Source organism: Leptopilina heterotoma, unplaced genomic scaffold (genome assembly GCF_015476425.1).
Source record: "Leptopilina heterotoma isolate Lh14 unplaced genomic scaffold, ASM1547642v1 Lhet_372, whole genome shotgun sequence".
Lineage (NCBI taxonomy): Eukaryota > Metazoa > Arthropoda > Insecta > Hymenoptera > Figitidae > Leptopilina > Leptopilina heterotoma.
In genome coordinates this window covers 287516-431694 of record NW_025111050.1, presented here as the reverse complement: position 1 = coordinate 431694, position 144179 = coordinate 287516, and the positions used below count along the sequence as shown (strand labels likewise).

Here is a 144179-nt window from a genome sequence, read left to right as displayed (position 1 = left end):
GCAAAATGGGCTGTCCCGCCCCCCTTAACTTTTACAAATCTCAACCTAGTGAGTTGAAATACGGTAGGGATCTTCAGTTTTAAGTGCAGATTACAGGAAAAATATAGCGAACCCAATTGACGGACATATTTGCGAACTAGGAGGGAAAGAAATTGAATTTTTTCGAAAAAATTGAAAAAAATGACCCTGTCCCCCCCCCTTAACTTTTACAAATCTCAACCTAGTGAGCTGAAATTCGGTAGGGATCTTCAGTTTTAAGTGTAGATTACAGGAAAAATATAGCGAACCCAATAGACGGACATATTTGCGAACTAGGAGGGAAAGAAATTCAATTTTTTCGAAAAAATTGAAAAAATTACCCTGTCCCCCCCCTTTAACTTTTACAAATCTTAACTTGATGAGCTGAAATTCGGTAGGGATCATCAGTTTTAAGTGCAGATTACAGGAAAAATATAGCGAACCTGATTGGTGGAGATATTTGGGAACTAGAAGGGAAAGAAATGGAATTTTTTTGAAAAAATTGCAAAAAATGACCCTGTCTCCCCCCTTAACTTTTACAAATCTCAACCTTATGAGCTAAAATTCGGTAGGGATCTTCAGTTTTAAGTGTAGATTACAGGAAAAATATAGCGAACCTGATTGGTGGAGATATTTGGGAACTAGAAGGGAAAGAAATTGAATTTTTTTGAAAAAATTGCAAAAAATGACCCTGTCCCCCCCCCTTAACTTTTACAAATCTCAACCTTATGAGCTAAAATTCGGTAGGGATCTTCAGTTTTAAGTGTAGATTACAGGAAAAATATAGCGAACCTGATTGGTGGAGATATTTGGGAACTAAAAGGGAAAGAAATTGAATTTTTACGAAAAAATTGCAAAAAATGACACTGTCCCCCCCTTAACTTTTACAAATCTCAACCTTATGAGCTAAAATTCGGTAGGGATCTTGAGTTTTAAGTGTAGATTACAGGAAAAATATAGCGAACCTGATTGGTGGAGATATTTGGGAACTAGAAGGGAAAGAAATTGAATTTTTTTGAAAAAATTGCAAAAAATGACCCTGTCCCCCCCCTTAACTTTTACAAATCTCAACCTTATGAGCTAAAATGCGGTAGGGATCTTCAGTTTTAAGTGTAGATTACAGGAAAAATATAGCGAACTCGATTGACGGACATATTTGCGAACTAGGAGGGAAAGAAATTTAATTTGTTCGAAAAAATTGCAAAAAATGACCCTGTCCCCCCCCTTAACTTTTTCAAATCTCAACATTATGAGCTAAAATTCGTTAGGGATCTTAAATTTCAAGTGTAGATTACAGGAAAAATATAGCTAACCCGATTGACGGACATATTTGCGAACTAGGAGGGAAAGAAATTTAATTTGTTCGAAAAAATTGCAAAAAATGACCCTGTCCCCCCCCCTTAACTTTTACAAATCTCAACCTAGTGAGCTGAAATTCGGTAGGGATCTTCAGTTCTAAGTGTAGATTACAGGAAAAATATAGCGAACCCAATAGACGGACATATTTGCGAACTAGGAGGGAAAGAAATTCAATTTTTTCGAAAAAATTAAAAAAATTACCCTGTCCCCCCCTTTAACTTTTACAAATCTTAACTTGATGAGCTGAAATTTGGTAGGGATCATCAGTTTTAAGTGCAGATTACAGGAAAAATATAGCGAACCTGATTGGTGGAGATATTTGGGAACTAGAAGGGAAAGAAATGGAATTTTTTTGAAAAAATTGCAAAAAATGACCCTGTCTCCCCCCTTAACTTTTACAAATCTCAACCTTATGAGCTAAAATTCGGTAGGGATCTTCAGTTTTAAGTGTAGATTACAGGAAAAATATAGCGAACCTGATTGGTGGAGATATTTGGGAACTAGAAGGGAAAGAAATTGAATTTTTTTGAAAAAATTGCAAAAAATGACCCTGTCCCCCCCCCTTAACTTTTACAAATCTCAACCTTATGAGCTAAAATTCGGTAGGGATCTTCAGTTTTAAGTGTAGATTACAGGAAAAATATAGCGAACCTGATTGGTGGAGATATTTGGGAACTAGAAGGGAAAGAAATTGAATTTTTACGAAAAAATTGCAAAAAATGACACTGTCCCCCCCTTAACTTTTACAAATCTCAACCTTATGAGCTAAAATTCGGTAGGGATCTTGAGTTTTAAGTGTAGATTACAGGAAAAATATAGCGAACCTGATTGGTGGAGATATTTGGGAACTAGAAGGGAAAGAAATTGAATTTTTTTGAAAAAATTGCAAAAAATGACCCTGTCCCCCCCTTAACTTTTACAAATCTCAACCTTATAAGCTAAAATGCGGTAGGGATCTTCAGTTTTAAGTGTAGATTACAGGAAAAATATAGCGAACTCGATTGACGGACATATTTGCGAACTAGGAGGGAAAGAAATTTAATTTGTTCGAAAAAATTGCAAAAAATGACCCTGTCCCCCCCCCTTAACTTTTTCAAATCTCAACATTATGAGCTAAAATTCGTTAGGGATCTTAAATTTCAAGTGTAGATTACAGGAAAAATATAGCTAACCCGATTGACGGACATATTTGCGAACTAGGAGGGAAAGAAATTTAATTTGTTCGAAAAAATTGCAAAAAATGACCCTGTCCCCCCCCCCTTAACTTTTACAAATCTCAACATTATGAGCTAAAATTCGGTAGGGATCTTAAGTTTCAAGTGTAGATTCCCAATAAGAAATGCCAGTGTAGTGCCGATGTTCACCACTGGCTTAGTACTCAGACGATTGTTCGGCGTAGTCTAGCCGAGCCTCGACAATTAGTGCTGGCGCAGTACAGAATTTTTGTTTCGCCAAAGCTTGGACAAGCCACGGCGGCAAGTACTGGCTGAGTATAGAAAAATTGTTCACAACGCTCTTTGCCAACATTGCTTTTTTGACATAAACTTGAACAAAATTATAAAAAAAGTTTATGAATGTTTATAAATATAAATTTATTCAAAAAATTAATATTTTACTTTTTGGTTGTTCATTTTTTATTCTTATTAAATTTAATAATAACAATTTAACACAATTGTCTAATTTTGTAAATAATAAATTATTTAAACAAATTAAAATTATAAACAAAATTTAAACTTTAATCTCAATAATAATTTGGTTCCTATTAAAATACTATTATACTTCTTACTATGAATAAAAAATTATTAAAAAATTACCACGTAATTTAAGAATTACGTAAAATGTTAAATGCAATAAGTAAAGTAATTTAATTTAATTATTAAAAATTTAGTTTAATTTATTTTATTTCAATTTATTATTTCTAACGTATCCCTATTTTTTTCTCATCTTTGACTCAATAATTGTATGTCTGAATGATACTGAGATGTTAATACTTTACTGTACACATGTGTCGTTAGCATAGTGGTTAGAGCGTTAGTCTGTTAGTCCGTAGGTCGTAGGTTCGATTCCCCTCGTCAGCAATTTTGTTTATTTTCATAGGTTTGCGATATTTCTAGATTCCAATCGTTAGGTACTAAAATATGAAAATCTAATGCACACTTACTGTAATTGTTTATTATTTAATTTTTAAATGTTATAAACAATTTCTTTCTACTTCATTTACTATATCCATTGTTAGTCTCCATCTTTAATACAATTTCTTTAAGAAGAGATATATTTTATGAATAATAACTATTTATTAATATTATTTACCATTTTGTTGTTAAATTATTTATAATTATTAATTTACTACTAATTAATAACAATACGGCATTTATTGCGGCAATATTCTCAGCCAGCACTGGTCCAGTGCTGCGCCAGCGCTGTCTGGCAGCACTGACAGACAGTACTTCGGCAGCGCCAGACGGCGTTATCATCCCAGTGCCATGCCAGTGCTGGCTCTCAGCCTTGCCGCCAGTGCTGCCAGTGCTGGCGCAGTACTACGCCAGTTGTAAATTTCCCATTGGGTTACAGGAAAAATATAGCTAACCCGATTGACGGACATATTTGCGAACTAGGAGGGAAAGAAATTCAATTTTTTTGAAAAAATTACAAAAAATGACCCTGTTCCTGCGGTTAACTTTTACAAATCTCAACCTAGTGAGCTGAAATTCGGTAGAGATCTTCAGTTTCAAATGCAGATTACATGAAGAATATAGCGAACCCGAAAAAATGAGTTTTATTTTGGTGTACGGAACCCTCGATTTTAATGCGAGTGCAACTCGCACTTGCCCGATTTTTTATATAATTTCTCTGCAATTTGTAGAGAGTTAATTAAAGTGTTTCTTGAGTGGTATAGTTATATTTTTCTAAATATTATATTACCATTTGATATAGTTTTATTCATTTTGAATTTAAAGGATAAAGAAATTGACATTTACTTTTTTCCTGTTTTGAATAACATTTGATTTTTTTATTTAAAAGATAAGAAGAGAAATATTGGATAAAATTGAAATTTCGATTGATTGGATGTTGGATGGAATTTGAAGTATTTAAAATGGATTAAGGAGAAATGGATTAAGGAGAAATATATTGGATGAAATTGGAATTTGACGTATTTAACCCCTTGAAAAAATTTTTAATGCATTTTTATGAAACTTGGTACCCTAAGGTTTCTGGGATCGCTAATTACAAATCTGACATCAGTTTTTCGAAATTTAAAATGGCGGATCCAAGATGGCGAAAATTTTTTTCAAAATTCGTCGAATTTGCTTGAAACTTGTTACTCAGGGGTTTTAAGGGTCGCTGATTACGAATCTAACAATAGTTTTCCAAAATTCAAAATAGCGGATCCAATATGGCGGACAACGAAATAAAAAATTGATCAGATTGGCTTGAAACTGAATACTTGAGGATTTTCAGGGTCGCTGATTACGAATCTGAAATCAGGTTAAGTCGCGCAACATGAATCGAAAATGTGCCCTCTTTTTTGTCAGTGCACTTACGAAAAAATCCTTAAATCGCACACTGGGTGTGCGACACCCGGGGACTTTTAAGTGTATTCTTTAAGCTGGAATAGGATATTATCTTTTTGAAAAATTATCTTATATTGCTCAGTACATCTATTTTGAAGGAAAATAGGTTTCATAATGATTTATTTAATATTAATAATTAAAAAAGAGTTTTTTTAAACTACTGGAATCACCTTAAACCAAAAACTGGGTGTCAGACAAGCAGAAATTTTTCGCCGTCAACTTCATAAAGTTATCAAATACACAAAGACACTTAACAGACTAATATCAATCACGAAACATGAAGTTAAGTACAAAATGTACTGTCCAATATCAACACATGTTCAATTTTTACGAATTTAAATGAGATATTAGAGTAAAAAGCTAGAATATGGGTGTCGCACACCCAGGGTGCGGTTTAAGGGTTAATGTTAATATTTCCAAGCATGTGAGTCCTTAGAAGCATTTGGGATAAATAATAATTAATTATTTTACCCAATTAATGGTATATTAGTCTCAAATAAAATAATGATTTATTATGAATATTTGATACAAACAAATCTGTAGTTTTTTGGAAAAATTATTTTCTTGATTCAAATAAATATTTGAATTAAAAGAACATGAATTACTGAATCAAGCAATTTTCATAATAATTGATTTGAAGCAATACTTATTAATTTGAATTATTCCATTTATTTGACCTAAGTAATGCAAATTTGGTAAAAATAACTAAGTAATAGATAATAGACAAATAAAATATTTAATTGAATCAAACAATTTTTTCCATTTTTATTATTAATATTGATAATAATAGTTTAATATACCGACAGATTAGCTCAGTCGGATAGATGCCTCGCTTGGCGGTCGTCTTAAGGACCAAGGGTAAGTACCCTTGGTTCGCGCCCTTTTGGCTTGGTATTTTTCCGGCACGTGAGACAATCTGAGCGGGAGGTTTGACGTCGAGGTATAATGATGTGCACCGTCGATTATTGTCCGGTACACACCATTAGAACTCGACTGTCGATAAACCGGTTGTACTCAGGAGAGGTTTTCTACAGTTTCCCTCTCCACTGGCGAGAAAACCCATTAGACGGGTGATCCAGGCAAATGCGAGTACTCCTAATTTTTAAGTCGCTCTGTAGGCGCAAAAATTTAGTATTAAGTAAAATTTAAGAAATGTTTGTAACAAATGTTCTACGGTTGTAAAAACACTTGTATAGCCAAGATTGTAGGCTTAAGACGGGTGTATAAACAAATAAATTTAAAAAAAATAATAATAATAATTTAATATTAATAATACTATAAAGAAAAGGGCCCCACGATGGTCAGGGTTTTCATTTAATTTTCTACAATTTGAACTGTATAAAATATTTTTTGAATTGTATGTTGAATAAAAGTAGGGGAGGATGGGGCAAGAATAGTTAGGTAAGACCTTTTCGGATCATGTTATAAAAAATCAGTAAATTTTTGTTTTCTTTATTTTATTGGATATAGACTATTTAATATTGATATCTGAAAGTAATAACAATACACGGAGAGAAAATATATATTAAATTTTGTAAAAATATTTTCAAATTGGGGAAAAAGTGCAACAAAGCGAAATTTTGATATAGAAAATACTAAACTTTAAAAAAAGTTTTGTGAAATTTATTAAAGTTATATTAGAATTTAATTAATATTCTTGATATTTGATATAATTATACTAATTTTCACATAAGTTTTTTTAAAGTTTAGTATTTTTTATATCAAAATTTCGCTTTGTCGCACTTTTTCCCCAATTTGAAAATATTTTTACAAAATTTAATATATATTCTCTCTCCGTGTATGTTCTGAACATTTTCTAAATTTCAATATTGAATAAAAATTCGTCTGAACTAGAACCTGAAAGTTAACCAATTTTCTTCAGACGACCACCAATTTTTTGGTCAATAAGCTTCATTTTTCCGTATATGAGGCATTCCATGTCAAGTGATCCGGGTGGAGAAAAATTTATCTCCAATCGTAGCAAAACTTGGGGCTTTTGTAGTACTAATAGATAGTAATTTTTCGTGAAAATATTTTTTTACCTAGTCCAATATTTTCCGAGGGGGAGGGGGTTAAATTTTTGGGTTTTTCAGTACAATGCTTATTTCGATAATTTTTTACTCTTAAACTATTAAACATAAAAATTTGGCAAGGTACATTTTGGAAAGGTTTTTTCATGCTCTTTCGATTGAAAATAAGCATTTAAAAAAAAAAAATTTTTTTGACCCAAAAAAATCAAAATTAAAAATAAATTTTAATTTTTTGGAAAAAAGGTCCCATTTTTTTTTTTTTTTTTTTTTTTTAAACGAAAGCTGAGGTTTTTTCCTAAAAGGACATATAAATGAAAAAGTGGGACAAGAATGTTTAAACATTGAAAAAATGAATTTTCTCGTAAACAGAGCTAAAAACCGGGTTTAGAGAGTAGAAACCTCTGTTTTTCAATGTTTAAACATTCTTGTCCCACTTTTTCATTTATATGTCCTTTTAGAAAAAAACCTCAGCTTTCGTTTAAAAAAAAAAAAAAAAAAAAAAATGGGACCTTTTTTCCAAAAAATTAAAATTTATTTTTAATTTTGATTTTTTTGGGTCAAAAAAAATTTTTTTTTTTAAATGCTTATTTTCAATCGAAAGAGCATGAAAAAACCTTTCCAAAATGTACCTTGCCAAATTTTTATGTTTAATAGTTTAAGAGTAAAAAATTATCGAAATAAGCATTACACCGTAAGACACCTGGATCACTTGACATGGAATGCCTCATATGTGACCTGGTCTATGAAAAGGGACCTTACGTGTCAAAAAATCATTTTTTACTTTTTTGTTGATTCGGATAGGGTTTGAAATGCTCTTTAAGATGGTGAAAACCAAAAAATCATAAGTTGATTAGAAGTTTTTAAAAAAAATTTTAAAGTTAAAAAAAACAAGAGTAAAAATACGAAAAAACTGATTTTTTTTATTATACAAATTAAAATAACGAAGACGATAATTTTTTTATTATTTAGAAAAGTTGACAGTTTCTTTGACAACTGTCAACAGTTAAAATTCAAATTTGTTATCATATTCGTAATCAGCGAAAAAAAACCCTTACAAATATGTGTCACTTATTTATACTTATTGTTGCAAGTTAGAAAACTTAGATTATTTTTTCTATGTTTGGGGAGTTTGTTATTAATTTATATAAACAATTAGTGAAAAAAAAATTTCATTACTTGTATGTTATTTATTTAGATACTGTGATTCACGGTGAAGAAAATAAGTCTAAATTGATTAAAAAATATTAATATTTAAAAAAGTTACAAGGGTTTTTCTAAGTTAAACTTTAACTGCTGTTTTCTCGAAAACTTGTTTTCGCACGTAAGGTCCCTTTTCACTGTCCAGGTCACATATAATTACGCACCATTGTGTATATCAACCTAAAAAGAACAATTAAACATTTTTTTATAATTTCCAGTCGCATTAGCAGGATTTTTCCGTGCCAAACTAGCTCTAACTTTTCTTGACCCATGGGGGAGTACGGAACCCATATTTTAATTTTTTTTAAATATTTGTGAAACAACGTGAATTTAATTGAAAATAAATACGATATTCATGTTCAGCAAGAATATAATAAAGCGTGATTAAGATTACGTTGACATTTTAGAAAAATAGGTGTTTTATAAAAATAAACTCCTAACTTCGCAAATGGTGGCAGATTGACTTCTAATTTTTTACTATCATCTGTTAGGGGTCGTCCATAAGCCACGTAGCCCCATTTTTTGGGAATGTTGACCCTCCCCCCGTAGTACGCTATTACATGTAGGGGAGAGTGGGGCAAGACGGGATACTTAAGGTTTAAAGCGCAAAAAAAACGAAAATTATCGAATATATACTTTATTATTATTTTTAATTATCATTTTTGGAAATCAGTCTTTCGTAAAAAAGGCGTACAAAGGCTATCTGTTTCTTAAAAAAGCTTATAATTAATAATATTGAAAAAATTGCAAATCTCCCCATCTTGCCCCACCGGCTGGTAAGATGGGGTACTAACAAAAAACAACCTATTTCTGTCGACAAATTTTACAAGTAAAAGTTGCATCTTCATCTTCATGCATAACTGCAGTGAGCCCATTGGCTGCAGACAAAAAACCAGGCCAGCCTTCATTTGAGTCTAAATAATAACCATTACAATAGAGACAAGGTGTATTTTCCACTTTACCATCGCTAATTGATGATTTAACCTGACAAGCTTTTTTCTTTTTGGTCACTCTTATTTTATTCAGTCTTGATTTTAGTAGTTTTCTTAACATCTCTTATTTCTCTTTTTTTTGCTTATTTTGTGAACCCCGTCTTGCCCCACTCTCCCCTACCCCATCTTGCCCGCACGTACGAAATTTAATAAAACAATTAATTACTGCAATTTACGATTCAACAAAGAAAAAAAACATATGCTTCTCTTCTTATGTAACCCTTGACAGTTAGAAAAAAATTTATACAGTTCATTAACTGTTATTATTACATAATAAACGCCTCCTAAAATAGTGAAAAAATGACAAGAAAATCGTCGAAAACAGTTTTTTTAGTAAAACAGATAAAAGATTTGTTCTCATGGCTTTTAGGTTTTATAAACAAGAAACTATCGTCTCGGTGCAGTATTGTGTAAAATATAATCGCGATTGGTTAATTCGTTTGTTAAATAGGGCCGGTACCCCGTCTTGCCCCACTCTCCCCTATTAGCGCCATTTTTTCCCTTTGTCGTAGTCAATTGCTTGACCCCCCTCCCCTTCAAGAGGTTACATGGTTTATGAATGGCCCCTTAGTGTTAAGACACGAAAATATCATGAATGTTTTAACGTTTAACATATTTATTAGAATTGTTAAAATTTCGACATCCATTCTTACATTTGTGGAACGCTATCAGATTTAATTTTCTAAATATTATTAAAAAAAAGAATGAAATTAGTGTGAAAAATACTTAATTGAAGTATTATTGTTTCTGTTTGACGATAACTGTTACTATTTAGAAATATGATACAAACCTTTTTAAAAAAACGGTTTATGAGAAATAGTATTCAATATTATGATTTGTTTATTTTATGGAGACGCATGATTTTCCCCTAAACGCCAAGTGGTCGAATGTTCAAATGGTCGAATACCAAGTAGTCGAATCGTTAACTGGTCGAATGCTAGAAACATCGAATAGTCAAAACGTCGAATGTTCAAAACATCGACTCATCAATTGATCGAATGTTCAAAACGTCGAATCGTCATTTGGTCGAATGCTAAAAACGTCAAATGGTCGAATGCTCAATACGTCGAATGCTCAAATGGTCGAATGCTCAAAAGGTCGAATGCTCAAATGGTCGAATGCTAAAAACATCGAATTCTCAAATAGTCGAATGTTCAAAACGTCGAATCGTCAAATGGTCGAATGCTGAAAACATCGAATTCTGAAATGGTCGAATGTTCAAAACGTCGAATCGTCATTTGGTCGAATGCTAAAAACGTCGAATCTTCAAATGGTCGAATGCTAAAAACATCGAATCGTCAAATGGTCGAATGCTCAAAAGGTCGAATGCTCAAATGGTCGAATGCTAAAAACGTCGAATCGTCAAATGGTCGAATGCTCAAAACGTCGAATCGTCAAAAATTCGAAAAATTTGCTTGGTTTAAGTTAATGTTGACTTAAACCAAGCAAATTTTTCGAATTTTTGATGATTCGACGTTTTGAGCATTCGACCATTTGAGAATTCGACGTTTTGAGCATTCGACCATTTGAGGATTCGACGTTTTGAGCATTCGACCATTTGAGAATTCGACGTTTTGAACATTCGACCATTTGAGAATTCGACGTTTTTAGCATTCGACTATTTGACGATTCGACCTTTTGAGTATTCGACCATTTGACGATTCGACCTTTTGAACATTCGACTATTTGACGATTCGACGTTTTTAGCATTCGACTAAATGACGATTCGACGTTTTGAACATTCGACCATTTGAGAATTCGATGTTTTTAGCATTCGACCATTTGACGATTCGACCTTTTGAGCATTCGACCATTTGACGATTCGATGTTTTTAGCATTCGACCATTTGAGAATTCGACGTTTTGATCATTCGACAAATTGACGATTCGATATTTTGAACATTCGACGTTTTTAGCATTCGATGTTTTTAGCATTCGACCAGTTAACGATTCGACTACTTGGTATTCGACCATTTGAACATTCGACCATTTGTCGTTTAGGGGAAAATCATGCGTCTCATTTTATGAAGTAGACAGAAAATTTTCCAATAATTGTTAAGTAATTACTAGATAAGACTATGTAAAAATTATGCATAATTTGTTAATTGTTTTTTAAATGATATTGAATGCATTGGGTACTATTAATTAAAATTATTGCAAAATTTATTTATTTTCTTACATTATTTTTAAGATAATCAGGGTTCTTATGTTATGGCAGTTGCGCCCAGCAAGTACCCAGTAAGAAACGAAAAATTGAAAAGTATTAAAAAGATTCTATTCTTTTGAATGCCATTTCTGTCCAATACTTTTCTATCCAGTGAGAGCAATATAAATAGTAACGATATCAATCCTCTTGAATACCCAGTAAGAAAGCAAAGATTAAGAAGCATTAAAAAAATTCTATCCTTTTGAATACCATTTCTGCCCTATGCTTCTGAATTCCGCAACAGTAGTATAATAATATAATACTAATATTGTTGACATATAGAATGTTCAATTACTTTCAAATAACTGCACTCATGAATTTATTTGCTATTTTAAAAAGGAATAATTATTAAATTATCAGTTAAGAAGGTTAAAAGTGTTTAAAGGTCTCTGAAATTTTTAGGTTATGATTTATTGTCTAACAGAATAACGGCCCTGACTCGTTTAAATGACGTTAAATTGGTAAACAATCAATTTTTCAGCAAGTTTTTCTTTGAACACAAACACTTTTTACAAAATCTGCCACTGTATGTATCTTATAAATTACAAAAATCCAGAAGATTGCTTGAATGCATGCAGAAACGCGGTTCCAATGAAAAATTGAAAAGTGATATAATGACAGGCTGTAATAATTTCGGATGGGATTGGAAAGCATTCAGAAAAAAATTTTGTCTTTGTTAAAAATTACAAAAAGAATTGAATAGCATTCATTTTTAGACGAAACGTTGTCCTATCATTGTATAGAAAAGTTTTGGACAGAAATGGAATTCAAAAGTATTGGATAATTTCTACTACACCATACAGAGTTTGAATTATTTCAATCCTTTTCAATTTTTCGTTTCTTACTGGGTATATATTCACGCGCGTTTACGCGCGTCTGTTTTAGCTAGTATTTATTATATTTGTAATACGTATGTGAGCGTCGAATACAAGAGTAAATATACTTATTATAAATGTAAATATTAATATTAGTTTATTAATTGTATAGAAACTAAATAATTAAAATAACTATAATATGATAAGGATAGGAATAATAAAGCTATGAAGAATGTGTGTGTATCAACACCGACAGGTGTGACGTATGAAACAGTATTAGTATTAGTGAAGTGCATAAAGTGTATAGAGGGGGATACGCGTCACTTTGAACATGCGTGGCGGAGACCAACTCCACTAGACTATAACATGACTATAACTACAAGTCAGATTTAAGTTGACTATTTACTAGAAAAGTTGCTTCTAAGTTTCCTTAGTCATTTTTGTACTCTTGAACTTTTTATTAAATAAATTATTTGGGTTTACTCTCAAGAAGACTGATTTCCATCAATAATTAATATTATTAATTATTGATTGATCCATTCTGCTTGTAAGGTTTTTCCCTCCATTTTAACGGAATATTATTGTTTTATTATTTGTAATTCCCAGTTCCTCTTAAGGACGCTGCACGGTGGGAAATATTTAAAAGTACGCATAGGCGTAGCGAGCGATTTCTCCTCAACTTCCACTCTTTTCCCCTCTTTTCGTCCCTCTTGGTGAAATTTTTTGACTTTGATAATTAATTAAAAAAAATCTAGATTGAAAATGAAAAAAAGGGCGATTTAGGGAAAAATAATATTTAATAGAGAATATTCAACAAGTTTTCTTATGACGATTAGATGTTTCTATGGGCGTGAATATCAATCCGCGTTTTCGAAAACATAGCAAACTGACAGCTCAGTATGGGAGTTAGCCATGGCCGACTATATCAGGTTGCACCGTTTGCGTAGTACAGTAGAAATGAACGTGAGGAACAAAAATATTAAATGTCAATTATACTCTCATTGTTTACAATTACATTTATTATTTGTTTATTTATTTATTATTGTTATTATATCTATTATTATTTATTATTTTACTTACTTTTTTAAAATATTATTATGGAAAAGTATTAAAACAATAAAGGAAAATTTTTATGAAAAAATTATTAAACAAATAAAATTTCTAAACAAAAAAAAAGTAAATAATAAAAAATTATGAAATGTATAATTTTAAAAATTTTTTATTGTTATTTTTATTATTGATATTTTTAAGTATATGAAAAATCTAATTTAAATATTCCACAAAATTAGTTTTAAAGTAAATTTTTTATAAGGAATTCAACGGTCATAAAATAAAAGCGGACAGAAAATATTTTGACCCTTTTTCAATTTTCATTTTTCTTAAAAATTGGTGGATTTCGAAACACACGCGTAATTTGGTAGAAAATATGTTTTTAAATCCATGAAAAGAATTCCAAATGAAATCGATGATTTTCATAATTACCTATAGAAGTATTGTTTTGAAAAAAATCTTTGTTTTTAAACTGAAAATTCTAAAAATAACATTGTTATTCAATTTTTCTATATGGAAAATTATTTGTTTACTTATTTAATTTCTGATCAAAATTTAATCTTAATTTTTCTGTATTTCTATTTTTCATCAATAAAAATTATGATATGAAATTATTTAGAAAAATAAATGTCAAAAAATGCCCTTTTTTAATAAAAAAAAGCTGCAATGTATTGAAAGAAGACGAAAATTTAATAATCTACTTCAAAAATTGTTAGAAAAAAATTGCAAACATCAACGTCGTTTTCTCAAGACAAAAATGGTTTTCATAATTGAAAATAAATTCTGAGTACCTCCGTGTTTCAGAAAAAGGACTTTTTTCATAAAAAAGATCCAATTTTATGACAAAAATTATGTTTAATAATATTTTCATAAAAAATGTACATTACTTTGTTTTATACTTTTCCATTATAATATTTCTAAAAAGTAAGAATAATAATAAATAATAATAGATAAATAAGCACATAAATATAATTATTTATATAATATTAAATAATAAAAGTAATGACTTATTATTTTTGTTGATCATCTACGTCCCTACATTACCATAGCGTAAATACTTTCAACACGAAAATGGTGCAACCTGTTATGGTCGGCAAAGGCCTACATCGAGCTGTTGCTTTGTTTTGTAAAACGCGGATTCATATTTACGCTCCTAGAAACATCTAATCGTCATAAGTAAGTTTGAATTATATTCTCTATTAAATATTATTTTTTCTTAAATCGCCCTTTTTTTCATTTTCTGTCTGAATTTTTCAAAATTAATTATCAAAGTCGAAAACTTCCCCTCTTTTGGTGTAATTTTTTACTTTGATAATTAATTTTTAAAAATTCAGACAGAAAATGAAAAAAAGGGCGATTTAGGGAAAAATAATATTTAATAGAGAATATAAAACAAATTTTCTTATGACGATTAGATGTTTCTATGGGCGTAAATATCAATCTGCGTTTTACGAAACATATCAAACTGATAGCTCTATATGAGAAGTTGGACATGGCCGACCATAACAGGTTGCTCCGTTTGCATGGTACAGTAGGAATGAACGTGAGGAACAAAAATATTAAATGTCAATTACTCTTATTGTTTACTATTATATTTATTATTTGTTTATTTATTTATTATTGTTATTATATCTATTATTATTTATTATTATACTTACTTTTTAAAAATATTATTATGGAAAATTATTAAAACAATAAAGGGAAATTTTTTATGAAAAAATTATTAAACAAATAAAATTACTAAACAAAAAAAAGTAAATAATAAAAAATTATGAAATGTATAATTTTTTAAATTATATTAGTTATACAAATTTTTTTAAACAAAATTATTTCAAATACCAAGATTAATTTTTTTTATAGACAATTTGAAAATTAATACACTGGGAATAATATTGACACATTTAGAAAAAATAAATTTTAATGGATAATTTTTTTTTATTATTTATCAACTATAGTTTATTTCTAAAAAAATTATACATTTCATAATTTTTTATTATTTACTCTTTTTTGTTTAGAAATTTTATTTGTTTAATAATTTTTTCATAAAAAATTTTCCTTTTATTGTTTTAATAATTTTCCATAATAATATTTTTAAAAAGTAAGTATAATAATAAATAATAATAGTTATAATAACAATAATAAATAAATAATAAATATAATAGTAAACAATAACAGGGTTCCTACAGAATCTGGAAATCATGGAAATGGTATGGAATTTTTAAAAGGCTTCTGGAAATGAGGGAAATAATGGAAAAGGCCTGGAACTTTTAAAAGTTTCTAAATTTTTTCTGTTTTCCATTTTTTCTCTTGAATAGAAATTCAAATAATAACAAAGCTAAATGGCATAAAAGAGAAGAAAAAATATTGAATTTTAAGAAATTCGATTTTTCGGATTTTTGATAATTTTCTATAAAAAAAAATATAAATATAAATATAAATATAAATATAAATAAAAATGTCAAAAGTCACTACATTTTATTTACACTTTTCTAAAAAGTTTATAAATATTAAAAAATGTATTACTACATAATGTAAAGTACTTTTAATATACTTTCATATTATGTGCTAACTTTTTAATTTTATAATAAAGAAATATGAAAAATTTCACCTTTAATATTGAATGTTTCATGATTTTCAGTGATTTTAATCACTTATTTCTTCTCAGGTGCAAGACCAAAAAATCCCATTTTTGTCTTAATATTAAAGTTTGATCTTCTTTTCCATTCTATTAAATTTTGGTGATGGAGAACAAATTACTTTTCAGTTTAAAAAATCTGCTGAAAAAACGAATTTGTTGGTTAAAATGCAAGTAGATTTTTGCAAAACTATTGAGATAGCCAACTTCAGTGTTATAAAATTACCTGCATTTTAACCAACAAACTCGCTTTTGGAAGCAGATTTTTTAAACATGAATAAAACTACAAAGTAGCTCGTTCTCCATCACCAAAATTTAATAGAATGGAAAAGAAGGTCAAACTTAAATATTAAGACAAAAATGGGATTTTTTGGTCTTGCACCTGAGAAGAAATAAGTGATTAAAATCACTGAAAATCATGAAACATTCAATATTAAAGGTGAAATTTTTCATATTTCTTTATTATAAAATTAAAAAGTTAGCACATAATATGAAAGTATATTGAAAGTACTTTACATTATGTAGTAATACATTTTTCAATATTTATAAACTTTTTAGAAAAGTGTAAATAAAATGTACCCAGTGAGAAATTGCCAATAGACTTTAATCGGTCCAATATCGGTCCAATATTGGTTGCCGTGCTGGGCGCCGATTGACTCCCAATATTGGACCAATATGGGCTGATGCTTGGGATGTAAGGGCATCGCCAATCATCGGTTGTCAATATTGGTCCAATATTGGCCGAATATTGGCAACCAAGAGAAAAAAATTTTTTTAAATAAATTTTTTTTAATTAAATAATAATAATAAAAAATTAATGTTTATAATTTTTGTTTAATATATTTATTTGTTTAATTATTTATTTTTAATAATTCATGTAAATAATAAATAATTTATTATTCATAAATTATAATTATTTAAAAATGCAGCAGCTATTAGAAAATAGCATTCTGCAAAAAAATTCTATCATTGAAAAATCAATGATAGGCGAGAGAAATCCGCGTCTTTAAATAGATTCGCAGATGATAGACAAGAGATATCCGCGTCATTAAACGGATTCGCAGATATACTCTGGTCTTGCGACGAATCTCTCGATACTTATATACACTGGAGTCGCCGTGTCAGTTGCGAGAACGGTTACAGCGTCCCTCTTGCGGCAGAGATAAGAATTGTCACGTAAACTGCTAAATCGCTTTACCGACCGCCTTATTATACCCGCAGTTTACGTGACAATTCTTATCTCCGCCGAAAGAGGGACGCTGTAACCGTTCTCGCAACTGACACGGCGACTCCAGTGTATATAAGTATCGAGAGATTCGTCGCAGAGACCAGAGTATATCTGCGAATCCGTTTAATGACGCGGATATCTCTTGTCTATCATCTGCGAATCTATTTAAAGACGCGGATTTCTCTCGCCTATCATTGATTTTTCAATGATAGAATTTTTTTGCAGAATGCTATTTTCTAATAGCTGCTGCATTTTTAAATTATTATAATTTATAAATAATAAATTATTTATTATTTACATGAATTATTAAAAATAAATAATTAAACAAATAAATATATTAATCAAAAAAATTATAAACATTAATTTTTTATTATTATTATTTAATTAAAAAAATTTATTTAAAAAAATTTTTTCTCTTGGTTGCCAATATTCGGCCAATATTGGACCAATATTAACAACCGATGCTTGGCGAACCCGTTACATCCCAAGCATCAGCCCATATTGGTCCAATATTGGGAGCCTTTATTGGACCGATGATCGGTCTCTTGGCTCCCAATATTGGACCGATATTGGACCGGTGAGAAATTTCTCACTGGGTAGTGACTTTTGACATTTTATAGTTAAGTTTTAAAATCAATTTTTATCTATTATTTTGGGTATGTTTACATAATAATCTATTTATACAAGTAAATTAGCTCATTTTTAACAAATATCAATCAAGAAATTTGTATTATCTAAATTATTTCGATGATTTTTTATAAAATTTTCAGAACTGTCAATCTAACCTTTTTCTGTGCAACTCAACTTAAAAATTAAAATTCTAAGTTTAATTCAAAAAATTTTATAAAAGAATTCTCAAAAATGAATTCTATGGATATTAAACATCATTTTTACAAATTATGAGATTTTTTTAAAAATAGGCCGCAACGGCTTCAGGTAAAATATAATGGACTGACCCTATTGCAAAAAATAGTTCTTTAAAAATGAAACATAAAATCCTAATAAACTTATGGTTAAAAATTTCATTTAAGCGAGATATTTAAAAAATTAGACTCTATCCCATACACTTTCTATACAATGTTGGTGCACCAGTTAGCATCTATATTGAATTTCCCCCCACCGAATTTGAATAGCCTTATTCAGCCAAAGTATGAACTCAACGAATCATAATAGACCACGCTGAGTTTGCGCATAAAACTCATATGTACTCGTAACAAGAAGACTATATACAGGAGGAACAACTCGAGTATTTCCGATGGTCCCGATTTTAACGTACGACTGGGCGTACTACCCCGAGGCGCACTAGTGTTCTGCACATCCTAACACATGCATAACTGTGTATATTTTACATATATTCCATCTGACAGCTGTAACAGCTGCAAGTTTTTATTATCTCCTCCATATTGAATAATAAGTGTAAATATTAAGTGAACCTAATATTTTTAATACAAAAATTTCTAAAAAAAGTGAGAAGTGTATTTAACACTAGTGTTTGTAATTATGATTCGTCTTGATGAAAAGTGTTAATTTGAATAATAAAAGTTGTAATGGGATTTTCATAACCATTTTTTATCTTACAATAAAAAAAAGGGCATGTTATATTATAAATTATTATCGCTCCTATTATAATATATAATTTATTATATATTTATTATTGCTGCAATTATATTTATTTCTGTTATAGCATTGTATTTGAGGTTAACCATAACCTCCAAAAGAGGAATTTTTCCAACTATAAACTAACTTAACTTAAATTTTAAAAGGGATTTATAAATTATAAAAACTAATGAAGATGAAATCAAGCACAAATATTTCTGAAGATACAAACTCTACATATTTTCAAAATCAACTGTCACAGAACTTGCACATAACCAAGAAAATTGTAAACAAAACAAACACACATTATCTAAAGATACACAGATAGAGTTTATACAGTTATGCATGTGTTGGGATGTGCAGAAGACTAGTGCGCCTCGGGGTAGTACACCCAGTCGTACGTTAAAATCGGGACCACTGCTCTCTATGAATAAGAAGGCGAGTTGGTTTTTCTGTATATAGTCTTCTTTACGGAAGCGCCGACGCGCCACGAGGCATAAAGAGAGGAAACCTGTTTCTGCTAATGCGAATGTCGTTTTAGCTTGTGAAACATAGGAACACGTTCGATGGTTCGCTGGTTCGGTGGTTCGATGATGTGATTGTTGCTAAATAAAAAATTTAAAATAAGAAATAAAAATGAACCAAATTAATTTAAATTGACAATTTTAATGTAATAAAATATTTTTTAGGTATTATTTATAACAGATATTAATTACGAGGTAAATTAGGTGCTTTAAAAAAAATCATATTTTGAGGTTATAAAATGTGTTATGAAAAAGTAATGGAAAAAGGTCAACATTAGGCCTTAAATGTGATAACATTTTATAACCTCAAAATATATGATTTTTTTAAAGCACCTAATTTACCTCGTAATTAATATCTGTTATAAATAATACCTAAAAAATATTTTATTACATTAAAATTGTCAATTTAAATTAATTTGGTTCATTTTTATTTCTTATTTTAAATTTTTTATTTAGCAACAATCACATCATCGAACCACCGAACCAGCGAACCATCGAACGTGTTCCTATGTTTCACAAGCTAAAACGACATTCGCATTAGCAGAAACTCTTTATGCCTCGTGGCGCGTCGGCGCTTCCGTACTTCTTGGCTCGTAACAAGACGCAGTTGCCAGCCACTGTAAAAAAATCTGGTGTAAATTTACTATGTCCGACGTTGGAAAGTTTGGTCCAAGAAGACTATATACAGGAGAACCAACTCGCCTGCTTGTTCATAGAGAGCAGTGGTCCCGATTTTAACGTACGACTGGGTGTACTACCCCGAGGCGCACTAGTCTTCTGCACATCCCAACACATGCATAACTGTATAAACTCTATCTGTGTATCTTTAGATAATGTGTGTTTGTTTTGTTTACAATTTTCTTGGTTATGTGCAAGTTCTGTGACAGTTGATTTTGAAAATATGTAGAGTTTGTATCTTCAGAAATATTTGTGCTTGATTTCATCTTGATTAGTTTTTATAATTTATAAATCCCTTTTAAAATTTAAGTTAAGTTACCCAGTAAAAAAAAACTAATTCAAATGAATTAAAACGAATTAACATTTTTGGTAGGCTCCAATTCGTATTTGTCACAAAGCGGGATTCACTCAAGCTCTTTGTATATTCAATTGAATTTAATTCAATATGTACCAATCTGTCCAAACGAATTCGCATTCGAAAGAAATGGCCAAGGAATGCATTGAATTCGTGCTAACGAATTGAAAAAAAATTAAAGGCTCAAAACTTGTCCAGTGAATTGGTACGGATAGAAGGTTCGGAAGTTCAATACAGTTTCACGAATTCAGGAAAATTGCATCATGGCTCCAATTCGTATTTGTCACAAAGCGGGATTCACGAAAGCTCTTTGTGAATTCTTTTTAATTCATTTCAATTAGTTTTCGTTTACTGGGTAGTTTAGTTGGAAAAATTCCTCTTTTGGAGGTTATGGTTAACCTCAAATACAATGCTATAACAGAAATAAATATAATTGCAGCAATAATAAATATATAATAAATTATATATTATAATAGGAGCGATAATAATTTATAATATAACATGCCCTTTTTTTTATTGTAAGATAAAAAATGATTATGAAAATCCCATTACAACTTTTATTATTTAAATTAACACTCTTCATCAAGACGAATCATAATTAAAAACACTAGTGTTAAATACACTTCTCACTTTTTTTAGAAATTTTTGTATTAAAAATATTAAGTTCACTTAATATTTACACTTATTATTCAATATGAAGGAGATAATAAAAACTTGCAGCTGTTACAGCTGTCACATGGAATATATATAAAATATACACAGTTATGCATGTGTTGGGATGTGCAGAACACTAGTGCGCCTCGGGGTAGTACGCCCAGCCGTACGTTAAAATCGGGACCATCGGAAATACTCGAGTTGTTCCTCCTGTATATAGTCTTCTTGGTTTGGTCACTATCTCCGACGTGGTATTTTTACACGCCGACTGTAATCTACATAACCTGCAAATATTTTTTGAAATAATATTTTCAGTCGTAACTTTTTGTATTTATGAAATATAGCCCAAAACTTTTTGTAATATTATTATTTACTTATAAATTAGCATATAATTTCTATAAATGTACATTATATACACTTTTTTAGAGTTATTTATAAAAACTTGAAAATTTTTTGAAAATTTTAAAGGAATAAGAAAATTACATTCGCCATGTAATTGTACAGATTGTGCGACGTAATATTGAAGCGATGTTGTTCCATTATACCGTCGTGTCCTCCGGGTTGCCTGGACGTTGGGGTTCGAGAAGATGGGTCTGGTGTCGTTTTGGGATGCTCTGATAATGTGGAGACCTATCGGGGTCCTTGGCTCGGCACATCTTACAATAAGTGAGGGAAATTCGTGAAAGAGCGGGAGGCCAGCGTCGGTTCACAGAAGCGTGGATCAAGTTAATTGACCATCGCCCTGGGAACTGAACGGCTGAATCCGCTCCACGAATTCAAGTGCACGCCAAGGACGCTGATGGTAAGTTCATATCGTGTTAATTTATAAAGTTATACTTTTTCAATTATGTAAAATCACAAATATTAATTTGAATATTCATAGTTTTTTTTGTACGTGAAATTTCGTAGTGTGGCGATTTATGGTGGGCGGATTTAAATTGATAAAAGGCTGAGCATCTCGAGAGCGATCTAGACTTCGTCCCTTGATACCAGGTTGCTGAGGGTGGAGTGAGACTCCGTAAGAGTGGATAGGAGTGACTTTCACCTCATCAGCTGGAACCAGCGTGCGACTCGAGGGCGCGGCGGGGTTTTGGATGAAGCAACGGACGCTAACTGCTCGAGTTTTGCCTGATAAGTAAATTTTTATGTTATCATGTGCGAATGAATGGTTAAATATACGTCTTTCCCAGGGCGATTTTTTTGTTATACACAAATAGACCGATAGAATTATATATAAGGATAATACCCCTTGTATTATAATTGACAATCTGTGATCAACTCATTTCCAGATTTATTTACTGTGACTCGATATCTTATATATAAAATTGATTGTGTTTTTATCTAATTTTTAGTTGTATGTTTATTTTATATGTTTTCCTTATTTTAATTATAACGTTATTTATTTCTCATTTATGAAGATTTGATTTTGATAACTAGTCAATGCAAAAAAAATTAGTTTATGATTCAGTTTAACTTTTATTATAAAGTCTTATTTCCGTAAAGTATTAAAATTATTACAATATTACGTCAAAGTGTAGAAATACACGCAATGTAAAAATACCACGTCGGACATAGTGATCAAATTTTCCTACGTCGGACGTAGTAAATTTACACAAAACTATTAAATTACATAGTCGTATAATGTAAAATTATTAAAAATAGTAAAACTACTTTTGGAACGAAATAAATTTACTACGTACAACCTATAATTTTGATGTGTGAAATTACAAGTTTCGTGTTATTTTACACCAGATTTTTTTACAGTGAGCTTTTTAAAGAAAGATTATGTGACCAGGGCCGTAAAATAATTATAGTTCAGATCTGAACTATAATTTTATAAATATTATATATTACTATATAATATATATAATATATTACTATATTTTTTAATTTTTTACTTTTAATTCAAATATTATATTTTTAGAATGAGACTGTCTTAAGTTTAGTTCTTATTTTTGCTTTTATAATAACAATTTAATATTTTTGTTAATAATTTAATAATAATACTATTAAAAAAAATAATAAAAAAATAATATAATTTAAAAAAACCGCTGCCAAGTTGTACATTTTTATAATTTTAGTGTTCATTTCATGAACACTTTGCTTCCTCATAAAAATAATAATAATTGAAATATAAGAATTACTTTTTATAAAAGGGTTAAAACTCATTAAATCTTGGTCCAAAAAATGTGTTTTTATATATTCTATAAGATGGTAATAATAGTTTAATAATTACACATAAGTTAATAAACAAGAATGTTGAAAAAATGATATTTTCCACAATTTTTGATTTTTCAAATACCAATAATTTCATAATTTCTGCCCGAATCAGGTTCAAAAATAAGTCAATCGAAGCGTTTTTTAATGCTCTTCAAGTTGGTAATAATTTTTTGAAGTTACTTTTACATAATTTAAACAAAATTTTATAAAAGTCTTATTTTTCAAAATTTTAGATTTTTAAAAGTTTAATATCTCCGGTCAATATGGACGAAAATTGTTCAATTAGGGCTCAAAAGATGCGCCTGAAAAAACTCTACAAAACTAAATACGAAACAAAACTAAACTTCTACCTACAATTTAAAAAAAAATTGAGGCCTTTAGCTCTTTCTTGTTCTGAGATATTGAGGCAAATGTAATTTTAGTACACACACACACACACACACACACATCGGGACAAATTTTTAAAATCCGTTTTTTGGTCTTCGGAGGTCAAAATACGTCGAAATTTTTTTTTATTTATTTAGAACATTTATACGGGGAGTTCCTGTGCATATATAACACTGAGAAAACTGGAGTATTGGACTAAACATCTGGAGGGACAAATCGTTCATATTTGAGAGTTAGCTATTGAATAACAATCTAAATGTTCAAATACACCATTAACAGATATTCGTGCCATTTCTCTTGGAGGGAAAATGAGTTTATAACAGAGGGACAAATTAACCATCTTGAGAAATCCCTTCCTTATCCGGCGCAAAATAAATAAATATGGCAACCTAACCCCTAAATTAAATACATAAAATGTCAGAAAAATAATTTCGCGCGCATCAAATCGTACACATTTTCTGCGCAACTTTTAACCCTCAGATATAATGGGAGAGAATATACAAGTAGATTTCCATTATCAATTCAAAATTTATTTTAGAAGGACTATTTAACTCTCTTCATAAGCAAAGGAAACATTCACTTTTTGAACCTCCGAATTTGACACTCCAGTTCAAATACAACAATAAAAGTATGTAAAACAAAAAAAAAAAATAACAAAAATTTTTTTTTTTTTTTTTTAATGTAACTTTCATTTAATTTACTGTAAATAAAAATTATAGGACATTTGCGTCACATAATCAAATCGCTATAGGACATAGTACAAGCAGGGTTGCACAGTTGCGCGCAACTCAGAGTTTTTGACGTAAATTACATTAGTTTTTTACATTTGTAAGATACGTATTTTACCTCCCACCACAATAAAATGCATTGTGTTGAAAATTTTTGAGGTAATTTACGTACGTAATATACGTAAAAAACCTATGTAATTTACGTGACGTATATTACGTGTGCAACCCTGAGTACAAGTAGTCAAATTATGTGACGTGTACTATAATTATGTGACGGCTGGCACACTGTGGAGACGCCATTATTTTGGACTAAATCCTGAAAGCTACACGGAAAAAATTTTGGTGCACCGTTTGTACGTTAAGGTACATCCGTTGTGTTAGTAGCCGATTCAAATTTTATCCCTTAGGCCGCAGTCCCATGGCAGCGTTTTGCGTTGCGTTGTAATGAGAGAGAATGCAGCAAACGTATATTTGCATCTTTTTCTCTCCCATTACGACGCAACGCAAAACGCTGTCATGGGACTCCACCCTTAAGGCGGTTCCAGAATAGGTGCAAAAGGCAAGGTGGAAGTACAAGTGCAAGTGCGAACCAATGCTAATGTATAGGAATCGCACTTGCACTTGTACTTCCACCTTGCCTTTTGCACCTATTCTGGAACCGCCTTTAAACCGAGACATATTTCGTCCCTGTTTCGGTGCGTCAGTCGTGTTAATGCTGCGCAAGCGTTGAACTTTGAATGGAGTCTAACATTTGTCTCCAAATCTGGGACCAGTGCTATATTGTACATGCGCTGTCGCGTATATGATTTTGTTGAAAAAATGGCATTATTATTATCTTATTAACTATAATAATCTTCGTATTCTTTCATTCAGTCTGTCCAGAGCGTGTACATTCTGTCCGCAGTGAGAGAGAAAGGTTGATAGAGAGAAAGAGAGGTAAGTATCGCCTGTCCTTTTAGTTTAGAGTAGGAGCGAAAGAGAGGCGAATATTATTATTATATCTATATATATTAAGTTAGTCTTTCCTTATATACTCTGTTCACAGTTAGAGAGAAAGAGAGGGAGGGAGGTATTGTCTCTCCTCTTAGTTTAGAGTAGGAGCGAAAGAGAGACGAATAGTTAAGAAAGTAATTCCCACTTTTTGGGTTTAGAAGTGGGTACCATGTTTTCTCCATTTTCCGTGTCAGGTAGAAAGAGAGGAACAGAATTTGATAGGGGAAGGAAAAGTGGGGAATTTTACTTTTAAGCCAAAATACGAAATAGGCGTCTTATTTCCTTATTGGCTAATTATTTTTCTTTTTTCACTCACAGATAGATTAAGGAGTAAAAGAAAGGCAGATCGAGAACGAGGTATGAGTGAGAGGTATAAATTTTATCGTTGTTCCATAAACCAAATGGACAATTTTTCATCAATTTTTGACTCCCACCCCGCCTCCAGTTGTGAACAATCGCAAATATTTTAAAAAACTAATTCGTATAATTATTTAAGATTCAATTATCTTCGAACAATGGGTAAGGCTTTCTGAAGTGTACCGATGGTTTTTTAAGCCTGTTACTCGCTGTAAAAAAAAGGAGCGTGCAGTTTCACGGGCGGTTCCACTGCCGCGTTACATGCGTTGAATTGGTTTCAATTTGTTAGTTAATGCTTTATTTATTAAGCATTTGACACATAATTTCGAAAATTTTAATTAAAATTAAATTCAAAATGGCGGATTTTTTATAGTGTTAAGAATACTATCCTAAAATAATATTGCAAAATTCGAAGTAAAACAAAAATTATACATCCTTATTCTTCGCCATGTCAAAGATGTTTTTGTATGCGGATAAGCAATCGTATGATTTAAATGTTTTCTCATTTGCATTTTTTAAAAAAGACAAACAAAAATGTATTTGGTGTTGCTGATCAAAAATTAGATATCAAATTTTCAAAATTGAAAATGGGGGATCCAACATGGCGGAAAAGAAAATTTTTTTATTTTAATTTTTTTTTTCGTTTAATTTTTTTTTCGTCCACCATATTGTATCCGCCATTTTTAATTTTTAAAAAATTATTTCATTTTTGTAATCAGCGACCCCAAAACCCCCCGTAACGATTTTCAAGCAAATCAGATGATTTTTTTTTTAAATTTCAAAACTTATGAACAAAAATTAAAAATGCGTTTTTCTCAAAATGTCTTTTTTTGATCTGGAAAGAGTGATATCTCGAGTTCTTCTAAAGCAATTTTAAAAAATCAAACGGCTTTTGATTCAGCGTCATCATGCCTATAAGTGGAACCTCAAAAACTGGAAAATTTCCAACTCTCTTTATTTTATAAGGGAAATTCTGAATAAAAACACCTTTTTTTGCATATTTTAGAGAAAAAGTACTCTAAAAAAAGGGGGGGAAGAAAATTCCACTCTTTTGAGATTCCACACCTAAAGAAATATCTAACGAAGAGAATGCCACTTCGTTTTTGGTTTTATCTGTTATAGAAAGTTTGGAATCGATCTTACCACCAAAAATGGGCATTTTCGAAAATGGCGTATATCGCCGCCATTTTGAAATAAAAATGAAAAATTTTTTCTTACAAATTCTTAAATAAATTATTTTTTACATGTAAAAGAAATTTTTTAAATAAATGTCATAGTTATTTTAATAATATATACTAAAAAAGCCTTCTTTTTGCCTGTTTTGAACAGTCATTTATTTGTTCGACCGTATGAAAATAGCGATTTTTTTCCAAGGGCAAAAAAACAGTTGGTCCCATGCTATTTTGACCAAGGTAAAAAAGGCCGCCATTTTCATACAAGTCGAACAAGTGAATGACTTTTACTCCCTGTCGTCTGCTATCTGAAATCGACACTTTTGTGCATTAGAAATAAAAAATATCGTATGTAATACGGGAATAAAGGCAGCCAATTTGTTCACGATGATTTTTGTGACACGAGTGGAGGTCTCGGGGCGCCCTCGACCTCGACTCGTGTCACAAAAATCACCGTAAACAAATGGCTGCCTTTATACCCTTGTTGCTTAATATAATATTTTTACAAGATTAATGATTAGGTACAATTTTATTGTGCCATTTAAAGAAAAAGAATAGATATTAATCTTATTTAAAATTTTTTGACAGTCTTTATTGTGAAAAAATTGATGCAATATCCAAATTTTCATTTCGACAATTACACAATTACACCTCCATTTTTAAAATAAGGATTTGTTTTGCAAATGACCGACAAAATGGGCCCTTTTCATTTTTTTAAAGAACCAATGAAATCTATCAGTTTAACCCTAGAAGGAGTAACTGGGGTGTCTGGACACCCCAAGCAAAATTTAAAGTATTCCCATGGGTTAACCAATAATTTTTTTACGCTCAAAACTTGTTGATAATTTAGTTTGAACCTCTATCTTTTGACACCTGTATGTGCCGCCAAAAGTTTTGCTCTAGGAAGAGCTCAAACTCCTGTTAAAATACGTCTGGGGTGTCTGGACACCCCAGTTACTCCCTAACGTTAGAAAAATTGTCAAGATAAGTAAATTCAAATTTTTTTAAAAAATTGTTTTTAATCAGTTAAAATCATCTGATAAAGTATAAATTGATAGGTTATGCATGAAAAAGTTGTATTTTATAAAAAAGAAACATTTTTATACAAAAATTCTATTTTTATGAAAAATAGACATTCTGTATTTGTAACAACTTATGATATTTGAGTTAAGATTTATTAAAAATTTCTGTGCTCTCTCTACAGTCAGAAATTAAGTTCTAATACAGAAAAATGTAGTATATGACAGTCAAATTTAAATTATAAATTCTATATTGTTAATAATATTTTAACATATATTAGAGTTATTAAGAATTGTTAATTAAAACTTTGATTAAATATTAATTTACAGAATCATTTCATAAGTTATTAATTTTAATGTTAATATATTCAGATATATTAAGTTTGTAAAATTTTAAATTTATAACACCATTTCTAGTAAATATTAATTGTTTAAGTCCATTTTATAGTTCATTTTTATGATTTTCACTATTCGTCAATTGTCTTTAATTTCTTTCACTTCAGATGTTCAAATAATTATGTTTTTTGAAAGTAATACAAAAACTAATTTTTTCCCCTAAAAGTGTATCTATTTAACTTTAAAAACCTAAAATAGTTTTAAAATTAGTCAAATTTTTAAGAAACTACAACGTTTTTTGTGAAAAAAGTCAATTTTGCAATTTTTTGGTGTTTTTTTGGGTTTTTATGGTTTTTCTTCAAAATTTTTTTAATTTATCAAAATATGAATAATATTATTGTATTTCCTACTAAAAAACCAATCAATTCATTATAATGAATTTTCTTTACGTCAAATATAAACCTTATAAAACAAGTTTAAAGCGTGGGGTGTCGGGACACCCCAGTTACTCCTTAGAGGGTGGGTAAACTAACGTACTCCTTCTAAGGTTAATTATCGATAAATTAATGAAAACCGCAAATTCCTGGTAATGAGAAAATTATGAAAAACATGTTTCCCGACATGAATTTTTAGGGAAATAAGAATTTAATATAAGTGAAAAAAATTTTAATTTACTTAAAATAAAAAAACCTTTTCATTTTTACAACTCTTTTTAGTTCATTTATTTTATATTTTGACTGACTCGATTATAAGATTGCAAACTTTTTTTTATATAAAGATACTAGTGCACCAATAGAACCTTTTGCGACAACGTCATCGAATTACGAAAAAAGTAGCCATGGTTCCTCGAAACGTCCAGAAAAGAAGAAAGAAAGTGCAAGAAAACTTGATATCTGCATTGCAAGTCTTAACTACCAAGACAGAAAATCTGGTATTTCAATAATTATAGAAAAAATTACTATTTACATAAAGAGAATAATTATTTAAGAAGGGAACCAGTCAAATTTTAACTTATTGAAATTATTACTGTTTGCCCCATACGCTCATTTTGAGTATAAATGTTAGTTTAAAAATAAGGTATACTACACATGGTTGTTTTGAAATTCTAAACAACAGTTTTGACAATCTTGCCATTTCGGAGATATTGACATCTGGACGGTTTGTCCCACTCTCCCCAAATATTATAATATTATTTTAATGATTAACCCATTAACGCCTAAAATAAGAAAATTCTTTGCGCAAATTCAACCTATACTTTTATGAATAAAACAGATTATATTTTATACCGCAAGTATGTTTCTTATAGGTATTGAGTGTGCTCTTTTCGATTCCGGGGTGAAAAAAAAGAATTCCGTTTAAAACAAAAATTAAATATAGCGGTTTTATCTTTAAAAACAGAAAAGAAATTTCATTTTTTCAAGTTTGGTTATTTTTTTTACCCATTTACCCATCCAAATATTTGGATTCAGTAACCTCAAAAACATAAAATATAATTATATCTGGCATTAAAAGAAATAAAAAAATTTAGCAAAGTTGTAACACGAAAACTTTATTTTGACTACTCTGCTAAGGAGTTAAACGTGCGTGAATAATATTCAATTCTCATCCATAGAGGCACAAAAATTGTATACTTTTAAAAAAAGTAAATTAGAATGTAAAATTTAAAGATGGCGGACCAAATATGGCCTATAATATGAAGGGAACTTTGAAAGGGGTGGTGACTATTTTCCAAAATACTAAAATGTAATTAAATTCGCCTAAGTTTTCCTACTCGAAGGCTTTTGGGGTCGCTGATTACTAATTTAATGTTATTTTTAAGAAATTCAAGATAGCGGATTTAATATATAGAACAAAATTTTTTAAAATTTATGCAATAAACCTTAATTTTGTCACTCGGGAATTTTTGTGGTTGCTGATTACGAATTCAATTTTAGTTTCCAATAAGTCAAAATGGCGGATCCAATATGGAACAAAATTTTTACTTTATGCAATTAATCTTAATTTTGTCACTCGTTGGTTTTTAGGGTCGCTGATTACGAATGCGATGTTTGTTTTCAAAATTTCAAATGACTAATATAATATGGGAAAGAGAAATTAAAAAAAATTTTCTATACACGCTCGCTGGTCGTGAATCGACGCAAGTGCTAAAATAATTGTCAGTGAGCGCTCCTATGACATTTACAGCTAACTGACTGGTATTAGAACTCTCGAGTAACAAAATTAAGGTCAATTGCATAAATCTAAAAAAAAATTCTGCCATATTGAATACACCATTTTAAATTTATGAAAACTTACATCAAATTCGTAATCAGCGTCCCTAAAAACCACCGAGTGACAAAATTAAGGTCCATTGCATAAAGTAAAAATTTGTGTTCCATATTGGATGGGGGGAGGGTCAAAAATTAATAAAAATTGTCCTCGTGGTTTATGGACGGCTTATACCTCGACTTATATCATGACTATTAATAAATCTCGGTGTCAATGTTTTGACAAAGAAGGAAGAATACTTCAATAAAATAATTCTTCTGATGTATAATTAATATATATAAAGTTTTTTTATCGCTTGACTGAACTAATTAAAACAAAAACCATTATTTTGTAATTTGACTTGCTTGGTACTTTGAAACGTCTGGCAACACAGCATTTCTTTAGTCGTGTTGCAAATGCTTGGTATGACTTGTTTACATTTAGTTTTGAGTAGAAAATTGTGTGCAATGTTTCCAGATGTTCAAACAGCTGTCCAATATACTGTATAAAACATGAAATTTATTTACAACTTAATTTATTGCAACTCTCACAGGTACCTAATGACACTTTTTAAACAGATATTTAACCATTATATATCTGTCTCGTATTAAAAAATGTTTTATTAATTTCTTAATTTTAAGTACTTTGTGGTGAGTAAGTATGTTTGAAAATGTACTCAATTCCCACAAAACTCATTGTTTTTCACAAGTCCCCACAGGTCTAAAAAATTTAACTACATTTTTTAACCCTCTTACCACACACTCCTATCCAGCACCCATATACCGCACACAAGTGCGAATTGGGATTTCGCATTTTTAATAATCGATGTAGGATAGAGAAATCTTTGTAAATATATTAAATAATATATCAATTTGGGGTGAAATTTCCCGTACAATACAATAGAGGAATTCAATTTTACAAAAAAAATTTGTTGTTGTGAAAAAATTATTATTAAAAAACTGCTGTTGTTAAAAAAATTAAAAAACATAAAAAACGAATATTTTTTTTAATTTTTCATTTAATTGAATGAAACTAACGTTGTCTGTTAATTAAATATATCCTCTTTTAAGAAAAAAATATAAGACTTTATTTCAATTATTTTGAGTATTTTTCCCGTCCCTCGAAGTTACTGTATTTTTCAAAAGGGGAATTCGGGCACATAGCGGTTTTTGGAGTGGATATATAATAATATAGCAACAAATAACAACAAAATACACTTAAATCATTCATTTATTATAAAAAAACATATAAAAAAATACAAAACAATTTTGTAAATAATTGACAAAAATACATAAACTATAAAAATTTAGAATATGGTAATAAAAAAAATGATTTTTAAATTTCACTAACAAAAAGTTAAATAATTGTATAATAATAGTCAAATATTACTGTTAACATGATTGATTATACTTAAGTTTTTTTCACTCGATTTTCCACGCAAAATTCAATTTTTTTTGTTTTTAATCTTTAACAATCTACACTCACTAACCGCACACAGGTGCGAATTTGCACTAACTTGAGATTTAAAATCTTCTACTTCAGCTGCTAGATAGTAAATAAGCGCGCATGCAACGACAATAGACACGAGAGGGGTCCTACATATTTATCGTGTTGGGGATAGACCTTGGGAAAGTGTCAACGTGAAATTCCATCAACTTGAAAATTTTGGCAGTGCGAATTTGCACCTGTGTGTGGTAAGAGGGTTAAAAACTTTTATCTAACAGTGGTACAAATTTCAACAAATTGGTCATGTTAATTCTATTTGCGAAAAAACCTTTCTATTATCTTGAAAAAATCTGTAATTACCTTAACGTTTTATAAACATTTTACAATATAGCTCAGTGTGTTAAATTTAATTTTTGGTTTTCGTGTTTTATGTTTTTTAATTCTTCAAAAAAAATTGTAATCTTTTTCCAATATTTTAGAAAAAGAAAAAAACGGATCATAAGGTCTTACATTTTTATATACACACAATAAAATAAGGTCTTGATTATCAAAAGACAGAAACAGAAATATCGCGCGCGCGTAGCTCTGCTAGTAAAGATAATAATTACAGTGTAGGCATTTAAAACATATGTAGACAAAAAAAATATTTTTACTATTTTTTTAAACAACTACTTTGTTTTATTTTAACCTTATTTTTTAAACATTTCAAAAATTTTATTTTTATACTAATTCTTATTTAACAAAATAATTTTTTTTTTGAAATTTAAAAAATTTTTCAGAAATAATTTACAATTTTAATAACAATAATTTAAATAAAATTATATACACTGCAAAAAGAAGTATCTTAATTAAGATGTTTTGGTAGTCATTTCTAAGATGTTATGGTAGTCACTTTTTAGTCATTTAGAATATCTTAATTAAAGATGTTAAAAGCATCTTCATACAAATTTTCAGCATATTTTTTGGGAAAAAAGTTTTGAGGTTAACTATGGGCTTATATGTAAAACATTTTATGCATCTTAGGTTTTAGTAACTTAAATTTTTTTCGCATCTTACAATTCACAAGTAACTTATAGCTAAACATCTTATTGAGACAGAAACATCTTAATTTAAGATACTTTTAAAAACTTACAGGAAGTATCTTACTTTTTTAAGATAGAAGAAATAAGACGTATAAAGCATCTTAAAAATCAGTAAGATACTTTAGAAAACATCTTATTTTAAAATGCGAAGATACCATTTTTCCATCTTACATCTTATTTTAAGATATCAAATAAGATACTTATTTTTGCAGTGTAATTTAATAATAATATAATACTAAAAATTTTAATAATAATAATTTTATAAAGTTATTTATATATATTTTCGTCTTTTGGATTAATTTAAATAATAATTTGAATTTATAATATTAATTAATCAATTATAAAATTAATATACACGGTTATTTTAAATCCTTAAAAGAATTTCTTCACAAAATTAAATAACTGAGATTCAAAATTGTAGTTATTTTCTTGATTCACTGCATTTGTCTCTGTTAACATTCAAGTGTTGTCTTCAACATTGGGGACAATATACGTCCCTGTTTTCGGCGCATATGACGCATGGAATCCGGGATATCATTTACATCTGAACGTTAGTACAACAGGTGTACTATAGGCAGCGCAACCGGTGGACCGAAATTTTTTCCGTGTAGAATAACCATTTGTTAGGATTTTAAAAGTTCGAATGTTTATTTGTTAGAATTATTATTAACAGTTCGAATTTTCATTTGTTAGAATGATTACAGTATTCACTTTCCCTAATCCGTTTTTCCCAAAAATCATTATTTCCGCAATACTATTTTCCCCAACAAAAGAACTCCCAAAATAATTTTCCCAATTCTATTAAAATCCTATTTTTCCCAAAATTATTTTGGGGAAAAAATAATATTCTATTTAAAAGAGAGTGCAATGTATTAACCCCTTAACAGTCCATGGCCCATATATGGCCACGAAAAGTCTTGCCACCTTCGTGTCTGTGGCCATATATGGCCATCTCAAAAAAAATACTAAACATGATTTGATTTTAGTAGCGAAGTACATACTACTGTTTTTGGGGTCGCTGAATTCGAATTTGATGTTCGTTTTTCTAAATGCTAAATTGTGGATTCAATATGTCGATCAAATTTTTTGAATGTTGACAAATTTGTCTAAAATGTTTACTCAGGGGTTTTTGAGGTAACTTCATATTTTTTTCGCATCAATCTTGAAATCATCCGCCATTTTGAATTTTTTAAATCTGACTTCAGATTTGGATTCAGCGACCTCGAAAACCCCCGAGAAATGAATTTCCCTTAAAACGCTTTAATTTTAAAATTATCCACCATATTTGGTCGCCATATTGGATCCGCCATTTTGAATTTTCAAAAACTAACCTTAAATTCGAATTCAGCGACCCCAAAAACCTTATATATGATGAAATCATATTTTTTTGTAAACTTTTTTTTCAGACCGTTTTTGGACCACAAGCGATTTTATTCAACTAGACTGCGAAGGGGTTAAGATGAAGGCGTTGCTAGGCAACGTAAATAAATAAAATGACAGTAGTTTCAGAAACATCCTCCAAATCAAAAGGAAATTGTACTGGCCCACAGTGGGGCAATAACACGGCATTGGACAAAACAACTTAGAGGCCGCAATTTTTAACCAAATTTAACAAAATTTTGTTTTAATTAAAGCTAATTAAATTGCGCATCGAGGCCGATTTTTAATAAATAATATCTGAAATTTTTTATTTGTTAACCCTTGGGCGGGCAGGCGGGGTCCATTGGACCCCGCGAGTATCTATTTTTCAAATTTCTCCGAATCCGTATGAAAAAATAAGTTTATCCTAGAAATTCTGTTAAATAGACTAAAAATATATCTAAATACTTTCACAGTTTTCATATTCCAATTGTACATGATGCTACTAGGCCAGTCGGTGAGTGCAAAAAGTGCACATAAGTGCAACCTGAAAAGTCGAAGCAGTTTCTTGTAGTTTAGGGGCCCCAAATAAGAGCCCCATAGTTTGCACCACATTTCCGGTTGCGAAAAATGGTGTAAACAATCGCTAAAGTTCGTAAAACATGGTTTTTCGATGACTGTTGCTTCCGGTTAAATTTTAGTGGAAAAAGTTATGTTTGAAAGTTATAGAGCTTGGAAATATCTTTCAAATGATTGGTCGCAAGTTAAAAAAGCTTAATTAGTTTAGTTGCAAATGAATTTAAACCATTAAAAGTAGCACTTTTTTAATTGTTTAATAACTTTGTTAATAATTATCAAATTTGTTTCTAACTTCCCAGAAATATTCCCCGTGCGAGGCTGAATAAATCCCAAAAAAATTCAACTTGATCGGGTAAATAGTTTATGCATAATTCCATTTGTTAACTAAAAACATGTAATTTTTTAACGGAATTTCCCCACTTTGGATCTGCGAATTTCATTTTTTTTCTTGGAGAGTACAGTAAGGAGTCTAGCTTTAATTCCATTTAAATGGGAAATTGATTTTTTTTATTTAAGTGCATAATAATAGACGTTAAAAAAGGGTATGGTTTTTTGACATAAACAAATGGAATAACTCGGACGTTTTTTACTTTATCGATTTCGTGTAAAGGGCATTTGATTTCATTTGTTTTCACAAAACTTTTCCAAAAAAAATACGACCTAACTTCAAGGGGTGGGGAGTTAACTTTTTTAAAAAAAAATTCCTGACAAGTTAATTATTACTGTTTTTTATTAAAATTCGCACCACTTACAGTTTAATACATGTATTTTATGTAAAAAAATTAAACATAAGGTTTTGTACATTTATTTTTAATTTATAACAAGTAAAAGTAAATGTATCCATTTTTCAACCTCTGAACGGCGGAGTGGGGGTACTCGGAGGAGCCTGATTCTCGCCGCCACAACTGAGTTCAGCCGTTCAAATTTGCAAAAATGGTCATAACTTCGTTAATTATTTACCGATTTTAATCTTTCTTTTTTTAATTTGATGTATTTTTTTACGCTGAATCCAAAAATGATTTTATATGTTTTCAAATTACAATATTTTTAATAATAAAAAAGAAATTTTTTTTAACAACAAATTTTTAATTATTATTTATCATATTTGACAAAAAATTCTTTTCGTACATATAATTTCATTGAATTTAAAATAATATTATGACACAAAAAAATTAAAATTATTTACTTATAAGTGTGTAGCATTTTTGTATTCATAGTTGAACAGGCGTGCATATGTGAACCTGATGCTACAAGCTTATAAGTAAATAATTTTAATTTTTTTATGTCATAATATTATTTTAAATTCAATGGAATTATATGTACGAAAAGAATTTTTTGTAAAATATGATAAATAATAATTAAAAATTTGTTGTTAAAAAAAATTTCTTTTTTATTATTAAAAATATTGTAATTTGAAAACATATAAAATCATTTTTGGATTCAGAGTAAAAAAATACATCAAATTAAAGAAGAAAGTTTAAAATCGGTAAATAATTAACGAAGTTATGACTATTTTTACAAATTTGAACGGCTGAATTCAGTTGTGGTGGCGAGAATCAGGCTCCTCCGAGTACCCCCACTCCGCCGTTTAGAGGTTGAAAAATGGATACATTTACTTTTACTTGTTATAAATTAAAAATAAATGTACAAAACCTTATGTTTAATTTTTTTACATAAAATACATGTATTAAACTGTAAGTGGTGCGAATTTTAATAAAAAACAGTAATAATTAACTTGTCAGGAATTTTTTTTTTAAAAAAAGTTAACTCCTCACCCCTTGAAGTTAGGTCGGATTTTTTTTGGAAAAGTTTTGTGAAAACAAATTAAATCAAATGCCCTTTACACGAAATCGATAAAGTGAAAAATGTCCGAGTTATTCCATTTGTTTATGTCAAAAAACCATACCCTTTTTTAACGTCTATTATTATGCACTTAAATAAAAAAAATCAATTTCCCATTTAAATGGAATTAAAGTTAGACTCCTTAACTGTACTCTCCAGGAAAAAAAATGAAATTCGCAGGTCCAAAGTGGGGAAATTCCGTTGAAAAATTACATGTTTTTAGTTAACAAATAGAATTATGCATAAACTATTTACCCGATCAAGTTGAATTTTTTTGGGATTTATTCAGCCTCGCACGGGGAATATTTCTGGAAAGTCAGAAAAAAGTTTGATAATTATTAACAAAGTTATTAAACAATTAAAAAAGTGCTACTTTTAATGGTTTAAATTCATTTGCAACTAAACTAATTAAGCTTTTTTAACTTGCGACCAATCATTTGAAAGCTATTTCCAAGCTTTATAACTTTCAATCACAACTTTTTCCCCTAAAATTTAACCGGAAGCAACAGTCATCGAAAAACCATGTTTTACGAACTTTGGCGATTGTTTACACCATTTTTCGCAACCGGAAATGTGGTGCAAACTATGAGGCTCTTATTTGGGGCCCTCAAACTACAAGAAACTGCTTCGACTTTTCAGGTTGCACTTATGTGCACTTTTTGCACTCACCGACTGGCCTACATGGGTGTTTAAACTTTTTACCGGCACGAACGGGCAAGCGGGGTCCAGTGGACCCCGCATTGTAATAAGCATAAAAACATTGGGGATAACGTACACGGTAAAAAATTTACTATGGGGACTACAGTACCACTTAGTGGAATAAACCAAATTTACAAATTGTGCTATAAACAAATAACAAAATGGTGTTTTTCTTTTAAGAAATTTGAGCCTACATTAAATAATCCTGCCGTGCACTATATATATATGTATAAACGGTGTGTGCATTTCCCATGGTATTTTGCAAATCTAGCTGTTTGTTAAATTTAAAATCTTAATCATCATTTTTATATTTTAATGCACTAAAATTCGTAATATAATAAAAATAAAACTAAATATACAAAGATCTACGTTTTTTAAGAGGTTATACCTGTTTGGAGGGTTAAAAAGGGGTGTTTTAAAAAAAATTTAAGAGTAGGGGAGATTGGGGAATTGTGGGACACCTCTATTATTTAATAATATTTACAAGTTTGATCATCCAATTTTTTTTATTTTCTTTTGTTCGTCCAAAGTAAATTTTTTATTAGAGCATGTCAAGACTTTACAACGTTTTGCAATTACCTACAAACAGTTAACAAAAATCACCTGAAAAATTGGATTCAAATATTTATTTGGGGCCTTCATTTTTTTATTTTTTTACAAGGATTTTCAAAAGTTAATTATGGAAAATATTTTTTTAATTATTGTGTGTCATTGAGACTTTGACCCAAAAAAGAAATTTTGCATTAAATTAAAATGAATAAATAATACAAAGCTTTTTGTAAAATGAAGCATTTGGGGAATTGTGGGCCACTTTTTTTGAGGAACTATTTGTTGCTTGTTTTTGGCGATATAATTGCAAATATTATTAAAAACACTAACAGTTATAGTAATTTAACAAAAACAATTCGTTTCATTGCGATTTATGCGATAAAGATGTTTACTTAAAATTTGTAATTAATTAATTGTGACTCCGATTAATTTCATTTTCTTACTTTTTGTTTCCTAATTTTAAATTAATTATTAAACATTTATAACATTTTTAATATTTCTAACCATTTAGTAAATATATTTCATCGTTATTTTTGATTTTGAACTTAATTTAGGCAGTGGCTCACAATTCCCCAATATTTTTATAAATCATAAAAGTTTACTCTTTGGTAAAACTAAAATTTCTTTTAGATAAGTGATAATTTTGGTAAACTGACTATGGGGTCAAAATTCGTGAAGTGGGCAACTAATTTTCAATTAGTCTAGATTTTTTCATGAAATTTATGATTTTCTGTTTGAAATAATAAATAAAAAATATAAGTTGAACAGTTTTGCCAAATTCGATTTTTTGTTCTAGTTATTATTTGTTAAATAAACTTTTTTGCATGACTTTAGAAAAGTTTTTTTTTCTAATAAAGTAATAGGTAAAATTTAATAATTTTTTGTATGATTATATAAAAATAACACGGTTTTTGATTGACCTTTTTCATTTTAAAATTTAACGTAATTTGATAAAATTATAAACAATTTATTTAAACAAATGAAAATAAATTCAACTTCTCGATCGGTTTGTTTATTTTTCAAAATTGAATATTGTTGCTTATTTAATGCCCAAGTATTTCCAAAAATAAAAAATTGGTATTTTACATTTGTTCAAAAGATATAATTATAATTATGTTAATAACAATCAGCATTAAAAAATCATAAAATCTTAAAAATGTTTTTTTAGCTTTATTAATTAAGAAAATTAATCAAAAAACTTATTAAAAGAGTGTTTGAGTGTTTTTGATGTACGAAAAAAGTATGACAATTTATTAAATTATTTAAACAATTAATTGTTGTTATTTTTTTTAATCTGTACTTAAGGCTAGAAATTTCTAGTTTTTTCTCAATAATTGTGCAATTTGTCAAGAGTAAAACTTAAAACATCTGGTAATGATAGAAAATAAAAAATAAATTAATTAAACATTGTTTAAACAATTAATTGTTATTTTTCTCATAAAGCGTACTTAGGGCTAAAAATATCTAGTTTTTTCTAAATTCAATCAACTGGAAAATTAAATAAAAAAAAATAATAAAATAAATGTTAATAAATTGTTTAAACAATGGTTAAATAATAAATTTTTAGTTTTTCTATTATACTTAAGTGTTTAAGTATCTTTGAAGGCAAATTATAATTGCCAGTATTAGGGCGTAGCTTGGCTCAATAATGGCATAAATCTTTAATGGCAAAATTCAATTGCCAATGATGTGACAAAGATCGGCCCATTAAAGGCACATTAGTGGCACTTTAATGGCAAAAATTTTGTATCTTTGAAGGCAAATTATGATTACCAGTATTGGGGCGTAGCTTGGCTCAATAATGGCACAATATTGGCAAAGTTGATAAATCTTTAATGGCGAGTAATGAATTTTCGAAAATTTGGACTTTTAATTGTAGACCTATATTCAGTATCTTATAAGTCCGAAAATATTAAGTTTAGGATAAAGTTGTCAAAGAATGAAAGTTTTAGTTTTCTTTCTACGTTTAAGAAATGTAAACAACAATTTTTTTTTCAAATTTTTTATTGAAAAAAAATTTTTTTTTTATCAAAAAATTAATTTTTTTTAACTTTGGGCCGGATTTTTTTTATTTTTTCTTTATTTTTTTGTACCTTTTAATATAGAGAAGATTTTCCAGAAAGTCCCGAAATGGGCCTGATGTGTTAAATGAGTTATCAATTGACCACGGATTTTATTTTTAGTAACGGCTCCTAGTGAGTCTCCTAACATTTATTTATTTATTAATAATAAACGGGATCAAGCCCTTTTGTACATTTGTACTCTTACAATCTAAGGCGAATAAACAACCTATACCTATTTGTTTTAACAATAAAGCTGGGTGGCTGGTAAGTAATAACTAAAATTAATCAAAAGCAAAAATCGCACATAGTACTACAACAATTTAATTATACAATAATGCCCGCAAAGATGCAGTGAAACTGGCAATATTAATTTCAAAAAAATTTATATTATCGGAAATCGAATTTGCCTCTCTAGTGAGTCTACTTATTAAAGACATATAACCATAATTCGTTCTATGATACGGTACAACAAAAACAGAATAGTATCTACTTGATTTCACAGGAACATTTAAATTAATTAATGACAATAAATGCGGACATTGAATAAATCCATTTAGAGCCTTATAAAAAAACAACATGTCAGAGAAAAGGAACCTAGACGTGACCAAGGGAATGTTAAATGTAATACGTAAATTACTGTAGTCATGAGTGTGTCTGTCAAAAGGTACATTGAGTTGACGTGCAGCAAATCGTAAGAATCTATTCTGAATAAGCTCAAGCCGAATAATATTGTAAGTATAAAATGGAAACCATATAATTGAAGCGTATTCAAATATAGATCTAACCAATGAAAAGTAAAGAGTTCTGAGTGTATTCAAGTTATGAAATACTGATGCACGCTGCATAACAAAACCAAGAGACCTCAGAGCTCTTGAAACCACCTCATAGATATGTTGATTAAAAGAGAGATCACTACTCAGAAGTATTCCCAAATCACGGATACTAGTTACCCTGTCTAAATCATTTCGACCAATGGAGTAGAGATAATTCAAGGTAATACACATGTATGTAATAACATTCCTACACAATTTCAAAAAAATCGCTGCCCGGTAACTCTCAATTTTTTGTCCTAAAAAATCAAAAATGGTTTCTTTTTTGCTATGAAATCACCACGAATTCTAATACAAAACTTTCAAATTTTTCTATTTCCGACAGTAATATTTCTTTTTAAATAACTTCATTCTTAAAAAACAACCATACAATTATTGTTATTTATAAATTATTTATTGAATAATTTTATTTAAATATTTCAATATTAATTGCCATTTAAAAGAATTGAGTTTACAATTTTCAAAAATAGATGAACTTCAAAAGGCTTTAATTTGAAATTTCATAAACTTTCAATTTCACAGGTTTACAAATTAATAACTTTTTTTTGTCAATCGAGCAAAACATTTTTTTTCGAATAGTAGGTGTATATTGAGTAAGAAAATCATAGTTTAAATTTCTTTCCCTCGTACAGTTTTTCTATAGCTTCAAATTTGGCATTTTCGAGGTAAAACGTCACATAAACTTACCTGTAGGAAAATTAGCTTATCAAAATATAATAAATGTGGTATCATTGGAAAGGTTATTAAATTACCTTTCGATCCATAGGTCACAGAATAAAATTCAATAGAAATTGAGAAAGTTACAGTCGATCAAAGATCAAATTTCATGCCAATTTTGATGATTTTTTGACACCTAAGTAACTTCTACTATTTTTTTCTACATCAAACAGGAAAAAATGTTTAGGTTTTAATTCTTTTATTCATAGACAATATGATTACAAAAATTTTGAGCCCTTGTGGACCTCGATTGGATTAAAAATGACAATTCTACACTAAATTTAGTGAACGAAACTACTTTCTTCATTTCCAGTATCCCATAAACATTTGCAGCAAAAATTCAAGTAATAAAATTTAGTTAAGCCCTAAAGTGACTAAAATCACTAATCAAGGGTTTCAGATGTCGTAGATTTTGAATCCAATGTTAGTTTTTCAAATTTCAAAATGGCGGATCCAATATTTATTAATTTATTTCATTTTTACGGGCTTGAAGCCCTTTCGTACATTGTACTTAACAAAATTTTTAACAAATTATAATAACAATAAAAATTTATAATATGATAACAATTATAATTGCGCGCGAATAAATGATTTAGTTTTCGAAAGTGTTAACTATTCGTAGTGAGGCTTTAAATTTGTCCAGAGGCATATCAAAAAAATCAAGCTGTTTACTAAATGCGTTCGCTTCTCGACAAATCCTATTTATAGGAGAGTTTTCACCATACACCGTTCTATGGTGCCTCAACTTAAACAGAGATATATTTCTTAATGGTTTAGTTGGTGCAGAGAAATTAATATATGACAAAAGTTCGGAACAATTTACAATTCCATAAATTACTTTATATAAAAACAGTAAATCGTTAAATATAAACCTCGAAGATAGAGTGGGAATATTAAGAAATTTTCTAAGTTCACTGTAATCATGGCTATTACGGTCATATGGAATGTGTAACTTCCATGCAGCGAATCGCAAAAATCTATTTTGGATTTTCTCATATCTATCAAGATGATCCTGATAGTAAGGAGCACAGACAACAGATGCAAATAACAACGCCTGCCTTACAAGTGAAAAAAACAAAGATTTAATGGCGTGAATGTTATTAAACGTAGTAATATTTCTTGTGACAAAACCAAGACTTCTCAATGCCTTTTCGGATGAATCAGTGTAGTGGCTCTGGAAACTGATATTCGATTGAAGAGTAACTCCTAGGTCTCGAACACTTGATAGTCTTGTTAGTGGAGTGTTATTAATTTTGTAATGAAATATCTGTGGTGAAGTTGACTTTGAGAAAGTTATGACTGAACATTTGTTAATATTTAACGGAAGTTTATTTAAGATAGACTATTTTACTAATCTCTTTATATCATCTTGAAGGCCAGCCGAGTCTTCCTGTGATTTTATTACTTTGAATAATTTTAGGTCATCAGCAAATAAGGATTTAAAAGAATAGTAAAATATTTCAGAAATCCTCTATCCTCTATATTATATTAAGTTAATGTACGACCGACCGACCGACACCTCTTTCTATTCTGTCTAACTATCTTTGAAAATACTTCACTCACACATGTCCAAAAAACACATTCCCATGAATGTTACACATATACACAAAACACATACATGTCATGTCACGCATGCGCAGTAGTATTCCATGAATGTCACGCATGCGCAATAGTGTTCTATCAATGTTACGCATGCGCAGTAGTGTTTTATCAATGTCACACATGCACAGTAGTGTTTTATCAATGTCACACATGCACAGTAGTGTTCTATGAATATCAGGCATGCGCAGTAGTATTCTATCAATGTCACGCATGCACAGTAGTGTTCTATGAATATCAGGCATGCGCAGTAGTTTTCTATCAATGTCACGCATGCGCAGTAGTTTTCTATGAATATCAGGCATGCGAAGTAGTGCTCTATCAATGTTACGCATGCGCAGTAGTGTTCTATGAATATCAGGCATGCGCAGTAGTTTTCTATCAATGTCACGCATGCGCAGTAGTGTTCTATCAATGTCAGGCATGCGCAGTAGTGTTCTATTAATATCAGACATGCGCAGTAGTGTTCTATGAATATCAGGCATGCGCAGTAGTGTTCTATCAATGTCAGGAATGCGCAGCAGTGTTCTATGAATATCAGGCATGCGCAGTAGTGTTCTATGAATATCAAGCATGCGCGCAAAACACCCACACATGTATACTCAACATATACACTAATCACATGTACATGTATACTCACACATGTACATAAATTATATACACATGTATACTGACTCATGTGCAGATATAAACTGCTACATATACACAAATCACATATATAGATTTAATAAACGATTGATAATATAAATTGTTGAATTTTTTAAGGTTTGTTGATGCACGTAGTGTTTGTTGAAATTTTTTTAAATATACGTAAGTACCTCACTCGCTAATGCTGCGCTGTCTGTGTTGTAAGGGAAATTATTTATTTACTTGTGTATTTACTTATTCCCAAGTGCGAAATTAAAAACAGCCCAAAACTGGCCCAGTGACGGCATAGTCAGTGCCTACTCTTGGCAGACAATAGTGGCCCGACTGTCGGGAGGTTAACCGCGGTAGGCCGTCGGCAGCCAATCATCGGCCGATTCTCGGTAAACATTAATGGCCCATTATTGGCTGCCATTACTCCCCAGTGTTGAAAAAATTAAAAAAAATATATTTTTTATTTAATTAACTAATTAATTCATAATATTTATACAGTTTATTTCCCTGAATTAATCGCAAATTTACAAATATTTGAAAAATTCTTACCGCTCGCGGGGATCGATACCTGAACCTGACGCACCACAGCCTAACACTCTGACCACTCTGCTACTCTGACGTGAAGTCGAGGAAGCAAAAGGGTTCTTATAAGCTACACTACACTGGCCGATACTGTGCCATTATTGGGCCGAGCTACGTCCCAATATTGGCAATTATAATTTACCATCATAGATACAAAATGATAGACATTAATATGGCATTCCTGAGCCAAGGTACGTCCCAATTCTGGCAATTATAATTTGCCACAAAATGTGTAGCCATAATGGCCATGAATGTGACATTATTGAGCCAAGCTACGCCCCAATACTGGTAATCATAATTTGCCTTCAAAGATACAAAATTTTTGCCATTAAAGTGCCACTAATGTGCCTTTAATGGGGCGATCTTTGTCACATCATTGGCAATTGTCTTTTGCCATTAAAGATTGATCAACTTTGCCAATATTGTGCCATTATTGAGCCAAGCTACGCCCCAATACTGGTAATCATAATTTGCCTTCAAAGATACAAAATTTTTGCCATTAAAGTGCCACTAATGTGCTTTTAATGGGCCGATCTTTGTCACATCATTGGCAATTGTCTTTTGCCATTAAAGATTGATCAACTTTGCCAATATTGTGCCATTATTGAGCCAAGCTACGCCCGAATTCTGGCAATTACAATTTGTCATCAAAGATACAAAATGTTTGCCATTAAAGTGCCACTAATGTATCATTAATGGGCTGATCTTCGTCACATCACTGGCAATTGAATTTTTCCTTTAAAGATTTATCTACTTTGCCAATAATGTGTCGTTATTGGGCCAAGCTACGCCCCAATTCTGCCAATTATAATTTGCCATCAAAGATACAAAATTTTTGCCATTAAAGTGCCATTAATGGGCCGATGGTCGGCCCATCACTGGCAATTGCCTTTTGCCATTAAAGATTGATCAACTTTGCCATGAATGTGCCACTATTGGGCCGAGAGCTGGCCCAGTCTTAAAAAATTTGAAAATCTGACCATCGGCGCCATCATTGGCCCATCAATGGGACGTTTTGAACACCAGTAATGGCCCAGTAACTATTGCCAATTCTCGGCAGACATTACTAGACCAATTATGGGCCGTTTTTGCAGTCTTGGCATTTCGCACTTGGGTTTATTTGTTTGACAGAAATCAACAATAATTTTTTAGATGGATAATCAGTGAAAAATGACTTATATTTCTGTAAGTGTAATTTTCAACTGACTTTTAGTAAAATTATTTGTTTGACAGAAATTTACAATAATAAATAAATCACAATAAAATAACAATCAGTGAAGAATGACTGATATTTTAGTACTTTTCAACTGATTTTCAGTAAAATTCCACTGATTATGAATCCAAAGTCACTTTTTAAAAATACAAAATGGCGAATCCAGGATAGCGGACGAAAATGAAAGATTTATAAGAGAATACGTAAAAATAACATTTTGTATAATGTACAATGACAATTTTTTAAAATGTCACTTCATAATTCATTATTATTATAAATTATAATGTTAAATTAAATTAATATTAAATACTAAATTCATTTTAAATGCAGATATAATAATAATTATTATTAATCTGTATTCGTATTATAGTTTATGAAACATTCCAAATTGTAAAGTTAAGACTTAATTTATTACTGATTCAATTAATAATGTTAATTTTTATTTATTCACATAACCTATTATGACTAAATTGAAATATAATTAATTAATAAAAATTATTTAACAGTTTATTCTGATTTATTGATAATATTGGTAATTGAATGTTACTATTTTACAGTTGCTCTTTATATAGACAGTTGAATCCAGAAATATGTAAGTCGGTTCGGTAGTCGCAGTCGTTAGGGCAGTTAGTTTAGGCACTAGGTTAGGTCATGCGTCGGGGTTCGATCCCCGTAGGGTCCAAATTTTAATTTAATTCCGGGAATTAGTTTCAAGTTGTTCCGTATGTAAACAAACTGATATTAATTAATAAAATATATTTTTTAAAATTAATTTGTTGCAACTTTTTGCATATTGTTTAAATAAATAAAACAGAAGTGGCTTAAAAATATGGTCAAAAATGAGATACAAATGGTCTCAAATAGTCACCAATTATGGGCGGGGTCAACAAAGAGGAGGGGATAGTAGCAAACTTGTGACCACTTTAAACTTCCTCCTGATCAGTTGTGATAGATTTCTGACGAGATCCATCCAGAATCGTAAGAAAACTGGGTTAAAGTGGTCAGGCGGCCTGACCATTTGTCTGACTATTCCTGATTTTATTTTTAGTAGGGCGCTGTAATATTACGTGCTACTGGGGAAGTAATATTAAAATTTCCGCTGCACAGGAATATTCCAAGATAACATTTAGGGAATGTTCCACGATTATATCGAAGTAATATTCCAGGATGATGTTGAAGGAATGTTCCACCGTAATATTAATGGAATATTCCAGGGTGATGTTGAGGGAATGTTCCTAGATAATATTAAATATGTTGAAAATACCATTGAAAATCGTTTTTACTAAAGAAAGAAGATAAAGAGAAAAAAAGTCAAATTTTTTCAAAGTATGAAATTTTTGAATATTTTCAGGGAATATTCTGGGAATATTTCCTTAATATTCATTCAACATTACCTTGGAATATTCCATTAATATGACGGTGGAACATTGCCTCAACATCATCCTGGAATATTACTTCGAAATTACCGTGGAACATTCCCTCAATGTTATTTTTGGAATATTTCTGTGGGGCGGACATTTTAATATTACTTTAAGATCCCTAGAATATTCCGAATATGAAATGTAATATTCCCTTCATTTTAAGGTTATATTCCGTGCTGCTTGGGTATAAGCAAAACCAAAATTTCGTCGGTTCATAGAGCCATGGAACGCCCCATATAGCATTTTAAGATGATTCACATTGTGAACAAGTTAAAACCTACAATATTGGCTGGTTTTAATAAAAAATTTAGGGGAAAATGGGTCAAAAGTACTAAAAGATGGGAAAATATTATTTTTTAAATATCTTTTTTATTTTTTGTGCAGGGGAGCGTGGGGTAATGTGAGCTTTTAAATTTCACGTACTTAAAAGCCTTAAAATTCGCTGCAATGTCTAGAAAATCTTCTACAACCTTTGTTTATATCATTCCAAAACAAACGATTACATTCTTGACAAATTTTTAGTAAAGACAAGGGAAAATGTATTTTTTTAGTTTTCGTTGTAAAATGCAAAATATTTCTAAACATCACCATAAGTAGTTAAAATCGTATTATTTAGTTATGCTTTTTCATTATATTATAGGTGAATATGTGTAGATATGTATACTTGTATAAAAATCGAGATAATAATAAAATTTGTTAATATTTTTATTTTTTTATTCAAATTTTGGCCTGTAACAATTCTGTGGGGTAATGGGAGAATTAGTGTCAGCCCAAAGAATCTTCGTTACTATGTTAGGGCTTTCGTTATTTCTTTCAAAATTGTAAAAGATATGAATATTCCCTTAATATTCATTCAACATTACCTTGGAATATTCCATTAATATTACGGTGGAATATTGCCTCAACATCATCCTGGAATATTACTTTGAAATTACCGTGGAACATTCCCTCAATGTTATTTTGGAATATTCCTGTGGGGCGGACATTTTAATATTACTTTAAGATCCCTGGAACATTCCACTAGAATATTCCGAATATGAAATGTAATATACCCTTCATTTCGATGGGTTAGTCGAAAAAAAGGACACCTCGAATTTTGGTTGAAAAAGAGGACACCTCGCATTTTAGTTGAAAAAAAGGACACGTCGAAAATATTCATTTTACATCAACTTTCGTTTGGCGATACTAGTAGTGATGCATTACGAGCGAATATCGAGAATCTCGCGAAAAATACAATGAAAACAATTGAATGTTACAGTTTCATCTCTTTCCTTTTATGAAAGGACAAAGTCTCGTTATGCATCACTAGGCGATACTTTGTGTAATGTAATTGTTTTTTGTAATAGAAGATTTAAGAACATATTATCTTCATAGTTTTTTGAGCACAAAATATCATAAGTCAATTACTTTACACATATCGTTCACTCCATGTGGAATGTACGTATGTTTAAAGAACATTTTAGAAGTTACGTATCTTCCACGTTCAGTGAAGAAACCACGTATCTTTCTGTTCCGTGCAAAAACTACGTATCTCTGTCAGTCACTTTAGAAGATCTACATTTTATTATTATTATTATTATTTTTATCATTATTATTATTTTGAAGTTAATATTTTGTTATGAAGTAATAATTTTTTCAAAAGTTGATGCAATAAAATATATATTTTTTAAAATAATTTAATTTTTTTTCTTAAAAATATTAGAATATTATTAGAAGTTTTTAAAGCGACTGACAGAGATAGGTAGTTTTTGCACGGAACAGAAAGATACGTGGTTTCTTCACTAAACCTGGAAGATACGTAACTTCTAAAATGTCCTTTAAACATACGTACATTCCACTTAGAGGAAACGATATTATCGTCAAACAAAAATGCATTTAAAATTAATATTTTCGAGGTGTCCTTTTCTTCAACTAAAAAGCGAGGTGTCCTCTTTTTGAACCAAAATTCGAGGTGTCCTTTTTGTCCACTAACCCAGCGATAAAATTATTCCATTTAATTGACTTAAGTAATTTGTATTTGGTTCAAATAATTATTTATTTGATACCATAAATTAAAATATTTGCGTCCAGTAAATATTTACTTAGTTCAAATAAATAAAAATAAGTAAGTAAAAACAAATAAGTTTAAATACAACCGAACGAGCGTTAGCGAGTGAGGTATATGTCACTAGTATCATTAATAAAAACTAAGAAAAGCAGAGGACCAAGGTTCGATCCCTGGGGCACTCCCGAAGTGGGAATAAAAGTTGTCGAAAGGTTTTGATCGACACGCACCACTAACTCTCTGTTAGCCAAGTACGATATAAACCAGCTTTGAAGGTCATGGGAAAACCCCATAGCTCCGAGCTTTGTCACAAGAATACCATGGTCAACCTTATCAAAAGCTTTAGAAAAATCTGTGTAAACAGTATCCATCTGGTAGCCCCGCTCAAGATTGTGATGTAAAAATTCGCTAAATAAACACAAGTTAGTCTCAACCGATCTGCCCCTCATGAAGCCGTGCTGCTCATCAATTATTAAATTTGATATTTTAAAATATATTACGTCATGAATTAAACTTTCAAAAATCTTTGGTATAGCACTAAGCAATGTTATTGGCCTATAATTAGACGCTTCTATCTTTTGACCTTCCTTATATACCGGTACTACAATCCCTTTCTTCCATTCAGTTGGAAAAGTGAAAGTAGTTAAAGATTTATTGAACAAAATGTACAATGGCTCAATAAATGCAGAACAGCAAGACCTCAAAAGAGAAGGCGGAATGTCATCTGGACCAGCACCCTTGCCCACATCTAGTTGTCTGAGCTTTCTCATGATTGAAGTCTTGTCTAAATGAGAGACATCTACACTCAAAGAATCACCGCATATATCATTAATATTATCAACTGGAGTTGTCGAAATAGCGTACACACTTTTAAAATAAAGGGCAAAAACATTAGCAACACCTTGATTACTTTCAGCTCTAAGACCATTAGAAATCATTACATTAGGCAAACGATGATTTGTACGCAGATTATTTATATAATTCCAAAACTGTTTAGGATTTTTAATAATGGATTGTTCAATGTTTGAAATATAACTTTTATAACAATGTTTTGTAATTAATTTGCATTCAGCTCTCAAATAAGAAAAATGAGAATAATCGTTTGCATTCTGTGAGCGTTTGTATTTTAAGTGAGCAATCTTTTTGAGAAAAGTGAGTCTTTTTAATTCTAAATTAAACCATGGTGGAAATTTAGACTTGCGAAATGTTTTAATTGGTACAAAATTTTGAAAAGCAGTGTATATATATGTATAAAAAATATCACCCCAGTAGCACGTAATATTACAGCGATATTGGGAACATTGCCTTAACATTACCAATATTGCCTCAAAGTTGTGGCATATTGCTGGAATGTTCCCAATATTACGTGCTACTTGGGCAACAGCTTCGTTTACATCAGGAGTGTTCAGGACTACTTTCCAATCGACGTTAATTAAAAAAGTGCAAATATCTGCCATCCTTGCATTTTTAAAGTCATATTTAAAGTCAATGGTATCAGGTATACTTTTTATATTACAATTTACATCAGAGTAAATATCTAATAATAATGGGGAGTGATAATTATCAATAGGAAGTATCGAATCACTAGGTACAGATAAATCGTAGTTAACAGAATTATAAAATATCAAATCTAGTATTGTACTATCATAGTTAGAGAAAGAATTTACCTGATTTAAGTTTAAAAAATTTAAAGTATCGGAAAATGCATTTGCTATTTGAGATTGAGAACGTGTACACATTAAGTTAGGTATGCATAATTGTGAATCATAAGTATCGTAAGACCATATCTGTGTGTATCACAGCTGATGTGTGGCTCGTTGTCGGTGTTGATGTAGTGGGAGAACTCTGTGTTTTCATGACAATGCGCGGTGTCCTTCGCGTGTACACAATTTTCAATCCCTTCTCTCCCCTTGATGTTCGATCCTCCAGCATCTTCCAAGTATCCTTGTATTCCTGCACTTGAACTGGAGTTTTGTCCCACGAGATTGAGAGATTTTTGGGAATAACTTCCGGGAAAGCCATGTGTTTGGACTTGAGTGTAACGAAGTTCTTGATCAGAATTTTGACAGTTGCCTCTTACGTCAGTGACACTCGCAATGGTCGCATCTGTGGTGACATCTGTGATTGAAGACCAAGACGATTAATGGAACGAATAGTAGGAACATTGTCCGGAGACAAAAATTTCAAAATTTGCGATACAACTACAGAGTCATAATTCGAGTTTTTATCTTTAGATTGTTTTTTATCACATTCAGGTACATATTTTTTCTGTTTAAGCGCTCCTCAAACTCCTTCAAACATTTCGAAAAAACTTGTTGTGAGCAATTGTTAATTTTATCATTTAAAGATACAATATCGTTTTTTATACCTTCTACATCACTCTCAATTGTGTCCATACGAGTAAATCCTTCAGCAAGTGAACTTTCAATATTATTAACTCTTAAGGAAACATCTTTTAATGTTTCATGCAGAGGATCAATTTGTTGAGATATTTGAAGCGATATTTGTTTCAATTGCTCAGCCGTAAATTTAGTCATGTCTTCCCTAGTGAAAGCCTTTGCTGAATTGCTGGGAGAAGATGACCTCGAACTGTTGCAGCACTTCTTCCTAACTTTGATGCAACTAGGATGATAAGGTGCATTGCATTTTTCACAACGCGAAACTTCCCTTTGTACATCAAAATTAAAAACACGGCATAACTTGTCAGAATCCGGCACTTTCAATGTAGACATTGTGTTTTGAGGTTAGAAACAAAAATAACTCCAGAAATGTTAGGGTTCGATGAAATACATGGAACTAAAAGGATAAATCACTCAAGGAGCTCTTTCCACTTTGTAACGAGATAAAACAATAATTGTTTAAACCACCAAACAACAAATAACTAACTTTTTTCTCAGAGACAAAATAACCACGAGGTAGTAAACACGCAGCGCATGCGCATTTATGGCGGACAAGTTTTTAAAAATCGATGAAATTCGTTTTAAATTCGTTACTCGGGTTTTTTATGAATTTTTGTAATCTGACATCGGATTCGTCATCAGCGACCCCGAAAACCCCCGAGTAAAGAATTTTAAACGAATTTCATCGATTTTAAAAAACTTGTCCGCCATATTGGATCCGCCATTTTGAAATTTGAAAAACTAACATTGGATTCAAAATCTACGACATCTGAAACCCTTGATTAGTGATTTCAGTCACTTTAGGGCTTAACTAAATTTTATTACTTGAATTTTTGCTGCAAATGTTTATGGGATACTAGAAATGAAGAAAGTAGTTTCGTTCACTAAATTTATTGTAGAATTGTCATTTTTAATCCAATCGAGGTCCACAAGGGCTCAAAATTTTTGTAATCATATTGTCTATCAATAAAAAAATTAAAACCTAAACATTTTTTCCTGTTTGATGTAGAAAAAAATAGTAGAAGTTACTTAGGTGTCAAAAAATCATCAAAATTGGCATGAAATTTGATCTTTAATCGACTGTAACTGTCTCAATTTTCATTGAATTTTATTCTGTGACCTATGGATCGAAAGGTAATTTAATAACCTTTCCAATGATACCGCAGTTATTATATTTTGATAAGCTAATTTTCCTACAGGTAAGCTTAAGTGACGTTTAACCTCGAAAATGCAAAATTTGAAGCTACAGAAAAACTGCACGAGGGAAAAAAATTAAAACTATGATTTTCTTACTCAATAAACACCTACTATTCGAAAAAAAATGTTTTGTTCAATTGACAATTTCACTGTAAACCAGTGTTTTTAATGAATGTAATTAGAAACTTTAAAAAACTTGGATTTTTTCAAAATGTTAATAGTTCAAATTCTTCTTGAAATTAGTTAAATTTATTAACTAGCGTCATACTCCTCGCTCGCTGACGCTCGCTCGGAAGACATTTTCTTATTTATTTCTACCATTATATATTTCTATCATTAGATCCCATGCCAGGATTTTAATAGTTACTTTTATAATATCTGCATTCCTTTGCCTGTAGGCATCAATGGGTTAATGTAAAAAATCTTTTCCTTAAAGCATTTTTTCAGTTAGTAGAAAATAAATTTGATACAATAACGTTTGACTTTTGTTCCACTGAAGACCATAAAAATAAAAAATTAGAAATATAAGCCTGGATAAACTGTGGAGGAAAAGATTTTTTACAATAAAAAAGGAAAATAATGTTTATAAAAAAGTTAAAAATATATAGTTAAACTGTTTATAATAATAATATATACGTATATAATTAATAAATGTATTAGAGGCGAGCAGTAAAGGTTATATCATCTTTTAAAATGAGACGCATGCATATCCCCTAATCGTCAAGTCGTCGAATGATCAAATAGTCGAATGCTAAAAACATCGAATCGGCATTTAGTCGAATGCTAAAAACATCGAATTGTCAATACGTCGAATTATCAATTCGTCGATTTATCAATTAGTCGAATGTTAAAAATATCGAATCGTCAATACGACGAATGTTCAAAACGTCGAATTATCAATTCGTCGAATGTTAAAAACATCGAATGATCAAAACGTCGAGTGCTAAAAACATCGAATTCTCAATTCGTCGAATGTTCAAAACGTCGAATGATAAAAACGTCGAATGCTAAAAACATCGAATCGTCAACATGTCGAATGTTCAAAACGTTGAATTATCAATTTGTCGAATGCTCAAAACATCGAATTGTTAATTCATCGAATGCTTAAATCATCGAAATTTCCATTCGTCGAATGTTCAAAACGTCGAATGATCAAAACGTCGAGTGCTAAAAACATCGAATTCTCAAATCGTCGAATGCTCAAATAGTCGAAACGCCATCTGTTCGAAATGTCAAGTAGTAGAATGGTAAAGTAGTCGAAACGCCATCTGTTCGAATTGCCAAGTAGTAGAATGGTAAAGTAGTCGAATGTTCAAAACGTCGATTGTTAAAAACGTCGAATGCTCAGAACATCGAACTGTTAATTCGTCGAATGCTCAAAACGTCGAATGCTAAAAACATCGAATCGTCAAAAGTTCGAAAAAGTTCTTTGTCTTCAGTAGACATTAACTTAAAACAAAGAACTTTTTCGAACTTTTGACGATTCGATGTTTTTAGCATTCGACGAATTGAGAATTCGATGTTTTTAGCATTCGACGAATGGAAAATTCGATGATTTAAGCATTCGATGAATTAACAATTCGATGTTTTGAGCATTCGACAAATTGATAATTCGACGTTTTGAACATACGACATGTTGACGATTCGATGTTTTTAGCATTCGACGTTTTTATCATTCGACGTTTTAAACATTCGACGAGTTGAGAATTCGATGTTTTTAGCATTCGATTAAATGAAGATTCGATGTTTTTAGCATTCGACTAAATGACGATTCGATGTTTTGAACATTTGACAACTTTACCATTCTACTACTTGATAATTCGAACAGATGGCGTTTCGACTTTTTGTCTATTCGACTACTTTACCATTCTACTACTTGGCAATTCGAACAGATGACGATTCGACGTTTTGAACATTCGACAACTTTACCATTCTACTACTTGATAATTCGAACAAATGGCGTTTCGACTATTTAAGCATTCGACGAATGGACTATTCGATGGTTTTACCATTCGACTAAATGACGATTCGACTTTTTGAGCATTCGACGTTTTGAACATTCGACGTTTTTAGCATTCGACGTTTTAAACATTCGACGTTTTGAACATTCGACGAATTGAGAATTCGATGTTTTTAGCATTCGATTAACTGAAGATTCGATATTTTTAGCATTCGAATACATGACGATTCAATGTTTTTAGCATTCGACGTTTTTATCACTCGACGTTTTGAACAATCGACGTATTGACAATTCGATGTTTTTAACATTCGATGAATTGATAATTCGACGTTTTGAACATTCGTCGTATTGACGATTCGATATTTTTAACATTCGACTAATTGATAAATCGACGAATTGATAATTCGACGTTTTGTCCATTCGATTACTTGGCATTCGACTATTTGATCATTCGACGACTTGGCGATTAGGGGATATGCATGCGTCTCTTTTAAAATACACTGATATAGGCGCTGCTTAGTTAGCGCAACGCACAAAAACTCGTAGCGCAAACTTAAAAAAATTTTTTCTCAAAAACATCAAAAAGCACTTCTTTAAAAATTAAACCACTTATTAAGGAAGGTTTAAATTTTAAGAAAATAATTTTTTTAGTAAACTCCAAGATGTCCTTAGCATATTTTTTAACAATAAAAAATTATTGTTTAAATACTTTTTTTTAATATTATAAAAAATTGACATTTATTTATTTATTTTCAGTTTCTGATTTTTCAAATCTAAATATCTTGCAAAAATTTTTTTTTTTGCAAAACTGTTTGGCACAGTTATTTAGTACCCCAAATACTACAAAATTACAAACTTTAAGAAAAATCGGTGATCCACCATTTACTTTTCGTATGGAACTGCCCTTGATATAAAAATTACTTCCTTATAGAGGAAGTATTGTAATACCGAAATTTTTTGAGTTCGATTTTTTGACATATCTTTATGTTATTTGACCTCAGGAGATCAAAAATGACATTTTTAAAAATTGTCATTTCGTATGTATGTGTGTGTGTGTGTGTGTGTGTAAACATCACATTTTCATAAATATCTCGAAATCATGAAGAGCTTTTGGGTTGAATTTTTTTTGAATTGTAGATCTCACCTGCGGACATAAAGTGAGAGTACTTTCTGATATATTAATAAAGTTTAACTAAATTTTTTTTTGATTTTTAATTTTGCAAAAAAACGTTTTTCATCCATAACATTAAAAAAATGTTAGGACACCTATAAATGTTTTTCCATAATTTTGTAGAGTTTTTTTAGACGCATCTTTTGAGCCCTAATTAAACATTTTTCGTCCATATTAACCGGAGTTATTAAGCTTTTAAAAATAAAAAATTTTGGAAAAAAAGACTTTTTTGAAAATATTGTTGAAAAACGTAGAAGTAACTTTAAAATTATCGTTATTAACTTGTAGAGCATTAACAAACGCTTCGATTGACCTATTTTTGAACCTAATTCGATAATAAATTTCGAAATTATTGGTATTTTAAAAACCAAAAATTGTGAAAAATGACATTTTCTCAACTTTTTTGTTTGAAAATTTTTGTTTAACTATTAAATTATTGTAACTATCTTGTAGGGTATTTAAAAATAAATTGATTCACCCAAAATTCAATCACTTTTACCATATTTATAAAAAGTTATTTATATATTTCTATTATTTTTATCTCTATGAGGAAGTAAAGTGTTCATGAAATGAGCACCAAAATTATTTAAAAAATATACAACTTGGCAGCGGATTTTTAATTTGTAGTATCAAATAAATAGTTATTTGTAGCAAATTCGAATTATTTAAGTCAAATGAATGGAATAATTGGATCTAATAAATATTGCTTTAAATCAATTAGGAAAATTACTTGATTCAGTAATGCATGGATTTTAATTCAAATAAATATTTATTTGCATCAATAAAATAATTTTTTTTAAATAACTAAATATTTATGGGACACTCCGCACGTCAACACGGACAGAGCTCTAAACAAAAATTGCTTTGATAGATTTAAACGTTCTAGGGCTTAAAAGATTTCTACATTCATGTACTTTAAGATGGCGATGGGCGTTTTTTGCAAATTTTCATTTCCGATGCCAATAGAGCTGTCAAAAGTCAAATGGTTCAAAAATTTCAAAATACTTTTATGAATTAAAAGCAAAAAACGAGGTAAATTATTCTGTAACTCATTCTTTAACAGTTTTTTAAGGTCCCCGAATATAAATCTAATAATAATAATAATAATAAATCTAATAATCTAATCTAAAGTTTTTTTTTTTAAATCTAAAATGTCAAATCTAATATGGCGGACAAAATTCAAATATTTTTAAAAAATCGTCATTTTCAATGTCTTACAAAAATTTGAATAACTTTTAAAATAATGAACGCTTTTTAATGATCTTAAGCTTATTTTAAAGGTCATTTGCTACACTATAAGAATTACTTGTAGGCATTAACGTGTAATTTTTTTCTTAGAAAATGCAGGCTGTCAAACTTGGACCAAAAAAATTAAAAAAATTTAGAACAATCTTTCTGTACTAAAAACTATTTTAGAAAATATATAAAACTTTATATGGTGTAGATTTTATAAGAAAATTTAATAAAAAAAATACGTTTGAATTTTAAAAATTATTTTTCTGTAAATAAGAATGTTTCAAATTTTTTATATATTTTTGGTTCAAGTTTTTATTTTAGAAGTTATTCAAATTTTTGTAAAACACTGAAAATGGCGATTTTTTAAAAATATCTTCTTCTGTTCAAAATTTTATCATCTTTAACCCCTTCAGTGTGTAGCTAAAATATAACAAAATGGTCCCGAAATGTGTAAGACCTTCTTGTGAATAAATTTTCATGACACTAGGTACTAAGGGGTTTTTTGGGGTCGCTGATTACGATACCGGTGTTAGTTTTTAAAAATTCAAAATGGCGGATCCAATACGGCGGTCAAGGTTTTGAAAAATTCATTGGATTCGCTTTAAATTCGTTACTCGGGGGTTTTCGTGGTCACTGATTACGATTACGGTGTTAGTGTTTAAAAATTCAAAATAGCGGATCCGATATGGCGGTCACGATTATGAAAAATTCATTACATACGCTTAAAATTTGTTACTCGGGAGTTTTTGGAGTCGCTGATTAAGATTCCGGTGTTAGTTTTTTTAAATTTTAAATGGCGGATCCAATATGTCGGTCATGGTTTTGAAAAATTCATTGGATTCGTTTAAAATTTGTTACTCGAGGGTTTCTGTGGTCGCTGATTACGAAACAGTTATTAATTTTTAAAAATTTTAAATGGCAGATCCAATATAGCAACTCATTTTTAAAAATTCATTAGATTGGTCTGAAAATTGTTAATCTGGAATTTTCGGGGTCGCTGATTGCTATAATCCGATGTTAGGTTTTCAAAATTCAACAAAGAGGATCCAATATGGCAGACGATTATTAAAAATGATGTACTTCGAAAATCTGACTTCAGAATCGTGATCAGCGAGCTGAAGAATCCCTGAGTAAGAATTTTTAGAAAAATTTATCCACTATTAATATTTTTAAAAAAATTTGGCGGACATTTTGGATAAAAAATCATGTATTTTGAAAATCTGACTTCAGAATCGTGATCATCGACCTCAAAAACTCCCGAGTAAGAATTTTTAGAAAAATTTATCCACTTTTAAAATTCTGAAAAAATTTTGGCGGACATTTTGGATAAAAAATCATATATTTTAAAAATCTGACTTCAGAATCGTGATCAGCGACCCCAAAAACCCCCGAGTAAGAATTTTTAAGAGAATTTATCCACTTTTGAAATTTTTCAAAATTTTTGGCGGCCATTTTGGATAAATATATATTTATTTGATTCAAATAACTTGAATTATGCGAATATACGAAACTTTTTTCTTAGAAAATGCAGGTTGGCAAACTTAGACCAAAAGAATTTAAAAAATTTGAAATAATCTTATAAACCCCTTCGCTGTTTGGAAAAATAATAATCATATGATTGGCCCAAAATGTTCAGCAAAATCTGTTAGATGCATTTTTATGAAACTTAGTATACAAGGGTTTTTGGGGTCGCTGAATATAAATATGACGTCAAAAAAATTCAAAATGGTGGATCCAATATGTCGGACAAAATTTTTAAATTTTAAACAGATATTATAAACAAAAAAACAAAGAACAGAAAGTGTAATGTAAAACCTTTGCAGCCTCCACGCGGCACATTCTGGGGTCATGATTCGTTTTATCAGCTAATGCAAAGGATATAGAATAGAGTACAAAATTTGATCAAAATCGGGATGAATTAAAAAAATTACGTCCCACATTTTGAATTCATAATTTTTTATTTTGAAAGACAAATTTAAATTCAGCGACCCAAAATATCCCTAGATACTGAAATTGATAAAAATCCAAATGAATTTTAAAAATTATGTCCAGGGGCCGTCCATAAACCACGTGGACACATTTGGGGGGGGGGCGGGGGGGTGAATCAAAAGTCCTCGTTTGTCCACGAAGGGGAGGGGGGGGTGTTAAAGCAAATGTCAACGTGGACATATAATCAAAGATATTTCCAAAAAAGATATCTTAAGCTTAATCAGAATGATCATAAGTTTCAGTTAATCAATTTCCCTGACAATTTACTGATATTAAAATTAATTTCCCTGACAAAATTCTTTTTACAGGAAAATATGAATGTTTACGGAAAATGAGTAAAATTTATGATTTTAATTATTTTTTAAAATGACAATTATAACCCTTCCTGAATTCAATTATTTTCTACAATTTCCACCCAGTAAAAAAAAACTATTGAAAGAGAGCGAATAGTATTGTCGGTGAGTTTCTGCCAATACGGTTTTCACGCGAAAACATATTGGCAGAAACTCACCGCCAATACTATTCGCTCTCTTCCAATACTTTTTTTTACTGGGCAACTAAACCTTCGTCTTTGAATCAATTAATTTAAATAATTTTCCGAAAGTTCTTCTAAAATTCTGTTATATTTTAAAATTATTTTTGAATTTGATTGATAGATTTTAATTAAAAATTTTTAACATGATTGTTTCCTCTAAAATGTTAAAAATAATTTTAAAATGTTATTTTTTGTATATATTTGAATTTTTGAAAATATGTAATTGAGAATATTGAATTTTAAAAAATTAGAAGCTAATTTTCATTAATTTTCATTTTTAAATTTACCTTTAAAGATTTTTTATTCTACAAAAATTGTAACGAAAGACTTAAAATAAATTAATTATTTTCAATTAAATTTTACAAAATTTCAACTATTCAAAAAGATTTGTTTATACAGGGTGGCCATTTTTTTGTAAAAAAAAATTCACGGTCATTTCCCGGTTATAAATTATTTTTCCCGGTCATAAATAATAACTCTGAAAATAAATTATTCCATGAAAGATTGAAAGAATTTCCTGATTTTTAGACAAAACTTTGACTTTTTCCTAAAACCTAAAAATATTTTAGTTTACTCTAAAAATAATTTTGAACTTAAATAGATTTTTTGAAATAAATATTTAATTATTATTCATTATTTTTCCATATAGTAGGTATTCAAATTTAAAAAAAATTCAAATTTTAAATCCTTTAAATTTGAATAATTTTTAAGAATTGCTACTGTAACTTATTAACAATTATTTTCAAAATTTCAATTCAATTATATTCTAGAAATAACTAAAATATTTCTAAAATCCACTTGTTTACAAGACAATTTCATGAAATTTTGAATAATTTAAAAATTTTCAATTAAATATTAGGTACATATTTAAAAACATAACTAATTTGAAAAAATGTGAATAAAAATATTTTTAAAAACTGACTCATTCAGAATTTTTAATTAAAATCTTTTAAAATTCAACTTTTCTAAAACTTAAATTTGAAATTTTTTAAAATTCAATCTATAATAATTATTAATTTAACATTCTAAAATATAGAAAAATTTGCTTATCAATAATTGCAAAAAAAACTAATTAATATTAATGCAAAATACGATTTTTTAAAAATTTATTTTCTAAAAAAAGAAATTTTATTTATTTTTATATACATTATTTATTATTCTAAAATTAATTTTTATAAATTTCGTATCACTTTTGTTCTAATTAGTTCAAATTTTTAATAATTCTTATTTGTTTTGTTATAATATTATCGCAAAAAAATTTTTAAATTGATTTATTTTTAACTATTCTATAGGATGTGAAATTTTTTCTCATTGAAATTTTTTTGACAAGTTTAATTAAAATTATATTTTGTTTAATTATTGTTAGAAATAGAAAGAATTTAAAATTAAATTTAATATTTTCTTTTTCTAAATCTGTTACGTTGGACAGCAAAATTCATAATTTTCTTATAAATTCTAGAAATTGAATATTTTATAGTACTTTTTATAAAATTCTCTGACAAAATATAAATAGATTTTATAGAAGATCGTTCAATCTTTTCTAATGAAATATAGTTAATACCTAAGTCTTGAAATAAATATTTTTATTTTTTCTCACAAAATAATGTTTGTTTTTAAAAAAAAATCCAAAATCCCGGTCAAGTTCAAAATTCACTGTCATTTCCCGGTTTTCCCGGTTTCCCGGTCCAGCGGCCACCCTGATTATAGTTATTTTTCACATTATAAAAATCAAAATAACTTGTACTTTTCTTTTACTAAAAATTGTGGTATTTTGTCGCAATTATTTTAAATGAGTCGAAAAAAGTCACAATTTTCTTAATTTCCCCGACAAAATTTTTTCCTGACATTTCCCTTACTTTACTGACATTCTTGCTTTGAAATATGTTCAAAAATTATCTTTTTTATTTTTTAACATACAGGAGTAAAAAAAACTTATTTTTTTAATTTGCAATATCCACGTGGACAATTGTATAGGGGGGAGGGGGTTTGACAAATGTCCACGACTGTCCACAACGGGGGGGGGGGTCAAAAATTGGTGAAAAATTGTCCACGTGGTTTATGGACGGCCCCCCACTATTTTGAATTTTTAAAAATATAGGTCAAATTTGACTTTAGCTACCCGAAAAACCCCTAGATACTGAAATTAATAAAAATCCAAATGAATTTTAAAAAGTATGTCCGCCAATTTGGATCCTGCATTTTGAAGTTTTAAAAATGATGGTCAAACTCGAATTCAGCGACCTAAAAAACCCTTAGGTACTGAAATTGATAAAAATCCAAATGAATTTCAAAAATGATGTCCAACATTTTGAATTTTTTAAAATTAAGGTCAAATTCGAATTCACCGACTCCAAAAACCCTTATACACTAAATGTGACTTTAATTAAAAATAAATTTTCATAAATTTTACTTGTTTTTAAATTGTTATATTATTTAAAAATAATAAATAATTTATTTATTACTTAATTTAGGATCATTGCAATCAATAGTGTGTTAATAATGATATAAAACAATTTATTTTATAATTTACATAAAAAATTGCATTTATTTTGCGCTAAGAAGTTTACTACCCAACGGTCGTTAACAGGCAACGGGTTAACAGAAAAATAATTTTTAAAATTCAAACATATTTTTTTACTAAATTTTCTTGAAAAATCTACATCATATCATGTTTTATATTTTTTGAAGAATAGTTTTTTGTACAAAAAAATTATTTCAAATTGAAATTTTTGTGTATAACTTTGCCGACCTGCAATTTCTAAGAAAAAATTACACGTTAATGTCTACAAGTAATTCCCATTCTGTAGAAAATAACCTTTAAAGTAAGCTTAAGATCATTAAAAGTGTTCATGTTTTTAGAAGTTATTTAAATTTTTGTAAAACATTGACAATAATGATTTTTTAAAAATATCTTACACATACATAGAATTGTTAAATCTCAATACTCAATAATGTAATTCTTTTCACTTACAGTACAATACAACACTTCTTATTTTAGAAATTTCATATTTTTGACATTTTGGGCTTTGGGAATTTTGTATTGTAGAAAAATAATTTTTAGATTGTGTATGGATTAAAAAATTCAATTTTAAAGTTCTGAATGTTCTTCGCATTCATGGTTTATAGTGATAGAACACTACTGCGCATGCGTTATAGTAATAGAACACTACTGCTCATGCGTAATAATGATAGAACACTACTGCGTATGCGTTATAGTGATAGAACACTACTGCGTATGCGTTATAGTGATAGAACACTACTGCGTATGCGTTATAGCGATAGAGCACTACTGCGCATGCCTGACATTGACAGAACACTTCTGCGCATGCGTTATAGTAATATAACACTACTGCGCATGCGTAATATTGACAGAACACTACTGCGCATGCTTGATACTAATAGAACACTACTGCGCATGCTTGATACTGATAGAACACTACTGTGCATGCGTGATACTGATAGAACACTACTGCGCATGCTTGATACTCATAGAACACTACTGTGTATGCGTGATACTGATAGAACACTACTGCGCATGCGTATTATTGATTAAACACTACTGCGCATGCTTGACATTGATAGAACACTACTGCGCATGCCTGACATTCACAGAACACTACTGCGCATGTCTGACATTGATAGAATACTACTGCGCATGCCTGACATTCACAGAACACTACTGCGCATGTATGAGATTGATAGAACACTACTGCGCATGCCTGACATTCACAACACACTACTGCGCAGATATAATACTACTGCGCATGCCTGATATTGATAGAACACTACTGCACATGCGTACCATTGATAGAACACTACTGCGCATGTCTGACATTGATAGAATACTACTGCGCATGTCTGGTACACGTATGTACAATGAGTATGTATATGTATATACGATACGATGAATAAATGATAAAAATCGAACGACCGAACGATGAAGTACGGAGTTACACGACCGACGGACGACAAAACGACGACGAATATGTTAATATTATAGGAGACTAGGAGATAGGAGATATATCGTCGGTTGGGTGCAGAAAGATGCCAATTCAGACTAATTAACAAATAGAAATTTTTTTTATAAAAATTTTTTTTACACTTTATGTTTATTTAAGTAATATATGTCGATTTTGGTAAAAATTATTTTGAATTTAACAATTACCATTGTTATTAACAACTAGAACAAACTCTGCGCGCTACGCGCGCCCATTCAAATTTTTTTAACTATAAACTTCTATGCTACAAATTAAATTTTATACCAATACCACAACATAATTTTAAATTTTAAACATTTTTTCAGGTATTTGATTATTTTTATAAAATATAATAAACTCATTCAGAGTAATTCAACTATTTTCAAGAATATCAATATTCGTCACAAGAATTCTTTTTTTTCAAAAGTAATAAAATTTTTTAAAGAAATTCAATTATTCTTAAAAAATGTTATTCTTAAAAAATTATTATTATTTATTATATAATTATTATTATTAAGAGTCTAGTCTCTTTCAGTATAATCAAGTTATATCTTTTGGTGTTGTTAGCAGAGAGAAATATTTGTATTTTTTAAAATTTACACTGATCTTTCCCTTCAATGTAATGTTTCACATTTGAAATCCCAAAGGAATTCAACATAACAAAATAAACTAAATTAAGAAAAGTCCAAAATTTCTCTATAAACATAATTTTTTATATATATATTACTTCTATTTTCTCCTAAAAATATTTTTACGGAATCAAATGATTTTACTCTTGATAATGCAACATACATCTGACCATGATTAAAAACATCTCGTCTTAAATCAATGAATATTTTATTAAATGTTTGACCTTGAGATTTATTAATGGTCATTGCGAAAGCCAATTTTATAGGAAACTGTCGTCTTTTAAAAGTAAATGGATATAAGTTTTTACAATATAAAGTTACTCGATGTAAAAAAACAATATTTCCACTCTTATCTCCGGTTAATATTTTACATTTAATAACATTATGTGATAAATCTAAAACAATTAACCTTGTTCCGTTACATAATCCTTCATTAATACTAAGATTTCTAATAAGCATTACAACAGAATTAATTCTTAAATGTAATTCATGTGGTGGTAAAGAAGGTGGAGAGAGAGTGTTTAAATATTCTGGTAATAAAACTTCAGAAAATTTTCCATTATCACAACTTTCAGTTGAATCAATACTTTTATATATTTTTTCACCTTTACTGTCTAAGAGATTTACCACCCTCTTATTAATATCATCAACGTCAACATTTCTTGGTGCTAAAATTGCACACATTGACAAATCTTTAAATTTTTTCTGTTGTATCAAATGACTATACATTTCTTCAGCAATATCTATATTTCCTTGTTGAATAATATGTTCTGGTAATTCGATGTTATCATCTATATCATTTAATTCGCCATTACCAACTTTAAGTAGAAATTCTACAAATTCTGTTTCCTCTGGTAAAGCTCTCATATTTTCTGTTAATGTGTATTTTGTGAAATGTTGCCATAAATGACTATTTTTTATTGATAAATTTATTATTTCTGATCTAGTACCTCGTTCTTTTATCGGTAAAATTTGTCGAAAATCTCCTCCTAGAATTACAATTTTTCCACCAAAAACTTCATTTGATTTCATTATATCTCTTAATAACTTATCCATAATTTCTAAGGCATATTTTGGAGCCATTGGTGCTTCATCCCAAATAAAAACATCAATATTTTTTAAAAATTGTCCTTCTTTTGACTGAACTTTAATATTTGAAGATGAATCATTGTACAATGGAACAGGTAAGCCTAAGACTTTATGTACAGTTTTCCCATTAGGAAGCAGTGTGGCAGCTATGCCTGTAAATGCCATGTTGCAAACATTTATTCCTTTACTTTTTAATAAATGCCATAAGGTAGTATATAAAAAAGTTTTTCCAGATCCTCCACAACCATTAATATATAAGCATTTAGAACTATTAGAAGAAGAATCTTTTATTACTTCAAGTATATAATCAACTATATTTTTTTGTTTAACATTTAATTTAGTATAATTCTGCTCTCCTATTTTTATATGTTCAAAAATATTTATATCATCAACCTGCGCAGGAAAATTTTCATCTATATCTAATAAACCCTGAAAATCGGTTAAACAATATCCTTCATTCAATAACATTGATTTTATATTTCTATAAGCTATTTTTTCAGCTTCAATATTGTCAATTTTTGAATAGTCTTCTGACATTTGACCTTTAAATTTCTCCCAAAGTTTTTCCGGATGTACAGGATGACAATGAATTAGAATTCTTACAAATAATTGTCGAAGTGAATGAGGCATCATCCATAAAGTAGCTTCTTCCATTGTCCTAATCCACTCACTATCATCTTCTATAAGTCCTAATGCCAAACAAGCAGATGTAAAAGATTCATGAATAACTCCATTAACTGTTCTTAAACTTTGGAAAGAAGTTACTCCTTTTACTGTAAGTAACAATAATCTAAGGTGAAATAATTCCAATTGGCGTGGATTAACTGAATACATTCTTCCCAATACTTTTTCTTTACGACTCCTTTTTTGCCATTCAAGAGTTTTTTTTATCCACGTATAATGTTCTGGTATTTGTGTATAATAATACTGACGAGCAGTACTATCATGCTCATTAAGTTTAAAAAAATCGAGCAATTTTGTATTTTTCTGTAAATCAAAAGAAACATTGTTATTATCTTTCCTTTCGCGAATAATAACATTCTGTTCATTTGGTAAATGTATGGGTAAACGATTTATACTATGGCTCTTTTTCCCTAAAGGTTTACTTAAAATTCTCCAAACAGCCTCAACAGGACCTACATACCTATTTTCTTCATAATGATTAATTTCATTGTGATTAACAGTTACCTCACCATTCGCATTTGTAATAATAATGGATGCAGCATCATGACCCTTGAAAATATATTTATATAGATATTTAACAGATTTAATACTTGAAACTATTTCCACATTTATATGGCAATTAAATATTTCCGAAAGTGTAGGGCAATATGGAACCACATTAGAATTGTCAACAACAAATCCATTTGGTCGCTCATACGTTTTATTATTATTTCTTCGACGACAACGAACATAACAGTTTTCTTCAATTGTAGTTTCTTCTTGGTAACTTTTTGGAAAATTTTTTGAACATTTACCATCAATTAAACACCAATCTCCACAAGGTCCGTGAATGTTATTTTGCATTATTATGTTATGCAAGGAAGGATTGATATTTTCATCAGGAATTTCTGCAGAAATATAACGATCAACACTTTCAACTGTTAATATTTTAGAATTTTCTTTTAATATAACTAACAAATGAATATGTGGTAATCCTCGCTTTTGAAATTCAATAACATAAACATAAGACTTAACCTCTCCAAATAATTTGTTGTCAACAATAACATTTAAAAGTTGTTTCACCTTCAATGCAAAAACTCTAGTTACTATATCAGGTCTATCAGAAGCAGTTTGATGAGGTAATAAATTTTCTTGTATCTCTTTCCAATTTGGATTACACGTCATTGTAATAAATAAATCTGGTCTACCATGACGACCAACAATAGCCATGGCATCCTGATATTGTTGCATCATATTACGAGGTGATCCTATAAAAGTGGAAGGCAATATAAGCATTTTTCCAACATGTACATCATTTTCTAACTCATTATTTTGTAAATAATCGATTAATCCTTGATATGTTTCACTTCTCAATTGAGCTTGATTGTTTGTACAAAATTGCAATCTATCTTTCTCTATTTTTACATAATTGTCAACTACCCATTGTTGAAACAATCTTCCCCCATATAAAAATTGATTAAATTCCTTATCTCTTATAGCAATTTTGTATTTACAATAGGCAGACCTAGAAATATTATGTTTTTTACTTCTAAAATCACTATCACTACGAAGAATATTAATATTATAACCTTTATTTCCAAGTGGATAAAATATGGGATAGATCCATGGTTCAACATTCGGATCTAAATTACTAACTGATTTCAGTTCCTTTGTAGACTTATTATAAACTGTTACATAAGATTCTGGTATTTCTCCTTCTGAGTTTGTATTGAAAATAGCAGCAACTTCATTGTAACTTTGATAATTATATCTCTTTTTATCAAAACCTTTTTTCAACGTGAACAATAGTTGTAACTCTGGAACATCTTCATTATTTTGTCTTGCTAATTCAGTTTCTATTTTAATTACTTCTGACATCATCATGTAAGATTTTGTGTATGCGTTTGAAGTTCTCATAATATTTTCTATATTTTGTAAAAGTTCTTTGTCCAAATTTTCGTTACTTTTTAATCTGTATCTGATTGATTTGTCAGGGTCATAAATAAATAATTGACCAAAACATGGATCCTCACCTTTATCCGGATATAAAGCACTATTAATTTGATAGTAAATTTGACCTTGAATTTTATAACAAAATGGCCCTCTTCTTCTGTTATTAAAATTAATTACATTAGCATTTAAAGATGCAAAAGAAAAAGAATTATTGTACAGCCTTATATTCTTTTTAAAATGACCAGATTTTTCATGAAGCCCTTTTAGCAAAAGCTTTAATTCATCTGGATATTGTATGGAAGTTAAAACAACACCTCCATGACTACAACAATCATTAAAACTAACTTTTCTACCAGCAACTTGTTCATCTTTAAAATGTTTAGCTTGACAATGTGTGCAATAATAATTCATTGGACCTAGATAATTTTCAACATTATTTGACTTAAATGTTTCATTATCATCTAAATCTATATTTAATATTTTCTTTGGAACAGAAATATTCAAATTTGAATTTATACTATTATTTACCAGTTTCAACTCATTTTGAATTTGATGATTTAATACTCTTTCACAATAATTTCTTGGACATAGAGTATTTTTTGTTTTTGACAAAGTACTTCTATCACTGTTTATATTTTTTAATTTAAGGTTTTGAGCATATTCTATTTTAGATTCAACTTGAAGTTTTTTCTTAGTTGAAGTGTGCACTTCACCTGAATAATTTACATTATCACTTTTACATTTCAGTTTTTGCCTTTCGCGATAATTTCTTTGAATTTCAGCCTTACTTTGTTTAGGTGTTGTTGATGATTCAACATTTCCTTCATTTATTTTATTTATTGCTCTCGGAAAAGAAAGGGAAGTGTTTGCTTCCTCTGAATAATTTGGATTATCAACTTTACGCTTCAACTTTTGCCTTTCGCGATAATTTCTTTGAATTTCAGCCTTACTCTGTTTAAGTGTTGTTGATGATTCAACATTTCCTTCATTTATTTTATTTATTGCTCTCGGAAAAGAAAGGGAAGTGTTTGCTTCCTCTGAATAATTTGGATTATCAACTTTACGCTTCAATTTTTGCCTTTCGCGATAATTTCTTTGAATTTCAGCCTTACTCTGTTTAGGTGTTGTTGATGATTCAACATTTCCTTCATTTATTTTATTTATTGCTCTCGGAAAAGAAAGGGAAGTGTTTGCTTCCTCTGAATAATTTGGATTATCAATTTTACGCTTTAATTTTTGCCTTTCGCGATAATTTCTTTGAATTTCAGCCTTACTCTGTTTAGGTGTTGTTGATGATTCAACATTTCCTTCATTTATTTTATTTATTGCTCTCGGAAAAGAAAGGGAAGTGTTTGCTTTCTCTGAATAATTTGGATTATCAACTTTACGCTTCAATTTTTGCCTTTCCCGATAATTTCTTTGAATTTCAGCCCTACTTTGTTTAACTGTTGTTGATGCAATACTCCCTTTATTTATTTTATTTATTATTCTCGGGAAAGAAATTTCTTTCTTCATAGAGTTTTTAGAAAAGTTTGATTCTCCATACTTAAGTTGAATATCTTTTTCATTTAAAAGGCAATTCAAGTCATTCACAACTATGCAAGATCTACTATTAGAAAGTTGTTCAGAGGGAAATTCACTTAAACTATTGTTTTTGAACATTAACATTAAATGATTTCTCATATTACAATAATAGTAATTGACAGAATCAGGCATAATATTAAAAAATAACGATGTTGCGAATGCTATTGCATATATTCCACAAGAAAGACTGTTTAATGGTTGTTGATCAACAGTTGTGAAAACTACTGGTGGTTCAAAAGGATATAATCTAATTAAGTAAGCCCTTTGATCGTCATTTAAATATTTTTTATTAAGACTATCAAAAATGTAAAGGCTTTTTCCATCATATAAGTACAAATCCAATGACCAGACTTATAATATCCACTAAAAAGTATTTGAATGTGCTGCTTATTTTTCTCGATTGGAACTATCAAATCAAGTGTTTGTAAACACAAAGTATTTTGCATATTATAAAAAAAATTTGATTGTCTTCCCAATAGCTTTTGAAATTCATACATATGATCATTATTTAGCATTGCTCCTTCAGTGACAACAATACTTAAATCATCAGTAGTCAAATTAACAGTTTCTCCTTTGTTAGACATTGTTCTTTTATTTTATAAAATTTACTTATATCAAGGAATTAAAAATTTAAAAATAGCAATATTACAGTAGAATTTTAAGATCAAGTTTTATACATTTAATTATAAATATTATAATTTCCTTTTATTCAATGATATTACCAAATTTTGCCTCCTATAGAAAATACAAACAAATTTCCAATTTTGTCTCTTATCCAATATATAACCAATTTACTATTTTTCCTTTAATCCAATTTAACCAATTTCTAGCTTTCTTTTTATCCAATATAATTAATTTCCAATTTTGCTTTTTATCCAATATAACCAATTTTGCCTTTTATCCAATATAACCAATTTACTATTTTTCCTTTAATCCAATTTAACCAATTTCCAGCATTCTTTTTATCCAATATAATTCATTTCCAATTTTGCTTTTTATCCAATATAACCAATTTTGCCTTTTATCCAATATAACCAATTTCCAGCTTTTATCCAATATAACCAATTTCTAATTTTTTATTTTGTCCAATATTCCTGTTATACAATTCAACCAATTTCCAGCTTTTTATCCAATATAACCAATTTTGCCTTTTATCCAATAAAACCAATTTAACCAATTTCCAGCTTTTTATCCAATATAACCAATTTTGCCTTTTATCCAATATAACCAATTTTGTCTTTTATCCAATAAAACCAATATAACCAATTTTGCCTTTTATCCAATAAAACCAATGTAACCAATTTTGCCTTTTATCCAATATAACCAATTTAACCAATTTTGCCTTTTATCCAATATAACCAACTTCTAATTTTGCCTTTGGATTCCAATTACATACGATTTCCAAATTATAACAAATTTTTTAATTTATTAATAAACATAAAAAAAAAATTTTTTAACTTTATTAATTAACTTCGAAAACTAAACACAACTCAAATACATAATTATTTAAATGATTGAAAAAAATTAGAAAAAAGTATTTTAATGTATTTCTATTATTATTTAATATTCACTTATTTAATTATATTCACTAATACTTACTATTCACTAAATCACTATTTACTAATTCACGAAGTATTCACTGATAATTCACTAATTTAACTTTTTTATTCACTCACCTATAGTGAGTGAATTCCCAAAAAAATTGTTATACTTCAATTTCGTTGAAGACACGTAGAACGTGCTCCAAGGAAAATAATCGACGATATGATTTTTAAATTAAATTTTCGTTCTTATATTTAGGTGGTAGGCCCTAAACGTGAGTGTCCTCTTCGCACTCATAGATATATATATATATATATATATATATATATATATATATATATATATATATATATATATATATAGGCCTGTATTTGACCCTAAGAAGGATTACGAACCCTTAAACAATAGCCTTTGTAATGGGGATTACCTCGGAGAACCCAGGTAATATTTTCTTTCTTCCTTCATCGCAAGGGAAATGTAAAGAAAAGTCTATTATATGTATATATATATAATATATATAGTAATAGAAACTCCAAAGGTAACGGTCTCGATAACGTCTGGATAACGGCGCCGATAACGCTTTCTCTGGTAACGGCTACCTTTCTTTCTTTCTCTAAAGGCAATGTCAATAAGAATGTCTCTCTTTACCTAATTTGCATATCTGCTGATTTCATATAAGGATTACATGAATAATATTCAAGTTTCTTTGACATTTGTAAACATTTTATGCATTTTTAGGGTTCCGTACACCTACGGTGTATCGGCGGAACCCTATTGGTGAGACTCTGTTGTCCGTAGCCAAATCGTGTCCCCCCCTAGCGGCTAAACTATTTGACCTAGAGAGCTCAAATTTGGTACAGATATTTATTTTCACACGTAGATTACAGGAAAAATATAGAGAATGTGTTTGGAGATGATGGTCATAGCGTTGTCAAGGAAATAACAAGATTTTTGGCCAAAAATGCATAAAAAGTGACCATTCCCCCCCTTAACTTCTAAACTATTCAACATGGAGGGCTAAAATTTGGCATACTGGTGTATTTTATCGCGAATATTACAGGAAAAATATAGAGAACTTGCTATGTATTAATGTCCATAGCGTTGTCAAGGAAAAACTAAAGAAAATTTGAAATTTTTTTTTCTAATTTCTACATTATTTGATCGAATTAACTAAAAATGGGTTTATTAGTCTATTTTTACAGTCTGATCACAAAAAATATATTTAAAAATCGAAAAAAAAATTTAAAAAAATTTTTTTTTAGATTTTTTAACAAAAAAATTTTCAAAATTAGTTCCTCTACTTACCGTAAGTGAGGCTAAATTCGCTCATGTAGGGTAAATTCGCTCAACCGATGTCTATTTTTTAAAATTCGATTAACATACTTTTTAGACAGAAATATTTAAGATTTACAATTGTTTTGGTTAATATAAATGGTAAACTTTAATTTAAAATTTATTTGCAGCAAATTCATTGGTAACTTTCAGTAGAAATTATATTTAAAACACAAGTGAATAATTTTCATATTGAACAAGTAGTATGAAAAAGTAGGAAATAAAGCTTTACTTCAAAATTTTTAAGTTGAATACTTCTGAACATTACATTTCCTGTATCTCCAACATGATATTCATAAAGCACAAAAATTAAAGCAATAAACAGATTCTGCAAAAAATCAATTAAAAAAAAAAAATTCAAATTTGTTGTGTAAATTCGCTCAGGAAATAAGTCTACAAAAAAGATGTTTGGGCCTGGATATTTTAAGTATGTTAATTACTTTAATTTATAATTCGATTTTTTGAAATAATAGTACTCTTATAACTGAAAATTAAACGATTTAAAACGGTTTAAGCACTAAACTGTCAAACTTAACCTTGTTTTTTTATGGTTATGAGTACGTTTGATTGAATGATTGAATCTAATTACTTATTGATAAAACAATATTAAATATTTATTCCAATAACTTTGAATATTGTTCTTAATTTTTTTCTTTATTGATTCTAAAGAATATTTAGTTTCATTTTTGCAGATTATAATATATTTTGCCAGAATAATAATGGTGAGCGAATTTACCCATCATTTAAAGGTAAATTCGCTCACAAAAAAACGGCTTATAAATAATTTTCTGCAACATATTTCAATTTCTTTATGCAGTAATAGGAAAGATAAAGGGTTAAAGATTATATATTTTCAGTGCCAATGTTTATTTTCATCGTTTCCCGAAGTTATTTAAAAAAGAATTGAAAAATTGAGCGAATTTAGCCTCACTTACGGTATTATTGATTACAATATTAGATATATACAATACTTTAATTTTTTTATTTATTTTTTTTATCAAATGATATTAATATATTTTTTTAATTGTTTATTTTAATTCTACCAATTACCGATAAATGTTGCAAGTATTGTTTTAATATTTGTGTACGGAACCCGCCATTGCAGTGCGAGTTCAACTCGCACTTGTCCAATTTTTAAACATAAAATGTTTATATAATATGTACATTCTTTCAAAAACTAAAAATTTATTAGCACAAACAATTACATTTGTTATAAACAAATTATTTACTTTTTAAACAAATAAATGGCTTATTTCGTCAAAAAGAAAAATTATTTTTCGTATGTTAACGAGTTTAAAGTCATGTAAAGCTCTACTTGATTATTGATAACTAGATTATAATTATGCCATTTATAATTATGCGTATATTTAGTTGTATGGTTAGGTAGGTGTTCAATCCCGTATGATTGTAAGATTTTCCGATGTATTTAGTTGTTAATTGTAAGTATGAAGATGTGGAAAGAATAAAACTTGTGAATTAAGGAATATGAATATATAAAGAGTGCATTTAACATGTTTTTCTTTTTTTAATGATTGGTTATTGTTTTTTTATATAAAATAGACAAAGTGAATGCAAGGAAACACTCGTTTCGCGTCGCGTCGGCCATTTATTTTGACAGGTTCCGCGCCTGCGTTCCTTTATTGTGAAAATTTCGAAGTAGGGGACTGAGTCCAGTTTCTACAAAAACTCAAAGCTGCAATTTTTTAATTAATATCTTTTTTTATATAATTCTTATTTTTGTAATAACTCGATGTAATAAGAATTTATAATTTATCACGATTTAGAGTGAGAATTCTTCACAAAATATTTATATTGTTTTCCCTGTATGAACTATACATTGACAAGTATAAAAAAGTAGTTGGATATTTTTAAAACACAATACGAATTTTATATTTTTATTTCATTTTTTTGTTTTAACGGCGTTGGAAGGTCTGTAAAATTTGTAGGTTACAATTATCGCCCGACAAAATACGACACTGACTGATTTAAATGACGTGAAATAGGTAAATAAACATTTTTCAACCACTTTTTCTCTAAACACAGACACTTTTTACAAAATAGGCCAACATACAACGAGTAGGAATCTTCTTAATTACCTAAATTCAAAAGATGGTTTAAATTCATGCAGAAACGCGGTTGTAAAATGTAAAATTGGAAAGTGATGTAATGCTAAGAATATAACAGCTGGACCATTGTGCTCTCTGCATGCTTCTGCCCTCTTCTGGCGACTGGCAGTAATCCGCTTCTTGTTGTCTGTCATTACATTACTTTCCAATCATTTCCAATTTTACATTTTACAACCGCTTGACAACCGCGTTTCTGCATGAATTTAAACAATCTTTTGAATTCAGGTTATTAAGAAGATTCTTACCAATTGTATGTTGGCCTATTTTGTAAAAAGTGTCTGTGTTTAGAGAAAAAGTGGTTGAAAAATGTTTATTTACCTATTTCACGTCATTTAAATCAGTCAGTGCCGTATTTTGTCGGGCGACAATTGTAACCTTAAAATTTCACAGACCTTCCTTCACAGACCTTCGCTTTTATTTTGATATTTGAAAATAAAATTATAATACTTAATTAATTAAAATGGTTTAAATCTTTTTTGTCACTGATTAACTTAAAACACAATGTACCTAATTCATATAAAAAAAGTTGCGAAATTAAAGTAATAGATTTAAATATTAACTAATTACAGAAATTAATAATTAATAATTATAAATAATTATAAATAATATATTATTTTAATATGGTTAATATTTAAATAATAATTTTTTATTTACACGCTGGATTCTTCAGCTTCCACACTTTGAAAAGCATCGTTTGATGAAAAATGTTCTTCAATATTTTCTTCTTCATTCATTTCTTCATCACAATTTTCTCCATTTTCACTTTCGGTTAGTATTTTTTCTGGCAGGACGCTCTTATCATTGTCTTGATTTTGTGACATTTTTTATGGTCTTGAACTATCACTTATCACTTATTTCTTCTCACAGACAAATTTAAATATTATAAATAATAATAATTTAAACAGATAAATGATGTCAGATAGTTGTCAATAAAATATGTCTTTGTTCTTTGTAAGGAAAAATTTATATGCAAAGAAATGCTACGATTTTCAAATGTTTCAAATGTTTTGTACTATGGGAAACATGAAAATTTACAGGTTAGTTAATTTCTATAAACATAACTGCGCATGCACTCAAAAGAATTCGGATTGGTTCTATTAGAACAACCAATCAAATTAATTTTCGAAAATCTGAAACCTTGGACAGTTTTGTCGATTGACCAAGATTTTCTATTTCAGAAAATTAAGTTGATTGGTTGTTCTAATAGATCCAATCTTAATTCTTTTGAGTGCATGCGCAGTTGGGTTCTTAGAAATTAAACAACCTGGAATTTTTATATATTTTGATGTTTTCCCATCCCACATAAAACATTTGAAAATCGTAGCATTTCTTTGCGTATAATTTTCTCTATACAGACATATTTGTTATTTAATATATTTTAATATTAATACTAACTACCATCGTTGTAAAGAAATTGATTTCGAAATGGATGTAAATTACTTCAATTTTTTGCCGCCTGTTACTTTTTCTTCGAATGAGATGATTGAACAAATTAAGGATCAGGATTCGACTATGTAAGTAAATTTCAGTACAATAATTTTTTATCATATACAGGCACACAACTTAACATTTGCAAATTTTTGAAACATAAGTTGTTTTTATTACTTATTTTTTTATTTATTATTTTTATTTAAATTAAATTTTTGGTGTATTATACAGTCGGGTCCCCATACTGTTACATTTCCAGAAATTTCCCACTCCTCCTGACTCAGCTCTGTTATGTGCTCAAAGTATGCCTACTGCGCACCTTTCAGGAACGTAAATATATACACCTCAAGTTTGGCCTAGAAGTATATGCCCCCTTTTCTTTGGGCTTAAGAATACGGCCCTGAAAATTGGTGACGTAACATGACGTCACCTAACACTTCTGAATTTGGAGGTTATGCAAAAACATAACACTACTGAGGACATAACAGTTTGGAATCTAACAGTATGGGGACCTGACTGTATTGTTATTTATTTATTATATTAATTATTTAATATTATAATAATGTGTTCTTTTTCAGAAGTTTCATTGGATACATCAGTCAAATTAATGACATTGAATTTATAGGGAAAGAGAACGCCAAAAAAAAGTATTGAAATTCTTAGTTAATAACAACAACGGAAAAACTATTCAAGTGAAAGTATGGGGAGCTGTACGTGTCGAAAAAGTTTTACCATTTATTAAATCCAGTGAGGTTCGTATTTTTAATTATTAAAATATTAATAGTATTTAATTAATTTATTATTTAATTTAATTCAATTTTATTTAATGAATTAATTAATAATTTCATTTAAAAAATAATACTTGCCGTTTTTACATTCGCAAAAAAAATATTAATTTTCTTTTAAATAAAAAAGTAAATATAAAAAATGTTAAAATATATATTAGTACTCTTATAACTATAATTAATTAATTACATAATAATTTTAGAGTTGCATTTCTGTTATACTAAATAAATATAATTCAAGATCGAAAAACTATTTTGAAATTATACAAATATGTTCTGAAAAATAGATTGTTCATTTGGACGGAGTAGCGGCAAAACCAGTAAATCCGGCGTTTAATCAAGGAACAACATCATTTGAATTATGTATTCAATCAAATACGGAAATTCGTTGCTTGGGAAAACATGAAGTTAATAAAATAATTGACGAAAAAATTCCAGATCTATGGAAAATTGAAGACGTTGGAAAGTCGACGGGAAAAATTAGTAAATATATTTTACAAGAATAATAATATTTAGCGAACAAAGATTGTTCTCGATCTAAATCTCGCAATGGTCGTGAAAATAATAGGAATCGTTCATCTTCTAGTAATGAGAAATTAAATTGTTGGTATCATCATAAGTTTGGCGATAAAGCAACGAAATGCAAATCGCCTTGTTCTTATTCGAGTAAATCAGGAAACAACAATAAATCTTTAAACTAGATACGCCTCCTCGTTCGGAGACAATCGGTTTCGGCGTTATCTCCAAGCGTTTTCATGTTCGCGACCGTAGATCCGGATTGTTGTTTTTGATCGATACAGGTTCCAATGTTTCCTTACTTCCGGTCCAGCAAAATTCGAAACTTAAACCAACGGATATTTTTCTATTCGCCGCTAACAATTCGAAAATTTCAACCTACGGAGAAAAACATATGTCATTGGATTAAGGACTCAGGAGGGATATAAAATGGAATTTTCACGTCGCGGCAGTTCCTTATCCTATTATCGGAGCAGATTTATTAGCGAATCTCGGCCTCATCGTCGATCTTAATCATCGTCGACTAATAGACTCGATTACTAATTTACATACTAATGTCGAAGTTCGTAAAGTCTTATCGTGTAGCGTGAACACAGTCAATCACCAGATACCTTTTGCTAAAATATTGGCAAAATATCCCGAGATTACCGGTCTGGCACAGGGAATTACCAAATCAACTCCTATCGTTTACCATTATATTGTAACACATGGTCCTTCCTTGGCAGAACGACCTCGACGTCTTTCACCGGAAAAGTTGAAAGCAGCAAAGACTCAGTTCCAAATTTGGTTGCATACAGGAGTTTGTCGACGCTCCAGTAGTTCTTGGGCAGCACCACTTAATATGGTGCTTAAGAAATCTGGGCAATGGCGACCTTGTGACACTTATCGCCGTCTTAATTCTGTAACCGAACCGGATCGATATCCAGTGCCACACTTGCACGATTTTTCGGCTCGATTGTCGGGTAAAACGATCTTCAGCAAATTAGACCTCCACATGGCCTACAATCAGATTCCTGTAGCTCATGACGATATTCCAAAAACTGCTATCATTACCCCATTCGGGTTGTTCGAGTTCCCTATGATAACCTTTGGCATGCGAAATTCTGCTCAGACTTTTCAGCGTTACATTTTTCAAGCCCTGAGTGACTTAGAATATGTATACGTTTACATAGATGATATTCTTATTGCTTCCAATAACCCATTGGAACATAAGAAACATCTAGACGAAGTTTTTTGTCGATTTTAATTTGCGCAGACGATAAATGTCAGTTTGAGAGGGATGAGTTAGAGTTATTGGTTTTATACACCTGTCTTCAGCCTTACATACTTGTCTATACAAGTGTTTTTACATTTTCGTAAATTTCTCTTACAAATTTTCCCTGACAAACTTAAATACTAAATTTTGCGCCTTCAGAGCGACTTGAAAATTAGGAGTACTCGCATTTGCCTGGACCACCCGTCTGATGTGTTTTCCCGCTAGTGGAGAGGGAAACTATAGAAAACCTCTCCTGAGTAAGTACAACCGGTTTATCGACAGTCGAGTTCTAATGGTGTGTACCGGACAATAATCGACGGTACCTCGACGTCGAACCTCTCGCTCAAATTGTCTCACGTGCCGGAAAAATACCAAGCCAAATGGGCGCGAACCAAGGGTACTTACCCTTGGTCCTTAAACGACCGCCAAGCAAAGCATCTATCCGACTGAGCTAATATGTCGGTGATGAGTTAGAGTTCCTTGGTCACGTTATCGATCATTAAGGTTTTTGGTTAACTCCGGAGAAAATTCAGGCTACCGTATCTTATTTAAAACCCAAAACAGTGTCTGAAATGTGTAAGTTTCTAGGTTTTCCTAACTTTTATAGGCGTAGTATCCAGCATGCTGCTCGTACACTCGCTCCACTTAATTCATTTCTTTCTGGTTCTAAGAAGAACGATAAGACTCCAATAGATTGGACCCCTGAAGCTGAAATGCTTTTGAGCAGATTAAAAAGGAAATTGCTAGCTCGATTTTTCTTTATCATCCAAAACTCGACGCTGAAACCCGACTCGTTGCGGATGTTTCAAATTTTGGGATGGGTGCAGTACAGGAGCAAAAGATTGATGGATCCTGGAGGCTTTTGGCGTTCTTTTCGAGAAAGTTTTCACCTGCTCAGAAAAATTAGAGCACATATGATAGGGAACTTACCGCGATCTTTGAATCTATCAAATATTTCCGTCATTTCCTAGAGGGTCGAATGTTTCGAATCGTCACTGATCACAAACCATTCATTCTTGCGTTTAAACAAAAATCCGAAAAAGCGTCTCCTCGTCAGCAACGTCAGTTGTCGTACATTTCCGAATTTTCCACATCAATCGAACATCTTGCGGGTTCTGGAAATATTATTGCGGACGCATTGTCTAGGGTCGATTCGATAATTTTTGATTCGGAAATTAATCTCGCGGAACTTGCTCGTACTCAGGCATCTGATGAAAGTCTGAAGAGGGCGTTATCAAGATCAGATTGGTCCATCAGGTTAAGGAAATTCGTCTACGGTCCGTAAAATGTCGAACTTTATTGCGATATAGCCGGTGATAGTATACGCCTTTTTATTCCAGAGCCTCTTCAGGAGAAAGTCATTAAATCGTTTCATTCTCTTACACATCCGAGTGCTCGTGTATTAGATAGAACCATACGAAAGTGTTACATTTGTCCAGAAATGCACAAACAGATTAAACAGCATTGTAAAAATTGCGTCGAGTGCTAGAGAGCAAAAATCTCAAAACACAATATATTACTACCTGCTCAATTCGTCGCTCCGGATTCTCGTTTTGAGCATGTTCACATGGACATAGCTAATACCATCGCACATGCTTTTGTTGACACGTGGATTTCAAGATACGGTACACCCCAGCGATTATGTGTCATTCTACATCTAGTTGGACTCGAGTTCTTCCTACCGTCCTTTTGGGATTAAGAACCTCGGTCATGGATTGTGGGACGTCGTCCGCAGAGTATGTGTTCGGAAAGGTGTTACGTATACCGGGTGAATTTGTTCTGCCGGATAATCTCTCCGCTGAGCCTTGTTTGTTTCTTGATGAGTTCAGAAGTCATATGCGTGAAATCAAACCGGTCCCTGTCTCACACCATCACAAGCGTAAAATTTTTGTTTTTAACAACATGTCGACTTGCTCTCATGTTTTTGTGAGAATAATTAGAGCTCTAAAATAACCTTTATAATGTCCGTACGCAGGACCTTATAAAATTATAAATCGTACTTCGGATCGGGTCTACGAAATTGAAGATGAATCATATTGCGAAAGGCATTTCAAAGATCATACTAAAAGAAATGTAAATGGCAAATTCGTAGTAGCTCTCCCATTTAGATCAAATAAAAACCTAGGCGAATCGCGGAAAGTAGCTCTGAAACGATTACTATTATTTTAAAAGAGATTCGAATCAAATGATGCATTTAAAACTCAATATATAGCAGTTATAGATGAACATATAAATTTAGGTCATAGGTCATATGTAACGAAATCCGTGAGTACACTTTAAATACAGTAACTTTCGGTTCAGCTTCGTAATAATTTTTAGCTATAAGATGTTTACATCAACTTTGCGAAGATGAAGTTAGAAAATTCCATTTAGCTGCAAATGTATTAAAAAATGATATGTATGTCGATAATGGCTGTTTTCGGCACTGACCCAGGGTTAACCCCGAGTTAAATATTATCCAATCATCAAAAACATTCTGTTGGTCTAACCAATCACCATTGACCCGGAGTTAACTCGGGGCGAGTGCCGAAAACAGCCATTGTCAGTTAATTAGGTTGGTTGCTTGGTTGGTGTTGGTTATGTCAGTTAATGAAAACTATGATTTTCAACTGATTCAAATTTAGAAAGCAGTATTAGTATTATAAAACATTGAAATGTTGTATTTAAATAATTAAATTCTCTAAGAACTTTTGAATAATTATTCAATATAAAATTTAATTTTGGAAAGGTTATATGTTGTAATTTTTGAAATTGAAACTAAGAACCAGGGTTGGGCGCGTAAGATGTACCTTAGGTGCGTATTTTACTTCTAAAGTTTAAGGGTGCGATCCCATTTGAGCAGAATACGTTAATCGAAAGCAGAAAATTATAAAAGTGAAAAGAACAACAATATCTAGCTATCTCTTTTGCACTCATGATTCTCTGTTTTTGATCGACGTTTTCTGCTCACATGGGATCGCACCCTTATACATAATTCTAAAGTTTCGTACACAATGTATTTTTTGGGGACACTCGCCTTAAGTTAACTCTGGGCTATTGGTGTTTTGTTGGATCCAACAGAATGTTATTAATGGTCGGAACTAACTCGGGGATAACCCTAAATAAGTATAGTATTTATATATAATAAATAAGTATTTATATAAAGATCAATTATAATAATAAGTATTATAATTACAAAACAGTCGCTCAAATGGCTAATAGTGCTACATATGGGTAAGTGTTTTATAATAGTTAATATAAAAAATATAGTACATTAAAATATATATTTTTAATTAATAGTTTTACTATTAAAATTTAATTAAAATTATTGATAAAAAAATAAATTCTTTTAAACAATTTTATTAAAGTTTTTGTAAATAAATATAAATATTTAAATTTTTTTAAATAAGTTATTTAAGTTTTTATAAAAATAATGTAGTTTTTTAAATGTATTTTGAAAATAATTGACTTAAACAAATAATGTATTTCAATTTTTTAAATAATCTTGTCGGACAATAATTATGATTAAAATATTTGATTGATGAAGTTCATTAAAATTGTTAACTTGTTAAGTTCCTCAGAAGAATTTTATTATTTATAAAAAATAATTCCATTCTTGCGACGAATTTTACTTCTTATAAAATTAATAAAACTGTTTCAAAGGATTTATTAAAATTTTTAAAAATAATAATTGAATTCTTTCGTAAATTTTACAGAACTTTTACTGGTTATGTTCAAACCATAATGGGATTACGAAATTTGACAAACCCAACAACTCAGCACAGATATGAGTTCTTTACATTCATATTAAAAGATTTTAATGGAAAACGTTGTCAAGTAACAGCCTTCAATGGTAACATTCATATGCTGCAAACAAATGCGGAAATTAATAATGTAAGAATTTAATTTCAATTGAGGAGCAAGGGGCCAAAAGTTGAAAAGTTCATTTTTTAAAAAAAACTTTTACTTTGCATTTTCCGAGAATGATAATTAATTAATTAAATTTCCAAATAATCACTGTTACATTAAGAAAAATATTGTTAATAAAGAATTATATTAATTTAAAAATTTTTGTACTTAACCAACAAGATTTAAAATTTTAGTTTTTTAACTATGCCCTAAATTATGAAATTCATTATTTATAATTTACTTTAATTAATAATGAGACTTCTAAGTCTAAGAAAGTATTCTGATATAAAAAATGTGTATATATTTTTTCTATTTTGAAATTAACTTTGGTTATGTGTAAAATTGCATTTGTTTAAATTTCTCGAAATAGTAAAAATGCACTTATCCACTTTTGGCTGCTTAATTCTCGATTTGTTTGAAACAATATATTCATTTATTGTTATTAATAATAATAATTATTATTTACAATTTTTAAATAGATCCTGAAAATTGAAAATGCTCAAGAAAAGGAACTTCATAGGAGCAATCCGTACGGAGTTTACCTTCATTTGATAGTGAATCAAAATGCAACGGTGACGAGACTTGGGCGTTTAATTCTTTAATTTATTTCAAACCGGGAATTTTTTTTATATAATAATTAATTAATTTGGCGAATTTTAGAGAATTTACAAATGATTTTTAAAAAATTCTCGTCAAAATTTCAATTATCTATAGAAATATTAAAATTCTTCTTCAAAATTCAATTATTTTCGAAAATTTTAATAACATTTTTCGCAAAATTTTAATTATATTTAAAAAGTTTCCTCAATTAAATTAAATAATTTTTAATATTTATTATTTTAATAAAATTTTGCAATAGTATTTAATTATTTGAAAAAAATTTATAAAATTCTACGCAAGCGTTTAATTGTGTCTCCAAGGTCTAGAATTCGATCCTATATGCATGCGAATTTTTCATTCTTAGATTCAAGTGTTAATGGTAAAGTAATATTGTTCATAAGTCTTAAATATTTAAATTAACACAAAAATATAAATTAATAATTATAAATAGTATTTTATTTATACCAATAAATAAAATAATAAAAATTTTATAACAAATACCATATAAATTATACTTTATTCCAGATTTTGACCAGAAGACTGTCCAATCACTTTTAAGTTTGCAAAAAATCGATTGCTATAGAATGAAAAGAGGAAAATATGTTAATCTTCATTCCTGACTTCTTGTATTCTTTGTGTGATGGTTTGTTTCAGATTAAAATTATTGGATAATGGCTTCTTTCGGATAAAAATTATTGAATAGCTATTAATTCCTTTCATTATGCCGGTGAAAAATGAATATGTACATTTTGTTATTGAAATTTAAATTAATAAATTAAACAATATAATTTTTGAAAAAATTTCTTTTTGAAAAAATTATTTTTATAAAATCAAGAAACTTGTTTTTAAATTTGATTGGTCTTAAATGTTGAAAAAAACATGTAACAATTTTTAACATGTGGTTTTTTTAAATTTTAGAAAGAAAAATCCTTTGTAAAAGTTCTAATTTTACATGATCAATGTACAGAAATGTTAAATATTTCAGAGCTTAAGAAATTAATTTTTCATTTATTTCATTAAACAAAAATGAATCTTTTCGGAGTATCACCCTTATGTTTTTCTTCTTCTTCTTTATATAGTGGCTTCGACTAGTCAGGCCAATTCAAGAAATCACCCTCATGTTAAAAATTAAAAATAATAATAAATGAAAATTATAATATATAATAAAAAAAATAATTTTATGCATAATCGAAAAATCAATTTTTATTATTAATACAAAATTGCACTTACTACTTTGTACATAACTGTTTTTAACATTTTAAATAAAATTTTGTTGTCTTAAAAGTGAAATTACAAATTCAAAATTGAAGATTAAATAAATTCAAAATTTCCCGTACAATTAAAATTTGTACGGGATTTGCACGAATTTTCATTTGAAAATAGGTTCGATAATGACATACGAATTCTCAATGAAATGCAGGTGAAGTCACATTGAATAATAAAGGCTCGTGGTATTTTGAAAGCAATCAGTGTCCAAATTTTCTTTTTCCTCCTTAACCAAAGGTGATCTTTTGTATCATAATGCAATGTCTGTAAAGAGGAATTTTTCAATAATATATCTATTTACACTGAGTAACATATTTTTAATAACAAATATGGATATATCTCTGAAACCTTAAACTTTCATGTTAATTGTTAAAAAAAATTAATTGTGAAAACAATAACATGAGAGAAAAGAAAAAATAAAAAGAAATTGAAAAGTTCATAAAGTATTAATTAATTAAATTTAAATAAAAAAGACTTTAAAAATTGTATGGTAAACTTTAAAAATTATAATTTAATATTTTTATAATTTAGTTTAATTAAAGTATATTTTTTAAATAAACAACTTAAATTTTTAGTAATTCAAACAAACTAAATGAAAAGTAATGTTCATGATATCCTAGTCCATGTTTAGGTTGAAAATAATACAGATTTTGACAAGTGATAATATAATTAATATAACGATGATAAGAATAATAATATTTTATATAACAATATAATTATTATTATTATAAATTATTATAACCTCTTAGTTATTTACTTTTAACTGTTTTTGATCCTTATCCACATTTTTATTATTTCTCAGCCAGTAATCAACCAATCGGCAGGCAATTAACGATTCCTCTTTTTAAATACAGAATAATTGTAGTGGCTCGTTCGCAATCTGTAATAAAAATTATTATTTGAGTAAAAGAATATACATTCGTAGTTTATGTAATAAGAAAAACTATATTACTCACTTTATATATGTTGACGATTGTTTTTATTAGAATAAATTAGAATAATTCAAAGCATAAAATTTTTCTAAAACTTTGTTAACATTATACTAAAAATATTAATAAAATTAAATCAGTATTTTATGCTGTAAATCATCACAATTAACAAAATAATCGTCACTATTATCATCAACAAAATAAATCGATAATTGTAAATCGTTACAATTATCATCATCATAAAATAATTGTCATAATTATCATCATCATAATATAATCGTCATAATTATCATCATCATCGTAAAATAATCATCTTCATCATCATAAAATAATCATCATAATTATCATCATCATCTTCATCATCATAAAATAATCGTCATAATTATCATCACCTTTATCATCATCAACAAAATAATAATCAGAATTATCATCACCAATATCAACAAAATAGTAATTAAAATTGTCATTATTATCAACATCAAAACAATCGTTAACTAATTAAAAGAATAATTACTTTCTATTGAAGTACTTCTTCAAAAACAATATTTTTAATATATAGTTTCTGTGGAAACTCTAAATTTTGATAAACTGCAGAATCTACAGCATGAATTTTCAGATGCTTTTTAGATTTTACTCGAGAACAACCAACATAAACTTGACCATGACCAAATGCTGATATAGGTAAATATATTCCAACTTTATCAAAAGATTGGCGCGGTATCAACTCTACACATTTTAATTGTATACAGTGCAACTGAACACCGTTAATTCTATACAGTTCAACTCTATACATACGAATTTTGAAAAAGTTTAATTTTAACTCTACACAGTTTAATTAAATACGCGTTAGTTCTGCACAGTTCAACTCTATACAAATAAGTTTTTAAAAATTAATAACGTTTAACTGTATACGGTGCAATTGTATACAGATTAATTTGATAAATTTTTAGTTTTTAGACTTGTTTAACTCTATACAGTTTAATTAAATACACGTTAATTGTGCACAGTTCAACTCTATACAAATAAGTTTTTAAAAATTAATAATGTTTAACTCTATACAGTGCAATTGTATACAAATAATTTTGATAAATTTTAAGTATTTAGATTAATTTAACTGTATACAGTTCAACTCTATACAAACGAATTTTGAAAAAGTTTAATTTTAACTCTACACAGTTTAATTAAATACGCGTTAGTTCTGCACAGTTCAACTCTATACAAATAAGTTTTTAAAAATTAATAACGTTTAACTGTATACGGAGCAATTGTATACAGATTAATTTGATAAATTTTTAGTTTTTAGACTTGTTTAATTCTATACAGTTTAATTGAATACGCGTTAATTGTGCACTGTTCAACTCTATACAAATAAATTATTAATAATTAATAATGTTTAACTCTATACAGTGCAACTGTATATTTTTTTAGGTTCGTTAAATTCCATACAGTTCAACTCTACACAGGCATTGAAAAACAAATTAACATTTTAATTATATACAGTTTAATTAAATACGCGTTAATTGTGCACAGTTCAACTCTATACAAATAAGTTTTTCAAAATTAATAACGTTTAACTCTATACAGTGCAATTGTATGCAGATAAATTTAAGAATTTTTAATTTTTTAGATTTGTTTAATTCTATACAGTTTAATTGAATACGCGTTAATTGTGCACTGTTCAACTCTATACAAAAAAGTTTTTAAAAATTAATAACGTTTAACTCTATACAGTGCAATTGTATATTTTTTTAGGTTCGTTTAATTCCATAAAGTTCAACTCTACACAGGAATTGAAAAAAAATTAACTTTTTAATTCCATACAGTTCAATTAAATACACGTTAATTGTGCACAGTTCAACTCTATACAAATAAGTTTTTAAAAATTAATAACGTTTAACTGTATACGGTGCAATTGCATACAGATAAATTTAAGAATTTTTAATTTTTTAGATTTGTTTAATTCTATACAGTTCAACTCTATACATTACTGTCCATACAATAATTAAAAAATAAATGCATGTTTCTGATCTGCATTTATTTTTTAATTATTGTATGGACAGTAATGTATAGAGTTGAACTGTATAGAATTAAACAAATCTAAAAAATTAAAAATTCTTAAATTTATCTGTATGCAATTGCACCGTATACAGTTAAACGTTATTAATTTTTAAAAACTTATTTGTATAGAGTTGAACTGTGCACAATTAACGTGTATTTAATTGAACTGTATGGAATTAAAAAGTTAATTTTTTTTCAATTCCTGTGTAGAGTTGAACTGTATGGAATTAAACGAACCTAAAAAAATATACAATTGCACTGTATAGAGTTAAACGTTATTAATTTTTAAAAACTTTTTTGTATAGAGTTGAACAGTGCACAATTAACGCGTATTCAATTAAACTGTATAGAATTAAACAAATCTAAAAAATTAAAAATTCTTAAATTTATCTGCATACAATTGCACTGTATAGAGTTAAACGTTATTAATTTTGAAAAACTTATTTGTATAGAGTTGAACTGTGCACAATTAACGCGTATTTAATTAAACTGTATATAATTAAAATGTTAATTTGTTTTTCAATGCCTGTGTAGAGTTGAACTGTATGGAATTTAACGAACCTAAAAAAATATACAGTTGCACTGTATAGAGTTAAACATTATTAATTATTAATAATTTATTTGTATAGAGTTGAACAGTGCACAATTAACGCGTATTCAATTAAACTGTATAGAATTAAACAAGTCTAAAAACTAAAAATTTATCAAATTAATCTGTATACAATTGCTCCGTATACAGTTAAACGTTATTAATTTTTAAAAACTTATTTGTATAGAGTTGAACTGTGCAGAACTAACGCGTATTTAATTAAACTGTGTAGAGTTAAAATTAAACTTTTTCAAAATTCGTTTGTATAGAGTTGAACTGTATACAGTTAAATTAATCTAAATACTTAAAATTTATCAAAATTATTTGTATACAATTGCACTGTATAGAGTTAAACATTATTAATTTTTAAAAACTTATTTGTATAGAGTTGAACTGTGCACAATTAACGTGTATTTAATTAAACTGTATAGAGTTAAACAAGTCTAAAAACTAAAAATTTATCAAATTAATCTGTATACAATTGCACCGTATACAGTTAAACGTTATTAATTTTTAAAAACTTATTTGTATAGAGTTGAACTGTGCAGAACTAACGCGTATTTAATTAAACTGTGTAGAGTTAAAATTAAACTTTTTTAAAATTCGTATGTATAGAGTTGAACTGTATAGAATTAACGGTGTTCAGTTGCACTGTATACAATTAAAATGTGTAGAGTTGATACCGCGCCGGTCAAATAAGCAAGTCTAATTGGAAATTGTCTTCTTACCATTTTGAACGGAAATGTATCTTGCGAAGGAGACAAATCAATGCGAGGAATAAAAACTATTTCACCTTTAAATTTTCCACTAAGTATTTCGGCAGAAATCACGTTTTTCATTAAAGATTTTACAACTAATCTAGTTCCATTACATAATCCCTGAACTAAATTCATATTTCTCAAAAGCATAATTATGCATCCTATCTTCAACGATAATTTATGAGGAGGTAAACCATCTGGTGTTAAACTATTTAAAAATTCTATTGGGATAACATTGTTTATATCTTTTGGGTCCTCATCATCAATATGTGAATCATTACTATAATACACTATTTCTTTCCCTTCTAATTTTAATAAAATGCGTTCATTTAAATCTAATAATTCAGCATTAGTTAACGAAAGAATACAAGAAGAATATACAGTCTCATCATTTAGACTTATTGATGATCCATATATTTCATCAATTAAATTCCCACTCGAAATTAAATTCTGCGGAATTTCTAAAACATTATTTTCTTTTTCAAACATACTCTGCGGTTTACCATCACCGACATTTAATAACCAGTTCGAAAACTCTACTTGTGTCTTATCTAATCTAACATTCACATGTAAACATCTAGTTTCAAAATGATGCCATAATTTACTATTTTTCACACATACCTCAACAATATGAGTACGACTACCATGTGGAACGATTGGTAGAGTTTGTCGGAAATCTCCCGAAAGCAAAATAACCTTTCCTCCAAATGGTTTATTACATTTTGTAATATCTCTTAACATAGATTCCATTGCTTGTAAAGCATATTTTGGGGCCATTGTAATTTCATCCCAGATAATAATTTTTGCACTCCTTAAAAGTTCAGCATGTTTCGACATTCCACTTACATTACATGTTGAATCTTCATTGATTGGTATAGGAAATTTAAACATAGAATGTGACGTTCGTCCACCTTTTAGAAGATTAGCCGCTATACCAGTCCAAGCAACTGATAGAACTACCATTTCTTCACTTTCGACTTTAGTAATAATTGTATTGTGTAAGTAGCTTTTACCACTTCCTCCACGCCCATCAAGAAAAAAATATCTACTACCATATTCATCATTATGTATGGCCATCATAACATCATTAAAAACTTGCCGTTGTTCATCATTTAAACTTTTAATAAGAGCGTCAGATTCTTTTTTGAGCAATTGTAATGATAATTCATTATTTTCTTTATCTACATTAGAATTATAAATTTTAATCATTTTTTCATCAATATTTGGCAAACCAAATTGATGTAACATAAATCCATGAAAAATAAGTACTTCGTTAATTAAAACTAATGATTTTTAAATTGCTACTTCGACCGGTAAGTTAGTATCGAAAATCATGTGCTCTTTATATTTGTTCCATAAATCAACAGCATTTACAGGCAACCCAAACACACATATATATGCAAATAGACGACAAAGTTTTTTAGGAAATTTCATGCTAACAGCTTCAGTCAAACAATTATCCCATTCATTATCATCTATCATCAAATTTCCTGCACGCGCTGCTTCGGTAAAAGTGTTATACTTAATACCTTCGTATGTCCTTATATCTTCAAACGATGTTGCACCACGTACATAAAGAAGCAAAATTCTTAAATAATATCTTTCAATATCTTTTGGACTAACAAAATACATACGACAAATTAAAGGTTTATTGATTCGTTCCCTTATTTTCCAAGTTTTTGATGACTCAACGAAAAAATAATTATGTGGTATTTCTGCATATAAATACTTTCGAGCTTCAGGATTTTCTGCATTCAATTTAAACCATGCTGTCAATGTCGTATTTTTAAATTTATCAACTGCTTCTTCCTCTAATCCTTCTTTAAAACATATTGACTGTTGATTAGGCAAATGTACAGCAAGTCTATACGTTGCATGTGATTGTTCATGCATGTTAAATTCATATAATCTATGCATTGCCTCTAGTGGACATACATAACGTGTGTTTAAATAATGTATAATTTCATCATATTGCATTTCCTTATTATTATCATCTTTATAACCTACTATTGCACAATCATGTCCCTTATAACAATATTTGAATAAATATTTAACTCCACCTGTACTACCACATGCTACAAGATTAATATGACATTCAAATTTTTTGCTCAAATATGGGTTATATGGTACAATCATCGAATTATCTGCAACGCATTTAATAGACCCACCTTTGTTATAAAAAATAATTTGTTTACCATCATTTTTTCGTCTATATTCTGGATAATTTTTAGAATGATAATTTGTTTCTAAGCAAAACGGTTTCGGATAACGTTTTGTACAAACTTTCTTCTCAGGATCCATACAAGGTGAATTCATATTTTGATTTCCGCAAGGTCCATGAACTTGAAATTGCTTTACAATACTGTATAGTTCAGGATTTTTTGTTTCATCTGGAATTTCTGCACATATTATTTGATCTACTGTTTCTGCATCGCGAATTGGATTACGTAAAAATAAAATTAAATGTACATGCGGTAATCCACGCTTTTGAAACTCTATTACATAAACAAATGCAACAACTGTTCCAAATATTTCTTTGTCTTTTATTTCTTTTATTAATTCTTTTACTTTTAGTTGAAAAACTCTAGCCACAATATCGGGCCGATCAGATGCAATTTCACCAGTTAACAAACTTTCAGTAATTTCAGACCATTTGGGATTACATGTCATAGTAAGAAAAATACTTGGTTTTCCAAATTCTTGAACTAATCGCATAGCATCCATAAAAGATTGTTGATAAGAACGTGGTCCACCAATAAATGTTGAAGGTAAAATAATCATTTTTCCTGGTCGAACATTTTCATCTTTTGCTTTATTATTTATATAATCCATTAATCCGCAGTATAATTCCGCTCTGAGTTTTTTCTGCTGTAAACGAATATATTTTAAACGTTCGCCTTCAACTTTAGACCATACATCAACTATATATTGCTGAGTTAATTTTCCTAATGCTAAACAAGGATTAAAAGTTCCTCTATACGAAAGACGATACATATAAAATTGTAGGGGAGTTACATTACGATTACCTTGCGTATGCTTAATGTTTACAGTCCAACCGGGATCACCTGCGGGAAACATTATAGGATATGTCATAGGATCAACATTTGGACTAAGAGTGGAAATTGGTATACTTTTCGAATCTTTTGGGTGTATACATATATCACGTTCCATTGGAGGTTCACCATCTTCACTAACAAATACAACTGCTACTTCATTACAAGATGGAACATTAAATTTTTTTTGATTCAGTGATCTGTCGCGTTTAATCCACATTTCAATATTTCTTATTATTAAATCTTTTAAATACAATGGATAAGGACTTAACTCATCTAATTTTACTTTCCCCTTATGACAACAAGTACTAAATTTTTTATCGGCCGGTCTTTCACACATAAAATTTAACGAATTACAAAATTCACATTCAACATTCATTAAACCTAATAGTATATTAAGCAACAAAAGGAGAAAGGCAGCCATTTCTTTACGGTGATTTTTGTGACACTCGTTCCGGTCTCGGGGCGCCTACGGCGCCCTCGACCTCCACTCGTGTCACAAAAATCATCGTAAAGAAATTGTCTGCCTTTATTCTCGTGTTACTTACGATATTTTTTATTCCTAATGCACAAAAGCGGCGATTTCAGATAGCAGACGACAGGGAGTAAAAGTCATTCACTTGTTCGATTTGTATGAAAATGGCGGCCGATTTCTCCCTTGGGCAAGAAAAATGCATGTGAACAGCTAATTTTCTTGCCCTTGGGAGAACACGGCCGCCATTTTCATACGGTCGAAGAAATGAATGACTTTCCTCCCTGTCGGCTGCTATCAGAAAGCGCCGTTTTTGTGCATGTGGGATAAAAATAATTTTTTGAAATATTATTTTCATCAAAGTCTTCAAAAGGAATGATTGCAGCTCCTAATGTCTCCAACTTATCATATATTTTACTAGTACGTTTTCTTTGTTTATCTTCTTTTTGTCGTTTCCTTTTTTGTTCATTTGTTTCTTCAATTCTATCCTTTCTTTTTCTATCCCTATCTTTTATTTCGTCAAGTTTCTTTTTTTCACTATCTTCAGGTGAAGAAAGGTTAATCACTGGATTATTTTTTTGACTCTTTCTTCTCAACGGCATTATTTTTACGGTTACGTTTTCTTTGATTATCCTTTTCTTGTCGTTTCCTTTTTTGTTCACTTGTTTCTTCAATTCTTTCCTTTCGCTTACTCTCTCTATCTTTTATTAAACAAAGTTTCTTTTTTTCACTATCTTCTGGTGAAGAAAGGTTAATCACTGAATTATTTTCTTGACACTCTTTCTTCTCAACGTCATTATTTTTACGGTTACGTTGTCTTTGATTATCCTCTTCTTGTCGTTTCCTTTTTTGTTCACTTGTTTCTTCAATTCTTTCCTTTTGCTTTCTTTCTCTGTCTTTTATTAAATGAAGTTTTATTTTTTCTCTATCTTCAGGTGAAGAAAGGTTAATCACTGAATTATTTTCTTGGCACTCTTTCTTTTCAACATCATTATTTTTACGGCTACGTTTTCTTTGTTTATCCTCCTCTTGTCGTTTTCTTTTTTGTTCACATGTTTCTTCAATTCTTTCCTTTCGCTTTCTCTCTCTATCTTTTATTAAACAAAGTTTCTTTTTTTCACATTCTTCAGGTGAAGAAAGGTTAATCTCTGAATGCTCAAGAGATATAATTCTACTTACCTCGTTGACAGGGACCAACTTAGGGAAATTTATTTTTTTAACAAAGAGATTCTTAGATCGATCAATAGAAAGCTTTTTCCAATCATGCTCAACAAACGTGGATCGAAAATCGGAAGTTTCTTTAGACGGAAAACTACTCAAACGGTTATTTTTAAACATTAAATTCAAATGCTTTCTCATTTTGCCATGATCGTATTCAAGAACATTCGGCATCTTATTAAAAAATAAAGATGTTGTAAAAGCTATTGAAAATACACCACAATCAACACCATTTGGTTGTTCATCAACTGTCACAAAAACTACTGGTGGTTTAAAAGGATATAACCTAACTAAATATTCTATTTCGTCCGCAGTTAAAAACCCTCTATTAGTACTATCAAAAATATATTTTTTTTCCCATCATAATAAGTACAAATCCAATGACCTTTATCCAAACGACCACTGAAAAGTATTTGAATATACTTTTGATTTTTTCAATAGGATGAATCAATTCAAGTGTTTGTAAAAGTAATGTACTTTGCATACAAACAACTGAATTTGATTCCCTTTCTAACAATTCTAAAAATTTAAACATATGATTATCATTAAGCATTTCCCCCTCAGTATTTATAATTTTGTAATCATCAGTACTTAAATTCATATACCTTTTTTTACTCGACATGGTTAACTGGATGAAAAATTCGCTCGAAAATCTGGAAACACCTTTCTGGCTGGAAAAATATATTTATTTAATTATTCTTAACTTATATAAATAATAAATCATATGTAAATTCAGTAAAATTATTACATTTTTTATTTATACTTGTGAATTATAAATAAATTATTATCTTCCCAAATTATAAGTACAGCTTAATTTTTATATATTTTTTATAAATTAACTAAAGTTTGTAAAAAAAGCAATATTTGAAAATAGTATTTTTAAGCCAATTTTCCTTTAACCTATATAATCAACATCGTGTCAAAATGAACCAAACAATGAAAAATGTTAGTAAAATTGCGTGTAAATTAAGAACTATGCTGTCATGTGGTAAATTGTTTGGAGACATGCAGTTTTATATCTTTTATTGCAGGTTTAAAACTATAAAAAACGATAAATAATCAAATTTCAATTTGCTCTAACCGAACCTTTATACCATTATTATTGATAAAACATGTTTATAAAGAACTTAAATATTTAATTTAAGTCAAATAAATAAACAAATTATTTATTATTATTATTATTATTACAAACCAAATTATAGACAAAACTGTTTATTTCTTTCAGGCAAATACATATTTTTTCCCAAGTAGCACGCTGTATCACCTGAGTGTCAAGGCGATATCTGTCGGGGATATTCCTGTGATACTGGAAAAGTGTAAAAACGTCCGCTTCTTAAATATCCCTGTGATATTTTTGCGATATTGAGGGGATATGGCTGTGACATTGAGGAGATACTGCTGCGATATTGAGGCGGGATATTGAGGGGATATAGCTGCGATATTGAGGTGATATTTCACCGAATTTCCATTATAATTTGAAATTTGAACTTATAGAAAAAATTCTGTAAAATATCACCTCCATATTAATATCAGCCATATCCCCTCAATATCACAGGAATGTCACAGTGATATTAAAAAAAGCTGATATTATGATACTTCCTTAGTATCACATAAATATCCCCGATAGATATCGCCATGACACTCAGGTGATATAGTATAATACTACTTGGGTTTGAGCAAAATTAAAATTAGTTGAACCAAGCAAATATTTTTTTAATAATATTTAAATGTTTCGAGACCTAGAAAGAGACCTAGAAAGGTTCTTACTTAGTTTTGTAGCGCGTTCTGAAATGCATATAATTTTGAAAAATCCACAAATTGATTATTTCGAAGAAAATGAAGTATAAAAAATTACTTTAAATTACAAAAAGTTATGAAAACTCAGTCATAAATAAAAATAGGTGCCATCCATATATTACGTCACACTATTTTTGGCCCCTCCCCTCCTTCATATTACATAAATTAGCGCTATTTTTTCTGCAAGTTGAAATATGACGTGATGTATGGACCACCCCTTTAGAAAAGGGGGATTAAATCTTCACATATAAACAACTAATTTTAAAAAGATTAATTATGCTCTCTACATTAAAAAAAACTTGATTCAATTGAATGATTTAATTATTTATTATCCATTAAATGTTTATTTGAACTAAGTAAATTTTACTGTACATAAGTATTTTGATTTAAAGTATCAAATAAATATTTATTTAAACCAATCACGAATTACTTAAGTCAAATAAATGAAATAATTGGATCTAATAAATATTGCTTTAAGGGGACATTCCAGTTCAAAATGTTAAAAAAATCGATTTTCTTTGTTTTTATTTTCGGATTTCTTATAGTATGAAGAATACTTTCCTAAATTATTATTGCAAAATTCGAAGTAAAACAAAAGTTATACATCATTATTCTTCGCCATGTCAAAGATGTTTTTGTATGCGGATAAGCAATCGAATGATTTAAATGTTTTCTCATTTGCATTTTTTAAAAAAGAAAAACAAAAATGCATTTGGTGTTGCTGATCACAAATTAGATATCAAATTTTCAAAATTCAAAATAGCGGATCTAATATGGCGGAAAAGAAAATTTTTTTATTTTAATTTTTTTTTCGTTTAATTTTTTTTGTCTACCATATTGCATCAGCCATTTTAATTTTGAAAAAATGATGTCATATATTCGTAATCAGCGACCCCAAAAACCCCCCCGTAACGATTTTCAAGCAAATCCAATGATTTTGAAAAAAAGTGTCCGACATATTGTATTCGCCATATTGAATTTTAAAAATCTGATTCCATATTCGTAATTAGCGACCTCAAAAACCTCCGAGTAACAATTTTCAAGCAAATCCGATGAATTTTAAAAAAAAATTTCGAAACTTATGAACAAAAACTTTAAATGCGTTTTTCTGAAAATGTCTTTTTTTGATCTGGTAAGAGTGATATCTCGAGTTCTTCTGAAGCGATTTAAAAAAATCAAACGGCTTTTGATTCAGCTTCATCATGCCTATAAGTGGAACCTCAAAAACTGGAAAATTTCCAACTCCCCATTTTTTATAAGAGAAATTCTGAATAAAAACACCTTTTTTCGCATATTTTAGGGAAAAAGTACTCTAAAAAAAGGAGGGGAAGAAAATTCCACTTTTTTGAGGTTCCACACCTAAAGAATTATCTAACGAAGAGAATGGGCATTTTCGAAAATGGCGAATATCGCCGCCATTTTGAAATAAAAATAAAAAAAAATTTTTACAAATTCTTAAATAAATTATTTATTACATGTAAAAAATTTTTTTTAAATAAATGTCATAGTTATTTTAATAATATATACTAAAAAAGCCTTCTTTTTTCCTGTTTTGAACTGGAATGTCCCCTTAAATCAATTATGAAAATTACTTGATTTAATAATGCATGTTTTTTAATTTAAATAAATATTTATTTGCATTAATAAAATAATTTTTGAAATAACTAAATATCTATTGGTATCAAATATTTAATTATTCATCCAAATTAATTATTTTAATTAAAATTAATATCCTTTTATTGCGTCAAATAATAATTAATTAGTCTAAATACAAAAATTATTTGCACCAAAACAAAGTATTTTTTGATTGAAATAAAAGTCAATTTCTATTAAATAAATGAATCTATTTTATTATTATTAATAATAAATTATTATGGTTTCAATAAAATATTTATTTGATTCAAATATTTTTTGTTTGTTTTTATCAAATAATTGAGTGAAATAAATTAATTAACTAAAATAATTTATTATTTCTGTTAAACAAATTATTCATTTAATTATTTAATTAATCCAATTAAGATATATTTGATTCAAATAAAAAATGTAATTCAAATCATTCAAGTTATCTGAAGCAAATATAGAGTGATCACAAGTTTCATTTTATTAATTTCCCTGACAATTTACTGACACTGAAATTAATTTCCCTGACAAAATTCTTTTTATAGGAAAATATGAGAGTTTATGGAAAATGAGTAAAATTGATAAATTTTAGTAATTTCTAAAAATTAGATGCAATAATTATAACCCTTACTGAATTCAACAATTTTTTATAATTTTTAACTAAACTTGATCTGTAAATCATTTAAAAATATTTTTCTTCCTAAAGATCTTCTACAATCCAATTACTTAAATATAAAAATAATTCATTCTTTTTTAAAATAATTTTTGAATTTTTTTTTACAGTTTTTTAATTAGATACAATTGAAAAATTTCTAAAATATTGGAATTTGATAAAATCTTTTAAAAATAATTGAATATTAAAAAATATAAAATAATTAAATTTTTTAAGAATTTTAATTACAAATAGGACCATAATTTTTCCGAAATTTTAATAAATAAATTAAATCTTAAAAAATTATGATAAAACAATTTTATAGGAATAAGTTTTTTAATATTTTTGGAAATATGCAATTAAAAATACTAAAAATATTAAATTTTTAAAAATTAGAAACTAATTTTTATTAATTTTAATTTTTAAATTTACTGTTGGCATGCAGATTATTTAGAGCAGGATGTAGTCAATAAGAACACACAAATACGGATGAAATCGGTCGTTTATTAAGAGCTCGTAGACGATCGAGACGTTCACGGTCGAAGCGATATCGAGAAGAAGAAGAAGTGCGTGCGTACACGGTAGAGACGTAGAATCGAACTACTGTTAGATCCAAGCGAGATATTAGGCGCGAATATACAATATTTCAACACTCCCTCCCGAGATTGACTCGTTTACAATATAAATAAAAATGATCAATTTTACAAATTTCAAGCTAAAATAATTTATAAGTTTCTCAATTTATTTTAAATATAGTCGTTTCAAGTCCATCCTTTCTCAAGTTGAATTTTCTGGACATTTCAGCATTGTCGAATTTGATATATGTAACTTCTGTAAATCTTAGGACACCTTTCGAACAGCTCATCTACCAATCTACCAATCATTTTGTCTGAGTTTCATTCAGTAACTGAAAATTATTCAAAATAATTAATTTCGTCATTTAAGTATATTTATTACCATCGTCACATATCGTATACTGTCGTGTATTTCAGTTGTTCAATTAAATTTTTCTTAGAAGAACTGTCGTTTAATCATTTGTTTATTCAAACTGTCTAGAAGAGAAACTGTCTTACATATTAGTTGTTTTTTTGAAATTACCTAAGAGGAATCTGTCGTTATTAGGTATATATATATATATATATATATATATAGTTACGCATTGAACTTTTATCACACAACTTTGTTGTTCGTTATTATATCAGACAATTATTATGTAATTGAAAAACATTCGATATTTACACAATCGTACTTAACATATTATTTCATACATTCTTGACGAACATCCGTCATGTCATATGCCTTAATTTATTTCGCCAATAGTTTTGTACATATCGTTGCAGCTTTATTATCATATTTAACTAGTCGTTGTAAATAAAACTTTGTCAAACTTTCTCGTCGGGGATTCGCTTATCGTCATAATTTTATTAAAATATTGACTTTCATCAATAGCAATATTTAATCTCAAATTTCAATAAAAAATGTAAATTTGATTATTAGTATTTCAAGAGATAATGTCTTGAAACAGTCGCATTACAAGAATCAAAATTACAAAATCACATTTGAAAAACATTATTTGCTATTAACAAAAACCTACGTTTAAATAAGCAAACAGATCGTTTCGTCTAATTATGAAGTTCAAATATAATTTTAATTTCAGTCAAACGTTAAATTATTTATTTGATCAAATTTCACTTGTTTCCAGTAAGATTATAATATAAATTTTATCTTAACTTATAGTTTTATCTATGTGATAGAAAACTAATCAATCGTTATTCTTTAAGAAATATTAAGAGCTTTTTCATAGAATTCCAAACTGTCATTTATTTCCACGTTCCTTTCGTTCTTGATTTGATAACGGTTCTAATACATTTGTTTTTTTTTAAATTTATTAGCTGATCATAATTTCGTTCACATCTGTTTCTTGTATAACTGTCATGCTTTTCGTTATCTCTAAGTCGTATTTTCATATCTAACAGACATTCAGGTTCACATGAGTTTGATTAAGATCGTTATGAGTTATTGTTGTTAATACTGTTCGTATAAAAATTAATATTTAGATACTGTCGCATAAATTTATTTTAAATCATATAAATTTTTATGTTTTAAATACTGGAATTATTAATCTTGCTTTCAATTTAAGAGATCTTAAACTGTCGTATTTTCAATTGAAAAACTCATCTTAAATAAATATTTTGACTTTTTACTATTTTTAACTATCATATTGGATTCTTTAAAACAATCGTAATTTCAGAAAATTTAGTTTCTTACTAATTTAAACTATTTTCTGACTATATGAGTCTCGTAATTTTCTCGTGTGAATTTAATATTTATTTATTTATACTTTTGTTCAATTCATCTCCCTCCGTTTTTAATAATGGTTTTCAAAGTTTAGTAAACTGTTTTTTATTTTATCTCCCTCCGTTTTTAATAATTCGTCTTTAAGGTTAACTAAACCGTTCTTTATTTTATCTCCCTCCGTTTTTAATAATTCATCATTGTTTTTCTAAAAATTCACTGTCTTATCAATTTTTATTTTAATGAACCAGTCGTTTAAAGACAAATTTGTTTCTGTAATTGTTCTGATTTAAGTATTTATTACATCATCTTTTACTATGAACTTTTTTTTATTATTGACAAATAATCTAAACATTTGAGTCGTTTAATTTCATTTCGTTAAAATAATCGTTTATTATAAATTTACTTAGAGAAATTCGAAAGTTAATTTATTTATCGTATCATTTGGTTAAATCTTTCTGGGATTATATTTGTCAAGAAATATCGAAATTATCAAACTGTCGTATATATATTTTTGTATTGTAAAAACTTTTTCGTATAAATTCTTACATAGATGTATATATTACAATTTAGAAGACTGTCGTCGAAAATTATTTAAATTTTAGGCTTTTATTTTATTTCTATTATATTCCTCTAACTTTCGTAAAATAACCAATAGATATTTAATCAGTTTGTATACGCTACAATATAGCTTTATTTGTTTTAACAAAATCGTTATGAGAATAATTTGAATTCATCTAAAATATTGTTTACTTACGTTCGTTAATTTTCGCTTTATTATTGTGATGTAAAAATTATAACTTTTGCAATTGCTGACATTTTGGAAACTTTCGTTAACCATTTTATCATTGTCCTTTTGTAAAATTTGGTAAAAATGTCATTTTTATAGTATTAATATATTTTTCAGTTATTTTCATCAAGTCGTTTGTTGTACAATCGTTATTTCGGCTTTCACTTATTTTTTAAATTTCGTTATTTTGATCCGTTTTTTATTGTAATCTACAGTAGTGTCAAAAACAATATGAAATATCTGAAGTGTTAAACCTATAAAGTTTTGTATATATAAGTTTGATGAAAACAATTCGTTCGTTTTAGGATTCCCTTGCGAAATCGTTTTACCAAATGTCTCCCCACGTGGGTATACATTTGGGAGACATGTGGTAAATTGCTTTATAATTCTGTAAAAATACAGAATTTGATGAAAAAAACGATTGGAAGTTGAAAAGGAACATTTAGGGAATGAAATTATGCAAAGATTTTTATAAAGAAAGCTTTGTATAATTAATAATTAACTGAAATGTGCAAAAATGTCATTGTGATTTTATAGCAATGTTATTTTTCATATTTCATTTGTGGAAAAGTTGTAAATAAGGGAAAAAATAGTGTATATTGTTAAAAGAACGTAAAAATATTAATTACATTTATTAATAAGACTAATTAAACAATAATAATTGTCATTTAATTAAATACCTATGGTAAAGTGATATGTAAATAATTTCTACTTTACCAATAACATTTTCTTTTTCAGTTGGCATGCAAATTATTTAGAGCAGGATGTAGTCAATAAGAACACACAAATACGGATGAAATCAATCGTTTATTAAGAGCTCGTACACGATCGAGACGTTCACGGTCGAAGCGATATCGAGAAGAAGAAGAAGTGCGTGCGCACACGGTAGTGACGTAGAATCAAACTACTGTTAGAGTCAAGCGAGATATTAGGCGCGAATATACAATATTTCAACATTTACATTTAAAGATTTTTCATTAAAATTATTGATAATTCAATTATTTTCCATATTTGCAATAAAAATTCTTTAAAACTTGATTTTCAAAAATTGAAACTGAATACTTGAAAAAAATAATTATTTTCAATTAAATTTGACAAAATTCAAATTATTCAAAACAATTTTTATTATAGATTATAGATATATATTTGAAAATTACCTTAAAAATGATTCAAAAAAAATTTTTGAAAGATTTGCTTATAGTTATTATTTTTCGCACTACAAAAATCGAAATATGTTGCATTTTATACTAAAAAATCAACGGTACTTTGTTGTAACATTAGGAAAAAAGTCGAAAAATCCGCAATTTTTGAAAATTAGTTTAAAAAGTCTCAATTTTCTTATTTCCCTGAAAAGAATTTTTTTCTGTCATTTCTCTGACTTTACTTTGACAATTTCCAAATCCATTTCTTTAATATTCAATTTTACGAAATTTTAATTATTCGTAAATTCTTCTATTAAATAAATATATTAGAAAATAAAAACTTCAAATAATATTAAAAGAATTCAATTAAACTATTTCAAAATTCAATTTTTTTAAATAATTTTTAAATAATTGAATTCTATCAACGAATTTTAATAAAAATTTTTTAAGAATAATTACATTTTTCGAGAAATTCGATTAAAATTGTATTAAAAAGAATTGAAATTCTGCAATGACTTTTATTATTTGTGAAAATAATTGAATTTCTAAGAAGAATTTTATTACTTTTGAACAATATTTAATTTTTGCGAAGAATTTTAATACTCTTGAAAATAATTGAATTTTTGCAATAATTTGTAACTTTTACAAAATTGAATTTTTTTTGTGTTTTTACCTAAACATCTTCCCTAAATCCATTATTTTTAATAATTTTTGAAAAAGTTCTTTAAGAATTTTCAAATTCATTTGTTTACAGTTCAATTTTTCAAAATTTCGATTATTATTCGTAAAAATCCTTCAAATAAATATATATATTAGAAAATAAAAACTTTAAATAATTTCAAAAAAAATTGATTCTACAGAATTGTTAGTTAAAAATGTGAAAAATTCATTCCTTTAATGAATTTTTAAAAAATTTTAGAATTTGTTCGACGAATTCGATTAAAATTGTATTAAAAAAAATTAATTAAAATTTGGCAATCAGTTTTATTATTTATAAAAATAATAATCGAATTGAATTCCTAAAAAGAATTTTATATATATATTTTATTTACTCTCCCTGCCCAATGCAGGGTTCGAGGACCCATATTACATAAAAACTTAAACTAAATTACAAATTTCTTATTCTACCTTAACCTAATACAAAATCTTAATCCTAATCTATTATAATTATAATTTATCCGCCAGTGCCGGGCTTCCGTTTCCCGTTCCATATGGCTTCGTTATTTGAAGTCAAATTGAAATTAAACTAAACTTACGATCCCACCCTCTTTATCTTTAATTTAAATAATCCCCTCATTCACTCTTATTCTTTCTAATTCATACATCCATCTCTCACCTTGACCATTCTCATTCAAAATCCATATTACTCTTTCACCCACTCCTCTTTCATCTTCCTCTCTTCTCGCACACCTATCCAAAACATGTTCCCAGTCTTCCACTTCAAACCCACATACTCTGCATAATTTCTCACTTTCATTCGCCCAATATCTACATACCCTCATTCCTTCCCCCATTCAAAACCTAACCACTCTGTTCATTTTCCCTTCTTTTTTAAAACTTCTTAAATACTTTGGCACTTCTCTTCCTTTTATCATTCTGTACCACTTATTGTATCTTGATTCTGTTATCCTCTCCCACCTTTCCTCTCTATCATTCTCTTCCCATCCCTTTCTCACCTCCATCCATCCTCTTCCCTTATTCATACCTTTTTTTAGCTCATTTATCCTCTCATTCTCCCATTTAGCCAATTCATTCTTTCTTTTTCCCTCTCTTTCTTTAACTTCCATCCAACATATACGCGTCCACTTGCACCCTCTGCCCTGTCTCATTTTTTCCTCAAAACCCCAAGCCCTGTTTCTCTGCCTTACATACATTTTCTCTCTACCCAATTCCTCTCTTAACATATATCCCGGACAATTTCCACTCACACCCATCACCCACCACAATCTTCTTTTCCAGTCATTCTTAAACCTTCTTTCCCCTATCCCCCATACTTGCCCCATTATTTTGATCGCTCTTTCTACTCTTCTATTCACATTCAAATCATGCCCACCATTATACGTAAACCAGAAACCCAGATAACAGAACTCACTCACCTCTTCAACCATTCTTCCATTCATTTTCCATTCATTCTGTCCCTCATCCCTTTTATTCATAAACCTCACAATTTTTGTTTTCTCTACATTCACCCATAAGTCTTTTTCTCCTACATACTTCTCAAATTCTTTCATTAACAATCTCATTCCTGCCTCCTTTTCCGCCATAAGTACCACGTCGTCCGCATACGCAAGTGAGTATATTTTTCCCTTTCCCAATTTTATCCCTCCCTTTCCTCTTCTCTCCAGCTTTTATTCTAAATCCGCCATTAGTAAGCTAAAGAGAATGGGACTCATAGGACAACCCTGCATCAACCCTCTTCCCAACCAGAACTCTTTTCCCAATTTCTCTCCTATTCTAACTCTTTTTCTGACATCCGTGTATAACTCCTTAACTCTTTCCACAATTCCTTCCTTTATTCCCCTTTCCTTTAGTACCTTCCATAAAATTCCCCTATTAACCGAAGGGAAGGCCGCCTTAAGATCCACAAAGAGTGCCACCATTTTTCCTCCTTTTTCCTTCAAATTTCTATTAACCAAATAATTTAGGGTATAAACATGGTCCATTGTGCCCATTCCTTTCCTAAACCCTGCTTGGTTATGTGGAATCCCTCCCTTCCTCTTAACCTCCTTTTCCAACCTGCTTCTTAGCACCTCTGCGTATACTTTATAGCTAACTGGCATTAGCGTTATCCCCCTATAATCTTCTACTTTCTTTCCATTTCCTTTTTTCACAAGTGGAACAATAAGTCCCGTTTTCCACTCCTGTGGCCATCCTTCTCCCATCCATACTTTATTTACAATCTTCCAAATTTCCACCCTTAATTTCTCCCCCCCATATTTTATACTTTCACCTTCCATCCCATCTTGCCCCACTGCTTTATGTCTCTTCAACTTATTTATTGCCTCCTCTACCTCTTCTCTCGACACCTCCTCCTCGTCTTCTCCTATTACTGCTTTCCTTCCTTCTCCTCTTACTTTGTGTTCTGTTCCTCCGCTCATCTCCATGAAATACTGTGTCCACTCCTCCATTTTTATGTTCTTATTAATTTGTTTACCCTTCCTTCTTTCCCTGTTTATAACCTCCCACTCTCTTCCATCTTTCACGGCATTTTCAACCTCCTCCATAAACCTCTTCTTCTCCTCTTCTTTTTTCCCCTTTAATAGCTTCTCATGCTCCTTATGCTTTCTATTGTACTCATTTCTCTCTATTTTTCCTTTTCTCCACTCCTTAATATAAACCCTCATTCTTTTTCTACTTTCATCGCACTCACCATCCCACCACCCTTTATACCTTACTTCCTTACTCTCTGCATGTCCCATGTTCTCTTTAATTTTATCAATTGTTTCCCTTATACGTCCTATTCTCATATCCACACTTTCGGTCTCAATCCCTTCTTCCATCTCCTCTTGCATCCTTTTTCCAAATTCTGCCAATCTTTCTTCATTCCACTTTCCCATTTTAATTTTCTTTGGATTTTCTGCCGTCTTTACCACTCTCCTATTTTTAGGTTTTGTCCCCTCCAATTCTACAACCAGTGGAAAATGATCGGACCCTATTTCTCTTCCTACCTTCATCCTTCTTATCCCATCTCTACCTTTCTCATTCGTCAAGACATAGTCGATGACAGTGTTTCCTTTCCCACAGTATGTGTAATTTCCTTCTTCATCTCCTTCAATGTTTCCATTACATATAGCCCAACCTTCTTCCTCGAGTAATTCCAACAACCTTTTTCCCTCACTGTCCACCTCCTTATGCCGTGATACCCTCACATACTTTTCACATTCTTCATCCCATACACCACCCCCCAATTCTCCAGTCCACACATTTAAGTCTCCTCCAATAATCACTTTATTATCCCTTCCTTTTTCCATCCACCCTTTTAAACTCTTCCATCCCTTTTCCTCACCCCTTCTACTATATATCCCCACTATGTCTAAATTTTCTCTTCCTATTTTTATACTCCTAACCATGCATCCCTCTTCTTCTCTTACCGAGTTCCTTGCCTCCCTCATCTCCACCCTTACTCCTGATATCATACCTCCTGCTCCTCTCCCTTTTTGAAATTCTCTCTTCGCACCTTCTATTTTCCATCTGTATCCCTTCGGTAACTTTCGCTTTATTCTCTCCCAATCCTTCAATTCAATCCACGTTTCACATAACATCAGAACATCCCACTTCTCCAATGTTTTCCAAAATCCCTCATCTTTATTGTTCATCCCCCCCACATTCCAGAAAACCGCTTTTATTCCCGCTCTTTCCTTGAAATCTCTACTCCACTCCCTTCTCCACTCCTGACCCAAAAAACCTTTTCATTATTTCCATTTTCACGTCCCTCTGACATAATTTTTTCTCTATTCCTTTCGTCCTTTACCACTTCTCCTGTTGCTTCGCTTACTACCCACTTAACCCCATTTATCCATACACATTCCCTTCCTCTCTTTACTTGTGCACCTTTATCCCTCTCTTCCCACTTCTTTTGATCTAATTTCCTCGAAATTACTCTTTCCTTCCATGTTTTATCCTCTTCTATTATTTCTTTCCTTCCCTTTAATTTATTTTTTGATGCCATCACCTCCATTTTCTGTTCTTCGTTTGCCAGTTGCACTACCCACACTTTAGGCCTTTCCTTGTCCTCCCCACCAACCCCTTTTAATCCCACAATGTTCACATTTGCTCCTATCTCTCTAAATATTTTTTCAATAGTCACTTTTCCATCCTTTCTTTCTACTTTCATCCCTTTGACCACTATGTTACTCTTTCGTTTTTCCCTCTCTGTGCGTTCCATCCATTTAGTGACCTCCTCCATCTTTTCCTCTAACCCTGTCTCTCTCACTTCTCTACATACTTGGACCTCTTTGTTACATTCTAATTCTTCCAATCTTTTCTTTACATCTGTCACCATTTCTTTCGATTCCCTTAATACCTCCCTCACCTCCCATAATTCTCTTTCCACTTCTTCCTTAGTTTCTTTTTGATTTTCCTCTAACGCATTGAGTTTCTTGTACATTTTATCCTTTTCAACCTTCCATCGCTTTTCCCATTCTTCGCACATTTTCTTTATCCCCCCTATTTCGTTGCTTAGCCCTTCGTTCACTTTATCCATTTTCCTATCCAAGTTCCTATTTATTTTTTCCATACCTTTACTTGTACTTTCTCCCATTCTTTTAATCAATTCTTCTAAATCCGCAAATTCTTTTCTTTCTTTTCTACCTTTATTTTCCCTTTTATTTTCTGATTCCTGTTTATCTTTGTTCTTATCGTCTCCTTCTTTCCCTTTCCCACCTTGTACAAATTTTATCATCATTCCTTTATTAATATCCCTCTCTTTATCTAACAATTTTAAATTGGTCGGCCTTCCCGGTTTCTCTTTCGTATTAGCATTGAAATCCGCGCTGCCTACACTCACTACATTTTCGTCTGTCAACGAAAAACTCCTGCGTTGTCTCCCCTTTCCCCCTACATCCTTCTTTCCCTCACTACCGCTTAATAGATCCAGCAGTTCTCTCTCCTCCCCCTCGATCTCTCCTTCTGTCTTCTCATCATTCCCAGCGATCCCCGGCATTGACTGCCATCTCTCGCTTTTATTTGGCGATCTTACCGTCATTTTCCACAACGTGACTCAATCACCTTCTCCCCAACTTCCTCCGCCTTCTCTCTCACCCAATACACCTGTCACACTCACTCACCACGTTTTCCAACTAACCCTAAAATACCTACGACTTTCTCACCTGTTTTAAACACTCACACCAATTTTACAGCCAAACAATTTTTCACACACTTAACACTCCGCACTTTCTTTAACACTTATATTCCCATACAAACAACCACCCCTTAAAAAAAAGCCTTTATTTTTGGCAAAAAAACCTTCACAATATCCAAACGCGACTGAACTCTATCGGTACCGGAAACGGAAGCCAAAAAGAATTTTATTTTTTTATTATTTACAAAAATAATTGAATTCAAGTAAAAATTTTACCATTTATGAAAATAATTGAAGAATTGCAAAAGAAATTTATAAAAAGTTTGTAAATAATAAAATTCCTGTGAAATTTTTATTATTTTTTGAAAATAATTAAAAGTTTGTAAAGAATTTTATTAAAGTTTTTTTTAAATAATTAAATCATCGAATTGAGGAACATTTTTGAACATAATTGAATTTCTGTGAAGAATTTTATTACTTTTAAAAATAATTAAATTTCTGCAATCATTTGTAATTTCATTTCTCTAAAATTATCCAAATTATATCTTACAATTTACGAAATTTTATCCTTTTTGAATTAAATTACAGACTTTTACGCGATTTACGGATCTAGTTCAAATCCTACCACCCTGAAATAAATATTTGTTAGATCCAAATAAAAATTATTTGAATTAAATTTTTTCAAATAACTTGAATTAATTGAATCAAATAATTTTCTATTCTATGTAAATCTGAATCAGTGAAAATCAGTGAAATTTTTTCATTTACAAAAATATGACTGATATTTCAATAAGTCCGTTGTTGATTTAAAATTTTTTTTTGAAATTTAATGAAATTTCTTAATTTTTTATGAAATATGATTTTTAGAGCATTGTTTTTTAAATTTGATAAAAATTAAGAAATATTTTAAATTATTATATAGTTAATAGTATTTTATAATATTGTAACTGTAATAATATTTTTAAAATTAATTCTTGTCACAATAATTTAACAATGAGAATGTTGAATCATTAAAGTAGAATAGAATTATTTTTCTGAAAAATTCAATTTAAAAAATCTTTAATTACAATTTTTCAAAAAGACAATTATATGTAAAAAAATAAAAAAGTAATTTTTACTAAGGTGAAAAAATAAAATTTTTTAAAATATAAAACTTATTTTAATGAAATTTGACAAAATTTCCAATTGTTTCAATTTTGAAAAATTATTATTCTCGAGAATATTCAAATAAAATTTTAATTACCATTTTCCAAAAACCTAATTTTTCTCATAATTTAAACATTAAATATTTCGAATTTTAATAATTTTTTGAAAAAGATATTAGTTAAAATACCTATTAAAATATTAATTTTCAAGAAAACTAACAAATTAATGATTTCTTACATTTAAATATTATTATACTTTTCACTTTTTTGTATTTATGAATTTTTAAATTAAATTAAATTAATAAAAAAATATTAATTAAACCTTAATTTATCAGAGGTTGTTATAAAGAAGATTGTTATATAATTATATAATTGTGAAGAATAATTTCACTTGAACCTTAAAAAACGCATGTTTGACAAAGTAAACTTTGTTTACATCTGTCTAAACATACGTCACAAGACTCTGACGTCATATATATAACCTGTATAAGAAAATGTGAATTTAAACTTACCAATCTGTCCAGCGTTTTCTGCTATTCCAATGTCAGGTTGAACCGGTTGAACACAACACAATACACAATATATTTGCGATTCCAACACGTGCTGAAAACACGATCGACAATTGTGCAATTATAATAAAATGGTAAATACCACAGACACACGACTAATGACAGCGAGACGCGACGACAAATTTTAATTAAAGTCAAAGAAAAAAAACAAAAGCATACACAAAACTCTAACTTCAAGTGTGGACAGACTGGACAGAACAAGAGGATTATTATAGTTAATAATAAGTAATAATATATTTAATTATTGCATATTTTTACTTAAGTAATTTATATTTGGTACAAATAACTATTTATTTGATGCTATAAAATAAAATATTTATGTTCAGTAAACATTTACTTATCTCAAATAAATAAAAACAAATAATTATAAATACAGCCGAGCGAGCGTCAGCGAGTAAGGATATGTCGCTAGTTATAAATTAATTAGTTAATTAAATAAAAAATATATTTATTTTTTTTTAATTTTGTCAACACTGGGGGAGTAATGGCAGCCAATATTGGGCCATTAATGTCTGCCGACATCTGGCTGCCGACGTCCAACCGTGGTTAACACCACAAAAGTCGGGCCAATATTGTCTGTCAAGTCTCCATGCCAGATTTGCTAATACTGGGCCAGTGTTGGGCCGCGTTGGTTTTCGCACAGGGCCGCCAAGCTGTAATGTAAGTACACGGAGAAACTTTTTCTTCTAATATTAAATATATTTGGTTATCTTTATTCTAAAAGTACGTTAGAATGTGAGGATTTTTCGTGCGTTGTGCTAATAATTTCAACATTAACCCGGCGAGCGTAAGGTGGAATTTTGCAACACCGAGCGTAAGGTAGGGTATTTTTTACCCTGTAATGTAATTTACTATTTATAAATTAAAAAAAACTTAAAATCATGGAAATTTTTTTCTATAAATGTTTTATGTTGCAAAGTAATCTAATTTATTAATATTACGATAAATTTTTCATTTGTTTAAACAAATTATTATTGTTAATTTATAACAATTCCAAAAACAAAATAGGGAAAAGCAAATTTCTATATATTTGGCAGCATGATATCGGTATTATTTAATGCTAAATTAATGAATTAAATAAAACATTAAATTAAATTTGCTATAATTATTATTTAACATTGTTTAAACAATTAATTGTTGTTATTTATTAACTTTTTTTCTATTGCACTTAGAAAGATGGAGTTTTTTTTTAATTTTGCAATTTTGGACCTAAAATAATAACCGATAATTATTAAATGTCAATTCGATATGTTAACAATTGTTTAAACAATTAATTGTTGCTATTTATTAACTTTTTTTCTATTGCACCTAGAAAGATGCAGTTTTTTTTAATTTTGCAATTTTGGATCTAAGATAATAACCGATCATTATTAAATGTCAGTTGGATATGTTAACAATTGTTTAAACAATTAATTGTTATTATTTATTAATGTTTTTTCTATTGCACCTAGGAAGATGCAGTTTTTTTCTAACCAACAAAAACGTTGGTAAGGTTTACAACGTTTATTATCAACGTATATTATCTTAGATCCAAAATTGCAAAATTAAAAAAAACTGCACTGTTCTAGGTGCAATAGAAAAAAGTTAATAAATAACAACAATTAATTGTTTAAACAATTGTTAACATATCGAATTGACATTCAATAATTATCGGTTATTATCTTAGGTCCAAAATTGTAAAATTAGGAAAAAACTGCATCTTCCTAGGTGCAATAGAAAAAAAGGTAATAAATAACAACAATTAATTGTTTAAACAATTGTTAACATATCGAATTGATATTTAATAATTATCGGTTATTATCTTAGGTCCAAAATTGCAAAATTAGGAAAAAACTGCATCTTTCTAAGTGCAATAGAAAAAAGTTAATAAATAACAACAATTAATTGTTTAAACAATGTTAATTAATAACTATAGCAAATTTAATTTAATGTTTTATTTAAATCATTAATTTAGCATTAAATAATACTGATATTAGCTGCCAAATTTTTAGAAATTTGCTTTTCTCTATTTTGTTTTTGGAATTGTTATAAATTAACAATAATAATTTGTTTAAACAAATGAAAATTTAATTGTAATAATAGTAAAAAACATTATTTATCCTTAGTAAACAATAATAGTGAAGTTCATTCATGATTCCAACTTTTTTTAAAATTATACAAAGAACAATACTCGTCGTAGTGTGTTTTATATTCAGGATACATGTGTTGACAATTATTATAAATAAATAATAAGAAATGCAAAAAAAATAATTTTTTTATTCGTTATTGATTTGTTACCGTATTAAGTGCAGCTATTAAAAATTACAGGTAATTTCATCAATTCAAATTCGAATTATGGAGAAATGAATATTCTGCAGGGTAAATTTTACCCTACCTTACGCTCGCCGGGTTAATACGAAAATATGATAAGTTCGTTATATATTAAGCAACCTTCGGTGTACAAAAATTACTATCTGCATTAGAAATAGTCTTATTTTTCTTTAGAAAAGAATAAAATGCTAGTTTATGTTTGTGAAATAATACGGTAATTCTAACCTTTTTTCCACATATAGATAGAATATATAACAGACATTCTAACGTAACATACCAATTTTGGAAGGACTGCGGGCGGACTTAACCGATTTCGCCCGAGCATCACCCAGTCCATCACCTGACGTCGCGAACTAACCCTAATGTTTTCGAAGTTGAAATTCACACGTGTATGAAAGAAAAAAACCTTTTATTAATAAACGTGAATGTCTCCTCATGCCAAATTAAATTCAAGAACTGTTCCTCAATATAACATAATTTTTTTCACGACTTTTACTTATTTACATAATTTGATTAGTAAGTTATTTTAAAAAATGCTCTCTCTCGAAGGCACATATTTTTCCACTCGTTTAATATATAAGGACGATTCAGCTGTGTACTTCTAACGAACCGTGCGATCTTTCGGTTTCCGTGACCAATCGTCGTGTCTTTACTTGCTTGTGCGTGTGTGCGTTAATAATATAGGTTAGGTTAGGTTCTTACGTCGTGTTAAATATATTTACCTACAGTTACAGTGACATACACTAATGCCATCTACCATCAGATCCAAGTATCACTATCGTCTCTATGAGTATCTATAGACAATTAATTTGTTGTGTTTCTTTTTAATTCATGGCTTTCCCAACTTTGCAAAAATTATTATTTTCTTTCTAAAACAACATACTAATTTTCGTTAGTTTCCTTATGAAGAACTGTAAAATATATACTGAATGAGTGTTTTTGATAGTCTCAATAGCAATTTCTATAACCTATGTCGTTTTTCCCTTGAATCTAACCTAACATACTAAAATGTCTCACCAGTTTTAAGAATTAGTGGTATTAAAAGCTTCTCCGTGTAACCAATATACTGTATAGTTCGTCGCCCCTGGGATGGAGGCGCTTCTGTCGCCACTTACACATAAGAATATGTGTAAAGATAGAGCGGGGCTTATGTAGTAGTGTGTAAACAAAATTTTTAACCTTTATTATAATCGTTTGTTTAGTAAAAAAAATTTAAAATACATCATTTGAACACGTTTTATTGAACAAATTTAATGTGAATAGAAGGGTGAAAATGACTTTGTTCTATTCTATCAGTATTGCTTAAGTAAATATTTTAATTTTTTGCAAACATATACCGGCATTATAACTGTCAGTTTACATTTTCATTTTCCTTAGTCTTTGTATTTCTATCATTTAATAATAATATTAGTAATAAATATAACAAATTTAATATATAAGAGTGATTGATTAACAAAATTTTAACAGAATAACATAAATTATCTTTTAATAATTAAGAGATCCCAGGCGCGAAAGACCAGTGCTGACGATGGGTTGAAACTTGACTGAGTCTTGAACGCCCAGCGTGGGTAACCCAGAGTTGAAACAGTCTTTATATCATTGTCACTCAATATTGGTTCAGCATGGGACACCAATGTTCGTCCCATGCTCGATTTAACACTCGGTCAATCTTCGTGAGTGAAGCTTCAACATCCAGTCTTTATTCAAGCTTTAATCAATCTTGATAGTTTATTTATTACCGTGTGCACTTAACAATATTAGATATAAATACTTATAAATTATTTAATATTAAAATATTATTTCTGATAATTTTTAGTAATTTTTTATACTATTTAAAAATGTTAGAACTTAGATTTAAACTTTGTCGATATACGGCGCCAACGCCATTTTCTATCGAGAGTATCGACCGTTGTCGATACACAACTATGTTCTCGAGATACATAACTCGCGTACTTCAGACCGACTCGCTCTTTGTGCCTTTCCGCGCGCGTATTGTTTTTCTCTCTCGGTTATAAACCGATACACAAAATATATTGTTAATGTGAGACTTAAATATTCTAAGAGATTAAGAGTGTTATTTCGATAAGAGTATAAATAAACTATAAAGAGTAATAATCGAAATCCAGTGTTTAATTCATAAACCCAACTATCCGACAGGTTATGGGCCCAGGGCACGCTTCCTCTGCGTCAAATAATTAAAGTGTCCTTGTGGTAAAATAAAAGTGTTATTACATTAAACACAGCACAACCAAAAAGGTTAGTATCTTTAAGATATTATTGTGGATAAATAGAGAAAATTTACAGACAGTAAAAGTAGAGAAATAGACGTAAAATTTAACTTGGCGGACGGCATGGCGTCCTTGTGTGTATCAAGCATGGTGTTTGTATGCCGGCTTTTAAGCACAAATTTTTTTTTAAAAAACAGTCAAAATTAAACTATAAAGAGACTTGAGTTTATTTTAGAAGAATTTTAGAATGTAATAAAATTTTTATTATAAGAGACTAGAGAAAAATAATAGAAGAAAAATAAATTAGAATTACAATTTTTTTTCTTGCGTGATATACTAGTCATTTCGCTTTGAAGTAAAATAAGTTGTGGGGTCGATTTTCAAATGAATTTGCTGTGCAATGGATTTTGTCTGTCGACTAGGGAGTCAGTGTGATTCTGCGGGACTCTCGAATACGCGCGTGGCCAACCCGAAATCCTACAGGTTTAAAAGCAGTGCTTTTTGGCCACAAAGTTCGAGAAAGGGTGTGCGTGTCCGTGTAGTCGCGCGGAGGAATACAGGCTTCCGCCTCGCTTTGCAATAGATTGCTGTGCGTCTGTTGTAGATCAGAGGCAAGAAGCATTCATTTTCCTTTCAAAATTTTTTTTGCAAACAAAGATTTAGAGTATACCTGGTATTTAAAATATCATAAGAGAAAATAAATAAATTATTGTTAATAAAATACAATTAAGGAAAATATGTTTTCATAAACCCACAACAGATGGCAGAAAAGAACTTTACACCGTTTTTCGAATTTCAAAATAATCCACTCGTGGAATACGATTCGGAAGACGAATTTTCAATAGGAAACCATCCCAACGATGAGAAATTGGACAACACAGAGACATCCGACACACTACATAATAATAAAGAGAATTTAGAAGAAGAAATAGAGAAACTTGAAGAAGAAAGAGACAACGGAATAAAAATAAAAGAGGAATCTAAAGAGGAAAATTCAGAGAGTAAGAGTAAATAGATGTTAAATAAATAATTAAATAAATATATATGTGTATATATTTTTTTTCTTATTTTTCTGCCATATTGAAATTTATTTTAGAAGTACTGTAAATAAAAATATATAGACGAAAATAAAATAGAATTTTTCTAAAGATGTGTTTAAAAAGAAAAAAGTTTAAGAAGGTCAGGCCTGACAATGCATTCATGTTAAGAGTAAGAGATAAAATCCAGGTATTAATCAGAATTTTTTTTTACAGAAAAATCCAAAGAGACGATCAAGAAAAATACCCCGAGAATTTTAAGCAATGAACTCTTTCAAACTTCAAACTTAACCGTTATCCAGCACAAGTACACGAAACTGCGCAAGCTTCAAGAGGAAACCGTAGTTCGCATGAAAAGTTCGCTTGAATCTCTCGAAAAGGTGATGGTCGAAGCAAATCATTTGGTGGCACACATGGTCCAAATATCACAAAATAATCTGGAAACTGAACGTCTTCGACTTAAAAATCTAGAGGTAACCCAAAATAAGAGTAATTTTAAACGAAAATTAGAGGCCGATTCAAAAGAGGAAAGTAATTCAAAACGGCAAAAAGTAGTTTCTGATCCAAGTAGTTCTAAAGCTTTAGATGACCAAATTAAATTTAGAGAAAGTGTAGATGCTTTAAAGGAAAAACTAATAGAGAACGAATTCCACACTTCAAAAATAAACGTAAAAAGAGAATATAAACTGGCACAGAAAACTAACTTTGACCTTTGGTTAGACTATTTAAAATCTGATTTAACGAGTAACGATTTGATGGACATAATTGATTCAAATGTAAAAAGTCCAGAAAATATTTCTGCATCAAGTAGTTTAAAATGAAAAAGTATAGTTAGAGATATAATCATTAATCATTTAGATAAACATTATCACAAGAGAATTTTGAATGAATCTGACCCAAAGGAGATTTTAAAGAAATTAAGAGGTTATAAAAAGAGTGAAAATAATGTGACTCACACTTCTGTGAGAGCACGACTTTATCAAATTAAAATGAGAAAAGAAGAAAAATTAGATGATTTCTGTGAACGTTTTGACTCTATTATTAGAGAATATGAAGTCTGTGAGAATGCCGTTCCTCTTACCGAACAAGAGAAGCGATCTTCTTTTTACCAGGCTGTATCCTCAATAACACCAGAACTCAGAAACGCTGATTTTATTCAGAGACAAAATTTTTCAAAAGAAATGAGCCTAGAGGAAATTAAATCATTTCTCTTACAGTTAGAGGCTGAAAAGAAGAGCGAAAAGAAGGAAGAAGTTAGAGCTCAGCGATCGAGGACATTCCAGAACGAGAATAAAGAAACACGCTGCCATAGATGCAACGCAATAGGACACTGGGCAAAGGACTGCCACCTCCAGAATTGCGGTCAATGGTTTTGTTACTATTGCCAGAAGGTAACAGATCACAAAGGAGATGACTGTCCGACGACTCGCCGACAGCCATATGATAAGAATAGAGGTAAAAACATCAAGAGTAATCTATTTAATAGAAATAAGAGTAAACTTGAACCAGAAACGAAAAATCCCTATAAATTTAGAAAAGAGCAAAAGAATTTTAGTAGAGAAAATAAAGAGAAGACGTTTAAAAATTTTAATAATACTGAGAAAGGAAAATTCGACCGAAAATCACAATGGAACAAAAATCCAAAAGGTCATCAAAACAAAAATAAAGTGAAGAATAATGAAGAATGTAAGATTAACTATGTAAATTTATCAAATTTTAAAGAGACTATAAATTTCATTGCTGATTCGGGAGCGACCGATCATATTGTAAACAAAAGTTTCATTTTAAACGATTTTAGACCTTATACGAATGGTATAATTAAGAGCGCGAATAAAAACGAATTTGCAGATATTGTAATAGACGGAAAGGGAGATCTTCTGCTGCAATCGAATACATCGGATAAAAATCTTATTAAATTAACAGATGTCATTGCAGCGGGGGATATCTCTGAAAATTTGCTCTCATTAAGACGATTAGTAGATGCAGGTTTCTACATTTACTTAGATAATACAACACTTAAGGTTCATGATAAAATAACAAACAAAATTATTTTAGAGGGTAAATACGAAAAACCAAATTGGATCGTACAATTTAACCTTAAAAACAAACAAAACTTAGAGTATGAAAAGTATTGCTGTAGAGCAAGAATGATAACTTATAATGAGCTTCAAGAACAATCGCAAACAAAATTTGTAAATAAAGAATTATCAAGTTCGGAGGGAGAAGAAAATAAATCTAGTTTAGACCGTTCTGCGATTGGGAGGGAGAATGAAGAGAAGCTCACAAACTTAGATGTAGACCAAAAGCAAAATTTAGAGTTTAACATTGTCACAGACATAGAAAGTAGTTCGATGTCAAGAAAAACACTTAAGATAGATAGTTTAGAATCTTTTGAGCATATAGAAGAAATGCTTATACCGAATTTGTTAGAGAAAAAGCCAGACAGTTCTGAAAGATTTAGTGAAGCAATGTTGTGGCACGTTAGGTTAGGTCATGCTTCACTAAATTATCTAAAGAAACTTCAAAAGTCACAAAAGAGTTTAGAGAAAGTTAAATTTGACGATTCCATATTAGATTGCGAAGTATGTATAATTGCAAAAATGGAAAAACTACCTTTTTATCCCACATGCACAAAAACGGCGGTTTCTGATAGCAGCCGACAGGGAGGAAAGTCATTCATTTCTTCGACCGTATGAAAATGGCGGCCGTGTTCTCCCAAGGGCAAGAAAATTAGCTGTTCACATGCATTTTTCTTGCCCAAGGGAGAAATCGGCCGCCATTTTCATACAAATCGAACAAGTGAATGACTTTTACTCCCTGTCGTCTGCTATCTGAAATCGCCGCTTTTGAGCATTAGGAATAAAAAATATCGTAAGTAACACGAGAATAAAGGCGCCCTCGACCTCCACTCGTGTCACAAAAATCACCGTAAAGAAATGGCTGCCTTTCTCCTCTTGTTGCTTAATATACTATTTAAAGAGACTAGAAAAAGAGCAGAGCGACCCTTACAACTGATACACACAGACACAATGGGTCCTATAAAACCCAACTCTTACCCAAGTTCGAAGAAGTTTATTGTAGTCTTCGTAGACGATTATTCTAGATTTGCCAAAACATACTCCCTAAAAACGAAAGACGAAAACGGTGAGGCCTTTAAGAGTTTTCTAATTTCAGCTCGAAACTTACAAGGTAAAGATGAAAAATTGTGCTTTGTGAGATCAGATCAGGGTACAGAATTCATCGGAGGAAAGTTTTTAGAGATTTTAGAGGAAGAGAAAGCAGAAATTGAAACGTCTCCACCTTATACACCACAATATAACGGCACCGCAGAAAGGTTCAACAAGACAATTCAAAACAAAGTCAGAGCTTATATGCTCGACTCAGGGCTACCAAAGAGCATGTGGGAATTTGCTGTTGACGCTGCCGTGAACGCATACAACAGAACTCCTCACAAGTCAATAGAGTTTGAAGTTCCTTTAGAGAAATTTGCACTAAATGCTAGTTGTCACTTCAATCAAATAAAACGATTTGGTTGCATTGGATATGTGAAACTACCAAAATCAGACTCCAAGTTCAGCGAAAAAGCAATAAAAGCTGTCCTGATCGGATACACAACTACAGCTTACTTACTCTGGCATCCAAGCACCAGAAAGTTTATCGAATCGAGAGACGTGAGATTCAACGAGAAACTAGTATATAAAGATGTTTATAAGAGAGATCAAAAAGAAAACAATGAAAATTTACAAGAGGTTAATGAAACGAAAGAGGTTAATTGGAATTGTTTAGAGGAAAGAAAAGAAATTGAACAAGAGACAAAAGAAGAGACAATCTCAGAACCCAAAAAAAGAGGAAGACCTAAGAAACAATTAGAGAATAAAAGCAAAAATTAAGAGGAGAAAAATGAAAGTAGAGATGGTTGCGTGACTAGAAGTAAAAAACAAAAGAAAACTAGATTTCCAAGAAGAACACAAGAAAGCTTACACGGGGAAGCCGATAGAAGACACAAGTTTCTCCAGATACGTGAACTGCTCGTGTGTTTCTGTAAACGAAGAAAACAAATATATTCCAACCAAGGAAGAAAAAGAGATTGAAATGAGACACTGTCTAATAGCGACACTAAATAGAGATCCGATTAACTACGAAGAGGCAATGCAAACCAAAGAGAAAGAAGGCTGGAAATCAGCAATTTTAGAAGAAATAGAGTCTCTAAACCAAAACGAGGTATGGGAATTTGTTGATCGACCGAAAACAATGCAAGATGGAAAAAGAGCAAACATTATTGACTCAAAATGGATATTCAAGAAAAAATTAGAGGCTGATGGATCAACTAGACTTAAAGCTAGACTAGTGATTAGAGGATTTAAGGATAAAAACGTGTACGATCTGAAAGATACGTATGCTCCTGTTTCTAGATTACCAATTGTTAGAGCGCTTTTAGCAATGATAAACAAATATGAGTTGTTTGCACGTCAATTAGATGTAAAGACTGCATTCCTAAATGGTGTATTAGAGGAAGAAATTTACATGGAGATTCCAGACGGAATTGAAATAAACGAGAAAACAAGAACAACCAAAGTGTGCAAACTAAAGAGAGCACTTTATGGATTAAGGATAAGTCCGAAAAAGTGGAATAGAAGATTTTCGCAAGAAATGATTAAACTAGGACTAGAAAACGATCTACACGAGCCGTGTCTATTTACTTGGAGAAAAGAAGGTAACATGGCAATCGTGTTGATTTACGTAGATGACATGCTCCTGGCCAGCAACAGCCAAAGAAAACTAGAGGAAATAAAAACTCATCTTAGTAGTGCGTTTGAACTAAAAGATCTTGGTGAACCAAGAAACTTTCTTGGAATCACAATTGAAAGAGACCTAGAAAATAAGAGTATGCTGATACATCAAGAAAACTATGTGGAAAGTATTTTGAAGAGATTTAACATGAAAGATTGCAAACCACAAAGTACACTGATGGTAACGAAACAAGTCAGCAATAGAAGTAAAAGAATAAAAATGGAAGAATCAGAGATTAAGAGTGAAACTCCAAAAGAAGAAGTCAAAAAGGTACCATATAGAGAAGCTATTGGAAGCTTAATGTACTTATCAAACGCCACTAGACCCGATATTACATTCGCAGTAAATTACTTAGCGAGAAAACAACTGGAGCCAACTGAAGAAGATTGGATAGATGTTAAAAGAGTCTTCAGATATTTAAGAGGTACTACCAAAATGGGATTAAGATTCAAAGCTGAAACCGATGACTTGCAGGGATTAACAAATGCAAGCTTTAGAGATTGTCAAGATTCAACCACTACTGGCGGTTATGTGATTAAACTGTTTGGAGACGTCATTGCATGGAGGAGTCATAAGCAAACTTATGTTACACTCTCGACTTGCCAAGCAGAGTATCTCGCTATGAGCGACACATGTCAGGAACTAATCTCCTTGGACAAATCTATCAGATATGTCATTGGTAGAACTGTACTTCCGGTAACGATCTGGTGCGACAACAAATCAGCAGGAGAATGTACTAAGAAGGACGGAAACCACAAAATGAAAATGTTCGATGAGAGTTTGGAAGTAATTAAAGAAAACCTTAAATTTAGAGAAGAACATGGAAACAGAAAACACATGGCAGACACGCGTGGAGATTTCATCAAACAATGTGTTAACGAAGGGAAAATTAACGTTAAATGGATCGCTACTAAAAAAAATATAGCAGACATAATGACAAAACCCCTACCATTAGAAGCTCATAAATATCTAAGAGACAAAATGTTAGAGTAAATAAGAAAAACTTAAGAGTATCATGACTTAGTATAAATAATATTGAGTATTATTTGAAACATTCTAAATTAATCTTATTATTCTTGTGCTTACAGATAAACGTGGACATTAGAAAAACAGGAAACTTTAGAGGCTAGAAGACTGATTCAAGATGACCAATCATTACCTTAAGATTACTGTTTTGTTTTTAATAACTAAGTTTTGTTCTTTAATTTACACGTATCTTTATAAATCGACAAAGGGAGGGAGTGTTAGAACTTAGATTTAAACTTTGTCGATATACGGCGCCAACGCCATTTTCTATCGAGAGTATCGACCGTTGTCGATACACAACTATGTTCTCGAGATACATAACTCGCGTACTTCAGACCGACTCGCTCTTTGTGCCTTTTTGCGCGCGTATTGTTTTTCTCTCTCGGTTATAAACCGATACACAAAATATATTGTTAATGTGAGACTTAAATATTCTAAGAGATTAAGAGTGTTATTTCGATAAGAGTATAAATAAACTATAATGAGTAATAATCGAAATCCAGTGTTTAATTCATAAACCCAACTATCCGACAAAAAATTATTATTATTAATTATTATTAAATAATATAATAAGTATTATTATTATTGTTATTAAGATATCAATTGGTAAATAAATATTAATATTTATTTAGTGTATAATATTTATATTAATTACATAAGATTCATATCAATAAAGTTAAATTATTATATATTATTTTTTTTCTCGCACAGTGTCAAATTATTATTTTCAAAGTTCAAGAGTTTCGTTTATCTGTAAAATTTTCAGTGAAAAAAATGTTCATTAGGTAGTAGTAAATATTTATGCCTAGTAGTTTTACACTAGGATTAACTGTTTACTGAATATTATCAAAAATATATTTTTCGTCAAACGCGCGCGACTAAACACAAATAACCTTGAGACGTTGCGATTGTCGTGCTCCCACCATCCCATCTACTCAATGCTTTCCCCTCATGACGTCACAGGCGGGGAGTGCATTGAGTAGATGGGATGGTGGGAGCACGACAATCGCAACGTCGCGCTGTAAAGTCTCAAGGTTATTTGTGTTTAGTCGCGCGCGTTTGACGAAAAATATATTTTTGATAATATTCAGTAAACAGTTAAACCTAGTGTAAAACTACTAGGCATAAATATTTACTACTACCTAATGAACATTTTTTTCACTGAAAATTTTACAGATAAACGAAACTCTTGAACTTTGAAAATAATAATTTGACAGTGTGCGAGAAAAAAAATAATATATAATTTAACTTATAAAATTATCAGAAAAAATATTTTAATATTAAATAATTTATAAATATTTATATTTAATATTGTACAGTGCACACGGCAATAAAAAAACTGAATATTGTAACATGATTGACCGAGTCTTGAATCGAGCATGGGACGAACATTGGTGTCCCATACTGAGTGACGGCACTGGCATTGATATAGTAGATTAGGCGAGAAGCCTTCCAGCCTTCTGTGGCCGAGCGGTTTAAATGCGTGCGTTGAGAACATCCGGTATGCGTTAGGGGGGCGGGGTGCGTGAGTTTCGATCCCACATGCGAGCGAATATTTTTCATTCTTTGTTATAAGCGTTTATATAGAAAAATAAAATTGTGTGTTGTGTCGTGAATAAAAAATGTGAACATTTTTATAAATAATGTTAAAAGTCTGTTAAAAATCAAGAAAAAAATGTAACGATTAACAGAAAAATTGTCTTTTTTTACTAAAATTATTTTTTTTAAATTACTATTCAAATGATATTTATTGTTAGTAATATATTCTTATTTATATGAAAATAATATAATTATTACAAATAATAACTTATTGTCATTAAATATATATGTATATATACGCACATGAATTAAAATAATAACAATAATATTTATTATTATTATTAATAATTCATATATTCACATTATATTGAATAAACGTGAGAAACAAGTAAATTTGGGAACAGTGGAAGCAGTCTTGTTTCAGTCCTGCGTTAGGCGTCCGCAGCATTGATTGAGCATTGATGTCCAATGCTGAATCAAGGCTCGCGCTGCAGTCTGGAATCGGTGTTACATTAAAGCTTCGATCATTCCTGCTCTCGCTGATTCACTTATGCTCAATCAATGTTGACCAATGCTCGGCCAATCTTTATAAAGCCTGAACTCGGCGTCACTTCGCGCCTGGGATTGCTTACTGTCAAAATGCCAGCATAAAAAAATTGAAATATTTTCCTAAGGAATACTTACATAAGACTAACAAAAATTGTTCTCATTTTTCCCTTCATATAGTATTTTCTTTTTAATTTTTTACAGTGAAACGTTTTCAAATGATGTATATTTAATATTTTTTACTAAACAAACGATTATAATAAAGGTTAAAAATTTTGTTTACACACTACTACATAAGCCCCGCTCTATCGTTACACATATTTCTTATGTGTGAGTGGCGACAGAAGCGCTTCCATCCCAGGGGCGAATAACTATACAGTATATTGGTTACTTACATTACAGCTTGGCGGCCCTGTTTTCGCACTTGGGTTAGTGTCAATAATGCTTTATTGAATCATCAGAAGCAAATCAGCAAGTCTTCTTCAATAAGACAATAATTTTCAAGTAGGTCCCGTAGCATATAGTGGTTAAAGCGTTTGTCTGGTAGTCCGTAGGTTCTATTCCCGCACTGAGAAAAATTGCGTTTAACCTTGTGGTAGAAATAGCTCGGTTAAAAAAAGTATTTAAAAATAAATAAGATATGGTTAAAAGGAACTAAGTTATACTGATTATCACAACCGAGCTGAGATGGTTAAAACATGTCTGTTAAAAATAATCCTTCAAAGGATTGTCTTAACCAATCTGAAATGTGCATAATGGAAACAAACTTTCGTGGTTCTTGTTACCTATCTGTTTTTTGAATACAAATAATTACTATGCGATTAATATTAACCGAGTTTCATGTAATTACGTTGAGTTGTGAGATTTAACTGAGTAAACATATCTAGGGGACACATCGTCAGTCACAGTCAGTCAGTCACTTCGTTTTGTCTTTTCCGGAGAGTCGTGTTGTTACTTCAGCGCCTCTGCGTAGTCAAAACAGGGTGAACTAAAGCGTGTATGTACAAACCTCTGCTTGTGTATGTATTGCATAGAAGTTGTGTGAGGTCGCGCGGTAAAAGTTATTAAATTTAAAAGGATTAAATTTATTATTATCTAAAAACTGTAATTCATAGAGTTTAAAATTTTTGAAAAATATAATTATTTTAAACTTCTAATAATTAAAATAAAATTTTATTTTTATAACAATTTTTCTTAAAAAAGACAGTGTATATTGAAACAAAATTATGTCAATATCACGAAGTCAATATGCCGTAAATGCATTTATATGAAACTCTATATTGTAAAAACATAAAAATTATTTTTCGAGCAAATTTTAATTATATCTTTTTCTGCTTTTTATATTTTAAGGTATTAAACTTCGCACTAAATTTGTAATGATCTGGTTTTTATTTTGCTACGGAATTCGCTCGCCGGATGGAGTCCGGGTACCTAACGTAGTTTCTTTAATTAATAATTACTAAATATTGGGTTGAGCATTGCGTAATTATTATTTATGCTGTGAATTCGAGGAGAGGTGTAGTCAGTAACGAATCTCAATTTAAACCTTCGAAAGTGAATATATTGTAAAACAAGGAAAAATATTTAACAAACAATAAAAATAAGAAATATAAGAAAACAATAAATATAAATGTAAAAAAAATAGTGAAACGTAAATTGGTATGAAAGTTACTTAACAATTATTTCTCGTCGAAAGAATTACTTTAGTTTACATTAGAAATTCATTTAAACAAATATTACTAATTCTTATAATTATCGGTTCTCGCGGAGTTTAGTCAATACTTTATTCGCATTAGATTTCAGTTACAAGTGTTACGCGCTTCAGTTTGCATTTCCGATGCGGGGATTTAATTCATATTCGCGAGACAGTTCTAGAATAGGCTTCCACGTTACACGAGTCCGACGATACCTATGGCGCTCGCGCACTTCTTAGAATTAACCAAGTAGCACCTAGGGGTTAATTCAAATTCCGGGTGCTGCCGAAATCCTTGCCGTATGCGGTAACGAGTGAATATGAATTACGAGGAACGGAAGTTAATTAAAACGAGGCGTACTTGTCAACTTTCCACGAGAGCACCCCTGGTCAGTTGCATAGTACCTGGTAAAAGAAAGTTCGTTCGACCTAAGAGCACCTGGGTAGAAAGAACATTTCCTTTGACAGCATTTTACTCACCAGAAGAGCACCTCTATCTGAGTCTAATGCCCAAAGTGAGTTCGTACCTGTTAGGCAAGAAGAGCACCTCGAGCCAAGGCGGTAGACGAACTGACGATCTGGGATCGTGCAGCGAGGTATATCGGTTCGCTCTGCCGCGACGGGAAGAGAGCGAGTGGTGGGGGGAGCGGAGGCAGGCGACGCAAGTTTCGTGCGCGGTCGCTACTCTCTCGTAGCTCTCACGCTGAACGCGACTACGATGGCTGTGTGTGTGACGTATTCTATTTCTCTATATATTAATACATAGCCCATCGTTACAAATTATTAATTTTAAAAAAGTAGCTTTCACTCTAAAAAAAATTATTAAACAAGTAGAATTCTTTATGTAGATAATTGAATTCTTCATAAGAATTTTATTAAAATATAAAAGAATAATTTAATTATTTTAAAAAGTAATTAATTAAAATTGTATTTAAAATAATTGATATCTTTCGACTAATTTTTTTAAAATATTTGAAAATAATTGAATTCATGTTAAAATTTCTATAATTATTGTAAATATAATAATTAAATTCTTCCAAAGAATTTTGAGAGAAACGTTTCTTAAATAATTTTTTTTGGAGTAATTGAAATTAAATTTTTAAGAATATCATTACATTTTTTGAGCAATTCTTGTTAAATTATATTCAAAATAATTGAAATCCTGCGATAAATTTTATCATTTATGATAATAATTGAATACCTAGTTGCAAATAATTTTATTTATTTAATAAACATAAAATATTAAATTATTATTTAATTTACATTATATATTTTCAAAAATAATTGAATTTCTGAGAATAATTTTATTATTTATGAAAATAATTAAATTATTGCGGCGAAAATTCTTATTCAAATGGTTAAAAATAAATTTAATTTCTGTGAAATTTTATTATTTATGAAAGGGTCAGAATTCGTGAAATTTTCACAGAAAATAAAAATTATTTTTTTTAAATCGAAATGTTAAAAAAACATTTCTATTTGGCCTTCAGAATGTGTCCACCAAAAAACAAAAAAAAATTATTTTTTATAAAAGTTATTGCAAAATAAATTTTTTTGCAACTTTTTAAACAAAATTTGATTTCTCCTAAATAAATGAACCGATTTAAATGAACCAAGCGGGAATATAAAGGGGATAAAATATACTTTTGTTTAGAATTAGAAAATTTTTAAAAAGTTTATTTTTTAATAATTATTTAATAAATTTTTTATAAACTAACTGAAAAGTTATAAAAATTTTCACGGTTATCGCGAAAATTTTTCTCGCAAATGCGCACGCAAGAAAACAACGGAAGATGTGTTCAATCGTCTTCTTGCCTCTTCAGATCCACTTATTACAAGTATGCAAAAATATCAAACCAAACATAGCAAACCACTTCCAAAAGAAGTTTTGGAACTTTTAGTCCAACAGCAAGAAATTGCCTTTAATACTTTCGAAGAAACCAACGAAAGCGAGGACGATGAAAACTTAGATGATGATTACGATTTTTATTAATATTCTATATGTAAGACCTAAAACAATAAAAGTCATTTTACAATGTATTTTTTCATTTTTAGGGTTCCGTACACCTACGGTGTAACGGCGGAACCCTATTGGTGAGACTCTTGTGTCCGTAGCCAAATCGTGTCCCCCCCTAGCGGCTTAACTATTTGACCTAAAGAGCTCAAATTTGGTCCAGATATGTTTTTTCACACTTAGATTACAGGAAAAATATAGAAAATGTGTTTGGAGATGATGGTCATAGCGTTGTCAAGGAAATAACAAGATTTTTTGCCAAAAATGCATAAAAAGTGACCATTCCCCCCCCTTAACTTCTAAACTATTCGACATGGAGAGCTGAAATTTTGCATGCTGGTGTATTTTTACTCGAATATTACAGGAAAAATATAGAGAACTTGATATGTAATGATGGCCATAGCGTTGTCAAGAAAAAACTAAAAAATTTTAAAAAAAAATTTTTTTTTCTTTAACTTTTACATTATTTGACCTAATGAGCTGAAAATTAATATCCTAGTGTATTATTACAGTCTGACGACAAAAAATTTATTTAAGAAACTTTTTTAAAAAAAATCAAAAAAAATTTTTTTTTAATTTTTTTTAGTTTAAACACGTGGCGTTGAATATTTTAAGGAAGAGAGTGAAATTTTAAGAGAATAAATGAGAGATTGTTTTCTGACTTTAATTTTTTAACTAAAAATAAAAAAAAATTGGACAAGTGCGAGTTGTACTCGCACTGCAATGGCGGGTTCCGTACACAAATATTAAAACAATACTTGCAACATTTATCGGTAATTGATAGAATTAAAATAAATAATTAAAAAAATATATTAAAATCATTTGATAAAAAAAATAATTAAAAAAAATTAAAGTATTGTATATCTAATATTGTAAACAATAATAAGCAGAGGAACTATAATTTCGAAAATTTTGTTCCTCTGCTTATTATTGTTTACAATATTAGATATATACAATACTTTAATTTTTTTAGTTATTTTTTTATCAAATGATTTTAATATATTTTTTTAATGGTTTATTTTAATTCTATCAATTACCGATAAATGTTGCAAGTATTGTTTTAATATTTGTGTACGGAACCCGCCATTGCAGTGCGAGTACAACTCGCACTTGTTCAATTTTTTTTTGTTATATTTTTTACATTATTTTACAAAATTTGACATAAATGATCCAACATAAATTATTAAAAAATTCAGTCATCATATTTAATCCGACATTTTAAACATTAAAAAATTTACTAAAAATTCATAATCAGCAGCCTCAAAAACTTTCGAGTAACGAGTTTTATAACTTTATAATAATTTATTTTTAAAGTCTTCCGCCATATTGGATCCGCCATTTTGAAATTTGCAAATCTGACGCCAGATTCGTCATCAACAACCCTAAAAACCCCCGAGTAACAAGTTTTGATCGATTTCGTTAATTTAAAACAAAATTGTCCGTCATATTGGATCCGCCATTTTGAATTTTGCAAATCTGACGCCAGATTCGTCATCAGCAACCCTAAAAACCACCGAGTAACAAGTTTTAATTAATTTTAAATAAATTTTCATATTTTGGCCAACTTTTTCGCAATCTGTCCCACTGTGGCGACCGTCGAGAACGTGTGAATGCTCGGGCAGACCCCAGCACGCGCGCTTTGCCCCTTCATGCGTTCTATTATTTACCTAACCTTGTATACACCTGAAAAGGTGTATACACACACTCAAAATTCGAACGAAGCGTTCAATTCGTTTGTCTGGCGCCTAAACCCAAAACACGTCAATTCCGGCTCTAAAATTGTCGAAATAGCGTCAAATTTTTCTGCAGGCATTTTTAACGAGGCCTATAGGCCAGATATGATGCATATATGCATCTGTGCTTTCCACTATGCAGCTCCTCGATATTGTCATCGGGCAGCAATGCAAGAATTTTGCAGACAACATTGGCTCATAACGCGGCGGGAAAACCGGCGCGCATTATTTTCGAGGTTTTCGAGCAAGGAGGCTCGCGCAGCTCGACTATCAGAAAGCCTCCGCCAAAATGAGTTCTTCGAAGAAGAGGAAGGATTGCTGTATGGCCCAGGAATAGCTGATTAACATGTAATTAGTGTAAGTATCCAAAAACTTATATTTTTTTAGACCGAAAACTTTAAAGCGCGTTTTCTCGAATTTTCATTTTCACACATAATAGAAAACGGTGCCGGCAACATCAAAAAGAATATTGGTCGAGAAACACCGATTTAATAACTTCTTCGCTACAATGGGCGTCGCCTAAACCTCGTAAACGTCTTAAGATCAACGTTGGCTTTCCGTCGGTTGGGATATCTTCCTTAAGAAGCTGTCTAAGCTTAGTTTCCGTAGACACAGGATAATTAGCGATTATCCGATTTTTAATCTGAGTATAAATATTCGCGGGTGTTGGTCGAATTGATAAAATGTCACGAGCGTAGATTAAAATCTCAGGATCTAGTTCTGATTTAAATTTTCTTGCAGATTCTGAAAGAGGACGGAAAAATATATAATGATCACGATGTGCAAATTTTTTTAGACCACTATCTTTGAAAATGGTAAGTGCAAATGTAAAGAGAAAAAAACGAACTTTTGGGACTAAATTGGTTCAGGGTGTTTTTAGAAATACATAAGGGTAGAATAATGTACACAATTTATTTGTAGTCAAATCTATCAAATATATACTAAAAATTCGTATTCTGATTGCATTTGCTTGAAAGAGTCGGTTTTCTTACGTAAATTTAGGTCAATTTGTTTAAATAATTAAAAATTTGTTATTAAAAAAAATCCTGACCTGATGGAGAGAAACGAACTACGGTTTTGGATTCAGCGAGCAAAAATGCTTTAGGATTACATACTCCGGTTCCGTGAGAGTAAAAAAAATTGTTGTGGTCCTGTGTATTTTATTGTTGTATGAAATTGTACACATATAATACTATAATCTTTTTAAAGAAAAATAAGAACAATTATTAAAACAATAAATTTAATAATTATATCTAAAGTAATTGACGCTTAAGAGCATACTTTTTGATCTCTCTACTTTTTTGTGAGTTTTTATGTTTATCGCTGCTATTGGCGATACTTAAAACAATAAATTTGATAATGATATTAAAAGTAATTAACGCTTAAGAGCATACTTTTTGATCTCTTCTTTTTTTAGTGAGTTTTTATGTAGATCGCAGGCCTCCCACTCATGCCACCATTGACACTTTTTTCAGTTGATGTCACTATTTAGCTACTATTTTGAAAAAATGCCACTAATGCCACATTTTAGTAAAAAAAGGCCACTAAATTTCAACTCACATGTTTAACTTTTAACCTTTAATGTTTAATTCTTAACTCAGGGTGACCACCAGACCTTAAACTGTGAAAACTTGGAATTGGATGAGAATTTCGTCAAACCTTGAAATGACCTGGAATTATGCTTTATTTTTTCTTAAACCTTGAATTTCACTAATTTTATTGATAAATAAATAATTTTTTTTTGCTTGTCAAATTTACATTTTTGTATGCAAAATGCAGTTTTGAAACCTTGAAAATTTCTTAAAAGCATAAAAAACCTGTAACTGACATCGAATTTTATCAGAAAATTTTAGTGGCCACCCTGTAACTGTAGATGCCAAAAAAATTACGTTTAAATTAATTACCTGCAAAATTTTACTAACGCTAATTGCGCAGTCTGACTGATCGCTATATTAGACATCATTTTATTATATTACAATATTTAACAAATCTTATAAATATTATTTATCTTTAGATTTTTCACGAAATAGGAAGCTACTATCGGCTTAAAAAATTTTTATACTCGAACTTCGAAAACTCATAATGAAGTAAAAAAAATTCTTATGATCTTAAAACAACCTACAAGTATAGTATCAGTAGAGGCACTATTCCTACCGTACTATACAAAACTGCACAAAAAAATTTTTTTTTCAGCAATAATGGAATAAATATATCTTATTGGCATGCTAAGTTTTTTTAATGAAATATTTGAACTTTTTTGCAACATATTATATAAAAATAATTATCATTATTGCCAGTAATTCTTGAAAATTAAAAAAATATGTTTTTCCTTACTGTAATATTATTTTTCATAATTTGCACTTTATGTTGACAAATTTGTTTCTTTATTTGAAAGGTAGTAGACCCTTTTCATAATAATGAGAACAAACCATGCATTTCAGATATTCAAACATTCATAATTGAGCCAAAAAAGTTTTGTATTTTACAGTTTCGTATATAGTAACGTAGAAGTAGTGTCGTTGATGATATCAGGTTGTATTAATATCATAATATGAATTTTTTACCTGAGTTATAAAATTTATGTCTTTTTTTGAGCCAATAATCTATAGCAGTTTAAAACATAAATTTAATCATTTAATATTTATTTGTTAATAAATAATATGCCACTATTTTGTCACTTTTCAGAACATTTTAGGGACGCATGAATACTCCCCACATGGAACTTGCAACAATTTCTGTGCCCCTATTGAAAATTATGTCATAGTAATTAACATAGTAATCGACATAGTAATCGACATAGTAACCGACACAATAAACTACATAGTAAATGACGTCGTTTACTATGAAGTAACCGACGTCAAAAAATGGGATAGTATACTACGACGTTTACCACGACGTTTACTACGTACGTTACTATGTCGGTTACTTCATTGTTTAATACGTCGTTTACTATTTCAATTTCTCTATGTCACGTCGTTTATTATTCTGCTTAAAATTTTGTTACTTCTTTGTATCATTTTTTTAGTATTTTTTAACAAATAAATTTTTAATTAAAAATTAATAATAACATTTTTTATATCAAATTAAATACAATGTTTTTATATAAGTTTATTAGAGTAATAAAAAATTCTATATGCAAAAATAAATTTAATGTTTATTTTAAAAATTCATGACTACATAGGGAGTTTTATAAAAATTTAACGTACATAATTAAATTATTATTAGAATAACTCGTAGAAAAGTAATTATTTTTTTAAAACTTATAACAGATGTAGATAATTAGTCATTTAAATATACATTATATGTAATATATTTGAATAAAAAATTCTTAAAACATTGTTTTTCAGTACATTTATAACATTTTTTTTAATGGTAAGAATTAATTTTTATAAAATCTTTTAACAGCGTTGAATTATAATCGTCTATTAATAAATTTTAAACCAAAACAGTAGGAGTAATTAATATTTGGTCAATAAAATTTGTTATTTTAAATTCACATTAAAATATTTTCAAGAGTTTTTCAGGAATCAACTTTCTTATAAATTTTAGAAAGAATTCCTAGAAAAATTTTACCTCATTAAAAAAATATACTATATTTAGTATAATAAATATAGCAAAATTTAATAATAGTGCAAATTTGGAACGGCGCACAAATATTCACTATCCTCGATTACCATGTATACGCAAACTTTATCAATGTTCAACCGTTCATTAATTTAGCAAAAGAGTTATTAGATCGTTTGTTTTCCTTGGTTGCAGACATATACAAACATCTACCTTTTACTATTTTTTTATAAGATACAGATCCTGGAGGTAGATTCAGATTTAACAGCCAAACGGGATCAATTATAAGTGAAGTACCAAAGTATTTAATATTAATTGTTTGAAGGGATTCTTTGGACTTGTTTGTTTTTCCGACTGTATTACAAAAATTTCTGACCGCAAATGAAGCAAAAGGATACACATGATCTTTAAGTGTTAAGAAAGAGTACTTTAAACTAATTTGACGACAAATTTGTTGGTGCACTCCTTTTGCTGCGTGAATTTGTTGTAACAATTTACCGTTACCGGATTCAAAAGAATATGCGTTATTAGCCCACAGTGGTCCCCAATTCAATACAGTTCTTGCCAAGTGCAATAACGAGTGCACGTTAGATGTCATTGCAATTTTGGAATACAATAGTTCGGTGTTTACATCTCTCAGATAATTTTCCCTGCAACCTTTCATTTTCCAACTTACAATTTTTCTCTAATTTTTTTTTTTGGGGGGGAATTTCTTTTTTTGAATTTTTGACTTTTCTGTTTTAACACAGAATCAAAATTTAGAATCATATATTATAAGAGAATAAGTATTTCTTGATTCTGTTTCCTTTTTTTTTATCATGCATATTCCATGCAAGCTACAAGGAATATTCCGCGGTGGCGATGAAAAATAATCGCTAATTTAAAAATGGAATTAGAATCGGGAAAGAAGGGAAAATATTTTCCCCTATATGCTTTTCCTTATTTTATCTTATTTTTTTATATGCAAATGAATGAAATACCAGTTGTAAACTAATTGGTTTAAACTAATTAGTTTATAATGCTCTCCAATTTGTCTCCAGGAATAATTTAATTATTCATAAAAAAAATATTTTTCTAATGGCAATATAAACAATAGCGCAACTCTAATTTTATTCTATGAAAAAAAAACAGTTGAAAAGAAACCTGTCATTTTGGAATTTAGAAATATCTAATTTTATAAATATATAATTTTGTCAATTTAAAACTTTTGCAATTTTTAATTTAAAATTTTCTTGATTCCTAAAAAAAAATGGGGTGTGATTTAAATTCTATAATTGTTTTTTTTTATTTCCTCTATTAAACGCAAGAAAGTCTTTGTCATCATTCTTCACGTATCAGGTTACAAAGAAAGACGTGTTACTCTTTATACGCGAGTACACTGGGTCACACTGTGTCCTTGTAATTAGAATCTTTCCGCATAATTTTTAAGAAATATTCTAATACAACTAATAGTAAATAACAATTTGTTAAATTATTATTTTTTTTTTTATTATTTTTTTTCTTTTTTTCTCTTTCTTGAAAATTAATATTTCAATATAATAAAACTAAAAATTTATTTTTATTTTTTTTTACTAACACTTAATAAATGTCTTTTATTAATGTAAAGAAAAACAGTTACAATAAAAATTAAAATATTTGTGATTCTTTCAGAGGATTTAAGAATCATAATAAATCAAAACATCAACTTCAATAAATAAAATTAAGTCAATCAAGTTGTAGTATCGAGTAAATTTTGAATGTCGGTTAAACTGTAAATAATTTTTTTTAATAGTAATCGACAAGTAAATAAAAATAAATGAAAGTAAAACTTAATTGGACAAATAACAATAAAACAAGATAATCGATATTACATAAAAAAAATATATATATAATAATAATAATAAAAATAATATAATCAATAAATATAATTAAAAATTTTTTTTAATATAAAAGATATGATAGCAAAACTAACCATCTAAGTTCGGGTGGATGGCTGGTTTTGTATTATTTCTAGAATCACTTATAAAATTAAAATTATAAATTTAATAAATTATTAAGTAAAAATAAAAGTATATATATATTTAGCAATATAATTGAATATGAATTGAAGTAATATTAACAAAGTTAATATTAAGAGAAATTAATAAATAAATGTAAACAAATAACATTTATTTAAGTAAAATAATCAATATTACGATTATAAATAATATAATAATATATATATTAAATATATCATAGTTAATAAACATGATTTTTAAATTAAGTGATAAAATAAAAATAGAGTTAAAATTTAAACTCGGATCGCATTTTTTTTGTTTCTAAAATCATCAAATTATAATAAATTAGAACATTAAAAAAAATTAATTAATTAAAAAAAAAATATATATATATATAAAAGAAAAATATATTTCTAGTAAAATTCTTAGGTTAGAAGTTTTAGTATAAACAAAAAACATGCGTAAATGAAATTATAATAAACAATTAGTAAAATTATAATCATTCAGTAAATAAATTAAACGAATAATTAATAACAGTATCTTTATAAAATATTATAATTAATAAATGAATGTAAATAAAATTTATATGTAAAGTAATTAATATTACAGTTATAAATAATATAATATAATGAACAAATATGATTGTTATATGTTAATGATATAGGGGTAAAATGAGAATAAATTTGATTATCTAAATTCGGGTGGATAATCGGCCTTGTATAATTCCTTTAATCATTGATTGAATAATCATATTATAAAAATAATATAATCAACTAATAAATATTTTACTTATCTAGTAGTTAAACAATAATAATAATCATAAATAACCGAATTAACAAATTTATTAATTTTTTTTTGTATCTATCGTTTATCTTAATTTATGACGAATATATGTAAAAATATATAAATACATAATTGATTGTAGTCAAAAATAAAATTTAGTTAGATACCATGATCCAAGCCGTTTTTAATTTATTTCGATATTAAAATTTGAATATTAAAGGTTTTTGTAATTGATTATTGATTATTATATCCTTTTGTTAAATCACAGTTGTGTTTATATTAAAATCCAGAATTGTATTTCTTTTTCTATTCCCTCTTTTACTTCTAAATTAATAAAAAAAAATACTACTAAAGAATAAAAACGATTGAAATTATAATTAATTAAGATTGATATGGCCTTAATAATTATGGAACAATTTTGTTTTATCATAAATACATGTTCTTGTATTTTCTAAAAACAAAAAAAAATTTATTTTTTTTTCACCATTGTAAAGATAAATTACACATACACTCTTTTAATTTTCACAAAATCATTAATACCATTATTAATGATTTACAAAAATTTTAAATGATTAATTTTTGTTTTGTTTGCTTATTTAGTTTTCTCTCTCTTTCTCTATTCTCGCAACAAATTTGCAGGAATATTCCGCGGTGGCGGAAAGAAATCTAAACTTATAATTACCCAGTTGACCAGCGTACTGGTACTGTGCTCGCCATCTGCCTTTGTACAGCAACGGGTACTACACTGGTATGTCGTACCAGTATGATATACTGGTGTAGTGCGGGTGCGGTGATTGTATGGTATACTAAGGTTTTTGTAATTTAGAGTATCGTACGGTTACTGTATTCGTACTATACTAGTACTGCGTGTAAAGCATTTTATATCCCTTTCCCTCTTGTGCTGTAGCCTGTGTTAGCTATTTCGATTTATTATTTGATGATAAAATTACTGAAAGAATCATTACTAAAATCAATTTAATTTTAAAGGAATTTATTTTTATTACAAGAGTTCTTTTTTTTTTGTTCCTAAAGATATTATGTAAATCATGTAACTTGTAACCACATTTACTTACATTAGGATAATCAGTATTTTAAAGTATTTTAATTAAATAATTCTGTAATGGTTTTGCTTTGTTAATTTTTTTAACATTCTTTAAATAATTATGAATAATGACCATTTATACTTTAATGTAAGGAAAATCATTTAGACGTTCTAACCTATAAATAATGACACATGTTTATGTGATCCATAAAAAAAAATATTGCAATTTCTATATATTTTACTGTAACTCTTGAATTAAAAAAAATAAATAATAAATAAAAATTTCTCAAGTATAAAGCACAAAACAGTTTAAAATTCAAAAGTTTTCCACTTTTGTGGTAATTAGAATACGCTAAGGATAAAAGTAAGCATTATGACAAAGCAAAACCACTTGAGATTAATAGTATACACATATTACATATAGATTTCAAATTTAAATATAAAGGCACATGTTACAAGGATTTAAACTTTTGTATCGCATCCTAAAGGGTCAGAATTTTTCAATGTAATCTCGAACTCTGAATGACAGGGAAACCATTGCATTTAATAAAGTTTATTTTATATATATAATTTTTATGTTAATAATCATGCAGAATAATTTTCCTCAAGTTATTTTTGCTTGCAATTATAACTGTTTTGTTTATTATCAAAATAAATAAATCCTTTATAAGTTATAAACAATTTTATTATACAAGCCGCAGGAATATTCTGCGGTGGCGAAAAAGAAATGTATAAATTTCGATTAAAATATAATTTTTATTAATAATCTTATTGCTCCTTTATATTATTTTCTCTTCAAAATTTAAAATCAATTTTAATAAATTAAATTAATAATTAACATTTTTTTTAATGACTTCTTTTTCACCTTTGTTATTAAAGGTTATGAAAGAAGGTAGTCAATTATTTATAGCAATTTTGCCGCTTGCATTTGAGAGAATTAGGGATGAATCAGACTGATGGTCATTTTCTTTTAATTAGGGGACACTTACGGAAAGGCAGGTAAAGGTTACTTGGTGTTGCATCATAATCATCCCCGCACAAGTACCGTAAATACAAATGCACCCTAGAAGTATAAGTGATCAAAAGAATGACTTCACTCCTTTCTTTCTCTTGCATAGTAGAAATAATGCGCTAAAATAAGTTTTAAAAAAAAACAAGACAATATAAAAGTAATTTGACCACACAAAGTATATGAAATTTTGGAGTATCTTCGAGACAAAGTGGAGAGCTATGTTTTTATTTGCAATATATCTTTTTTTTATATTTTTTTTTGATAGCAGGAATGTTGTTTATTTTATAATAAATAATATTCTTGCCTCTCGACGTGACGAATACAATTAACGAATACAACATAACGAAACGTGACTCACTGAAGACTCTGAACATAACCTAACAATATAAGACAAAATTCATAAAGCATTTTATTTAAAGGAGAATTTGTGACAGGAATTATCCGCGGTGGTGATGTAAACATCACTTTTAACCGTAGATGAATCTTGATACTCTTTGTGCCCAATCTCAGACCAAAGTTATAAAAAAATATATATATAATCAGTTAATATTCACAGTAGACCAAGACATACTATACGAATACATGAAAACAACTCAAAATTCCTGACAAGTAATAACAAAATAATGGTTGCCAATTTTAACCATTATTTTCCACTGAAACTATTATTAACAATTTTTGTCTAAATTTTAGGTCTAAATAAAATTGATGACGCAACTTCTATTCCCAATATGACAGACATAATTTCGAATATTTATATTCAGCTGAATGAGCAAATCAAGGGCCCATTCAACAAAATTTTAAAACCAGAAGTGGATCGTCATCAGTCACTCAAAACCCACTGGTGAAGGAGTCCTTTTCTTTTTCTTTCGTTTTTTTTATCAACGAACCTAATTCGATTGCTATTTGGTAAATCAGACAAGGTAACACACCTCAAATAAATGTATCTTTCTCTTCTGATAGATAATAGATAACACAATGAGGCAAAAATTCTCTTATTCTTATTTTATTTATATGTTAAACATTTAAAATTCGTTTGACGTGTGTTATCAGTTAAAATGGAAAATTAATGTTTACGCATCTAAATTACTAAATTATTTGTCTAAATTAAATTCAACTATTTCACGTAAACAATATTGTAAATCTTATAAATTTTCCAGACTAGAATATAAATTATTTAGAAAGGGGTATAAACTTAAAATACACACACTAAAAAGCAATTATTAAAATTATCCTCTTTCTAAATAAATAAATAAATAAACTTCTCCGATGTCTAAAATTTACAGTATAACCTGCCGAAGTGCAACTCGATATTTTTAATTTTTTTGGTACAACAGAATTTATAAAATTATTTTATAATTCAATTTTTATGGTATTGTACAACATTTCAAAACTAAGTGAAAATAATTCTTGTTGGACATTATTAATTATAAAAACTATTTAAAGTAGCGTTGCATTCCGACAGGTCTGATTGTAATCGTTTTTCAGAAAACATAAGATTGTAATCTTGAATCGATGAATGTATTTTATATTATGTATTAAGGATGAGAGTAATGATTTTCTTTAAATTAAGGTATCCTATTATAAAGCATTAAGTGTTTATTTTAAACTTCCACTGGTAAAATGGATAGGTTAAACAAAATTAGTAATATACTTAATTTAAGGTGGATTTTTACTGTTTTTGTATGTGTGATTTTTAAAGCATGCATGAGGTAAATGTTTCTCTTTAATACAGATGACTAACAAACAAATAAACAAAAATCAAATTGTTATTCAAAGCTCACATTCAACTATTGTTCTACGATAAAACTACAAATTTAAATGTAAAAGAAAACCATTTACCACATGAAGTATGTTTGCGCTTCCTGAAAGACATGAAATTTATGTCATAACCAAGTTCATTTTCATTGCGACTTGTTTTCGGGGACGAAAAACGGAATTTCCACGGTGGTTTGTTACGCCATTTCCGTAACAAAAATTTTTCCAAAATTTTATATTTTATTAGAATTCATTTCTTAAGGATGCATGATCAGCATTTCGAAATCGCGCAGAAAATGAACTCGGTTCAAAGACCGTAAGCCTTTTCTTACGTCTGAAAGTACAATTTCAGCAATTAAACTATTTTATTTTCATGACTTTCAGGTAAATCAATTAATGAAATGTCATTATTTTATAAAGTTAGCTATTTTCTTGATTTTATAAACAAAACAAATGTGTATGTGTGTATGCATATGCATATATATATATATATATTATTGTTTAAAACAAAATGTAAAGGGAAAGGTATTAACTATCAGAATTAAATAATAGAATATATAATATAATATATATATATATACATATATGGATATGAAGAATGGACGAGAGGCTTCACTCAACGCGTTGAGTGAAGGCTCCCCGCGCTCCCCTTGACTTTGTACGAGAGAGAAGGAATACTATGTATAGCATTGAAACGTTCTCTCTCATACATATTGTTCTTACAGAGTATTGCGTACTCTTTCTGTCCTGTAGTTCTTTCTCTCTCTCACTAATGGCGAATTTAATCATCTTTTAAATGCATTCTTCTAATTTTCTAAATCTTGAAAATAGGGTGAATGATGGCCCGGTCTTAATTAAAATATTTATATATTTAACAACTTTACGATTTTTATATAGATGGGAACGTTTAGGTTTTATTTTTTATAAATTATAATTTATCCTTTTTTTTTTGCTTCCCTGTATCAACCTAGCTTATAAACCTTGCCCGCCATAAATTGCAAACTTGCGGAAGGTTCTAATGCATTACAAATAAATTAATGTTGGATTTGTAACAACCTTTAAAGGGCTACAAGATAGAATGGAATTTCTATTTTTGAAATGTCCATTATTTCCAACTTACATTAATCCTATTTTAAGAGATTAATTTGAAAAATTAAATAAACAAATTAAAAATTGTTTCAATAATTAAAAGAATATTAAAATATATTCTTTTCTAAGAATACAAGAAAAGGAATTTATTTCAACATAGTGCAATGAACCGATTCCATAAAATGCAAGTTCAGCAATTTTGGCATGGCAACAGGTCCAACTCCCTGTCCCTACCTTTCAATATTTCTTAAGGAAGTAAAACTATAAAAGCACATTAATTAGACATCTAAATTGTTCAGTATGGTTTCCCACGGCACAGAGACTCAATCTCTGTCGGAATAAAAATAATATTATCCGTGTGGTGAATTGTCTTCGCCCGTCGGAAAGTTCTGGCGGTAGATTTAATATCCAGCAACGGTAAGTACTGTATCGTTCTGGACTAATCAAATTTCATCCCCCCCCCAAATTGTATGAGAGGTGGATGGAATTATTTTCCTTTTTTTATTATAATAAATTTATAATTATTATTCTTAATTTTCTCTCTATTAATTTCTTTATCTTCCTTACCCCCCCCCCTCTAATTAAAATTCTGAATGTTAAAAGTAACCAGGAATAACGTGTCCCAATAAGATAAACAGAGCTTACGCTCTGGCAGTTTGGTCTCCTCCGCCGAACTATAAAAATAGGGCCAGCTCAAAAGCCCAAAAATAATTTTTATAATAAACAATTATTCAAATTATTTAAAATATTTTTATCGGTTCGTAACAGTCTATTGAGTGACCAGTGAGCAGAGAGAGAGAGAGAGAGAGAGAGAGAGAGAGAGAGAGTTGCATTGGTAGTCTATTTTATACTTGAGTATATATACACTGTAAAAACTTTAGGGAGTTAACGGACTCGGGAGTTTAGAGTGAAATTTTTCGAGTTAAAAATCAACTCCAAAATAGAGTTAATTTCTAACTCTCTTCATTCAACACCCGCGCGAGTTATTTTTTCATTGGGGAGTTAGCATTTGGGTGTGAAGTTTTAACTCTCTTTATTTAACTCCCCTGGCATTAACACCCCAATGGGTGCGACTTTTATAGAATCCCCTGGGGAGTTAAAATTTAACTCTCTTTTTTTACAGTGTAGTTATAGTTTATTAACAGATTTTTGCAGTATACATATAATACAGAAAAATAAAAGTGCAATGTGAAGAACACTTTTTTTCTCTTTTGAAAATAAAAAAAGACGAAAAAAATTTTTGTGATTAAAAATAAGAATAAGGAGGTAAGTTTTTAAAAATTGTGTAAAATACTACTTTTTAATGATATAAAATAATTTTTCTTTTTTGTAATTAAGAAATGCAAGTAATAAATTAACAATTTTCCCGTTTAAGTCACTAACATTATCTACTTTTTCATCAATTAAACTTGTAAAGAAATTTAAATAACTTTCTAGAATCATTTTAAAAATGCTTGATCTCGTCCTTGAGTTTGCCTTGTTTTATTAAAAAATTAATATAATTTCAGAAATACTTTAGGGGTCGTTCATAAACTACGTCACACTCCTAGGGGTGGGGCGGGGGGGTGACAAGCTGTGTGTGACGAAGTGTGGAAAAAATTTTTTTTGTATGTAAAAAATGTGACGAAGGGGGGGAGGGGGTCAAAATCAGTCCGAAAAAGCGTGACGTAGTTTGTGAACGACCCCTTACATGGTTTAATATTTTTTTAATAAATCTTAAACAAGTACCCAGTTTTTTATTATAAAAAAGTTTATGTTGTCTTAAAAAAAAAGAATATTTTTTATTTCAGTTCAAAATTAGAGTCTTGAAGGTAATAAACAGGTGCCATAATAATAAGGTGCCAGTTTCAGAATCATGTTTTTGACTTATTTTGAAAGTAATTTTGATTAGTGATTTTTAACTTCAAATTCTTAAAAATTGGGAAAAATTTAAAGCTTAGAGTGACCATCTGTACTGTTAATTTCAAAGTATTTTTATAATAGTATTTAATGTTAAAATACTTAAATAAAACTAAAAATTACTTAAGGGGGAACCACATTAGACGTCTGAAAAAATAGATTTTTTCTTCTTTGCATAAATTGTTAGTTAAGGTATTCAAAAATAGGCTAACAAAGTTTTTAGAGCAAAATTCGAAGTCCTCGTTGTACTAGCGATGAACAGAGCGCGCTCCAGGTTACCGTAGATTGCATACGCAAGCCTTACGCGTCTACGCGATACGCGCGCGTTTTGTATATGTGGAACCAGCATCAGGAGAGCAGAAAGTCACGAAAAGAGGAATTATTAGCAAGTGAAAGGATTTATGAGGCATTTTACGTAAAATGTCCTAAGTTAAAATTTCAACTTCTTGAAAAAAATTGAAACTCGAAGAATTTGTTGTTCTATCAAGTAGAAATGTGACCCAAAAAATATTTTTGATTTTTTCAAAAAATTGGAGGGGGTAGAGGGGGGTTAATTAGATCAATTTTGCTAACACTGGCTACTTTAGAATATGTTTTTTAATAGGTTTTTTCGTCCTCTTTCCAATGGTGTAATTTATTTTTTAATATTTTAAAAATTTACCCTAATTTTTGATAATTAATAATTAATTTTCAATTTCCCAAAAATCGGTCCGTTTTTTTTAAATAAATTATTGCAAACGAAAGCTGAGGTTTTTTCCTATCGGCATGTAAATTTTCAGAATGCCCTTTTTTTGTTTTTGAGTTATTAAATTTCAAAGAATAAATTGCGTCCCGGGCGCCTCGTCTCACGCCGGTTACCACGCGGCTCAGTGCAACCGCGACGCAGCGCGTCGCAATTTATTCTTTGACATTTAATAACTCAAAAACAAAAAAAGGGCATACTGAAAATTTACATGCCGATAGGAAAAAACCTCAGCTTTCGTTTACAATAATTTACTTAACCCTTTAAAGACCAAATGTACAAAAATTTTATCCGAACTTTGGGAGCAATTTTTAGTATGAAAACGGATTGCTAAAATTTTGCAATAGACATTTCTTAAAGCGCAGGAACCGCTCTTTCGAATGCTGCAATAACAAATATTGAAAATTTATAAATAAACAAATTACATACAGTTATTTAAAAAAAAAACACAATTTTTTAAAGATTTTTTTTTGAAAATCAAATTTTTTTTATTTATGGCGAAGGAATACGTCTCAAAGGTAAAAATATCGCGTCAAAAATGTCTAACCTAAAATGTTGTAAAATAAAAATTAGAAAAAAACAAAATGGCGGATCAAAAATGGCGTTCAAATTTGACTTTTTAATAAATAATATACAGCAAGTGCACATTTTTTTAAAAACCTCACAGATTCGCTTGAAACTGGTTACTCAGGGGTTTTTGGGGTCGCTGATTACAAATATGATAATAGTTTTTAAAAGTTCAAAATGGCGAATCCAATATGGCGGACACTTTTTTCAAAATTTCATCGGATTCGCTTGAAACTGGTTACTCGGGGGTTTTTAAGGTCGCTGATTACGAATATGATAATAGTTTTTAAAAATTCAAAATGGCGAATCCAATATGGCGGACACTTTTCAAAACTTCATCGGATTCGCTTGAAAATAATTACTCGGGGGTTCTTGGGTTCTCTAATTACGAATATGATAATAGTTTTCAAAAAATAAAAATTTCGGAGCATATACATTAATTTTTGTAATGTTTTACAGTAGTAACTTCAGAATTGCGTTGACTTTATTTTGTTCTAAAATATTTCAATTTTTATTAATTAATTATTTAATAATTCGAAAAAAGCGTCATTTTTTCGTTTTAGATATTGAAAGTACACATCTTAAGCTTTTTTTTGGTACAAGAAAAAGAAAAAAAGGGTCCTTCTTGAAAGAAAAATCAAAAAAAAATTTATACCAAAAAATATAGGTATATATTACTTGGTGGTTAATTAGTCATACATATTACTAACTACTGTGAAAATATTAGCCCGATCCAACAACTTGCAGTTTTGACTTTGGTACACTTGATAAAATTTGCCCCTTAAACATAATTAATCTTTAATTATGAGGCTTCAAAGACAGACAAAACTCGATAATAACAAAGAACAGTTACTATTAGTAATATTATTATTAAGTTTAATATTACTATTATATTTTACACAAATTATTTGAAAGCAAAAAAGGGTTTAAATTTTTATAATTTCTAACCTGCATAATGTACATGCTCCGAGATTTTATTTTTTAAAATCTACTATCATATTCATAATCAGAGACCCCAAGAACCCCTCGTAATCAGTTTCAAGTGAATCCGATGAACTTTTAGAAAAAGTATTCGCCATTTTGAATTAGCCATTTTGAATTTTTAAAAACTACTATCATATTCGTAATTAAAGACCCCAAGAACCCCCGAGTAACCAGTTTCAAGCGAATCCGATGAAATTTTGAAAAAATGTTCGCCATATTGGATTCGCCTTTTTGAATTTTTAAAAACTATTATCATATTCGTCATCAACGACCTCAAAAACCCCCGAGTAACCAGTTTTAAGCGAATCCGATGAAGTTTTGAAAAATGTCCGCCATATTGGATTCGCCATTTTGAATTTATGAAAACTATTATTATATTCGTAATCAGCGACCTTAAAACCTCCGAGTAACCAGTTTCAAGCGAATCCGATAAAATTTTGAAAAAAGTGTCCGCCATATTGGATTCACAATTTTGAATTTTTAAAAACTATTATCATATTTGTAATCAGCGACTCCAAAAACCCCCGAGTAACCAGTTTCAAGCGAATCTGTGAGGTTTTTAAAAAAATGTGCACTTGATGTATATTATTTATTAAAAAGTCAACTTTGAACGCCATTTTTGATCCGCCATTTTGTTTTTTCTAATTTTTATTTTACAACATTTTAGGTTAGACATTTTTGACGCGATATTTTTACCTTTGAGACGTATTGCTTTGCCATAAATAATAAAAAAAATTTGATTTTCAAAAAAAAATCTTCAAAAAATTGTGTTTTTTTAAATAACTGTATGTAATTTGTTTATTTATAA

At 29.5% G+C, this 144179-nt stretch overlaps 4 protein-coding genes and 1 long non-coding RNA gene across 6 annotated transcripts; 3 read left to right on the top strand and 2 right to left on the bottom strand.

Annotated features, from left to right (window-relative positions):
• The first annotated feature begins 21639 nt into the window (after positions 1–21639).
• Positions 21640–22256, top strand: LOC122505819. The gene is made up of 2 exons (XR_006301948.1): positions 21640–21713; positions 21821–22256. It is a non-coding gene; the product is annotated as an uncharacterized LOC122505819 (long non-coding RNA).
• Positions 22257–75795: 53539 nt separating this feature from the next.
• On the top strand, positions 75796–82906 carry LOC122505824. Of its 2 annotated transcripts, XR_006301952.1 has the most exons (5): positions 75796–75930; positions 76423–76596; positions 76917–77112; positions 82096–82273; positions 82768–82906. XR_006301952.1 is itself a non-coding variant. In XM_043617670.1 (3 exons), the coding sequence occupies exons 1-3, from the start codon at positions 81591–81593 to the stop codon at positions 82888–82890; spliced, it is 324 nt and encodes a 107-aa protein (XP_043473605.1). In that variant the 5' UTR covers positions 81543–81590; the 3' UTR covers positions 82891–82906. The 2 variants fall into 2 exon arrangements, 1 of the variants encoding a protein (XP_043473605.1); XM_043617670.1 differs by lacking the exons at positions 75796–75930; positions 76423–76596; positions 76917–77112 and adding an exon at positions 81543–81613.
• Positions 82907–88362: 5456 nt separating this feature from the next.
• On the bottom strand, positions 88363–91761 carry LOC122505828. Its single transcript, XM_043617675.1, has 4 exons — positions 90684–91761; positions 90218–90563; positions 89943–90106; positions 88363–89669 (listed from the first exon to the last, which is right to left on the bottom strand). Exons 1-4 carry the CDS (start codon positions 91759–91761, stop codon positions 88363–88365), a joined length of 2895 nt encoding a protein of 964 aa, XP_043473610.1.
• A 14108-nt stretch (positions 91762–105869) lies between these two features.
• LOC122505827 (golgin subfamily A member 6-like protein 6) lies at positions 105870–107231 on the bottom strand. Its single transcript, XM_043617674.1, has one exon. The coding sequence runs from the start codon at positions 107229–107231 to the stop codon at positions 105870–105872; it is 1362 nt and encodes a 453-aa protein (XP_043473609.1).
• A 7718-nt stretch (positions 107232–114949) lies between these two features.
• LOC122505822 (E3 ubiquitin-protein ligase rnf8-B-like) lies at positions 114950–120823 on the top strand. The gene is made up of 3 exons (XM_043617669.1): positions 114950–115089; positions 115834–116071; positions 120496–120823. The coding sequence occupies exons 1-3, from the start codon at positions 114967–114969 to the stop codon at positions 120510–120512; spliced, it is 378 nt and encodes a 125-aa protein (XP_043473604.1). The 5' UTR covers positions 114950–114966; the 3' UTR covers positions 120513–120823.
• Positions 120824–144179: the final 23356 nt, after the last annotated feature.

Excerpts from the sequence above, each read along its gene's own strand:
- LOC122505824 (XM_043617670.1), top strand. The coding sequence starts at position 81,591 with ATGGCTAATAGTGCTACATATGG. Across the intron at positions 81,614-82,095 it reads GCTAATAGTGCTACATATGG|AACTTTTACTGGTTATGTTC; the intron begins GTAAGTGTTTTA and ends TAAATTTTACAG. Across the intron at positions 82,274-82,767 it reads CAAATGCGGAAATTAATAAT|ATCCTGAAAATTGAAAATGC; the intron begins GTAAGAATTTAA and ends ATTTTTAAATAG.
- LOC122505828 (XM_043617675.1), bottom strand. The coding sequence starts at position 91,761 with ATGTGGATTAAACGCGACAGATCACTGAATCAAAAAAAATTTAATGTT. Across the intron at positions 90,564-90,683 it reads ATATAGACGAAAAAATGATG|CATGTGGTAGTACAGGTGGA; the intron begins GTAAACAAATTA and ends TTAATCTTGTAG. Across the intron at positions 89,670-89,942 it reads TGATAATGAATGGGATAATT|ATAAAGAAAATAATGAATTA; the intron begins GTTTGACTGAAG and ends ATTCTAATGTAG.
- LOC122505827 (XM_043617674.1), bottom strand. The coding sequence starts at position 107,231 with ATGACGGTAAGATCGCCAAATAAAAGCGAGAGATGGCAGTCAATGCCG.
- LOC122505822 (XM_043617669.1), top strand. The coding sequence starts at position 114,967 with ATGAAAAGTTCGCTTGAATCTCTCGAAAAGGTGATGGTCGAAGCAAAT. Across the intron at positions 115,090-115,833 it reads TTCGACTTAAAAATCTAGAG|TTAGAGGCTGAAAAGAAGAG; the intron begins GTAACCCAAAAT and ends TTTCTCTTACAG.